Here is a 144,179-nt window from a genome sequence, read left to right on the forward strand (position 1 = left end):
TCCAATGACGGAAGGTAGGTATCCTTCCGCACTGTATTCCTCCGCCACTTAAAAAAAAAAAAAGTCCCTAGTCTCACTTTATGCCATTGCTGTGTGGGAAATTCCCACGCAGCAATGGCATAAAGTGGGACTAGGGACTTTTTTTTTTTTAAGTGGCGGAGGAATACAGTGCGGAAGGATACCTACCTTCCGTCATTGGATTCCTGCAGCCCGTAGAGAACGGCAGCATCATCTGATGCTGCAGTTCTCTACCCAAGATCGTCGTGGGACACACTCGTGGACTGCTTCGGATCGTGGGTGAGTATTTTTGTGGTTTGTTATGTTAATATTTATTCCGGAAAAGACAATGGCTTCGGGGAACAATGTGACAAGTATTGGTAAGTATGTTACTCTATGTTATATGTACTGTATGTCTATGTATGTATTGTATGAATGTATTGTATGTATGTAGTATATATGTGGTATGTATGTAGCATGTAGTATGTATGTAGTATGTATGTAGCATGCATGTAGCATGTAGTATGTATGTAGCATGCATGTAGTATATATGTAGTATGTATGTAGCATGCATGTAGTATATATGTAGCATGTATGTAGTATGTATGTGGTATGTATGTAGCATGTAGTATGTATGTAGCATGTATGTAGTATATATGTAGTATGTATGTAGCATGTAGTATGTATGTAGTATGTATGTAGTATGTATGTGGTATGTATGTAGCATGTAGTATGTATGTAGCATGCATGTAGTATATATGTAGTATGTATGTAGCATGTAGTATGTATGTAGCATGTATGTAGTATGTATGTGGTATGTATGTAGCATGTAGTATGTATGTAGCATGCATGTAGTATATATGTAGTATGTAGTATGTATGTAGTATGTATGTGGTATGTATGTAGCATGTAGTATGTATGTAGCATGCATGTAGCATGCATGTAGTATGTATGTAGCATGCATGTAGTATGTATGTAGCATGCATGTAGTATGTATGTAGTATGTATGTAGTATGTATGTAGCATGCAGTATGTATGTAGCATGTATGTAGTATGTATGTAGTATATATGTAGTATGTATGTAGCATGTAGTATGTATGTAGCATGCATGTAGTATATATGTAGTATGTATGTAGCATGCATGTAGTATGTATGTAGTATGTATGTAGTATGTATGTAGCATGCAGTATGTATGTAGCATGTATGTAGTATATATGTAGTATGTATGTAGCATGCATGTAGTATGTATGTAGCATGTAGTATGTATGTAGCATGCATGTAGTATGTATGTAGCATGTATGTAGTATGTATGTAGTATATATGTAGTATGTATGTAGCATGTAGTATGTATGTAGCATGCATGTAGTATGTATGTAGTATTTTTTTTTTTTTTTTTTTAACATTTAACACATTAGCCGGATGATGGGACTACTACTGTCCCATCATTGGCTAATGTGTCAATCACTGTCATGGTAGCAGGCATCGCCCGATGGGACTTGTAGTCCCATCGGACGATGCTTGCACAGACCCCCGGACATCAGCACAGCCCCCCGGCAGGCCGGCACAGCCCCCCGGCAGGCCGGTACAGACCCCCACAGGGTGCACAGACCACCGGCAGGCCGGCACAGCCCCCCGGCAGGCCGGTACAGACCCCGGGCAGTCCACACAGCCCCCCGGCAGGCCGGCACAGCCCCCCGGCAGGCCGGCAGAGACCCCCGGCAGGCCCGAAATGACGGCGCATCATGATGCGCACACACCGCGCATCATGATGACGTCAGGCCGTCAATCAACTGAACTTCCGATTCCGATGCCGAATTCCGATATTGAAAAAATATCGGAAGTCGGTATCGGAATTCCGATACAGCAAGTATCGGCCGATACCCGATACTTGCGGTATCGGAATGCTCAACACTAGTTATTAGTATAAGTGTGAGAGATGAGAGACCGACGACCGCAGTTTTACCGTGTGTGTCCGGTGTCAATTCTACAGTGTGAGAGATGCGGGGTCTGTGACCGAAGCTGGGGGTATACGGGTGTATACAGCATACGCAGAGGGGTCTGTGACCGAAGCTGGGGGTATACGGGTGTATACAGCATACACAGGGATCTGCGACCAAAGCTGGGAGTATACGAGTGTATACAGCATACATAGGGGTCTGCGACCAAAGCTGGGGGTATACAGGTGTATACAGAGTACACAGGGATCTGCGACCGAAGCTGGGGGTATACGGGTGTATACAGCATACACAGAGAGGTCTGTGACCGAAGCTGGGGGTATACGGGTGTATACAGCATACATAGGGGTCTGCGACCAATGCTGGGGGTATACGGGTGTATACAGAGTACACAGGGGACTGCGACCAAACCTGGGGGTATACGGGTGTATACAGTGTACTGGCCTACTACCGCTTCATTGATGATATTTTAATCATCTGGACGGAGTCTGAGCAACAGCTAAAGACGTTCCACGAACAGTTTCCATCCAAAACACATAAAGAACTCTATTATCTATAGCCAAGCCATCAGATACAATCGTATATGTTCCAACCCCATGGATAGAGACAAACACCTTGGTCGCCTCAAAAAGACCTTTTTGAGTCAGGGTTACCATCCAAGAACAATTGAAAACCAAATTACAAGAGCCACCAGAATGTCAAGGAATCACCTGCCACATTACAAAGCTAAAGAAGAGAATAACCGAGTGCCTCTAGTAGTCACCTACAACCCAAATCTGGAGGTGCTAAGGGGAGCGGCACGGAAATTGCAACCTTTACTACAAAAAGATGCCCGATTAAAATCCATTGTTCCAGACCCCCCACTGCTGTGTTTTAGGCAGCCCCCAAATTTAAGAAGCATCATTGTCAGAAGCTCCCTGTCCTCTCCAACAGCTGCAGGAACCTTTCCTTGCAACCAGAAAAAATGTAAAACCTGTCCATTTATAATGACCACGGACAAGATAAAGATCCCCAACTCACATCAGGACTACAAGATCCCAGGTACTCTCAACTGCATTACATCTAATGTGGTGTACTTAATTATTTGTCCTAAATGTCCAACTGGGGGTCTGTATGTGGGGAAGACAGAGCAAAAGCTTAGAACAAGGATGAATGCTCATCGTCACACAATAAGAGAAAAAAGAATGGATCTACCTGTGGCAAAACATTTCTGTATCCCTGATCACAGCAGCGTGGATATGAAATTACTGGTATTGAGAGGTAACTTCAATTCTCAGAGAGAGAGACGAGTTTGGGAGTACAAATTTATGACGACCTTTGACACTCTCAGTGCTGGAATGAATGTGTCGCATGGATTTATGTCTTTTTACATCAATTAAGGAATTTCCTTTTAAAACCTTGTGGGGGCATCACAACACAGAACTAGACCCCAATCAGAGGACCATAAAACATCCGGACTCCTTATCTATGAACTGGTCCAATGTTTATATTTATGTTTCTCCCTCTCCCATATTGATAGTTCTGCTTCACGTCACTTGTCTTATCTATTGCATTTTTTCTAGGCCGTACTGTGCATAAATATGTGACTTCAGATTTTGTATTAGTCTAGCCTGATGAAGAGACCTGAGTAGTCTCGAAAGCTTGCAATGTATTACCATCTTTTCAGTTAGCCATTAAAAGGTATCAACCACTGAGGACTCTCAATCCTGAATATTTTTCTACAATGTACACAGGGATCTGTTACCAAAGCTGGGGATATACGGGTGTATACAGCATACACAGGGGGGTCTGTGACCAAAGCTGGGGGTATACAGGTGTATACAGTGTACACAGGGGTCTGCGACCAAACCTGGGGGTATACGGGTGTATACAGCATACACAGGGGTCTGCGACCAAAGCTGGGGATATACGGGTGTATACAGTGAACACGGGGCTGTGACCAAATCTAGGGGTATACGGTGTATACAGCGTACACAGAGGGGTCTGTGACCGAAGCTGGTGGTATATGGGTGTGTACAGCGTACACAGAGTGGTCTGCGACCGAAGCTGGGGGTATACGGGTGTATACAGCATACACACAGGTTCTGAGACTGAAGCTGGTGGTATACAGGTGTATACAGTGTGAGAGACGCGGGGTCTGTGACTGAAGCTGGGGGTATACAGGTGAATACAGTATACACAGGGGTCTGCGACTGAAGCTGGGGGTATATGGGTGTATACAGTGTACACAGGGGTCTGCGACCAAAACTGGGGATAAACAGGTGTATACAGTGAACACGGGTCTGTGACCGAAGCTGGGGGTATACGGGTGTACACAGCATACACGGAGGGGTCTGTGACCGAAGCTGGGGGTATACGGGTGTACACAGTGTACACAGAATGGTCTGCGACCGAAGCTGGGGGTATACGGGTGTATACAGCATACACAGGGGTCTGCGACCAAAGCTGGGGGTATACGGGTGTATACAGAGCACACAGGGATCTGAGATTGAAGCTGGGGTATACAGGTGTATATAGTGTGAGAGACGCGGGGTCTGTGACTGAAGCTAGGTGTATACAGTATACACAGGGGTCTGCGACTGAAGCTGGGGGTATATGGGTGTATACAGTGTGCACAGGGGTCTGCGACCGAAGCTGGGGGTATACGGGTGTATAAAGAGCACACTGAGGGGTCTGCGACTGAAGCTGGGGGTATACGGGTGTATACCGCGTACACAGGGGTCTGCGCCCGAAGATGGGGGTAAACGGGTATATACAGCGTACACTGTGGGGTCTGAGACCGAAGCTGGGGGTATACAGCGTACACAGAGGGGTCTGTGACTGAAGATGGGGGTATACAGAGTACACAGAGGGGTCCACACAAACACAGCTTCGCTCCGTACACCTCATACACACACAGCTCCACTCCCTACACCTCGTACACACATGGCTCCGCTCCGTACACCTCGTACACACACGGCTCCACTCTGTACAGCTCGTACACACACGGCTCCGCTCCGTACACCTCGTACACACACGGCTCCGCTCCGTACACCTCGTACACACGGCTCCACTCCGTACACCTCGTACACACACGGCTCCGCTCCGTACACCTCGTACACACACGGCTCCGCTCCGTACACCTCGTACACACAGGGCTCCCCTCCGTACACCTCGTACACACACGGCTCCGCTCCGTACACCTCGTACACACACGGCTCCGCTCCGTACGCCTCGTACACACACGGCTCCGCTCCGTACACCTCGTACACACACGGCTCCGGTCCGTACACCTCGTACACACGGCTCCGCTCCGTACACCTCGTACACACACGGCTCCTCTCCGTACACCTCGTACACACACGGCTCCACTCCGTACACCTCATACACACACGGCTCCACTCCGTACACCTCATACACACACGGCTCCACTCCGTACACCTCATACACACACGGCTCCACTCCGTACACCTCATACACACGGCTCCGCTCCGTACACCTCGTACACACACGGCTCCGCTCCGTACACCTCGTACACACACAACCCTGCTCCGTACACATCGTACATGGGTCGCCCTCCAAGGGCTGTGGGGTTACTCGGTACCGGGCCGGTGTCAAGGCGGGAATGTGTCACAGCAGCGGTGACCCGGTCCGTGGCCCTGGGCGCCCAATGTCAATGGCGGTGGTGTAGTTAATGGGAGAATAGTTTGTGACGCCGCCCATGGTGTTTGGCAAGTATGGTGTTAGGCCAACGCTGCATACAGATCCGCTGGGACTGATGGTGTGGTGCAACAGAGATGGTATAGCTCCCACAGGTGGAGCTGTAGTCCCAGGGCAGTGTAGGTGCAATGGATGAGGAGAGGCGCAGGATGGGGTAGATGTTGTTACCCAGGTGTAGCGGTGCTGGAATAACTGGAGGACACAGGGTGTGCGGTTCCAAGGCTTTACTCACTGTTTGCAGTTCACACACACGCCTGCCTCTGTACTGTGTTCTCCGGGTCAGGGCTCCAGCCAACCTCCAGGCCAGATAGGATTCTCCCTTCCACACTCCACCAATATGTACCTTCACTGAACGACTCCTCCAATGCGCCTTTAGGTGCGAAGCACTTCAGTACCTAGTTATCCTGGAATGCCTCTCACTAGGTGTTCCTAGTCTTTACTTGTATGACAGACAGCTGTAGCCTGCTTTGGGGACTCCTCACTGCGTCCCGGCTCTCTATTCAGTTGCTGTTGTGTCCCAAGTCTATGAGGGGAGCAAGGCGTTAGCGGCTCACTACTCCTCCGGTGTCTGTTGCCAGACATAAAGATCCAATCAACCTCGAGGACCGGGCCCCGGCCTTTACGCTCTTTGGACTGGAAGGGTTCTCTCTCTTTCTCAACCTGCTTCCCACCGTCCTTCTATTCTCCTTTGTTCCGATCTGTTCTATCTCTCTTATGGAAGGTTAGGTTATCAAACCCTGTCTTATGAGGAAAGGTTGCAGGATTTGGGAATGTTTAGTTTGCAAAAGAGAAGACTGAGAGGAGACTTAATAGCTGTCTACAAATATCTAAAGGGCTGTCACATTGTAGAAGGATCAACTTTATTCTCATTTGCACAAGGAAAGACTAGAAGCAATGGGATGAAACTGAATGGGAGGAGACACAGATTAGATATTAGAAAAAACTTTTTGACAGTTAGAGTGATCAATGAGTGGAACAGGCTGCCACGAGAAGTGGTGAGTTCTCCTTCAATGGAAGTCTTCAAACAGAGGCTGGACAGACATCTGACTGGGATGATTTAGCGAATCCTGCTTTGAGCAGGGGGTTGGACCAGATGGCCCAGGAGGTCCCTTCCAACTCTACGATTCTATGATTCTATGATCAATCTTATCAGTCTCTTTCTCTGGTCTTTCTCATGCCAGCAGCCCAGATCACTGGGACCTGCTGCAGCACGTCCCTCAGACACCCATCTTCTCTCTCCGCTAACCAACTAACTGTCTCTCTGTCTGTTAACTTTCACTCTTCCCCTTCTTTTATAGCTAACTCCACCCGCCTCCCCAGCACCTCTCGTGTTACGAAGCCAGGGACCACAAAAGGCAACCTATGAACTTTCCAGCATAAAGCATGGATGGGTCCCTGCTGAACTATCCTGTGTGTGGGGTGCAGGTGTGGAGTGTGGTCAGGAGTTCCCACCATACGTGGATGGTGGGGCACTACACCTTAGGAGGTGCAGTACCTCTGTGGCGACTGAAGCCTCAGGGGCGCCACATACACACACGGCTCCACGCCGTACACCTCGTACACACGGCTCCGCTCCGTACACCTCGTACACACAGGGCTCCGCTCCGTACACCTCGTACACACAGGGCTCCGCTCCGTACACCTTGTACACACATGGCTCCGCTCCGTACACCTCGTACACACACGGCTCCGCTCCGTACACCTCGTACACACGGCTCCGCTCCGTACACCTCGTACACACAGGGCTCCGCTCCGTACACCTTGTACACACATGGCTCCGCTCCGTACACCTCGTACACACACGGCTCCGCTCCGTACACCTCGTACACACGGCTCCGCTCCGTACACCTCGTACACACACGGCTCCGCTCCGTACACCTCGTACACACGGCTCCACTCCGTACACCTCGTACACACATGGCTCCGCTCCGTACACCTCGTACACACGAGGCTCCACTCCGTACACCTCGTACACACACGGCTCCGCTCCGTACACCTCGTACACACACGGCTCCGCTCCGTACACCTCGTACACACACGGCTCCGCTCCGTACACCTCGTACACACACGGCTCCGCTCCGTACACCTCGTACACACGGCTCCGCTCCGTACACCTCGTACACACACGGCTCCGCTCCGTACACCTCGTACACACACGGCTCCGCTCCGTACACCTCGTACACACACATCTCCGCTTCGTACACCTTGTACACACACAGCTCCGCTACATCCACCCTGTAAACCCCTCCTGACCCCACACAGAAACTTCCCCTCATCCAGCACCATGACAACCAGCACAGCGGAGTCCTGCCCACACTGAGGCCCCTGATCATGTGACCCCTGACTCCTCCCCTCCTGTGACCTCATCACAGGTCCTGTGCTCACAGAGCAGCTGTAGAAATCTCCGGCCTCGGGGGTCTCACCAGACTTCCCTCTTTTCTTGCAGGGGCCGCAGTGGATTTCATCCTGGATCCATAGAGCTGAATAGAGGAGCGATGTTCCTTCACTCTGATGGGAATTGATGGTGACGTTGATGAGTCTATGAGGAACGTGTTCAGCTGCCGACTCCGAGGAGGAAACTGCTTGTTGTCTGTGGCCTAAATATATAGGTTTTATTAGTAGATGTCAGGGGAGAAAACTAAACCCTGTAAGATAATAAATCTCCTCCTATGTTTCCCTTATTATCTCCAGTAAGTGTATTATTACACAGGATTCTTATGATGTTACATCGGATCATCTTCTTCTCATTCAGGTCTCTACAATATCGGATCCTCTCAGTGAAGATCTTCTATAGAAGAGAATTTTCCTGATTTACCCATCAAGGACGGATATGGACAGAGACAAGATGGCGGAGAGGATATTACACCTCACCCTAGAGATCCTCTTCCGTCTCACTGGAGAGGTGAGAGATTCTGATGACGTCACATTACATCATTCTTATCTATGGGAATAACAGATGGACAGAACTGGAGAGGTGAGGACTCTGGAAATGTCTGTAGTGAGATTTATTAATGTGTCTCTCCATTACCAGGATTACACAGTGGTGAAGAAGACCTCTAGTGATCGCTGTCAGGACCCTGTGTCTGAGGGATGGGGAAGACCCCTGAGCCCAATCACGGGGCCTCCACCTCACCCCCTGATCCATGAGGACATCAATCACCAGAAGATCCTAGAACTCATCTACAAGATGATTGAGCTGCTGACTGGAGAGGTGACACTGCTGGGAATGCTGGGACATTATACAGTAACGCTATGAAGGGATCGGGGGATGACGGTATCATTGTATGTGTCAGGTTCCTATAAGGTGTCAGGATGTCGCTGTCTATTTCTCCATGGAGGAGTGGGAGTATTTAGAAGGACACAGAGATCTGTACAAGAACGTCATAATGGAGGTTCCCCTGCCCCTCACATCACCAGGTAATAGACAGGACTAAATACACACGGCTTATAATTATCTGTATGTAAAGAATGAATTCAGTCCCTGTATGTGTTTCCTCCAGATCTATCCAGTAAGAGGACAACACCAGAGAGATGTCCCCGTCCTCTTCTTCCACAGGACTGTAACCAAGAAGATCCCAGTGCTCCTCAGGGTCATCAGGTAGATGGAGAGAAGGTGTCAGGAGATCTCCTCTATGATGTGTAGACGGCTGTGAAGGTCTTGTGCTCAGTCTTGTTTTATCCACCAGTATTATATGTTTTATACTTGTGTAATGAGAACGGTGGAGATGGCAGGATTAGAGCTGATCATAGATGGGACTTCTCCATCTGTCGGTGACTTTTACAATATTTGTTTCAGGGTGAAGATCTGACCCATATTAATACTACAGAGACATATGTGAGGGGTGATGAGTGTTGTAAAGAGGAGATTCCCACATATGACTACCCGGGTGAGTAGTAACCACTGAATGCAGAGAAGTCACAGATTCCTCTCAGTCACCGGCTGTGGCTGCTTTATCGGTGGTGTAGTCCGGCCGTATTACCATGATCACCATTTTGCCTCTAGACCACAACATTCTCCTCCACCCAAAACTGTTCAAATGACTTTGGGCATTGAAAGCCCTTTTCTATAGAACTTCCCACCTGGAGGATCCACCTACCCCCTGGGATTTGGAGACGTTGACCGTTACCTGCCCAGACCTGTAACTATAAAGCCAAATGACAGCGTACGTAGAATGTGCTGACAAGATAGAAAATCACTTGAAGAAAAATCTTATGCTGGGCCTGTAAGAGAAAGCGGAGGCAGTGGCGTAGCAACTGTTTGTGGCGCCCGGGGCGGTCGAAAAATTTGCCGCCCCTTTGGTCGTTGATAATCCGGAAGCATCCGAAGAGCCCACACTACACTCAGAGATCTAATTTTTAGTCTGCTACTAACTCTGCTGTTATTATTTCTAAATTTCAAGACTTTCATCTTCTTGCAGTTCTCTCTCTCTCTCTCTCTCTCTATATATATATATATATATATATATATATATATATATATATATATATATATACTGTATATATATATATATATATGTATTAGCTTGATGATGCTGGATGAAGACCTAGTGGCTTTTTTAATAATAATTTTTAATAATGTGACAGAAAAAAAACAGAAAGTACAAATTATTTTCGAAACTTGGGTAAAGTTGTTTTATTATCTTAGCTCAACCCAGGTCGATTACTGGTGTCCGCCAGAGCGGTGCTGCGCACACTTGCACGCTATATCTGTAGTGCATCTACTGCTGGCCTTGCAGTTGAGGCGCCGCTCGCTTTGCAGGTCTAGAGGGACTCTAAGCCCATGTCCTTGGGGCTGAGTTCTGTGACCATTTGCAGAGCGCTCCTCATTGCCGAGCTCTGTGAGCTTGAACAGGCTTCAGCATTTATGTTTACCGGTAGTGTGGCTCTGTGAGGTAACAGAGCCCACTTTTGTACACACTGGGTCAGCGGTTAACCCGCCGGTGTCTAGTTAGTACAACACCATATAGTTTCCGCCATTACTGAGCAGCATTACTCTGCACGGTGGAACCCGGGCTGCGAACGCACCTTATACCATCTTTATTATTTGGTGTGTTCCGCCAGCCCCTAACACCATCAGCTGCTACCTGATCTCACTGTTATTAGCGGTAGATGTAGACTTATGGGAGGAGTAGTCCCGTCAGTCACCCCTGCTCTCGCTATTATCAGTTCAAAGCAACTATCAGCATTCTCCCTTGCTAGTGCTGATCGGCAGCAGAGCAGGGGAGACTGATGAGAGCGGTCGTCAGCACCTGGCACCAGGGAACAGCGAAAACAGTACTGCTGCTTCCCAGGCACTGGTACGTGTAACACTGATGTAGCACACGGGTGGTGCATGTATTACACACACACACATACACTGATATCTCTGGTACTGTTATTTCTGGTACCTGAACTGTGAGGATGTGTGGAAGATCCCTTAGACTGGTTCTGCAGCATTTCGATAAAGACTTGAGAGAATCAGAGTATCAAACGTCCTTTTATTGTCACCAGAAGCACTGAAATATTCTGTCTTATCCATGTGATGTACTTGTTGTACTTAAAAATATTCTTCATGACTGAATGAATTCAGAAATTTATAGTGAAGTTTGAACCATCACAAGTCAACAATGACACCTTATTTGCCTCAATATGCGGACACTAGCAGGTGCATGAAGGAAACACATTTTTCCCTAAAGCGTTTTCCAATACACATTTATGACCTTCCTACAGGATAAATTATAATATGATTGCGGGGGGGGTCCAACTTTAAGGATCCCCACTAATCTCAAGAATAAGAGTCCCCAAATCACCAGTGTGAATGTCAGGGCAGCTGAGACATAGATTTCTTTGATAATGATGCTGCAGTTAACCTTGAAGTGAAGAAAAAAAAATATTTCGGCATCGATTGACGACTGCCAGTGGATGTGAGATGTTCAGAGAAAGGATTAAAAGTTTTATTGAAGCAATGCCTTTTGGAGCTGATCCAACTCCTTCATCATGTACATTTAAACAGGATGACACCTCTGCCCTTTATCAATACATGTTATATAAATACTTATTTCTAAATCAGAGCTGACATTCTGTTTAATGTAACCTGATAAAGGAGTTTGATCAACTCCAAAACGTGTCGTTTCAATAAAATTAATTTTTTAACGAGTCTCTGGACACATTACACCCACTGACAGTGCAAGTCTATGCAGCAAGGCTGTCTTCTTCACTTAGCAGTATACCTTCAGCTCCAACACTTACGAGCCTTGGAACTAGTGGTCGTAGTGGTTGGAGCTGCATTGTGGATCCAGTGTTGTGCCTGTACCACACAGACAAATTAGGTGAGCGGTGCACAATGATTCACCCCACGTGCACATTCATGGGCAACGCCGAGCCACGCACGGAGCACTTACCATTTATTTTCATTAGATGACGCTGCAGTGGCACAAGCGGGAAAATGTACATTTGCAGAATGATGGAATCACACAACATGAATATATACAGGGAATGGTGTGAACATCATATCTACTAAGGTCCAAAGGAAAAGGCAGAGTAAGCCCCACTGGGTGAAACCCTTACATTATGCCACTCGCCCCCAGACTGAAGACCACTCAGCCAGCACACCAGCCCCCCTAATACCACACACACTGCTGCCCAGAATGCACATCTGCCAGTGCAATGTAAGTACATGGCAAAACTGCTAGCAAGACAGGGCACAAGCCTGGGGCATACGGGCACCCTGACTCTAAGTACCGGGCACAGGCCCAGCTACTACAACAAGAGCCCAAACTGCATCTTCAGCTTCCCACTGACGGCTGCAAACCTCCCTAATACATCACTTGCTGGGAATATACCCTAAACCAGGGAGCCCCGGACCCACTTACCGGAAAAAGCAGCTATCGGTGCTCTTGATATTCCCTGTCCCACGCTGTACACAGATCCAGACGTGAGCAATCGAGCTGAATCAAGCAGGCGCATGTAAACGAAGGCAGAGCAATCGATAAAGCAGCTCTCGCATTGTGATGAAGAGACAGGACGCTTAGTAGATCACAGCAGCTCTGTGCTGGAGCAACGTTACCGGCTGCTGGGGGTCAGTGTTATACATATTATACATGTGCTCCTGCCGCCCCCACACACGTGCCGCCTGGGGCGGACCGCCCCCCCGCCCCCCCCACGCTACGCCACTGAGCGGAGGGTAATGATGCTGGTGGCTTCCTAGATCCCTGAGATCTTATCGGATGAATCTTCTCTCCCTTCTGTGCTGCTGAATGTCTCATGGTCCCTACAAGACCAGGTCCAGTCTTTCTGGCCAAACTTCCCTTTTATGAGCGACAGCAGTAAATGTGCAGTGAGGCCAAGTGTGAATTTCTGTCCAATAACAGCAGAGTTTCCCTTTATCCTGACTTTTCCATTTGTATTAAAACCAACTAACTTCAGGAGGATTGTGATAATCTCCAGGACAAACATTCCACCTGTGCCATGATAGATCTCTAAGCTGTGCGTGGCTGAGGGCTGTAATATACATTTATTCCCGCCTGCAGGAGATGTGTTGGCTCCAGCCCTGGTGTCATGGATTCACTCCACGTCATACATTACATTGTTATTGATCCTAAGGAATTCAGATTACTGCACGGTCTCTCCTGAAATGGGGGCGCTAATACTTTCTCTACTTTTCTAGTCAGGACTCACAGTGACTCCAATGATCCACCATAAATCTTTATTTTTTTTTTATTTTTTTTTTTTTATATAGCGCTAACATATTCCGCAGCGCTTTACAGTTTGCACACATTATCATCACTGTCCCCAATGGGGCTCACAATCTAAATTCCCTATTAGTATGTCTTTAGAATGTGGGAGGAAACCGGAGTACCCGGAGGAAACCCACGCAAACACGGGGAAGAACATACAAACTCCTTGCAGATGTTGGGCCCTGGGATTTGAACCCAGGGCCCCAGCGCTGCAAGGCTGCAGCGCTAACCACTGAGCCACCGTGCCGCCACAATGAGGGCAACCCTGTTTTAGTGATGGAGTTCTCCCTTCATATTTACGTTGTTGTTGGGGATGTTACATAGAGTAATAAATTATGTCTTTTTTACCTGTTCATTCTGTATGATGATAGAGGTATAGTATTGAGGCGCACACAGTCTAATAGGGGAGGTGCTGGTGTAAGGACTGAGAAGTCCCAAATAAAAGAGAGTCAAGGGTTCACCGCTCATATAATTTATAATGCAGAATTTCATTTATTACTGTCCAAAAAAAGCTGCTCTTACAAATGAGCGGGTCTTACCTTTTATGTTACTTATTCTTTTGTACGTACTTACAGTTTTGTCTGTTTCGTTGTATTTACATTTCATTCTTTTCTTTTAGTGATTCAGTGAGTAAGACCCGGGAGGGGCAAAATGTCTGATGTAGCTGTTGTCCCTTTTTACAACCTTGGTTACTATGTATATGACTACCGCTCATTTGTAAGACCAGTTTTTTGGACTGTAATAAATGAAGTTCTGCCTTATACATCTTATGAGTGTGCACTGAACCCTTGACTCTCTATTCTGTATGATATTTTGATTGTGGTGGGATCGGCCGGCCTCACTTATGTGAGTCTGTAACTCCCTGATAGTCTTGAAAAAAATCTCTCCATTGCCGCTTCCAAATGTCTGAGATCTAAATTTAAGGTGAACCTGTCAGCAGGATTGTGCTCAGTAACCTCCAGACACTGTCAGGTCAGTGCCGTTATACTGATTACAGTGATACCTGGTGATGAAATCTGTCTTGTGGTTGTTGTTTAATCTTTATTTGTAATTAGCTGAAGACCCCGGTGCTGCCCGGGCATAGTAACTAACTGTGGTTAGTTATAGCAAATTATAATTATCCTCCATCCCATAGTCGAGTGCCCATATACCCATCACACATCTTCCATCCCATAGTCCCATTCCCATATAACCATCATACATATTCTTCATCCCATAGTCCCATGCCCATATACCCATCATACATAATCGCCATCCCATAGTCCCATGCCCATATACTCATCACACATCCTCCATCGCATAGTCCCGTGCCCATATACCCATCATACACATCCTTCATCCCATAGTCGAGTGCCCATATACCCATCACATCCTCCATCCCATAGTCCCATGCCAATATACCCATCATACATATTCGCCATCCCATAGTCGAGTGCCCATATACCCATCATACATATCCACCATCCCATAGTCCCATGCCCATATACCCATCACACATCCTCCATCCCATAGTTCCATGCCCATATACCCATCATACATATCCTCCATCCCATAGTCGAGTGCCCATATACCCATCACACATCCTCCATCCCATAGTCCCATGCCCGTATACGCATCATACATATCCTCCATCCCATAGTCGAATGCCCATATACCCATCACACATCCTCCATCCCATAGTCCCATGCCCATATACCCATCATACATATTCGCCATCCCATAGTCGAGTGCCCATATACCCATCATACATATCTGCCATCCCATAGGCCCGTGCCCATATACACATCATACATATCCTCCATCCCATAGTCGAGTGCCCATATACCCATCACACATCCTCCATCCCATAGTCCCATGCCCATATACCCATCATACATATCCTCCATCCCATAGTCCCATGCCCATATACCCATCATACATATCCTCCATCCCATAGTCCCGTGCCCATATACCCATCATACATATTCGCCATGCCCTAGTCGAGTGCCCATATACCCATCACACATCCTTCATCTCATAGTCCCATGCCCATATACCCATCATACATATCCTCCATCCCATGCCCGTGCCCATATACCTGTCATACATATCCGCCATCTCATAGTCCCGTGCCATATATCCGTCATACATATCCTCCATCCCATAGTCCCGTGCCCATATACCCATCATACATATCCGCCATCTCAGTCCCGTGCCCATATACCCATCATACATATCTGCCATCCCATAGTCCAGTGCCCATATACCCATATTCCCAATCATACATATCCGCCATCCCATAGTCCCGCGCCCATATACCCATCACACATCCTCCATCCCATAGTCCCGTGCCCATATATCCGTCATACATATCCTCCATCCCATAGTCCAGTGCCCATATACCCATCACACATCCTCCATCCCATAGTCCCATGCCCATATACCCATCACACATCCTTCATCTCATAGTCCCATGCCCATATACCCATCATACATATCCTCCATCCCATAGTCCCTTGCCCATATACCCGTCATACATATCCTCCATCCCATAGTTCAGTGCCCATATACCCATCACACATCCTCCATCCCATAGTCCCGTGCCCATATATCCGTCATACATATCCTCCATCCCATAGTCCAGTGCCCATATACCCATCACACATCCTCCATCCCATAGTCCCATGCCCATATACCCATCACACATCCTTCATCTCATAGTCCCATGCCCATATACCCATCATACATATCCTCCATCCCATAGTCCCTTGCCCATATACCCGTCATACATATCCTCCATCCCATAGTCCAGTGCCCATATACCCATCACACATCCTCCATCCCATAGTCAACTATTATGACATCATAATGAGTGGCGGCGGGGCTTGCAACCTATGATGACATCAGCGTTGCCATGGCAACCATTGTGACATCATAATGAGGGGCGGGGCTTGATACGCACACACTGCTTCCCCAGTATGCAAATAGGGGCATTATGACATCATAATGAGGGGCGGGGCTTGACGCGCACACACTTTTTCCCCCAGTATGTAGATAGGGGCAAAATTGTTTGGTGAACTGGAACGCGCGGGATTAAAATTTCACCTCACAACATAGCCTAGGACGCTCTCGGGGTCCAGACGTGTGACTGTGCCAAATTTTGTGGCTGTAGCTGCGACGGTGCGGATGCCTATCCCGGACATACACACATACATACACACACATACACACACTTTGAGCTTTATATATTTGATTAACAGTGAACGAGATTCTCATGCTCTGGCGAGGGGCTGTGGGTGGGGCTGTGGGCGGGGCTTTATGTGATGCTCTGATTACATATTCCTCTGTATTGGCTTATGACAGGTCGCTGACCCCTCACTGATCTGCCCCCATTATTACATAATGCATATAATAGCATTGATATTATTGGTGATAATGTCTATAATATTGTGGCTATTGTGAGGCTTAGAAAAAAAATTACATCCAGCAAAATGTCACCAGTGGCCCCTGTCCAGTAGCATCTATCTTTTACTTATTATACAGTGGGGAAAAAAAGTATTTAGTCAGTCAGCAATAGTGCAAGTTCCACCACTTAAAAAGATGAGAGGCGTCTGTAATTTACATCATAGGTAGACCTCAACTATGGGAGACAAACTGAGAAAAAAAAATCCAGAAAATCACATTGTTTTTTTTTTTTTTCATTTTATTTGCATATTATTGTGGAAAATAAGTATTTGGTCAGAAACAAAATTTCATCTCAATACTTTGTGATATATCCTTTGTTGGCAATGACAGAGGTCAAACGTTTTCTGTAAGTCTTCACAAGGTTGCCACACACTGTTGTTGGTATGTTGGCCCATTCCTCCATGCAGATCTCCTCTAGAGCAGTGATGTTTTTGGCTTTTCGCTTGGCAACACGGACTTTCAACTCCCTCCAAAGGTTTTCTATAGGGTTGAGATCTGGAGACTGGCTAGGCCACTCCAGGACCTTGAAATGCTTCTTACGAAGCCACTCCTTCGTTGCCCTGGCGGTGTGCTTTGGATCATTGTCATGTTGAAAGACCCAGCCACGTTTCATCTTCAATGCCCTTGCTGATGGAAGGAGGTTTGCACTCAAAATCTCACGATACATGGCCCCATTCATTCTTTCATGTACCCGGATCAGTCGTCCTGGCCCCTTTGCAGAGAAACAGCCCCAAAGCATGATGTTTCCACCACCATGCTTTACAGTAGGTATGGTGTTTGATGGATGCAACTCAGTATTCTTTTTCCTCCAAACACGACAAGTTGTGTTTCTACCAAACAGTTCCAGTTTGGTTTCATCAGACCATAGGACATTCTCCCAAAACTCCTCTGGATCATCCAAATGCTCTCTAGCAAACTTCAGACGGGCCCGGACATGTACAGGCTTAAGCAGTGGGACACGTCTGGCACTGCAGGATCTGAGTCCATGGTGGCGTAGTGTGTTACTTATGGTAGGCCTTGTTACATTGGTCCCAGCTCTCTGCAGTTCATTCACTAGGTCCCCCCGCGTGGTTCTGGGATTTTTGCTCACCGTTCTTGTGATCATTCTGACCCCACGGGGTGGGATTTTGCGTGGAGCACCAGATCGAGGGAGATTATCAGTGGTCTTGTATGTCTTTCATTTTCTAATTATTGCTCCCACAGTTGATTTCTTCACTCCAAGCTGGTTGGCTATTGCAGATTCAGTCTTCCCAGCCTGGTGCAGGGCTACAATTTTGTTTCTGGTGTCCTTTGACAGCTCTTTGGTCTTCACCATAGTGGAGTTTGGAGTCAGACTGTTTGAGGGTGTGCACAGGTGTCTTTTTATACTGATAACAAGTTTAAACAGGTGCCATTACTACAGGTAATGAGTGGAGGAAAGAGGAGACTCTTAAAGAAGAAGTTACAGGTCTGTGAGAGCCAGAAATCTTGATTGCTTGTTTCTGACCAAATACTTATTTTCCACCATAATATGCAAATAAAATGAAAAAAAAACAGACAATGTGATTTTCTGGATTTTTTTTTCTCAGTTTGTCTCCCATAGTTGAGGTCTAACTATGATGTAAATTACAGATGCCTCTCATCTTTTTAAGTGGTGGAACTTGCACTATTGCTGACTGACTAAATACTTTTTTTCCCCACTGTAGGTGCTACTGCGCAGGCACCGCCACCACTGGTGACGTTTTGCTGGCTGTAATCTTTTTCTAACCCTCACAATAGTCATCTATAGATTATCAAAAATAAGGAAGCGAGAGCGAAACGTGCGTCGGGGCCTTGGCGTGGCGCACAGGCATCTTTGAACATGGGTAAGAGGGTTTGGTTCAATCTCATGTGAGCATTGGCTTTCATATTTTGTTACTTTTTTTCTCTCCACAATACATGTGTCTATGGTAATATAATACGGAACGATACTCTGTCACTTTGGCAATATGTGGTGTGCATACGTATTCCTATATTTGCCAGTGTTTATCTGCTGAATGTACATTTGCGGTTTGATTGTCTTTCTAAATGCCTCTTTTCATGTTCATGTGTGATTAAGGGAGCTTCGCACATGTAATACTCCTCTTAGGTTACTATCACATCGTGTTGCTCTCTGTCTTAATTACCTCATGCCTGTGTGGCCGCACCATGGTTGTGTTGCTGTCCGCCTGATTTTATTAGTTTTTGTACATAAGGTGTGGAGCATTTTATATGTATATTTATATGCCCTGTTTTGGTGGATTTAAATAAAGGCTTTGTCATACTTTTTTTGATAAGCAGGGATAAGATGGAATTTATGACTTTACTTATACACACACCTTCTTTTGACTCTATTCTAGCGATCTAAGCTCCCAAAGGTTCATTATTGCTTTTCATGATTAATGGAGAGTATCTCTAATCAAGAAATATGATTGTTATATCTACCTTTGATTCTAGCTATGTTTTCATCACTATTATAATGGGGGGCAGGTCAGTGAGGGGTCAGCGACCTGTCATAAGCCAATACAGATGAATATGTAATCAGAGCACCACATAAAGCCCCGCCCACAGCCCCACCCCAGCCCCGCCCCAGAGCACGAGAATCTCATTAACTGAAAACTACAAATACAGATTATACAACAACCACAAGACGGATTTCATCACCAGGTATCATTGTAATCAGTATAACGGCGCTGACCTGACAGTGTCTGTAGGTTACTGAGCACAATCCTGCCGACAGGTTCCCTTTAAGACATCTCAGCTCTGCACTATTATACACAGTTCTCTATAAATGTGTAATATTTCTTCATGAAACTCATCTGATAGAAAATATTGGACCTTACGATAGTTTAGATTGTGAGGTCACCGAGCCCCATACTCTAATTACCCAGAGAGGTTTCACCACTAGCTGCTCATTTATTACTGATGGAGACTGTGGAGTTTGATCATTTCAGTAGATGTTATTGTCTATAGTCACAGTGTTTGATTACAGTAGTGTCCAAAATCCTCTGATTTAACCTCTTCCTGCAGCCAGTTTTGTGGTCCTAATCAGACCCCATTATTAATATCTGACGTGTGTCACTTTATGTGGTGGTAAATTATTCACAGAGGATAATAGGAAACAAATGGATCTTACAAATTATTTTCCAGCTTCGCACTATACCCTACATACGATTGTACACTACTGTCTGGGCACATGGCAGTGTTCAGAAGGGAAGGAGCGCCATTTAGCTATTTGAATGCAGATCTAGCTGGAATAGTTTGCAGACACAATGTATTGGGAGCACTGTTCGTGGTCACCTGGCAGCTCAAAAGATGTCCACCATGAACATGCTTGGCTCTATCTTCTCTGCTTTCCATATCCCAAGGATTGCCTTGCTCATCGCCCTATAACACCATTACATGGATCTGGACTTACACTGGGACCTCTAGGCTTGGACCATGGTGTTACCTGCTATTCTGTGGTGTTAGATGGCGAGAAGAATAGTCAGGTAGCTGGGTCAGAACCAGAAGGACAGAATACAGAATCAGGAGACACAAGAGTAGTCAGTAAACGGGCCACGGTCACAGCAGGAAACAAATACACAAGCCGCAAGCTGAGCACAGAGGACTGAACCAGAGGAGACAGCGCTGTATCTGGCAGATTCCGGCCATGTGCTTTGCGCTTTAGTAGGGTGTGGTACTTTCCAATTGGCTGAAGTAGGGAGCAGATTACTCCAGCTGGACAGCAGGAACAGATCCCAGATGAGATTGGACACATCATATGCAGAAGCCCTAATATAACTAAATGACAGAAAACCAGAATAGTCGAAATCCCCATAAAGTGATTCCATTTTATAAATTAATTCACTGAGGGTTATAATCCTTAGGAGGAGTGAATATTTTGACTCCACCACCACTTTCAGGAAATTAACACGCAGTGGATGTTGGAGAGTGAAAATTACACATTTGCCATTTTATTACCCAGCACATAGTGCCCAGATTGTGCTCCAGGAGACACACACCAAAAATTAAGTGGATTCTTCTCACTATAATATTGCTAAATACAGGGATCCTAAATGTTGTTTGCGCACACTGCAAGACTCCGAAGTGAGAGCGGATTTTGCTGGATTGGTTTATAGAAACCTTGTTGCTTTTCAACAGCCTTTGAGCCACTAATAGTGCGGGAACCTCTGTTTTTCCTTTGACAGATGATGGCCCTGAGTGGGGACTTGTTTTTTGTGAGATAAGAATTGGTATTATTTTCGCCTACATAACATTGATTGGTTTCTTTTTATTCAATATTTGGGAGGCAGAATGAACAGACAGTTGAACACCACACACTACTGGTTCATCCAACAAGGTTTTCTTTTAGACTGTGAACTGTCATTGTCTTGGTAAATAAAGATTTTTACATAGCTTGCCATTTTTATCTACAGTTTAAGTAGAAACATTCAAAAATATAAAACTCAAGGATATTTTATTAAAATAATTGTTTTTTATCTTAGCAGAGGACTGTATCAGGAGATCAGAGGGACAGATGACATCTTTAACTTTTAAATCTGATGATCTTGAGATCCTACAAGATACAACTGAAGTGAATGCCATTACTCCAGATATATCATCATCCATTCACAGCCAAGATCTGTCATCTGATCCTATGAAACAGGTCCCATCTTCTGATTCATTACCGACTACTAAGGAAAATCAAAGTCACAAAAGAGGCAATAAAAAACAAAATGCTCCTAAAGCAAAGAAGTCATTTTCAAGTTCAGAATGTGGGAAATATTTTACACGGAAATCATATTTTGTTAACCACCAGAGAATTCACACAGGGGAGAAGCGTTTTTCATGTTCAGAATGTGGGAAATGTTTTAATCTTAACTCAAAATTGGTTAGGCACCAGAGGAGTCACACTGGGGAGAAGCCTTTTTCCTGTTCAGAATGTGAGAAATGTTTTAATCAGAAATCAGACCTTGTTATACACCAGAGAATTCACACAGGGGAGAAGCCTTTTTCTTGTTCAGAATGTGGGAAATGTTTTAATATTAACAAACATTTGATAAGGCACCGGAGAATTCACACAGGGGAGAAGCCTTTTTCCTGTTCAGAATGTGGGAAATGTTTTAAACAAAAATCATATTTTGTTACTCACCAGAGAACTCACACCGGGGAGAAGCCTTTTTCCTGTTCAGAATGTGGGAAATATTTTAAACAAAAATCCTGTTTTGTTACTCACCAGAGAATTCACACAGGGGAGAAGCCTTTTTCCTGTTCAGAATGTGGGAAATGTTTTAAACAAAAATCACATTTTGTTACTCACCAGAGAACTCACACAGGGGAGAAGCCTTTTTCCTGTTCAGAATGTGGGAAATGTTTCAGCAAAAAATCAAATTGTGTTATGCACCAGAGAACTCACACAGGGGAGAAACCTTTTTCTTGTTCAGAATGTGGGAAATGTTTTAATCTTAACTCAAATTTGGTTAGGCACGAGAGAACTCACACAGGGGAGAAGCCTTTTTCCTGTTCAGAATGTGGGAAATGTTTTAATCTTAACTCAAGTTTGGTTAGGCACCAGAGAACTCACACAGGGAAGAAACCTTTTTCCTGTTCTGAATGTGGGAAATGTTTTAACCTTAACTCAAATTTGGTTAGGCACCAGAGAACCCACACAGAGAAGAAGCCTTTTTCCTGTTCAGAATGTGGGAAATAGGGAAAGAGCATCTTGTTAGACATCAGAGCAGTCACACAGAGGAGAAGCCTTTTTCATTTTCTTAATGTGGGAAATATTTTACTTGGAAATCATCTGTTAATAAACATTAGAGACTTCACATAGGGGAGAAGCCTTTTTTTGCTCAGAATGTTGGAATCATTTTAACCAAAATTGGATCTTCTTAAAGGGGTTGTCTCTTGTCATTCCTCATGTTTGCTGACAAAAGGATAAAGCTGAAGTTTATTACTTCCAAATGTAAATCTATACCCATAATTCACCCTCTGAAGGTTAGTCAGAAGGTGACTAATAGAAAAAACATATACCCCACAGTTCAGTATATAGGGTGAGGTGACGTATACACACTCACTCTCCAAGCCTCTAATTTCTACGGGTTTCATCATCCTCACCAATGATGGCTCATCAGGAGACCATTTAATATTGACTTATATTCAAGCGAGACTAGACAAAAAGCTAAAATCATGTATCATGTTATCCGAAACAGTCAGAAAACTAGCCACATATTGGCAGATCCCAGACCTCAGACTATATACTGTGTAAGTTTATAAGCCCCTCCAGTGTCAGGAATAGATAGTATGTGAAAATACAGTTTTATTCTTGTGATTTTTCTCCTATAGGGACCGACCTAGTTTGGTATTGTAACAGCTGTTAATTAGTAATGCAGACAAATTGGAAATTATCTCTGAAGGTTAAGTGTTCCCTGAGCAGTATATACTGTATTTTCACATACTATCTATGTGATAGATACCTGGCCGACCTCTTCGTGAGGTCTAAGGTCCATTACCATTCTATAGGCCTGCTCAAATTTTACCAAAAAAGAGAATGGATCATCGGAAATATTTGTTTGTAAATTCCCTAAAATATCAACTGTAGGCATGTCTTTGGGTCGCCCTCGCACACCCAGGGCAGCGGGGTACTCGGTACCGGGCCGGTGTCAGGTGGGAATGTGTCACAGCAGCGGTGACCCGGTCCGTGGCCCTGGGCGCCCAATATCAATGGCGGTGATGTAGTTAATGGTAGAATAGTTCGTGACGCCACCCGTGGTGTTTGGCAAGTAAGGTGTTGAGCCAACGCTGCATACAGATCCGCTGGGACTGATGGTGTGGTGCAGCAGAGATGGTATAGCTCCCCACAGGTGGAGCTGTAGTCCCAGGGCAGTGTAGGTGCAATGGATGAGGAGAGGCACAGAATGGTATAGATGTTGTTACTCAGGTGTAGCGGTGCTGGAATAACTGGAGGACACCAGAGTATGCGGTTCCAAAGCTTTACTCACTGTTTGTAGTTCACACAACTGCCTGCCTCCGTACTGTGTTCTCCAGGTCAGGGCTCCAGCCAACCTCCAGGCAGGATAGGATTCTCCCTTCCACACTCCGCCAATATGTACCTTCACTGAACGACTCCTCCAATGCGCTTTTAGGTGCGAAGCACTTCAGTACTTAGTTACCCTGGAATACCTCTCTCTAGGTGTTCCTAGTCTTTACTTGTATGACATACAGCTGTAGCCTGCTTCGGGGACTCCTCACTGCGGCCCGGCTCTCTGTTGTGTCCCAAGTCTATGATGTGAGCAAGGCGTTAGCGGCTCACTACTCCTCCGGTGTCTGTTGCCGGACATAAAGTTCCAATCCACCTCGGGGACCGGGCCCCGGCCTTTGCGCTCTCTGGACTGGAAGGGTTCTCTGTCTTTCTTCAACCAGCTTCCCACCGTCCTTCTATTCTCCTTCGTTCCGATCTGTTCTATCTCTCTTATGGAAGGTTAGGTTATCAATCTTATCAGTCTCTTTCTCTGGTCTTTCTCGTGCCAGCAGCCCAGATCACTGGGACCTGCTGCAGCACGTCCCTCAGACACCCATCTTCTCTCTTCTCCTCTAACCAACTGCTCACTAACCCTCACTCTTCCCACTCTTTTGTATCATCTCACTCCACCCGCCTCCCAGCACATCTTGTGTTACGAAGCAGGGTTCCACGAGGGGTGCTCTGCTAACCCCCAGCCTGAAGCTGTTAGGTGGCCCCACTGAACTATCCTGTGTGTGGAATGCAGGTGTGGAGTGTGGTCTGGAGCTCCCACATTACCTGGATGGTGGGGCACTACACCTTAGGAGAAGGTGCAGTACCTCTGTGGCGACTGAAGCCTCAGGGGAGCCACATACCCCCCCCCCCCAGGTAAGCACAGCATGTCCGCGGGCTGCAAGACAACAAAAGGTACAATACAGGAACACACAAAAATTTTTAAATGCTGTTTAACAATACTTATCTAATCTTCCTAATGTAGGAGGCACATTTCTTAAACGTTACAAACAGGCTAACTTCCTATCTTAGTATCAAAAATTTACTTAAGTGCAATTCTTAATTCAAAGTGCTATACTCAACACATTTTCTTTATTACATTTGCTATCAATTATTCTCTTTTTCTCTTTCTCTACTGGACGCAAGACACTGACCATCTACGCTTGGCCTGTCACCTGTCACTTTCAATTCTTCAGTCTTTATTCAATTCTCACAGTCTATCTCAAAACCTTTCTAACTCTATAAAAGACATTTACTTTTCATAAGACACAACATTATCAAATACGTTATCATAAAACATTCAAAATTCTTGCAAAGTGCTGAACACTGCTCCCAGCCGGGATTTCTTGCAGTGTCCCTTGACGTAGACATCGTTTTTCGAAAAGTGTCCATTCAAAAACATCATCTTCGCAAAGAGTCTTTATATGTAAAACCAAGAGAGAGCACCCAAAGGGGTGCAAACTACAAGAAAGTTTTGGATCACACAGTGTTCATGATCTCCACAGTTCCATTTGTAGAAAAACACTGCCAATCAAAAGCAGGCAACAAAAGTGCTGCCGTAAAAACATGATAGCAAACAAGGCACAACTGGTGCAAAGAAAACCCTCCTGGGTAAAGAGATTTGGTAAATTATTTTAACGGCTACCAGATACCAAGTAGTCATTAGCAATCCGCAGGTACTCCTCTTCCCACGGTGTCAAGCCAGAGATCTTTGGTTTGGGCCGCCGAACTGGAGGTGATGCAATAGAAACCTTGTTCTTGGAAACAGGTACCTGAGCAGTCTGTGGGGTACCGGTGGATGGAGCATTGATTGGTCTTGATGGCAGGTACCTCTCAATGAACTCTGCAGGGATACATTGTACATTCAGGGCGTACCATCCCCTGAATCCCTCATGCAGGGTAAAGGTCACATATTCCCCAGGCTGCAGGTCTCCATCTGGATGCCCTCTCCTCAGATGAGGCTCCACATCCCGCCGGTTAAAGAACAGATCACCAATGCGCTTGGGGTCCGCGATGAATCCAAAACCCCTCAACTTATTCACATTCAGCACCTGCCCCCAAGCACCTGCCCCTAACCAGCTGCATCCTGGGAACCGTAATGCCCAGCACGGGTCCTCTCTTTTCTCTTCAGATCCGGGCCCATTACAGCCAATCTCCTCTGCTCCCTCTCCCGGTACTCATCTGCCAGCTTTTTAATGGTGGCTCGACCATAGGCCTCATTCTGCTCCGCCCGGGACCTGCTTTGGCCTACTGGGGCCTGCGGTGCCACTGTTGGGGGTTCCGGTATCTCCTCCCGGGGACTGGCTTCCCGGTCCCAGACCAGGTCTAACACAACCTGGCCGGCCGTTGCAACGGTGGGGCAACCCCGGGTCTTCTCAGGGGAAGGGACATCGGACATACCTGAGGTCTCCCGGCGGTGCGGCCTCGGCTCCGGTGCAGTTGATGAAGGAGCAGTTGTGGGTTCTGGATCCGCAGGGGTCTCTGGGGACCGGTGCAGCCGCGCCAGGTCCAGGCGGGAGCTCTGCTTCCACTCCCGGCTCCTCCGGTAACTTCTCCGGGCCGGTGGTGCTCAACTGCACGGTCAAAGTAGATGTGTAGGTCAGCGCCGCCCGGGGACAGTCCAGTGCGGTAGCCACGGGTACCGATGGAGAGGGTGGTACCGCTGGTGTAGGCCCCACCGGGGCGCGCTCTCAGCTTCTCCAGCGCTTCTCTTCGTAGCTGCAGACGGGTAGTCATTTCAGCGATTTCATCTTCTAATTGCTGGCGGTTCATTCAGGAGTTCGGGTTGGAGCCGTCAGCCATGGCACCAGGGGTTTGCACTTGCCCGCGCTCCACAGGCCTCCTTCCCTCGCTCTCCAAAATGGCATTCTGGTGTTCTTCTCCTTGCTCCGCCCTTCTGCTCGCCACTGGCTTCCTCTGCCCCTAATTCCGGGGGCGGCGTCTTCTTCCAGCGCCTCCATACCAAGCCAGTATACGAACCCCTTGAGGGTGGGCCATGCATCTGTCACATAGTAATTCAGGCAGGGACGGCCCAATACTCTTCGCGGTCTTTTCTTAGGACCTCCCATCTCTTCACGCCCTTCTTCTCCGCGCCAGCGGCCATTTCTAATGTCCATTTTACAGTCTATTAAATTTGGTCTTCTGCACATTTTCAAAAGTTGTAAATCCAAGGCACACAGAACCCGATGGCATCGGGTCTCGTCATCCTGTTCGTGACACCAAAATTGGGTCGCCCTCGCACACCCAGGGCAGCGGGGTACTCGGTACCGGGTCAGTGTCAGGCGGGAATGTGTCACAGCAGCGGTGACCCGGTCCGTGGCCCTGGGCGCCCAATATCAATGGCGGTGATGTAGTTAATGGTAGAATAGTTCGTGACGCCACCCGTGGTGTTTGGCAAGTAAGGTGTTGAGCCAACGCTGCATGCAGATCCGCTGGGACTGATGGTGTGGTGCAGCAGAGATGGTATAGCTCTCCACAGGTGGAGCTGTAGTCCCAGGGCAGTGTAGGTGCAATGGATGAGGAGAGGCGCAGAATGGTATAGATGTTGTTACTCAGGTGTAGCGGTGCTGGAATAACTGGAGGACACCAGAGTATGCGGTTCCAAAGCTTTACTCACTGTTTGTAGTTCACACAACTGCCTGCCTCCATACTGTGTTCTCCAGGTCAGGGCTCCAGCCAACCTCCAGGCAGGATAGGATTCTCCCTTCCACACTCCGCCAATATGTACCTTCACTGAACGACTCCTCCAATGCGCCTTTAGGTGCGAAGCACTCCAGTACTTAGTTACCCTGGAATGCCTCTCTCTAGGTGTTCCTAGTCTTTACTTGTATGACAGACAGCTGTAGCCTGCTTCGGGGACTCCTCACTGCATCCCAGCTCTCTATTCAGTTGCTGTTGTGTCCCAAGTCTATGATGGGAGCAAGGCGTTAGCGGCTCACTACTCCTCCGGTGTCTGTTGCCGGACATAAAGATCCAATCAACCTCGGGGACCGGGCCCCGGCCTTTGCGCTCTCTGGACTGGAAGGGTTCTCTGTCTTTCTTCAACCAGCTTCCCACTGTCCTTCTATTCTCCTTCGTTCCGATCTGTTCTATCTCTCTTATGGAAGGTTAGGTTATCAATCTTATCAGTCTCTTTCTCTGGTCTTTCTCGTGCCAGCAGCACAGATCACTGGGACCTGCTGCAGCACGTCCCTCAGATACCCATCTTCTCTCCTCTAACCAACTGTTCACTAACTCATTCCTCCCACTCTTTTGTATCATCTCACTCCACCCGCCTCCCAGTACATCTCGTGTTACGAAGCAGGGTTCCACAAGGGGTGCTCTGCTAACCCCCAGCCTGAAGCTGTTAGGTGGCCCCACTGAACTATCCTGTGTGTGGAATGCAGGTGTGGAGTGTGGTTGTGGAATGCAGGTGTGGAGTGTGGTCAGGAGCTCCCACCTTACCTGGATGATGGGGCACTACACCTTAGGAGAAGGTGCAGTACCTCTGTGGCGACTGAAGCCTCACGGGCGCCACATCTCCGGTTGTAAACAATACCAATTGTCTAAGTCTGTCTTCTTTTGTACTATGTGTCATTTCATGATCATCATTTAATCTGGGTGCAGTCGGTAATCTTTTTCCCATATGTGAAGGTAGCCATACTTTGAATATCTTATTTTTTTGTTCATCATTAAGATTGATTTTTTCTGTGTTTGATTCAAAAATGTCCGCATTATAAAAGGCATCCATCTTATCGTTGTAATTTGGAATGTCTTTTACAATTTTCATTAATTGATCATGTATTTTCAGATTAATGCGTGCTGCACTGTCATGTAATTTTTTCCGTTGTATGTCATCTGCCTGTAAATCCTCTACTGTGACATCTGGATCTTGTGTGTTTGGTACAAATGATGAGGCAGCAGCACTGTCCTCCTGTTTACCTGTTGATCTTGTGTTAGCAGAAACCTTTTTTATATCTTGTCGCAATTTGGACAATAACTCTGTCCGAGTATCAATCTGATCTTCCAATTGTTCAATATGTTCTGACAATATCAAACAATTTGAACAATCGAAGTAATCTCCGCCAGACTCCTGTGTGTCACCTGGTGTGTCAGTGTGATTAATTTCCTGTGTGACAGTATAAGTTTTATGTTTCAGTTTTCTTAAAGACTAAATTATTGTACACTCGGACCATGTGCATGACATTTTGAAGCTTTCTTTGTAACTTTTTACTGAGAAAAACCTCTTATCAATTTTAACATTTTCTGCTTCACATTGACTATACAAACTAGACCATAATTGTGCATCTGTATGGCTATGAACATACTTAAACTCTGTTACTTTTCTTAGAATAATCATGTATAAAATCCATTTTCTCACCTATGGAGCGTCTTTTCCTCTCCTGGGTTGATCCTTTGTCTCCTGGGTTGATCCTGGATGGTCCTTTGTCTTTACTGAAATCCTTAGACCTCCATCTGGATGGGACGCATGCAGCTCTTTATGGTTGGAGATCCTTACACGTAGTCTGTAGATTCAGTCTGATCTTTGTGACGTGAAATGGTGGAATTCCTGAGGAGGCTTTGTACAACAGGTGTGTTTTCGTGTACAAACAATGATGGAATGCCAGCCTAAATTAGCACAAAAGGTCAACCTGGCCTGAGCTCGCCAAAATGAAAATATCTCTTTCTTACTTTTCAAGTAAGAGCACGGTGAGGATAAAAAGGAAAAGCGATGTTGAATTGTGGATAAAATAAATCTTGTTTAATTGTTCATTCAACAAGTGATTACAAAAATGAGGAAAAGTGAGTACATGACGTAATAAATATTGAAGGAAAAAACAAGCATTCATAGTTCTTACATATGGCCTTGAGTTGAGCAGCTGTGGTCCGTGTGTTCGAGAGTCTCCAGCTTATGGGAGATCTCCTGAACAAGAGTAAGGTTGGCTTTTATACTATTTTGACCCATAGACTTGCATTAGTGTCTGTCCTATAACCACATATGGTGATTTGCCGCTATATTCGTAGCCTTTTCCATATTAGAAGAACTTTAGTTATTTTAACACTTTGCATATAGTTATTACCTTAGCCTAAGAAACTTAAACCTATGGAGAACCATTCATTATAAATAGTCACATATTGACAGTTCTGACAAGTGACCTATAGGTTTGACAAGCAGGGAACAGATGTATCAGCCAAAATCCTCAGAATAGCTCTCTCATCCACTGACCAGAGTTTCTGCTAGCTAGTTAGACTCTGCATATGTGAATTAATCTGTATTTTTTATTATAGAAATACTGATATGTTACAACATAGCATTGATTGGTTTCTTTTTATTTGATATTTGGGAGGCAGAATGAACAAACAGTTGAACACCGCACACTACTGGTTCATCCAACAAGGTTTTCTATTAGACTGTGAACTGTCATTGTCTTGGTAAATAATTAGTTTTTTACATAGCTTGCCATTTTTATGGACAGTTTAAGTAGAAATGTTCAAAAATATAAAACTCAAAGATATTTTATTAAAAAATAATTGTTTTTATTATCTTAGCAGATGACTGTAACAGGAGATCACAGGGACAGCTGATATCTTCAATTTTTAAATCTGATGATCTTGAGATCCTACAAGATACAACTGAAGTGATTGCCATTACTCCAGATATATCATCCATTCACAGCAAAGATCTGTCATCTAATCCTATGAATCAGGTCCCATCTTCTGATTCATTACCGACTACTAAGTAAAATCAAAGTCACAAAAGAGGCATTAAAAAACAAACTGCTCCTAAAGCAAAGAAGTCATTCTCATGTTCAGAATGTGGCAAGTATTTTACATGGAAATCACATTTTGTTTATCACCAAAGAACTCTCACAGGGGAGAAGCCTTTTTCATGTTCAGAATGTGGGAAATGCTTTTAAAAAAAATCAGATAGTGTTAGGCACCATAGAACTCACACAGGAGAGAAGCCTTTTTCATGTTTAGAATGTGGGAAATGTTTTACACAGAAATCAAATTTTGTTACCCACCAGAGAATTCACACAGGGGACAAGCCTTTTTCATGTTCAGAATGTGGGAAATATTTTAACAATAAATCAGTTTGTGTTAAGCACCAGAGAACTCACACATGGGAGAAACCTTTTTCCTGTTCAGAATGTGGGAAATGTTTTATCAATAAATCAGAATGTGTTAGTCACCAGAGAATCCACACAGGGGAGAAGCCTTTTTCCTGTTCAGAATGTGGAAAATGTTTTGCACATATGGGTCGCCCTCCCAGGGCTGTGGGGTACTCGGTACCGGGCCGGTATCAGGGGGACGTGTCACAGCAGCGGTGACCCAGACCGTGGACCTGGGCGCCCAAGCAATGGCGGAAGATGTTGTGAATGGTGGAATGTAGTTAGATGAATAGTTCGTGACGCCACCTGTGGTGTTCGGCAAGGGAGGTGTTAAGCCGATGCTGCAGACAGATCCTCTGAGACAGATGGTGTGGTGCAGCAGTGATGGTATAGTCCTCCACAGGCAGGGCTGTTGTCCCAGGGCAGTGTAGATGTGGAGACACTTAGATGGTGTAGTGTTTGGCGCAGGGGATGTAGCAGTGCCAGGCGGACGGACGCAGGAAGGAATGGAGGACACCAGGGCATGTAGTTCCAAAGCTTTACTCACAGTCTGTAGTGCCCGCTTCTGTGCTGTGTCCTCCGGGTCAGGGACTCAGTCAACCTCCAGGCAAGATGGAAAGCTCCCTTCCACACTCTGCCAACTTATGTGCCTTTTCTGAACGTCTCCTCTATAGCGCCTTTAAGTGTGAAGATCTCCTTGTACTGAGTTACACTGGAGTTCCTCCTGACAGATGTTCCCAAGAACTCTACTTGTACGGCAGACAGCTGTAGCCTGCTTTGGGGACTCTCTACTCCTGAGTCCCGGCTCTCTATCCGTGTTGCTGTTGTGCCCCCAAGTCTTAGATGGGAGTGCATTTACAGCCCACTACTCCACCGGTGTCTGCTGCAGAACCATTAGCATTCATACAACCTCGGGGACCGGGCCCCGGCCTTGCGCTTAGAACGTCTAGGCAGGGTCCTTCCTCTAACCCACGTCTTCTGTGTTCCCTTTTACTCCTACGTTCCGTACTTGTCTTTCCCTTCTATGGAAGCTCAGGCTTCGGTTCAATGTCCGGTTCAATGTCCTTCTTCTTTCCTTTCCCGTGCCAGCTGGCTCAGGTCACTGAGGCAGCTGCAGCACTCCTTCCTCCATCCCTTCTTCCAGGGATCCCCACTCCTCTACGAGTGGCCTCTCAACCTCCTGTCAGACTGAACCCCGACTGAACCTCAATCCTGGAACTGTTCCGTTCTTTTATATCTAGTCTAAATTCCACCCACCTCCCAGCACATCTAGTGTTCCAAGCAGGGAACCACCAAAGGTGCTCTGCTACTCTCTAAGCAAAGAGCCGCAATGTGGTTATGCTGAACTACTCTATTGTGTGGGATGTGAGTGTTGGAGCGTGGTCAGGAGCTCCCAACTTACCAGGATGGTGGGGCACCACAGCTTAGGAGAACGTGCAGTACCTCTGTGGCGACTGAGCCTCAGGGGCACCACACATAAATCACAGTTTGTTATCCACCAAAGAACCCACACAGGAGAGAAGCCTTTTTCATGTTCAGAATGTGGGAAATGTTTTAACAATAAATCAGTTTGTGTTAAGCACCAGAGAATCCACACAGGGGAGAAATCTTTTTCCTGCTCATAATGTGGGAAATGTTTTAACAATAAATCAGATTGTGTTAAGCACCAGAGAATCCACACAGGGGAGAAACCTTTTTCCTGTTCAGAATGTGGGAAATGTTTTAACAATAAATCAGATTGTGTTAAGCACCAGAGAATCCACACAGGAGAGAAGCCTTTTTCATGTTTAGAATGTGGGAAATGTTTTAGAAGGAAATCAAATTGTGTTCAACACCAGAGAACTCACACAGGGGAGAAGCCTTTTTCCTGTTAATGTGGGAAATATTTTAACCAGAAAGCGCTTCTTGATCTCCATCACAGCTGTCACACACTTTTTCATTTTCTTAAAGTGGGACATTTTTTACTTGGAAATCAACTGTTAATAAACATCAGAGATGTCACATAGGGGAGAAGCCTTTTATATGTTCATAATGTTGGAATAGTTTTAACCAAAATTGAACCTTCTTAAATGGGTTGTCTCTTGTCATTCCTCATGTTTGCTGACGAAAGGATAAAACTAAACCTTATTAATTGCAAATGTAAATCTATACCCATAATTCACCCCCTGAAGGTTAGTCAACAAGTGACTAATAGAAAAAAACATATACCCCACGTCTCAGTATATAGGGTGAGGTGACGTATACACATTCACTCTCCAAGCCTCTCATTTCTACGGGTTTCATCGTTCTCACCAAAGACGACTCATCAAGAGACTATTTAATATTGGCATATACTCAAGTGACACTAAACAAAAAAAAACTAAAATCATGTATTGTTATCAGAAACAGTCAGAAAACTAGCCACATATTGGCAGATCCCAGACCTCAAACTATATGCTTCTGAAGTTTATAAGCCACTCCAGTGTCAGGAATAGATAGTATGAATTTGAATTTACCAAATGGCTGCAATGAAACAATTTAAAAATTTTAAAGGGGTCTGAATACTTTCCATACCCGCTGTATCAGTAAAAATAACTCATCCTTATAAGGTAAAGTATAAAAGAATTGCGCCATTTTCCGATACCCGTCGCGTCTCCATTTTTCAGGATCTTGGGTTGGGTGAAGGCTTATTTTTGTGTGCCGAGCTGACGTTTTTAATGGAGACCATTTTGGTACAGATACGATCTTTTGGCCATCCGTTATTGTATTTTAATGCAATGTTGCGGCGACCAAAAAAAGTAAATTCTGGTGTTTTGACATTTTTTCTCGTTACGCCATTTAGCGATCGGGTTAATTATTTTTTATATTGATTGGGCATTTCTGAATGCGTCTATAACAAATATGTGTATGTTTGTTTTTTTATTGTTTTATTGTGAAAGGGGGGTGATTAGAACTTTTATTTTTTTTTAATATTTTTAAAAACTTTTTTTTTTTTTACTTTTGGCTTTGTGAAAACATACAGCATTGTATCTTAATTAACCAGATGACTATTTTTTAGAAAATGAAGAATAATAGAATGTTATCTGTATGTTGGCTTTAAATTTAAGTCTTGATTTCTAGTTGGTCAATAACACAGACTTTTGTTTGTGTAAGCCGGTAATAGTGACTTTTATTGCGTGCTTATCCTTGATCACTGGTGATGTTTGCTGATATGCTAATTATGCCTTGTGTTACTGAGCCAGTTTGTTGAATTCTAAAGCCCCTGTCACACTTAGTGACGCACCAGCAATCCCGACAATGATATGACCTTGTCTGGATCGCTGTTGTGTCGCTACATGATCGCTGGTGAACTGCCAAACACCAAACAGGCAGATCTCACCAGCGATCAGGACCAGTGACGATGCGGGTAACAAGCGCGCGCGTCACTTAGTTACCCGCTGTCTACCTTGGATACCAGCTCCAGCTCACTGATCGATGGTCTCCCGCTGCCACACACAGCGATGCATGCTGGCCAGCCGGAGACCAACGATCAAAAAAAGTCCAGGGCATTCAAGCATGATCAGCGATACCCGGCGGGGGGGGGCGGTCGCTGATACATGTCACACACAGCGAGATCGCTGATGAGATTGTTGTTGCGTCACAAAACTTGTGACTCAACAGCGATCTCACTAGCGATCTCACTGTGTGTGACGGGGGCTTACAGCAGAAAGGGATAAACTATGCAAATAGTTTAAATAATCAATAATGCTATAATAATCTCATCTCCATTCTTACCATTTATGTAAATACTGAATGAGAGACACTTGTTAAGTCTAAAAATAGGTTAAATGCCTCTGTATAAAGAGACTGTGTGACGGACTCAGCTCCTTCTGAGCCCATTTTTTGAGTGGACCCTCTGGGTCATGGCACCCACCCACCAAGGACGAGCTTACCTTGTGAGAATCCACCCCCTATACAGGGAGTGTCAGGGGCAAGACCAAGGGGGTGAGCCACCACGACTGCTGGAACCAGACGGCCGGCTCAGGGGACACTAAGTGCAAGTGTCTGACTACAAAGACGAGCAGGAAGCAAGACAAGACAAGATGTAGGTGCAAGGTATCTTCATTAGGATAACTCAGGATCACATACAGTGCAAAAACGTGAGAAAGCAAACACGGAAAGGTGCGTGCGTGGGCACGCCAAGGTCCATAGCATGGTACGTGCCAGGTGGCATGCCTAGGCATAGGTAACGGCACGATGGCATCGGACTCCGGACTGCTGGCAACGATCGACATCATCAAGGCATCAGGCTGCGGACATCAGCTCCGGACGTCAGGCCGCAGTCATCCAGCTCATGATCTCTGGCAGCGATCGGCAGGTTCCCGGCATCTGGCAGGCAAACCAGGTTTCAGGCAAGGAGGCACGACAGATATCCAGGCATGATGCGTGTTAGGGAACACGCCGAGGTCTGAGGCTAGATGCGTGTGTAGGGGACACGCCAGGGTTCAAGGCTAGGTGCGTGTGTAGGGGACACGCCAGGGTTCAAGACTAGGTGCGTGTGTAGGGGACACGCCAGGGTTCACAAAACCAGACAGGGTGCGTGTGTGGAGACACGCCAAGGCACGAGACAGAGTGCGTGTGTAGAGACACGCCAAGGCACAAGGTACGAGACACGCCAAGGCACGAGGTACAAGACAGAGTCCTGAGCATGCAAAGGGGCACGCCAGGGTCCAGGCTAGGCAGAGGCCTGCGCGTGCAGAGAGGCACGCCAGGGACAGGGTTCAAGGACCAGGTTAGGACCTGTGCGTGCAAGAGGGCACGACAGGGTACATGGCCAAACCTGTGCGTACTATTATAGAAGCACGGGGAGGTATGCCATGGGCAGGCGAGAGCCTGCGCGTGCTTTAGAGAGCACGCAGAGCACAGTGCGGAAACAGCGTGAAGTGCAAGGGAGCACAGAGGGCACGGCTGGGGCACTGGCTAGCTGATCGGGCTGCGGCACTGACAGACGGGCAAGACTCCAGCGAACCCGGCTGAGGCATGGCAGGTGACACAGCTGTCACTGACCGACAAGCACGGCTGAGGCACAAGCAGGCGGGCACGGCTAGGGCGGGCACGGCTGAGGCACAAACAGGAGGCTAGGAAGGCCAGGTGCATGCAAAGAGCATACGAAGAAAAAGAGCAAGGGAAGACAAGACGAGAAACAAGGCAGGGCTTAGGCAGAGTACAGAACCAGGAATGGAAGCAGATCAGAGCAAGAACAGAGCTAGCAGCAGAGCGTAAGCCGAAGCCCAGAGCCGGGCCAAGGGAGAACCTTGGGACTAGCCTACAAATGTGCAAGAGAGCATAATAGGAAAGAGTCTAGCAGCGGAGTGTAGGCGAAGCCCAGAGCCGGGCCAAGGGAGAACCTTGGGACTAGACATGGAAAAGAGAGGAGGAAGGGTGCGTGTGCCAGGGAGCACAACAGAGCACCATAGGAGAGAGCGAGGCAGAGCAAGCAAAGACCATAGGGAGGAACAAGGCAGAGCAAGGCAAGGTACAAAAGAAGGCATAGCGAAAACAAGCAAGGCAGAGAAACAGAAGGACTACAAGTCCAAGCAGGACAAAGATGAACATGGCACAACAGACAAACATAAGACAAGGCACGGGACAAGAGATGGAGTACGAGCACAGAGCGTGTGCAGAGACGCAAGACAGGGCAGAGTGCAAGGGCACAGAATAGAGGGAGCGCCCCACAGACCAAGCAGCCATGCAGGGACACCACACAATACTCAGGCCCTGAGCATAGGAAGGGGCGGCCTGATATAGGGCATAGCACCTCCTCTTCCAGGTCAGGACCAGGGGAGCACTTCCGGGTTCAGATCCACGGATAACAGAGCACAGTCACATGATCAGAGTTCCAGACATGACAAGACGACTGCAGATCCAGTGCTGAAACCTAGACAGGTCACATGATCAGAGTTCCAGACATGACGAGATGATTGCCGAACCAGACAGTGCAGGATCCAGGCAGGAACACATGATCAGGAATCCTAGACAAGACGAGAAGATCACAGAAGGCAGAGCAGAAACGCAGGCATCCTGCAGCTCAGACATGAGGTGAGTGTGCACACTGCTCTAGTGAACATGCAGGACAGCAGACAAGATATGCACATGCACATCGCTCCAGGAGTTCTTAAGACAAAACAGACATGGCAGACATGACAAACATGGCGGACATGACAGACTGAGAGAGAGATACAACCAGAGAGATTCTGCCAAGACATCTATACATCCAAAGTAAAAGAGACAGGACAGCAGCCACAACATCATCACAAGGGACACGGATCTATCATTCTATAGGAAACAACCTAGGGGTTTTCAGCCTTGGTTGGAAGAATACAGATATGCTCCATTGACCATCGCTGAGCCATGGACATGTTTGGAGAAGTCAGGTTGGGATTACCTCCTCTCTGTGTGTGTGCCACAGGTGGAGTAGTCGACCCTGGAAGATGAAGCCAGGTTGTGATCCTCAGATCAACTGACCTTGTATGGACTGTCATCTTCCAACACTTGTCATTACCTCCTCTCTGTATGTGTTCCACAGCTGGGGTAGTGACCCTGGAAGGTCTGATGTCACAGCAGCTATTATCCCGGCGGGTCAGTAGAAGCGTGAGAGTTTGTATTGTGCCCCATCTTGTGTACTGTGCTGGGACTGTTCTATGTGTTATCTGCCTGGTTTGTAGTTCAATAAAGCATTGACCACACTGTTTAACCCTCACCCTGTGTTGTCTGAGTAGTGTTTTGAACATGTTAAAAGGAGAGGGGCAGTTTGGCTGGACGATCCCTGGTCCATGTGGTTTTGTCTAGCGGGTGGTGCTTATAGCATTCCGGCAGTGACAAACATAGAGGTCTGCTAGAGACCTCTGGTTGTCATGCCAACCCATCGGTGACCCATGATCATGTGATGGAGTCACCGATGGGCGGGATTTCCGGCAATCTTGCTGGAAGTGTGCATTAACTGCCGCTGTCAGAGGCTGTTAGGGGCAAATGGCAGCTGTTCAAAACAGCTGACGTGCTGGAAAATATGTGGGCTTACCGCCGTAGCCCACATCAAAGGGAGGAAGTACATTTACGCCCGATGTCGGAAAGGGGATTGTTTTTACAGAGACAGAATTAGTAATCAATCATGTATATGTACAAATAATTACAAAAATACAGCTTCTGATGTTAAATAGTATAGAGTTAAGACAAGTCCTGCGATAGCACTGCTCCTACTCCAACCTCAGAGGCATCAATCTCTACAACAAAGGGGCAGTCTAGATCAGGCTGAATCAATAGCGGGTTAGAAGCAAAACATTCTTTTAAAACAGAAAATGCCTGAAGTGCCTCAGGCTTCCAATTAACCACATCCGCCCCTTTCCGGGTCAAATCCGTGAGTTGTTTAGTGATCTCCGAAAAACCTTTAATAAATTTGTGATAATAGTTGGTGAACCCTAAGAATCGCTGCAGCACTTTAAGAGATGTGGGTTGTACCCATTCCTTAATGAGTTGGATCTTGGCAGGATCCATGCGAACCCTTTAGCTGAGACAATATACCCCAGAAACTGTACCTCCTCAGCCATAAAAACGCATTTCTCTAGTTTGGCGAATAGAGAATGTTCTCTAAGTCTCTGGAGAACAGAACAAACATGTTGGACGTGCATTATAAGGTCAGCAGAGTAGATCAGGATGTCATCCAAACAAATGACTACATATACTCCACAGATGTCTCTGAAGATATCGTTCACAAAATTCTGAAACACAGCAGGTGCGTTACTGAGCCCGAACGGCATTTTGTGGTACTCAAAGTGGCCAAGGGGTGTGTTAAATGCGGTCTTCCACTCATCTCCCTTTCTTATACGGACAAGATTATATGCTCCACGGAGGTCAAGCTTAGTAAACCAATGGGCTCCCAACAGCTGATTAAAAAGATCAGGGATGAGTGGAAGCGGATACTGTTTTTTTACAGTGATTGCGTTTAACTCACGGTAATCAATGCAAGGTCTGAGGCCACCATCTTTCTTTTCCACAAAAAAGAACCCAGCTCCAACAGGTGAGGTGGACGGTCTAATAAACCCCTTATGTAAACTGTCTGCTATGTAGTCTTTCATGGCCTAATGCTCTGGACCAGAGAGATTAAATATTCTCCCCTTGGGAGACGAGAATCTGGTATCAAGTCTATGGGGCAATCATACTCTCTGTGAGGGGGTAATTTCTCTGATTCCACTATGGAAAAAACATCCCCATAATCTCTAAATGCATACGGTACAAAGAGAGGTTTGATTTCAACTTGGTTCACCGATAGCGATATACAGTTGTCCTGACACTGTGGGCTCCAGCGCACAATATCACCCAGGTGCCAGTCTATGACCGGATTATGTGTACGCAACCATGGCATACCCAAAATAACTGCGGTGATAAATTATCAATCACAAAAAATGACACATGTTCAGTATGTAGTGTCTCCACTGACATTGCAATTTCTGCAGCAACAAACTATACTCCACCCTGGACAATAGATGTGCCATTAATCGCAGTGGTTTTAATAGGGGCATTAAGCCTTAGCAGTGGTACACCAAGCTTCTTTGCCACCAAGAAATCCATGAAGTTTCCCTCAGAACCACTATCCACATAAGCCTCCAAACACAGAGACTTTTTAAGGTATGACAGAGAGATGGGTAAAAAAAACTTTAGCAGCATCTGCCAGCAGTACTTGGGCCCCTGGGCAGGCATGACCAGAGCTGCCCAGGGGCTGACGTCCCGGGAGTGAAGACTTCTGACATCAAGCGTTTTCCCTGAAGTCTCCAGACTGCAGCATGCTTGTGTAGGAGAATGGGAGTGTTCCTCCAGGCTGTGGAAAGAAGCAGGTAACAGGTGCTTTTACCCAAAAAATCAGCTCAGCCAGCGAGGCAGGAGAGGGAAAAAAAAAGTTCAGAGATAATGCTTTTATATATACGCTGGATATATAAAAACGATTTTGGGCCAGATATAATGTGACGACCGTCTGGTGCGAGTCTGGACTGCAATTGAGACAGCACCCCGAGCAACCCAGAGACCCTTTACCCCTATACAGGGATCTGGAATTACAGCAGAGTCCAGGAGGTAGCTGTCTGTATAAGAGCAGTGGACCAGAGCAGGACGGTCACCAGAAAGGGATAAATTAATGGAACCGAAGTAGTAGTCAGGAGTCCAGGTCTAAACCAGGCGGGCGGCAGAGGTACAAAATCAGCAGGCAGTATCAGAGTCAAAATCCAGGCTAAGGTCAGAGTCAGCAATAGCAAATAACACACTAGTACACTGGGGAAACCAAGACTATATCTGGTGGTCTGCAAGACAGGCCCCAAGGTATTTGAAGGATCAGGCTATCCCTCACAGGCTCACAGTCTCATGACGTCACTTGGACCGCCCCCAGGACCAGGCCAGATGGTGATGCACAAACCCCTTCATGACTGACAGGAGCGGAGCCTGTGCCCACCAGATGCCTGCGCAGGAGCCCCTTCTCTGTCACCACCACCCACGGGCGAACCACGGCGCCTCCTAGTGGTCGAGGCAGGAACAGCCATCCCCGAGTCTGACGGCGACATGACAGTCCGGCGCCTCCCTGTGGCCGAGACCGGAACAGCAGTCCTCGAGTTTGACGGCGACGTGACAGTCCGGTGCCACCCAGTGGCCGAAGCAGGAACAGCAGTCCCTGTGTCTGATGCCGACGTGACAGTCCGGCGCCTCCCAGTGGCCGAGGCAGGAACAGCAGTCCCTGTGTCTGACGGCGATGTGACACAGCCATTGGATTCCTCCAATTCTCTTTCGGAATCCCTTAAAATCTGCCTTTCTGAAATCTAACCTTGACATCTGAGACTTCACAGGTCTTCCTCCTCTAGTTATCCAAAATTCTAATATAGCGTGGTCGCTACCTCCTAGGGTCCCAGCCACTTTTACCTCCTCAACCATTTCCTCCCTGTTTATGAGGATTAGATCCAAGGTAGCAGTTCCCCTTGTTTTCTCCCCTACCTTTTGGAAGATAAAGTTGTCATCAAGAGAGGATAAGAATTTCCTTGACCTGTTAGTTTTGCCTGAGAGAGATTCCCAACAAATGTCTGGATAGTTGAAATCTCCCATGACAACTATGTCATATTTTTTGGAGAACTTGACCATTTGATGCATAAAGAGTTCATCCATATCTTCAGCTTGCACAGGTGGCCTGTAGCAAATGCCTACAATGGTGTCCTTTCCATTGTTCTGTCCTTGTATTCTTACCCAAACAATTTCCACAGAACTCCCAGTCTCTGAAGCTTGGATCTCTGTGCAGATATACGCGTTTCTAACATACAATGCGACACCTCCTCCTCAAGTGTGTTTCTAACAAATAAGTTATATCCTTCTAGCCATGTATTCCTTTCCATATGTCTTGGAGATCGCAGTCATACAGCTGAAGAGTTGTGGACAGTTCTCCAGGCTCAGTTTGATCAATGGCTGTCTCCGCTGAACCTGCATGCAGGGAAGGCCAAGTCCGATAACAGTGCAAACCTGGTGGCGGCCCTACGGCAAGGCAAGCTCACACACGTGCCTTTCATGGCTCATGTCCTCATCCGGGTGGTACAGTGTTTTCTCAGCCACTATTTTGTCCTGGGTGAGCTGCTCCAGAAAGCACGTAAGCTGTGTGCTCATTTCTGCCATTCGCATCCCTCTCCTCATCGACTTGCATTGATACACGGTGGAATTCCACTCTGCACATGTTGCAGTGACTGTGGCAGCAGCAACAAGCCCTGACGCAGTATGTCATGTCGTATAGCCTGGGCCAACGCAGTACGCATGTCACATTTACAGGGTGCACACAGATTAAGGACCTCTGCACCCTTCTGCACTGTTTTGAAATATCTACTGAGATGGTTATCACTGATGGTGCCATCATCAGCATCACTTTTCCGGTCATCTATATGCTGGAGAAGACTTTGAATAGCCTGCGGGAAGAGATGGTGGTCCTAGAAGAAGAGGAGGAAAGGAGGAAGCAGAGGATGTAGAAGGGATGTAGAAGGGATAATATTGTCTCTAAGTTCAAGACTGTCGCCACACAGGTGGGTGTCAAGGGAGGGTGGATTACTGTGATCGAGGGGGGGTGGTGATAGACAAGCTGCTATCTAAAGTACAAGATCTGAGGAACAAATGGAAGAGAAAGAGGTGATGGGCGAGCAACTGTCAGATGAAGAGGATAATACTCCCCTCTCTGTTATTTGTGGTTGGCGGGATGGGATGGAGGAAACGAGCCTCATTGTTACCCAGCCACCAACACAGCATGGGCTTGGACCTCATGGTAGAGCCCGACATATGAGCGCCTTCTTGCTGCACTATCTGCAACATGATCCCCGTATAGTCATGATTAGGAATAACGCTGACTACTGGGTTGCCACTTTATTAGATCCACGTTATAAAACCAAATTTTGCCAGATGATTCCCGCCCTAGAAAGGGAACTGTGAATGCTGGAGTATTGAAACACGCTTTTATACAACCTTACGAGAGCTTTTCCCCAAGACATCACTGAAGCACATCGTTCGCATCGCAGCTGTAGACTTCCAACCTCCGGACCATCAATTCTTCAACGCCAAAACATTAGCAGCAGCAGCAGTGGTGGAAGTAGAAGAAGCAATTTCTCTGAGTCCTTAGACACTTTTTTAGGCCAACGCATGACGTGAGTTACTTGCATACGTATTTTGGCCAAAATATTTACTAAGACCTCTCATATTTTTATATGTGTTTTTTGCATTTTATTTTTCAGGGTGCAGTTGGGCCCATTCGGTCTTGTAAACTGTGGTGTCTGTTCACATGGGATGCATTTGGATAGCACTGGGCAGCCTGCCTGATCTAATAGTATGGGTGTAACTAATAGGCTGTTGGCCTGGATGCTGTGCATTCCCATTGTGTGAACAGCGGAGCATACAAGTCTTCATTGTGCATTAATATACCAAGCAACCGCCCCTCCATACACTGGTAGGTTGTGAGCGGTTGTCTCATCTGTATTCTTGCACCTGTGTTGCCGCCATCCTAACTATATGGGCCCACTCACCCTGATAGTGCGTTTGTTTGGAGGTCTGGGCAGGTAAGCATCTCTGCCTTTTTGCTGTGTTTTTGAACATTTGACATTTGCCTGAATGTTTACATCTACACTTGATTTACGCAAATTATATTTTCTTGTCTTAACTCTATACTATTTAACATTAGAATCTGTGTATTTTTGTAATTATTTGTATGTACACATGATTGATTACCACTTCTGTCTCTGTAAAAACAATCCCCTTTAACCCCTTTCTGACATTGGGTGTAACTGTATGAGGATGTCGGACTCCCTCCTTTTGATGTGGGCCCCGGCGCTGAGCCTACATCTTTTCTGGCACATGATGGGCCAGAAATCCCGCACATCAGTGACCCTGTCACGTGATCGCGGGTCACCGATGGGCTTGCATGACAACCAGAGGTCTCCAGAAGACCTCTATGGTTGTCACTGCTGGATCCTATAAGCGCTGTCCAGTGGTCAGCGCTCATAGCAAGTGAGCAACTCTGCTACACGCAGGTGATCTGATCATTGCCTGTATGTAGCAGAGCCGATCGGATTATAGCAGCTTCTAGCCTCCCATTGAGACTATTGAAGCATGCCTGTGAATACATGGGGTGGTCAGCCGGCACCCCGATCCGCTGGCCGAAACCACATGGATGAGGGATCATCCCACTGAATGCTCGCTCTCCCTTTAACATGGGCATAACACTACTCAGACAACACACAGTGAGGGTAAAACAGTGTGGGCAATGCTTTATTGAACCACAAAATAGGCAGATAACACATAGAACAGTCCCGGCAAAACACCCAACAGAGTGCACATTACAGAGTCTCACCCTTCCGCTGATTCGCTCACAGGATCGCTAACCCACCTGTGGCACGCACAGAGAGGAGGTAACGACAAGTGTAGGAAGATGACAATCCATTCAGTCCATACAAGGTAAAAGGCCAGTTGATTCGAGGATCACAACCTGGCTTCTCCAAACGTATCCATGGTTCAGTGATGGTCAATGGAGCAGATCTGTATTCCTCCAACTGAGGCTGAAAACCCCTAGGTTGTTTCCTATAGAATAATAGATCCATGTCCCTCGTGATGTAAAAACTATATGAAGTATATAGTTTGAAGTCTGGGATCTGCCAATATGTGACTAGTTTTCTGTTTCGGATAACATGATACATGATTTTAGTTTGTTTTTTGTCTAGTCTCGCTTGAATATACACTCACTGGCCACTTTATTAGGTACACCATGCTAGTAAGGGGTTGGACCCCCTTTTGCCTTCAGAACTGCCTCAATTCTTCGTGGCAGAGATTCAACAAGGTGCTGGAAGCATTCCTCAGAGATTTTGGACCATATTGACATGATGGCATCACACAGTTGGCGCAGATTTGTCGGCTGCACATCCCTGATGCGAATCTCCCGTTCCACCACATCCCAAAGATGCTCTATTGGATTGAGATCTGGTGACTGAGGAGGCCATTTGAGTACAGTAAACTCATTGTCATGTTCAAGAAACCAATCTGAGATGATTCGAGCTTTATGACATGGCGCATTATCCTGCTGAAAGTAGCCATCAGATGTTGGGTACATTGTGGTCATAAAGGGATGGACATGGTCAGCAACAATACTCAGGTAGGCTGTGGCGTTGCAACGATGCTCAATTGGTACCAAGGGGCCCAAAGAGTGCCCAGAAAAAATTCCCCACACCATGACACCACCACCACCAGCCTGAACCGTTGATACAAGGCAGGATGGATCCATGCTTTCATGTTGTTTACGCCAAATTCTGACCCTACCATCCGAATGTCGCAGCAGAAATCGAGACTCATCAGACCAGGCAACGTTTTTCCAATCTTCTACTGTCCAATTTCGATGAGCTTGTGCAAATTGTAGCCTCAGTTTCCTGTTCTTAGCTGAGAGGAGTGGTACCCAGTGTGGTCTTCTGCTGCTGTAGCCCATCTGCCTCAAAGTTTGACGCACTGTGCGTTCAGAGATGCTCTTCTGCCTACCTTGGTTGTAACGGGTGGCAATTTGAGTCACTGTTGCCTTTCTATCAGCTTGAACCAGTCTGCCCATTCTCCTCTGACCTCTGGCATCAACATGGCATTTCCGGCCACAGAACTGCCGCTCACTGGATTTTTTTTCTTTTTCGGACCATTCTCTGTAAACACTAGAGATGGTTGTGCGTGAAAATCCCAGTAGATCAGCAGTTTCTGAAATTCTCAGACCAGCCCTTCTGGCACCAACAATCATGCCACGTTCAAAGGCACTCAAATCACCTTTCTTCCCCATACTGATGCTCGGTTTGAACTGCAGGAGATTGTCTTGACCATGTCTACATGCCTAAATGCACTGAGTTGCCGCCATGTGATTGGCTGATTAGAAATTAAGTCTTAACACACAGTTGGACAGGTGTACCTAATAAAGTGGCCAGTGAGTGTAGATCAATATTAAATAGTCTCCTGATGAGTCGCCTTTGGTGAGGACGATGAAACCCTTAGAAATGAGAGGCTTGGAGAGTGTGCATACATCATCTCACCCTATATACTGAGATGTGCGGTATATGTTTTTTCTATTAGTCACCTACTGACTAACCTTCAGGGGGTGAATTATGGGTATAGTTTTATATTTGGAATTAATAAAGTTTAGTTTTATCCTTTTGTCAGCAAACATGAGGAATGAAAAGAGACAACCCATTTAAGAAGATTTAATTTTGGTTAAAACTATTCCAACATTATGAACATAAAAAAGGCTTCTCCCCTATGTGATGTCTATGATGTTTATTAACAGCTGATTTCCAAGTAAAATATTTCCCACATTAAGAAAATGAAAAAGACTTCTCCCCTGTGTAACTGCTCTGATGTCTAACAAGAAGCGCTTTCCGGTTAAAATATTTCCCACATTCTGAACAGGAAAAAGGCTTCTCCCCTGTGTGAGTTCCCTGGTGAGGTGGCTCAGTGGATAGCACTGCAGCCTTGCAGTGCTGTAGTCCTGGGTTCAACTCCCACCAAGGACAACATCTGCAAGGAGTTTGTATGTTCTCCCCGTGTTTGCGTGGGTTTCCTCATACATTCCAAAGACATACTGATAGGGAATTTACATTGTTATCCCCATTGGGGACAGCGATGATAATGTGTGCAAACTGTAAAGTGCTGCGGAATATGTTAGAGCTATATAAAAAGAAAGATTAGTAGTAGTAAGATTCCATTTCTAGTTAAAACATTTCCCATATTATGTACAGGAAAAAGGCTTCCCCCCTGTGTGGGATCTCAGATGGTGATCAAGATTTATTTTCCATTTAACATGAAAGAGGCTTCTCCCCGTGTGAGTTATTTGGTGTGGAACAAGACTCCCTTTCTGGTTAAAACATTTCCCACATTCTGAACATGAAAAAGGCTTCTCCCCTGGTGAATTCTCTGGTGCTTAACACAATTTGATTTGTTGTTAAAACATTTCCCACATTCTGAACAGGAAAAAGGCTTCTGCCCTGTGTGAGTTATTTGGTGGATAACACAATCTGATTTCAGTGCAAAACATTTCCCACATTCTGAACATGAAAAAGGCTTCTCCCCTGTGTGAGTTCTCTGGTGAGTAACACAATGTGATTTCTGTGTAAAACATTTCCCACATTCTGAACAGGAAAAAGGCTTCTCCCCTGTGTGAGTTCTATGGTGATTAACCAAATCTGATTTCTGTTTAAAACATTTCCCACATTCTGAACAGGAAAAAGGCTTCTCCCCTGTGTGAGTTCTCTGGTGAGTAACAAAATGTGATTTCTCGTTAAAACATTTCCCACATTCTGAACATGAAAAACGCTTCTCCCCTGTGTGAGTTCTCTGGTGCCTAACAAGAAACGATTTCCGTTTAAAACATTTCCCACATTCTGAACAGGAAAAAGGCTTCTCCCCTGTGTGAGTTCTCTGGTGAGTAACACAATGTGATTTCTGTGTAAAACATTTCCCACATTCTGAACAGGAAAAAGGCTTCTCCCCTGTGTGAGTTCTATGGTGATTAACCAAATCTGATTTCTGTTTAAAACAATTCCCACATTCTGAACAGGAAAAAGGCTTCTCCCCTGTGTGAGTTCTCTGGTGCCTAACAAGAAACGATTTCCGTTTAAAACATTTCCCACATTCTGAACAGGAAAAAGGCTTCTCCCCTGTGTGAGTTCTCTGGTGAGTAACACAATGTGATTTCTGTGTAAAACATTTCCCACATTCTGAACAGGAAAAAGGCTTCTCCCCTGTGTGAGTTCTATGGTGATTAACCAAATCTGATTTCTGTTTAAAACAATTCCCACATTCTGAACAGGAAAAAGGCTTCCCCCCTGTGTGGGATCTCAGATGGTGATCAAGATTTATTTTCCATTTAACATGAAAGAGGCTTCTCCCCGTGTGAGTTATTTGGTGTGGAACAAGACTCCCTTTCTGGTTAAAACATTTCCCACATTCTGAACATGAAAAAGGCTTCTCCCCTGGTGAATTCTCTGGTGCTTAACACAGTTTGATTTGTTGTTAAAACATTTCCCACATTCTGAACAGGAAAAAGGCTTCTGCCCTGTGTGAGTTATTTGGTGGATAACACAATCTGATTTCAGTGCAAAACATTTCCCACATTCTGAACATGAAAAAGGCTTCTCCCCTGTGTGAGTTCTCTGGTGAGTAACACAATGTGATTTCTGTGTAAAACATTTCCCACATTCTGAACAGGAAAAAGGCTTCTCCCCTGTGTGAGTTCTATGATGATTAACCAAATCTGATTTCTGTTTAAAACATTTCCCACATTCTGAACAGGAAAAAGGCTTCTCCCCTGTGTGAGTTCTCTGGTGAGTAACAAAATGTGATTTCTCATTAAAACATTTCCCACATTCTGAACATGAAAAACGCTTCTCCCCTGTGTGAGTTCTCTGGTGCCTAACAAGAAACGATTTCCGTTTAAAACATTTCCCACATTCTGAACAGGAAAAAGGCTTCTCCCCTGTGTGAGTTCTCTGGTGAGTAACACAATGTGATTTCTGTGTAAAACATTTCCCACATTCTGAACAGGAAAAAGGCTTCTCCCCTGTGTGAGTTCTATGGTGATTAACCAAATCTGATTTCTGTTTAAAACAATTCCCACATTCTGAACAGGAAAAAGGCTTCTCCCCTGTGTGCGTTCTCTGGTGTGTAACAAAATGAGATTTCTTGTTAAAACATTTCCTACATTCTGAACATGAGAATGACTTCTTTGCTTTAGGAGCAGTTTGTTTTTTATTGCCTCTTTTGTGACTTTGATTTCCCTTAGTAGTCAGTAATGAATCAGAAGATGGGACCTGTTTCATAGGATCAGATGACAGATCTTTGCTGTGAATGGATGATGATATATCTGGAGTAACAGCAATCACTTCAGTTGTATCTTGTAGGATCTCAAGATCATCAGATTTAAAAATTGAAGATGTCAGCTGTCCCTCTGATCTCCTGGTACGGTCATCTGCTAAGATAAAAAAAATTATTATTTATTAATAAAATATCCTTGAGTTTTAAAACTAATTTTAATTAGTGGCGCGTTTTTACCTTACTGAAAACCGCAGCAAAAATTAGGGTCTATACCAACAAGACCAAAATTGGAATAATGGGAAATAATTATAATTTTGCGCTGGTTCCAGATATGCTCTAAGCGACTTGTCTCTATAATATGTTCAAATATTATTAAAACAATGTAAGCAAGAGGGGTTAAATTACCTTATTTCCACAGTATAGGGTGTCGATCGTATAGAGCTTACCCCAGCTTACCCCAGTGTTATTTATGACCTTGTTTACTCTGGCTTGATCATATACATCTGGTCCACTCTTAATTGTCTGGCCAAGATGAGCAGAGACCACTCCTCTCTGCTTCACACCTGACTGCACTTAGTTGTACATATATTGCAGAGTACAAGTCTGCATAGACTTCAGTCTGCATTGTGATTGCTATAAGTGTGTGCTAGAAGTGTGAAGATTAATTTAAGAATTAAAACCAGAATTGAACCAGAAGGGAACTGAAGGTAACTGGACACAGTCACTGTAAACAATGTTTCTGTTTGTTTTCACTTTCACCCCAATAATCCTTCACTTTCTGCTAATTCCCCTAATCCCTACTCCTAGTAAGGAACTGTTCATCTCTTCTTCAATCCTCCCCATCCACCTCACCTCCGCCTCAAAACTGTTCCTTAACATACAATCCTCTGTCTCCAAACACAGACAGCCCCCTCATGCCCTCTCCTGCTCCCACCTGGTAACACTTTCTCTGCTCCTTCTCACTGCTGGTGATATCTCTCCAAATCCTGGTCCTCCTCACCACATTCCCACAATCATTTCTACCTCCCATCCACGCTCTATCACAACCTTCCGTAACCTCTCCAACCTTATACCCATTCACCCAGCCCCCGCTTCCCCAGTCCCACTAACAGGAGCTCTGTGGAACGCTCGCTCTGTCTGCAACAAGCTTTCCTACATCCATGATCTTTTTGTTACTACCAAACTCTCCTTCCTCGCCATCACCGAAACCTGGCTCACCCCTTCTGACACAGCCTCTCCTGCTGCACTTTCGTATGGCGGCTTCCACCTTTCTCACACCCCCCGCCCCAGCAGCAAACATGGTGGAGGAGTTGGTTTTCTCCTGTCAGATACCTGCTCCTTCACCCCAATCCCACTGCCACCCTCTGTTACCCTCCCTTCCTTTGAGGTGCACTCTGTGCGCATCTACTCCCCCTCCAACCTCCAACTGGCTGTCATCTACCGCCCCCCAGGGCCAGCCACCACCTTCTTTGACCACTTCACCACCTGGTTACTTCATTTCCTTTCCGCGGACATCCCTACTATCATCATGGGCGACTTCAACATCCCCATTGACACTTCCCTCTCAGCTGCCACTAAACTTCTATCTCTCACTTCCTCCTTCGGCCTCACTCAATGGTCTTCTACAGCCACCCACAAAGATGGCCACACACTGGACCTCATCTTCACCCGCCTCTGCTCCCTATCTAACCTCTCTAACTCACCTCTTCCTCTCTCTGACCACAACCTGCTCACATTCTCCTCCCTCTTCACTCCATGTCTACAATCCCCACCCCACAAACTTTCACACCCTCGCAGGAATCTTAAACACCTTGACCTACACTCATTCTCCGAATCCCTCCTCCCTCTTACAGATATAAGTTCCTTACACAATGCGGATGACGCTGCCGCTCTATATAACACCACAATAGCTGTAGCTTTGGAATCCGCTGCCACACTTACACATACCAAAACTCGCAAAATCAACAGACAGCCCTGGCACACCAGCCTGACCAAAGAGCTGAGGCGAGCTTCCAGGGCTGCTGAGCGCAGATGGAAAAGATCCCACTCCAACGAGCATTTCATCGCATTCAAACAGTCCCTCACTACTTTCAAGACCACACTCGCCACAGCTAAACAAACCTACTTCTCATCTCTCATATCCTCCCTGTCTCACAACCCTAAACAGTTATTCAACACCTTCAATTCTCTCCTCCGCCCCCCAGCACCTCCTCCCTCCCCACTCATCTCAGCTGAAGACTTTGCCTCATTTTTCAAGCAGAAAATTGATAACATCAGGGACAGTTTTGGTCAACAACCCCCAGAGCCCTTCCTCCCGACTTCCCAGCCCTCCACCTTCAAAACCAACTTCTCCACCATTACAGAAGATCGACTCTCCACTCTACTCTCAAGATCACATCTCACCACCTGTGCACTCGACCCGATCCCATCCCACTTCATCCCAAACCTCACCACAGTCTTCATCCCAACCCTAACCCATCTCTTCAACCTATCACTAACAACTGGTGTTTTCCCCTCAAGCTTTAAACATGCCTCCATCACACCTATCCTCAAAAAGCCCTCTCTTGACCCATCCTCTGTATCTAGCTATCGCCCTATATCACTTCTCCCATACGCCTCCAAGCTACTGGAACAACACGTCTACCTTGAACTGTCCTCCCATCTCTCTTCTTGCTCCCTCTTCGACCGCTTACAATCTGGCTTCCGGTCACACCACTCCACTGAAACTGCCCTTACTAAGGTCACCAATGACCTCTTAACTGCCAAGAGCAAGCGACACTACTCTGTCCTCCTCCTCCTGGACCTGTCGGCTGCCTTTGACACAGTGGACCATTCCCTATTATTACAGACCCTCTCATCCCTCGGCATCACAGACTTGGCCCTCTCCTGGATCTCATCATACCTAACAGACCGGACATTCAGCGTCTCCCACTCACACACCACCTCCTCACCTCGCCCCCTATCTGTCGGAGTCCCACAAGGTTCAGTCCTAGGGCCCCTGCTGTTCTCTATTTACACCTTTGGCCTGGGACAGCTCATAGAATCTCATGGCTTTCAGTATCATCTTTATGCTGATGACACACAGATCTACATCTCTGGACCAGATATCACCTCCCTACTAACCAGAATCCCTCAATGTCTGTCCACTATTTCATCCTTCTTCTCCACTAGATATCTGAAACTCAACATGGACAAAACAGAATTCATCATCTTTCCCCCATCTCACGTGACCCCCCCTACGAACCTATCAATTACAGTAAATGACTGCCCACTCTCCCCAGTCCCACAAGCTCGCTGCCTCGGAGTAATCCTTGATGCTGATCTCTCCTTCAAACCACATATTCAAACCCTTTCCACTTCCTGCCGACTTCAACTCAAAAATATTTCACGCATCCGTTCATTCCTCACCCAAGAATCTGCAAAAACCCTAGTCCATGCCCTCATCATCTCTCGCCTTGACTACTGCAACCTCATGCTCTGCGGCCTCCCCTCAAACACTCTCGCACCCCTCCAATCTATTCTAAACTCTGCTGCCCGACTAATCCACCTGTCCCCCCGCTATTCCCCAGCTTCTCCCCTCTGTCAATACCTTCACTGGCTCCCAATTGCCCAGAGACTACATTACAAAACACTAACCATGACATACAAAGCCATCCACAACTTGTCTCCTCCATACATCTGTGACCTCGTCTCCCGGTACTTTCCTGCACGCAACCTCCGATCCTCACAAGATCTCCTTCTCTACTCCCCTCTTATCTCCTCTTCCCACAATCGCATACAAGATTTCTCTCGCGCATCACCCCTACTCTGGAACTCTCTACCACAACATATCAGACTCTCACCTACCATCGAAACCTTCAAAAAGAGCCTGAAGACCCACCTCTTCCGACAAGCCTATAACCTGCAGTAACCACCGATCGACCAAACCGCTGCACGACCAGCTCTACCCTCGCCTACTGTATTATCACCCATCCCTTGAAGATTGTGAGCCCTCGCGGGCAGGGTCCTCTCTCCTCCTGTACCAGTTATGACTTGTATTGTTTAAGATTATTGTACTTGTTTTTATGTATACCCCCCTCACATGTAAAGCGCCATGGAATAAATGGCGCTATAACAATAAATAATAATAATAATAATAATAATAATAGAGGCGCTGCAATACTCAAATTTTTGAGTGGAAAATATCCATAAACGAGATATGGCACACGATCTAGAAAAGCGGTGCCTTGAAAAATGTATATATGATTGAGTATGATTGCAGCACTATCCTAGCAATATATCGTAGCAATATAAGCAGGGACTGATTTAGGTCATTAGGAGCAGTAGAGGTAAATTACCTTGTTTCCACAATGTGGATCACTAATCATATGAAGATGCTGCAGTGCTCATGTCCTTAAATAGAAATATAAAATATATCACAGGATAAAGGAGGGAACTACTATCATAAAAGCATATAATTAGGCACAATTGCAGCACTGTTCCGATGAAATATCTAAAGACTGAGTGGTATATTCCATTGCAACCTGTGAGCGTTGAGGATGGAATTACCTTAATGCCACAGTTTAGATGCTGTCCATATACCGATGCTGCAGCGCTCGAGTCCTTAAATCATGAATATCCTAGATAAACTGATGCACAGGCTAAAGGGAAAAAAAAGCCGGTGCTGTGAGCCAAATGTCAGTATAGTTGCAGCGCTGTCCCGGCCGGTGACAGACGCTGGGGATTGGCGTCCTGTGGTGCTGTAGAAGGCGCGTATGCACGCGTGTGTTCAGCCACAGGACCTGCAGGACCTGCGTGACGTCTTCAGTCACGTGACTCTTTTGCAATCATGTGATGCACACTCTTCCACAACGATGTGCGTTTAGGATCATTTCCTACGCGTTTGGTAAACATTACCGCTTTCCTTCATCAGGGGTGGTCCTAATATCATGGAGGAGTGTTTATATAGCAGTGATGATTTATTCAAATGCAAATAACTCAATTTAATTATTTAATCCCCTGGGTTTTAATGTATCTAACTCGAAGATCCACCTACTCTCTGCTTGTGACATTTTTTTAATAAAATCTCCATTTCACCAGTGTTGTTTAATTACTTGGATCCCTATTACATCTATTCCACTTTTGGAGCCTTCATGTACTTTAGCAAAATGTTTTCAGAGAGGGTGATCATCATATTTTTTCTTGATGTAAAGAAATCTTTAATTTGGTAACATTTATCCCCTTTCTTTATCTCCGTCGGTAAAACTTTAGAATTGAAGAAAAAAACGGAGATAAAGAAAGGGGATGAATGTTACCAAATTAAAGATTTCATTACATGCTCATCAAAGGGGGCCTGTATTCTATTAGATGTCCTTGAAACAAATTTTATGTGGGCAGAAGAAAGAGACCCATGAACGTGAGAATTAATGAGCACCTGCGTAACATCAAGAAATATGATGATCCACAAACGGAATATTGGTTCTATTGCTACGATATATTGCTAGGATAGTGCTGCAGTCATACTCATACATACAGTTATGGCCAAAAGTATTGACACCCCTGCAATTCTGTCAGATAATACTCAGTTTCTTCCTGAAAATTATTGCAAACACAAATTCTTTGGTATTATTATCTTCATTTAATTTGTCTTAAATGAAAAAAACACAAAAGAGAATGAAGCAAAAAGCAAAAGATTGATCATTTCACACAAAACTCCAAAAATGGGCCAGACAAAAGTATTGGCACCCTCAGCCTAATACTTGGTTGCACAACCTGCAGCCAAATTTCTGCGACCAACCGCTTCCGGTAACCATCAATGAGTTTCTTACAATGCTCTGCTGGAATTTTAGACCATTCTTCTTTAGCAAACTGCTCCAGGTCCCTGATATTTGAAGGGTGCCTTCTCCAAACTGCCATTTTGAGATCTCTCCACAGGTGTTCTATGGGATTCAGGTCTGGACTCATTGCTGGCCACCTTAGAAGTCTCCAGTGCTTTTTCTCAAACCATTTTCTAGTGCTTTTTGAAGTGTGTTTTGCGTCATTGTCCTGCTGGAAGACCGATGACCTCTGAGTGAGACCCAGCTTTCTCACACTGGGCCCTACATTATGCTGCAAAATTTGTTGGTAGTCTTCAGACTTCATATGCCATGTACACGGTCAAGCAGTCCAGTGCCAGAGGCAGCATAGCAACCCCAAAACATCAGGGAACCTTCGCCATGTTTGACTGTAGGGACCGTGTTCTTTTCTTTGAATGCCTCTTTTTTTCTCCTGTAAACTCTATGTTGATGCCTTTGCCCAAAAAGCTCTACTTTTGTCTCATCTGACCAAAGAACATTATTCCAAAACGTTTTAGGCTTTTTCAGGTAAGTTTTGGCAAACTCCAGCCTGGCTTTTTTATGTCTCGGGGTAAGAAGTGGGGTCTTCCTGGGTCTCCTACCATACAGTCCCTTTTCATTCAGACGCCAACGGATAGTACAGGTTGACACTGTTGTACCCTCGGACTGCAGGGCAGCTTGAACTTGTTTGGATGTTAGTCGAGGCTCTTTATCCAACATCCGCACAATCTTGTGATGAAATCTCTTGTCAATTTTTCTTTTCCGTCCACATCTAGGGAGGTTAGCCACAGTGCCATGGGCTTTAAACTTCTTGATGACACTGCTCATGGTAGACACAGGAACATTCAGGTCTTTGGAGATGGACTTGTAGCTTTGAGATTGCTCATGCTTCCTCACAATTTGGTTTCTCAAGTCCTCAGACAGTTCTTTGGTCTTCTTTCTTTTCTCCATGCTCAATGTGGTACACACAAGGACACAGGACAGAGGTTGAGTCAACTTTAATCCATGTCAACTGGCTGCAAGTGTGATTTAGTTATTGCCAACACCTGTTAGGTGCCACAGGTAAGTTACAGGTGCTGTTAATTACACAAATTAGAGAAGCATCACATGATTTTTCGAACAGTGCCAATACTTTTGTCCACCCTCTTTTTTATGCTTGGTGTGGAATTATATCCAATTTGGCTTTAGGACAATTCTTTTTGTGTTTTTTCATTTAAGACAAATTAAATGAAGATAATAATACCAAAGAATTTGCATTTGCAATCATTTTCAGGAAGAAACTGAGTATTATCTGACAGAATTGCAGGGGTGTCAATACTTTTGGCCATAACTGTATAGACATTTTTCAAGGCACAGCTTTTCTAGATCGTGTGCCATATCTCGTCTATGGATATTTTCCACTCAAGAATTTGAGTATTGCAGCACCTCTATACGATCGACACCCTACAATGTGGGAAGAAGGTAATTTAACCCCTCTTGCTTATATTGTTAATATTACTTGATCATATTATAGAGACAAGACGCTTAGAGCATATCTGCAACCAGCGCAAAATTATAATTATTTCCCAGCCTTGAGTTTTATATTTTTGAACATTTCTACTTAAACTGTCCATAAAAATGGCAAGCTATGTAAAAATCTTTAATTATTTACCAAGACAATGACAGTTCACAGTCTAATAGAAAACCTTGTTGGATGAACCAGTAGTGTGCGGTGTTCAACTGTTTGTTCATTCTGCCTCCCAAATATCAAATATAAAGAAACCAATCAATGTTATGTAGGCGAAAATAATACCAATTCTCATCTCACAAAAAACATGTCCCCACTCAGGTCCATCATCTGTCAATGGAGAAACAGAGGGAGAAGAAGATTCATCCGATAAGATCTCAGGATTCTAGGAAGCCAACAGCATCATTACCCTCTGCTTTCTCTTACAGGCCCAGCATAATACCTTTCTTCAAGTGATTTTCTATATTCTCAGCACATTCCACGTACGCTGTCATTTGGCTTTATAGTTACAGATCTGGGCAGGTAACGGTCAGCATCTTCTAATACCAAGTGGAACCTCCACGTTGTAAGTTCAATAGAAAAGGGCTTTCAATGCCCAAAGTAAGCTAGTAACATAGTTTTGAAGGCTGAAGGAAGACCTTATGTCCATCTAGTTCAGCCTATTTTTAGTGCAGCTGTTCTGCATTGTTGATCCTGGGGAAGGCAAAAACCCCACAGAGTAGAAGCCAATTTTCTCCATAGGGAAAAAAATTCCTTCCCCTAAGCTGGGTCAACCATCTACCTATAATATTCTGTTATTCGTAACCTTCTATACTGTTACTCACAAGAAAAGCATCCATTCCTTACATTCATTCAGTGAGTTGGCCATCACCACTTCCTCAGGAAGAGAATTCCAGAGCCTCACTGCTCTTACCGTGAAGAACCCTCTTCTGTGCTGGTGCAGAAATTGTCTTTCCTCCAAACGAACAGAATGCCCCCTTGCTCTTGTCACAGTCCTTGGTACAAACAGTTCATTGGAGAGATCTCTGTATTGCCCTCTGATATACTTGTACATATGTATTAGGTCTCGCCTAAGTCTTCTCTTTTCTAGAGTAAATATGTGGCGCCCCTGAGGGTTCAGTCGCCACAGAGGTACTGCACCTCCTCCTGAGGTGTGGTACCCCACCATCCAGGTAAGGTGGAGACACCTGACCACACTCCAACACCTGCATCCCACACAACATAGTAGTGTAGCAAAGCACCTTTGGTGGCTCCCTGCTTGGAACACGAAGAGTGCTGGGAGGTGGGTGGAGTTTAGTCTGCACCAAAGAGCGGGGAAGATAGGATTCAGGAGCAGTTGGTGAGAGGAGATCCCCTGAGTGGCATGGATTGAAGGAAGTGCTGCAGCAGACCTCAGTGACCTGGGTCTGCTGGCACAGGAAAGAGATATTCAGAAAGCCTAATTCTCCATAAGAAAGATTGTTTTGTATGGAGCGTAAGGAGAAGAGAACTAAGGACTAGGGTTAGAGCAGAGCCCTTCCTCAAGTTCTAAGCGCAAGGCCGGGGTAAGGTCCCCGAGGTTGTATGAATACTAATGGTCCTGCAGCAGACACCGGAGGAATAGAAGTTGTCACCACTTTATTCCCACACAAGACTTGGGGGCACAACAGCAACTTGAGTGAGCTGGGACTTAGTAGCAAGGAGTCCCCGAAGCAGGCTACAGCTGTCTGCCGTACAAGTTGAGTTCAAAGAACATCTAAAAGGAGGAACTCCAGTGTAACTCAGTACTGTGAGTACTTCAAATAGGTGCTAGAAGGGAGACGTTCAGGAGAAGGCATATGTTGGCGGAGTGTTGGAACGGAGTGCTTCATCTTGCCTGGAAGTTGGCTGAGCTCCTGACCTGGAGGAAACGGCACGGATGCGGGCACCTGTACGCACAACAGACTGTGAGTAAAGCTTTGGAACTACATGCCCTGGTGTCCTCCGCTTATTCCTGCGCCAACACACTCAGCACTGCTACATCTCTGTGCTTAACACTGCACCATCTACGTCTCTTCCCTATCTCTTCATCTACTGTGCCCTGGGACTACAGCCCTACCTGTGGAGGGCCACAACATCATTGCTGCACCACACCATCTGTCCCAGAGGATCTGTCTGCAGCGTCGGCTTAACATCTCCATTGCTGAGCTCCACAGGTGGCGTCACGAATCATCCACTCATAAACTTTAAACATTATCCGAACGCACTTGCAATCTTCCTTTTACAATGGACGCCCAGGGCCATGGACCGGGTCACAGCTGCCGTGACAACTCCCATTGAGATCAACGGGCCCGGTACCGAGTACCCTACGGCCCTGCCCTGCCAACAACAGGGGGCGATCCAAACAGACCTAATTTTGATAACCTTTCTGGGTATTGTAATGAACCAACTCCATTTATCATTTTAGTAGCCCGCCTTTGAACCCTTTCAAGTTCAGTAATGTCTTTCTTGAGCACCGGCATCCAAAATTGCACACAATACTCCAAGTGTGGTCTGACGAGTGATTTGTACAGAGGGAGAATTACGTTTTCATCTCGTGTCCCCAGACCTCTTCTTTTTTTTTTTTAATCAGATAGTTTTTATTAAAAGTTTTAGAAATGACAGGCATGTACAACTTACAACATGTTGTCAAACATTCCCTTCCCCCATAACACCCCCCTCCCTTTGTCCGATGGCATATATACTGGTGCATAGCGAATAAACCCAATTCCATCATACAACAATATCATAGGAGAGATGACGATTAGCAACCGACAGGAGACCACCTCCAGGGCCCACCCATTAATCTAGGAGATTTGAGGCAGCCAGGCCGGGAACCTTCAACCATCCCTCTCAAATTTTCCCAAAAATATGCGGCACACCCCTCCTGAGGTACACAAATTTTTCCCTATATAATATTTGGTTCAACCTATTAATGTATTCTTTTCTTGAGGGGATTTTGGCAGAAATCCAGTGATAAGCTATCAGCTTTCGGGCCACAAATAGCATTCTGGCCACAGCAATTTTAAGCTATTGATCCCCTCCCACCTCATCAACATAGCCCAAAACACAAACCGTGGGGTCCCTGGGAATATCCTGTCCCGTGACCAAGTGTATAAGGCTAAGGACCACGATCCAGAATATTTGCAGGCAAGAGCATGTCCACATCGTATGTAAAATGTCCGCATTATCCATCGTGCACCTGGGGCACCTCGAATCCAACCATAACCCTCTACTGAACAACCATTCGGGAGACCTGTATGTCCTATAGAGGATATATAGCTGAGACAGGCGGCCAGGCTCATTAAGAGATAATCTGGGAATCATCTGTAGAATCGAGTCCCACTGTTCCGCTGATATCGTACCCAGCTGTTGTTCCCACTTTGTCAGTGCACCAATAGGATGCCTTGACAGGACCTGTCCAAGTAAGCCACCATACACCATCGAAATCAGTCCCCTGGTGGACCCCTGCATACCAAGCCTATGGACAATGACGTCACGGTGTACGGTTAGGTCAACTTTTTTGCTCTGCACCATATACGCGTGACGCAGCTGCAAATATTGATAAAACATAGAGCGTTGGAGGGGAAATTCCCGTCCCAATTGCTCAAAAGTTTTAAAGACCCCTCCCTCCACCAGCTGCGACACCCACCATATGCCAATCCGCCTCCAGTGAGCAAAGCCTCTGAGCGTTTTCATGCATGGCAAATGCTGATTGTCCCATATGGGGGAGTACTTTGTAAGACCGCGTATTCCTCTCAGCTGCCTCAGCTTATCCCATACCCTAACCATTAGAAGCACCGTAGGGAACCTGAGTGCAAGGGATCGAAATCTACCCGACTCCAGACTCGACACCAGTGATCCCCGCCCCACTAGAAATTGAAGGATCTTCTGACCTCCCACCAGATCCACCAACTCGCCCTCCATTCCTCCCGCTACATGCTGGCATTGGGAAGACAGAAAATAAAGCCATGGGTTGGGCAACGCAAGTCCCCCTCTTCTTTAGGTTTTTGCAAGTGTTCAAGTTTAATTCTCGCGCCTTGTTTCAGCCAGATGAGCTCTCTAAAAATCATATTAATTTTATGAAACCTGTTCTGGGGAAGCCAGACAGGGGAGTTATGAAGGACATATAATAGTTGCGGCATAACTACCATCTTCAACAGATTCACTCTTCCCACAACAGAGAGGTGTAACTTTGCCCAGGCCTTAACCTTCTGTTTGATCCTGTCCAACAGCGGAACAAGATTTAGGCTCTCATAGTCTGTCAGCTTATTGGATATTCTTATGCCCAAATATTGGAGGGACGTTGCAACCGGCACACCTACCACACTGCAGGAGCATGAGTCCAGTGGGAGGAGCGCAGACTTCTCCCAGTTAATAACCAGACCCGAGACCTCCCCAAACGCCCCAAGAAGTGTCATCGTGTTTTGTAATGATCTGTCCGCGTCCGCTAAAAATAACAACAGGTCATCCGCATATAATGCTACCTTCTCCTCATGCTCCCCATACCGGAATCCCTCTATGCCAGCATCCGATCTTATCCTCGAGGCCAATGGCTCCACCGCGAGAGCAAACAGCAGCGGGGATAAAGGGCATCCCTGCCTTGTTCCTCTATGAAGTGAAAAAGGGTCAGACAACTGACCATTAGCCCTCAGCCGTGCACTCGGCTCCGAGTACAAGAGCTTGACCCAGCCAATAAAGCCCGGGCCAAAGCCCATACAGTGAAGCGTCGCCCATAAATAGTCCCACTCCACACTATCAAATGCCTTAGCGGCGTCTAGGGACAGAACCACCCTCTTCCCGGCATTATCAGCCCTCACCTGCATATTCAGGTATAATCTCCTAATATTCATAGCCGTCGATTTGTTGGGCATAAACCCCGTCTGATCGGGGTGTATCAACACAGCTACTACTTTTGAGAGTCGAATGGCCAGGACCTTCGCTAAAAGTTTAATGTCTAGCGTCAAGAGGGAGATGGGCCTATACGACGCGGGCAGAGTTGGATCCTTATCCTTCTTCAACAGCACGGCAATGACAGCTTCTCGCATAGACGGTGGGAGAACACCCCGTTCCAAACTATCATTAAACACTGTCAATAGAGCAGGGAGCAACACCGTTCTATACCGTTTGTACACCTCAGCTGGCAACCCATCTACCCCAGGTGCCTTACCATTGGACATGGTTCCCAGAGCCTCCTCCAACTCGTCCAGACTTAGAGGTCTATCTAGAAAGTGTCTGTCCTCAGGAGTCAGCCTTGGGAGATTGGCAGCCTCCAAAAAGGCAACAACATCCTCTGTCGGGGCTCTAGCATGTGAGGAATATAAGTCAGCATAAAAAGTCTCCAGAATTTTTAAAATCCCCGGTGCGTCAGTGAGTAGTCGCCCATTCACATCCTGAAGACCCGCTATAGTCGCAGACCCTCTCTGTGCCGATGTCACGACAGAAAGCAAATGCCCCACACTTTCCCCACTCTCAAAATATTGAGTAGACTGAAACAGCCGTTTTTGCGCCGCCGCCTCTAATGTCTGTTTGGTCACCTTTGACTGCGCCTCCCCCAACCGCTTCTGAGTGGCAGGTGTGCTCTGTGTTGCAAGGGCCCTTTCCGCATCTTCCAGTTCCTTGAATACAAGTTGTGATTTTGCCCTGGAGGCGGTCTTTATTTTAGAAATCTCTCGTATGTACATTCCCCTTAAGTACGCCTTCAAGGCCTCCCAGACGATCCCACTAGAAGTCGAGCCTCTATTAAAACTAAGATATTCCTGCAACTCAGGGATAAAGCCGTTATTCTTATCGATTAGCTGCAGCCAAAACGGGTTGAGGCGCCAGAGAGGTCTATCACTCCTCCTGTTCCCGCCCCCCCAAGCATGACTGAAACAGGCGAATGATCAGATACCGTTCGCGCCAGATATTTAACCTCTAAAGTTTTTCCCAGCATAAGATCATCACCCAGGGCCAGATCGATGCGAGACAGGGAGGAGTGAGTAGAGGAGAAGCACGAGAATTGACGGACACCAGGGTTACGGCATCTCCACAAGTCGGTCAAAGCTATCTCCCGCACGAGCACCCCAAATGGTGTAAGATTACCTCCCAGCCTCAAAGGTTCATGGCTACCCCTGTCCCAGTGTGAATCCAGAATATTATTAAAATCTCCCACCACCATATGCGGAACCCCCGGAAAATCTCTCAGAATGGCAAGAACTTCATAGATAACTCTACTGCTATATGGCGGAGGTATATATATATAGATATCAACACCAGTGAGGTAGAAAAGATTGTACAAGATAGAAGAACAAATTGCCCCTCTGTGTCCACCACCACCCGGTGACACTTAAATTGAGTCCTGGAGTGAATCAATATACTAACCCCCCTAGAGTATTGGGAATGAGTAGAGTGAAAGCCCGCCTGTACCCATCTCTTATCCAGGATTCCCAGCGTCTCCTGTGTGAGATGCGTCTCCTGCAAACAAACAACCACCGGCTTCTGGTCCGTTATGAAGGAGAATATGGCCTGTCGTTTTACCGGCGACTTTAACCCCCTGATATTCCAACTAAGTATCTTAAAGTCAGCCATTATCGTACCATAGCATATTGCCTACCATCTCCCCCCCGGCCGTACCATAGCCAATATTGAAATGTACAAGTATGCCAAAGGACATTTTGAACCTAATCCCTCCCCCCTCCCCCCAAAGAACACCCTCCAACAATTCCTTGGGCTGAACCAAGGGTGCAACAAGTAAGGGTGCTGTCGAACCCTTCCACCCCATTCAGCAGGCGCTTCAGTTCCTTTTCACTACCCGCATTTGACAGGATATAACCCCACAGCACTTTGCATTTTTCCTTATCCGTATTCAGACCAAGGCCCCATAAGGACCACAAATTCTTAAAAAACAGCATATAACAGAGTAATATAAGAATAAACAAAAATATAACTTCTTAGGCAGTCCATTGCCTCAGGACCGCAGACTTCAACCGCAAGGCTCCATAATAACTGAGCGAGCCAAGATACCATCAGCCACATTCCTGCTCCTTCCCCTCCTTCCTCAACTGTCACTCGTTAAGGTCCAACCAGTCCACGGCTTCCCTGGGGTCCAGAAAAAAGTGGGTTTTATTCCAGGCCTCAACACGCAGTTTAGCCGGGAAAAACATGGAGTACTTGACGCCACAGGCTCTCAGACGCTTCTTGATGTCTGTGAACTTCGCTCTCATCTTCTGAACTTCCGGCGAAAAGTCCGGGTAAAAGGAGACTCTGGATCCTTCTATTGTAAGGTCAGGGTGTTCTCTTGAGTATCTAAGGATAACGTCTCTATCTCTATAATGGAGGATTTTAGCCAGCACAGGTCTTGGTGGATGACCGGGGGGGGCCCGAGTCGGGACTCTGTGTGCTCTTTCCACTGCATATAGGTGTGTTAGATTGTCCTCACCTACTTTTTCCTTAAGCCATGTTTCAATGAAGGCAGTAGGATTCTTTCCCTCACAGCGCTCTGGCATGCCCACAATACGAACATTATTCCTTCTGGATCTATTTTCAAGGTTGTCAGTTTTAGCCCAGACAGCTGCCATGTCCTTCTTGAGCTCTGTACAATGCTGTCCTGAGTCAGAGGCCGAATTCTCCACAGCACCCATACGTTTTTCCAGCTGGCTTGTTCTGTCTCTAACACTGTGCAGTTCATGTCGCACAGTCTGCATGGACTCCTGCAGAAAGCCCAGTTGTGTCAGGACATGTGAGATCACAGTCCCACAGTGCACCACTGCCAGAATTACATCTTTGTTGGTGGGCTCGTCTGGAACTTGTAGTTGCAAGGCTGTGAGGTGCTGTTTATTTCTTTCCACCAGATCACTCCAGCTAGGCTCAGCTCCCTTCCCCCCCTGCACTCTGGCATGGGTAGCCTCCTCCTCCTCCCCCATTCCCGGGCTCATGTCCTCTGCCACAGTCTCCTGGTCCATATCAGAATCCTGGAGAGACTCCTGCTCTGCCTCGGCCGTGCGGGCAAAGCGCTGCAGCCTGGCCGCCACTGCCCTGTTCCTAGCTGCGCTGTCTTCTGCGGCCTCCTCTAAGGCACGCGCTGCGGCAGCGGCGCCATCTTGGCTCCCCGCTCCGGCCTCTCCTGCCACCCTTCTCTGACCTCTTTTCCCCATATCCTGGGGTGAAGCAGCGATCTCCGGTGCCCCGCGGTGTCTACCGTCTCCGGTGCAGCCTCCAGGGGTTATACTAGCCGTGCTGTGGGGACAGAACGGCTGAATTAAGCAGGTATATGCGGGAGCTCAGCGGGCACACGTCTTCCTCACATGCCGCTCAGGCCACGCCCCCCCCCAGACCTCTTCTAATGCATCCCATGACCCTATTTTTTCCATGTCTGATTTCCCCAGCAGTTTCCCATTTAGTAAGTAATTGTAGCATCTGTTTCTCCTTCCCATGTGCATAACCTTACACTTATCTGTGTTAAACCTCATTTGCCATTTTTCAGCCCGATTCTCCAATTTACTCAAATCTGTCTGTAGTTGCAAACTGTCCTCCTTTGTGTTAACTACCTTACATAGTTTTGCATCATCTGCAAATACTGATATTTTACTGTGTAAGCCATCCACTAGATCATTAATAAATATATTAAATAGTAGGGGGCCCAATACAGACCCCTGTGGTACCCCACTAGTGACCCTGGCCCAATCTGAGTGTGCCCCATTAATAACCACTCTTTGTTTTCTATCACTAAGCCAGCAACCTACCCATCTACACACATTTTCCCCTAGCCCAAGATTTCTCATCTTACTTACCAATCTTTTATGTGGGACAGTGTCAAATGCTTTAGAGAAGTCAAGATAAATGACATCCAATGATTCTGCTTGGTCCATTTGAGAGCTTACATCCTCATAGAAGCTGATCAGGTTAGTCTGACAGGAGCGATGCTTCATAAATCCATGTTGATATGGAGTTAAACATTTATTAACATTGAGATATTCCATAATGGTATCCCTTAGAAACCCTTCAAAAATTTTACCCACAACAGATGTTAAGCTTACCGGCCTATAGTTTTCAGGTTCCCTTTTACACCCCTTTTTGAATATTGGTACCACATTTGCTTGCCGCCAATCAAAAGGAACAGACCCTGTTTCTATAGAGTCTTTAAATATAAGGAATAGAGGCCTGTCTATCACATTACTTAGCTCCCTTAATCCCCGAGGGTGAATGCCATCAGGGCCTGGTGATTTGACAATTTTAATCTTACTAAGGCGGTTCTGCACTTCTTCCTGGGTTAGGCAGGTAATACTTAATGGGGAGTTTACATTATCACTCTGCATTTCCTCTGGCAAATCCTTTTCCTGTGTGAACACTGTTGAGAAAAAAGTATTTAAAACATTTGCTTTTCCCATACCGCTCTCTATGATTTCACCCTCATTGTTCTTTAAAGGGCCGACACCATCAATTTTAATCATTTTACTGTCTATATAATTAAAGAATAGTTTGGGGTTTGTTTTACTTTCCTTAGCAATGAGTCTCTCAGTTTCCACTTTTGCTAAATGTATTTGTTTTTTACACATTTTATTTTTTTCTCTATAACTTTTTAATGCTTCTTCATGGCCTTCTTGTTTTAGCTTCCTAAATGCCTTGTTCTTGTTATTTATTGCCCTTTTTACATCCTTATTTAGCCACATTGGTGTTCTCCTGTTCCTAGCCCTTTTATTTCTGTACGGTATGGCTAGCTCGCAGTGGGTGTGTAAAACTGATTTAAATATTTCCCATTTATTTTCTGTGCTCCTATTTTTGAGGACATTGTCCCAATCAATTTGGCGAAGGTCCTATCTAAGCTCATCAAACTTTGCTTTCCTGAAATCCAGCGTTTTTGTAACCCCCTTCCAGGGCACCTTACTGAAGGACAAGTGGAATTGTATTAATTTGTGCTCACTGTTCCCTAGGTGCCCATTGTGATGTACAATGTCTACAAGATATGATGTTTTCGGTTGGAACTTTCCAGAAAAATCCGGCATTCTATGACATTGAAAACTGCCAGCCTGGCAGTGGGGCTGCAGCCCCCTCTCTTCCCCTTCTGAGTTACATGGTACACTGTAGTAGTTTCCCTTCCCCCCAAGTGCTATAAACCAGGACACTTCCTGTCACACCATTTGGCTTCTCTCAGCCTCAACTGAAAGAAAAAAAAAAAGTTCGGGAAAAGGGTCTTTGTCTGAAATCAAGGTTAGAAGTAAACCTTTAAGAGCCTGCCCTGCGAAAACCGTACAAAGTAGAGATATGAAAATCATCTTTTGGTAATCTGAGCGGTCCCAGCTCCGCTACAGTGTCACTTCCGCAGTTCTAACATGTCCAGACCCTGAGATATGATTTGCTCCCAAATGGACGGTCATATCGCATAGATGTTTGATGTTTTCTTGATGGGCTCATTATGCTGGGAAACATGATACCACTGATGAGTCCATACCAGCTTCTCCCATAAAGTTATAGCTAATCTAAGTTTTGTAGCCAAATTATAACTTGGATGAGAGAGGTGGGATTAACCCAGAATGCACCTCTCCGTGATGTCACATCGCAGAGTCTATAAGGCATTCCCTTGGCAAAACCAGCAGAGGAGGGCTCCAATCCTCGTGCTGACAAGAACTCCAGATGAGTGGAGATGTGTGGGTCCGCCTTCTTTCTCCTCCGCATGGTTTTGCCTAAAGAGCCATGAACAACCGTGAGTGTACTTTCTATGTTCATCCATCTTTTATTTTATATTTGTAACTGTACATAATTAATGTCTCAACTTTATAGCAACTTATCTGTAATCACTGTCCTCTTTCGGAAAATAAATGATTTGATATTTAGTCTGCCTCCATGCTCTAAGAATCGAACTATACGCCTTTGATAGATAATCGCTACTAATTCAAGGGGTTTGCCACGGACCCTCTTAATTTAACACTGTGAATTAAGTAACTGTGTCTGGTGGCAGCACGTTGTGTATGGCTATTGCGGCTTGCTGGCAGTACAGAAGGGTCTTATATTGCTGAATGAGGGGCTGCTGCCACAGCATTGATAATTCCCTTACTGCAGAAGCCTAATTGCCGGTTCACAACAGGCAGCCCGTCCGGCAACCAATTATCCTAGGTGCAGTTCCCTGACTGACCTGAGGGTAAGGGGGGCGCCGGAGAGCTGCGAGTTCCGAAGTGGAACTGAGGAAGTGGGATGTACACCCAAAATACTCCCCTGCGGCAAATTGTAGAGAGAGATTAGCTTGCTGGATATTTTTGGTCACATGGTGCCAGTGGTGGGATAACTAAGATAAGCCCCCACTGTGCCTGTGATAGCCGTGTGCCGGCAGTGTGTCTCGTCCCTCCGTCCGCTGATACACCCGTGTCAGTGGTGGGACTGTGACATAGTGGTGACACAGGGTCCGCTGTCCGTCGCGTTTTGGTGGCAGCGGGACCCCCGTCAGTCGCCGTATCGGACGAGCAGCGGTGGGCTGTTTGTCACATATTGGTGGCAGCGGTGGGATAACTACCGCTGTTCATCACATATTGGTGGCAGAGCGGTGGGATAATCCTAGAGCATTAGTGATTTGGTTTGAGCAATCATTCCTCTCACTAAAAACCTACACGGTTCCTGCGGGAATCCTGCATCATAGGTTTTGGAGAACAGACTCAGTGGTTACTAGTCCTGAGACATTAGTGTGTACTTGCAAGTATCCCCTCCCGTTTCTTTGTTTTTCTTTTCTATCTTTTATTTGGCAACCATGGCGCAGATGAGAGTGGAGTGGTATCAGCAGCAGAAAAAGGACACCCTTACTGGGTTATGCACGTACTGAGGCATAGACGCCGCAGGCGGAACCAAAGATCAAATGATTGCGGGTCTAGTGCAGCTGGACAACGACCAGAATCCAGCGGGCGCAGACGTTGGCCCAAGTGGCAATGGGGCTGCAGCAGAGGCTCCACTCATGAGCGCTGGCCCCACATTCAATCAGAGCACGCTGGACCCCTACCTGCAAGAGGCCTTGGACGCGCTCCCTGCCGAAGACAGTGAGGCACGGGGGAGGCTGATCCAGCAATATCGGCAGGAGGCCCAAGCCGAGCGCCAGGCCCAGGCTGAGAGAGCCGAGCGAGAGGCGGAGAGAGCTGAGCGCCAAGCTGAGGCTCAGAGAGCCCATGAGCTGGAGATGCTCCGACAAGGGGGGCATACCCCCACAGCCCGAAGCGGTGAGCCCAGCAGCGTCCAGACTCCTAAACCCCAGCCAGAGCATTTTCCCGTGATGGAAAAGGACGGGGACTTGGACACGTTTCTGCGAGCCTTTGAGAAAGCCTGCAGACAGTACCGACTGCCCGAAGACCAATGGGCCAGGTACTTGACCCCAGGGCTAAAAGGCAAAGCTCTGGAGGCGTTTGCTTCTCTTCCGCAAGCGCATGATGATGACTATCGCGCCATAAAGGAGGCGCTGATCGCCAAATATCGGCTGACACCTGAGGTATACCGAAAGAAGTTCCGACACCTCCAATGTGGCCCACATGATAGCTACAGTGATGTAGTGCAAGGACTCAGGACCCACTTTGACCAGTGGATCCACGGATTGTCGGTTTGAATCCTTTGAGCAGCTACGGGACCTGATGATCAAAGACCAGTTCCTGCATCTCTGCCCAACGGTGGGCTGTTCGTCACATATTGGTGGCAGCGGTGGGATAACTACCGCTGTTCATCACATCCATCGACTCGTACTTCTGTTATTCTATCTGGCCTGTTGCTTAAAATTAAGTCCAGAAGGGCCGTCCCTCTAGTTGGGCCCTGCACAAGTGGTGACAGATAATTATCCTTGGACACTGACAGAAATTGGTTTCCTTTCTGAGATACGCAGGTTTCAGTTTCCCAGTTTATTTCATTTGAACAGTTTTGGATGGCGGAGAATTTTGTGGTCTAGAGGCAAAATGGTGATCATGGTAATACGGCCGGACTACACCACCGATAAAGCAGCCACAGCCGGTGACTGAGAGGAATCTGTGACTTCTCTGCATTCAGTGGTTACTACTCACCTGGGTAGTCATATGTGGGAATTTCCTCTTTACACCACTCATCATCTCTCACATAGGTCTCTGTAGTATTAATATGGGTCAGATCTTCACCCTGAAACAAATATTGTAAAAGTCACCAACAGATGGAGAAGTCCCATCTATGATCAGCTCTAATCCTGCCATCTCCACCGTTCTCATTACACAAGTATAAAACATATAATACTGGTGGATAAAACAAGACTGAGCACAAGACCTTCACAGCCGTCTACACATCATAGGGGAGATCTCCTGACACCTTCTCTCCATCTACCTGATGTTCCTGAGGAGCACTGGGATCTTCTTGCTTACAGTCCTGTGGAAAAAGAGGACGGGGACATCTCTCTGGTGTTGTCCTCTTACTGGATAGATCTGGAGGAAACACATACAGGGACTGAATTCATTCTCTACATACAGATAATTATAGGCCGTGTGTATTTAGTCCAGTCTATTACCTGGAGATGTGAGGGGCTGGCGAACCTCCATTATGACATTCTTGTACAGATCTCTGTGTCCTTCTAAATACTCCCACTCCTCCAAGGAGAAATAGACAGCGACATCCTGACACCTTATAGGAACCTGACACATACAATGATACCGTCATCCCCCCGATCCCTTCATAGTGTTACTGTGTAATGTCCCAGCATTCCCAGCAGTGTCACCTCTCCAGTCAGCAGCTCAATCATCTTGTAGAGGAGTTCTAGGATCTTCTGGTCATTGATGTCCTCATGGGTCAGGGGGTGAGATGGAGGCCCCGTGATTGGGCTCAGTGGTCGTCCCCATCCCTCAGACACAGGGTCCTGACAGCGATCACTAGAGGTCTTCCTCACCACTGTGTAATCCTGGTTATGGAGAGACACATTAATAAATCTCACTCCAGACATTTCCAGAGTCCTCACCTCTCCAGTTCTGTCCATCTGTTATTCCCATAGATAAGAATGATGTAATGTGACGTCATCAGAATCTCTCACCTCTCCAGTGAGACGGAAGAGGATCTCTAGGGTGAGGTGTAACATCCTCTCCGCCATCTTGTCTCTGTCCATATCCATCCTTTATGGGTAAATCAGGAAAACTCTCTTTTGTAGAAGATCTTCACTGAGAGGATCCAATATTGTAGAGACCTGAATGAGAAGATGATCCAATGTAACATCATAAGAATCCTGTGTAATAATACAATTACTGGAGATAATAAGGGAAACATATGAGGAGATTTATTATTTTACAGGGTTTAGTTTTCTTCCCTGACATCTACTAATAAAACCTATATATTTAGGCCACAGACAACAAGCAGTTTCCTCCTCGGAGTCGGCAGCTGAACACGTTCCTCATAGACTCATCTTCCATAACGCTAATTCTCGTCTCATTACCGACACTGGAATCGGCATCAGCAATACTGCAGGAGATATTCATTACACACGACATGAGAAATAACTCCTTCATGATGAGGACGACATCTTCATCTTCTACTGCGGCTCTAGAAATAGATTTGGCCAGAGTCGGTCACTGCCTCCATCCCCGCCGGCCGTCTATATGAAGGTTTCCCGTCTTCCCCGCACTGGAATCTTCTATCACGTTAGATCTTAGCTCTGAGTCACACACAGAAGTTTGAGGCTTTTAGAGAAGATTTTTAGTTTCCACAATCAGCGCGGACAGAAATGATCTGATCCCAAAGTCTCCATGTACAGTGATTTATGGGGTTTATTTCTGGCCTTAGGCTTTCCCATATTACAGGAAAAACTCCAGAAAAAGCCGATATTAACACCTTTCCTACATTAGACGTACTATTCCGTCCATGTGACCTGGGACCTAAGTCCCAAGGACGGAATAGTACGTCTAGCACGATCAGCTGCGCTCACGGGGGGAATGCAGCTGATCGTGGCCGGGTGTCAGCTGATTATCACAGCTGACACCCGACACTATGTGTCAGGGGCGGTCACGGACCGCCCCCGACACGTTAACTCCTGGCACACTGCGATCAAACACGATCGCAGTGTACCGGGGGTTTAGGGAAGCATCGGCAAGGAGGCTCCCTCCGTGCTTCCCTGAGACCCCCACAGCAGCGCGATGTGCAGCACTGCTGCGGGGGTCTCCTTCCCTGCAGGTCCCCGAATCCAAATTGGTGGCGGGGACCTTCGGGGGCCTGCAGGGAGGCGGCTTCCTCATGGCTGCAAAGCGCCAGCATGAGGAAGCCTGCAGCACTGCCTGTGACAGATCGCTGATCTTTCACAGCGATCTGTGATGTGATAGATCTGCGATCTGTCACATGACAGTTATGTCCTCCCTGGGACAATGTAATAAAGTTTAAAAAAAAAGTGTAAAAATAATTTATAAAAAAAAAAAAAAAAAAAAAAATCGCTAAATAAATTTAAAAAATATATATATATATTCCCTAATAAATTCATTTTTTTAAAAAAATAAATAAATAAAAGTACACATATTTGGTATCGCTGCATCCGTAACGATCCGCCCTATAAAACTGTCCCACTAATTAACCCCTTTATTGAACCTCTTAAAAAATAAAAAACGAAGCAAAAAATAATGCTTTATCATCATACTGCCGAACAAAAAGTGAAATAACGCGCAATCAAAAAGACGGATATAAATAACCATGGTACCGCTGAAAACGTCATCTTGTCCCGCAAAAAACGAGCCACCATACAGCATCATCAGCGAAAAAATAAAAAAGTTATAGCTCACAGAATAATTATTTTTTATATAAAATTGTTTTCAGTGCATAAAAGCGCCAAAACATAAAAAAAGACAAAAATGAGGTATCACTGTAACCGTACTGACACGAAGAATAAAACTGCTTTATCAATTTTACCGCACGCAGAACAGTGTAAACGCACCCCCCAAAAGAAATTCATGAAACGCTGGTTTTTGTTCATTCTGCGTCCCACAAATCGGAATAAAAAGCGATCAAAAAATGTCACAAGCCCGAAAATGGTACCAATAAAAACGTCAACTCGTCTCGCAAAAAATAAGATCTCACATGACTCTGTGGGTCAAAATATGGAAAAATTATAGCTCTCAATATGTGGTGATGCAAAAACTATTTTTACAATAAAAAGCATCTTTTAGCATGCGACAGTCGCCAAACATAAAAACCTGCCATAAATAGTAAATCAAACCCCCCGTTATCACCCCCTTAGTTAGGGAAAAATAATAAAATAAAAAATAAAAATATTTCCATTTTCCCATTAGGGCTAGGGTTAGAGTTAGAAATGGGGGGTTTCCACTGTTTTGGCACATCAGGGGCTTTCCAAACGCGACATGGCGTCCGATCTCAATTCCAGCCAAAAAGGTCAAATGGCGCTGCTTCCCTTCCGAGCTCTGCCATGCGCCCAAATAGTGGTTTACCCCCACGTATTGTACTCAAGACGAATTGCACAATAACTATTGGGGTCCTGTTGCTCTTGGGAAAATAACAATTGGGGGTAAAAAGATCATTTTTGTCGAAAAAAAACAGGATTTTTGGGTTGCTTACCGTAAAATCTGTTTCTTGGAGCCTTCATTGGGGGACACAGAGACCATGGGTGTATGCTGCTGCCACTAGGAGGCTGACACTATGCAAAAAAAGGTTAGCTCCTCCTCCGCAGTGTACACCCCACCGACCGGCAGGGAATTTCCTCAGTTAGTGAGAAAGCAGTAGGAGAAGTAACAGAACAGATTGAGAACAGAACAAACAACTCAACTGTAACCAATCAACCAAAGTAAGAACAGGAGTTGTAGAACATGGGAGGGTGCTGTGTCCCCCAATAAAGGCTCCGAGAAACAGATTTTACGGTAAGCAACCCAAAAATCCTGTTTTCTCGTTCGCCTTATTGGGGGACACAGAGACCATGGGACGTCCCAAAGCAGTCCCTGGGGTGGGAAACAAACTTCCATCAGGCCAGTGGACTCACCACCGCTGCCTGCAGAATCCTCCTACCTAGGCTGGCATCCACCGAAGCGTAGGTGTGGACCTTGTAGAATTTCACAAACGTGTGAACCGATGACCAGGTTGCAGCTTTGCAAAGCTGCAGCGTGGAGGCTCTGTGTCGTACCGCCCAGGAAGCACCAACTGCCCGGGTAGAGTGCGCTCTGATCCCCGGAGGGGCCACTCGATGCTTAACCCGGTAGGCCTCCAAAATTGCCGATCTGATCCAGCGAGCAATAGTAGCCTTGGAGGCCGGGTGACCTTTCTGCGCCCCATCTGGAATGATGAAAAGAGAGTCTGTCTTCCGCAAGGAAGTCGTCCTAGACAGATAGATTCTCATCGCCCTGACCAGATCCAGCTTGTTCAGGGACCGCTCCCGAGGGTGAGTAGGACTTGGACAGAAGGACGGCAGAACAATATCCTCATTGAGGTGAAAGGAGGACACCACCTTCGGAAGAAAAGAGGGCGGAGGCCGTAGAACTACCTTGTCCTGGTGAAGTACCAAGAAAGGAGAGCGGCAAGAAAGAGCCGCTAATTCCGACACGCGCCGGATGGAAGTGATGGCCACCCGGAAAGCTACCTTCCAAGAAAAGAGAGAAAGGGAAACATCCCTGAGAGGTTCAAAAGGAGAACCTTGCAGAACCTCAAGAACCAAATTAAGATCCCATGGATCCACGGGCGCTTGGTACGGAGGAGCCGTGTGAGCCACGCCCTGAAGAAAGGTTTTGACCTGAGGGCGGGAGGCCAACATCTTCTGAAATAAAATGGACAGCGCCGAAACTTGACCCTTCAAGGAACTGAGAGCAAGCCCCGCATCCAGCCCTGCCTGAAGAAACGCCAGAACGGAAGGGAGCGAAAAGCACATGGGCGCGATGTTATTGGCCTCACACCAAGTGAAATAGGCCTCCCAAGTACGGTAGTAAATCTTGGAAGACGATGGCTTCCTGGCTCGGATCATGGTATGAATTACTCGACCGGAGAATCCTGCTCGTTTCAAAACCTCGGTCTCAACAGCCACGCCGTTAAATTGAGCGGCCGAGAATTGGGGTGGCAAAACGGGCCTTGAGACAGCAGATCTGCCCTGTCTGGAAGCTTCCAGGGGGCGTCCGCGAGAAGGTTGACAATGTCCGCGAACCAAGACCTTCTGGGCCAATTCGGGGCGATGAGAATGACTGGAATTCCTTCTGCTTTGATCTTCTTCAACAGCTTGGGAAATAGGGGCAGGGGAGGGAACAGGTAGGGGAGCTCGAACTGCAACCAAGGAATGGCCAGAGCGTCGGCGCCCACTGCGAGAGGATCTCGAGCCCTGGATACAAACTGTGGGACTTTCCTGTTGAGGTGAGAGGCTAGCAGATCTACATCCGGGGTCCCCCAACGACGGCAAAGCTGAAGAAACACCTCCGGATGTAGGGACCACTCTCCTGCCGCGAGACCCTCGCGGCTGAGAAAATCGGCGGCCCAGTTGTCCACGCCGGGAATGTGTACCGCGGAGATTGTCGGTACCGAAATCTCTGCCCACTGAAGGATCTTGGACACTTCTGCCAGGGCTGAGGCACTCCGTGTTCCTCCTTGGCGGTTGACATATGCCACCGCTGTGGCATTGTCTGTCTGAATGCGGATAGGCAGGCCCCTGAGGAGCCTCTCCCAGTGGACGAGAGCCAGATAAATTGCTTGTATCTCTGGGACGTTGATCGGCAGGGCTGATTCCTGAGTCGACCAACGACCCTGAACAGTGTGATTGCGGAACACTGCCCCCCATCTGAGGAGGCTGGCATCCGTTGTTACAATCTGCCAGTGAATGGGAAGAAAAGACCGCCCCAAGAGGATGAGAGATGACGTCAACCACCAGTTGAGAGACCGCTTGATCCGGCATGAAAGACGAACAGGGTGATCCAGGGACAGAGCAGACCTGTTCCTCCTTGACAGAATGGCGTGTTGGAGAGGTCTGGCATGAAATTGGGCAAAGGGAACTGCCTCTATCGCCGCCACCATCTTTCCCAGGACCCTCATGGTTGTTCGGAGGGACGGATATCGTGTGGTCTGCAGCGATCGTACATCCTGCTGCAGGGAGAGAATCTTCTCTCGTGGGAGAAAGACCCTTGACCGACGAGTGTCGAACAGTAGGCCCAGAAACACAAGGCGTTGAGAAGGAACCAGACAGGACTTTTTCCTGTTGACGATCCACCCGAAATTGGAAAGAGTGTCTTGGACGATCTTCAAACTTAGGCGCGCCTGGTGAAAAGAGGGAGCTTTGATCAGAATATCGTCGAGGTACGGAAAAAGAACGAGACCTCTGATCCTCAACAAGGCCATCAATGCAGCCATGATCTTCGTGAAGACTCTGGGAGCGGTGGCGAGACCGAAGGGCAGCGCAACGAACTGGTAATGTTCCTGGCGAACCGCAAAACGCAGGAACTTCTGATGTCCGGAGAATATGGAAACATGTAGATAGGCATCTTGGATGTCTATTGAACACATGAATTCCTGCTCCTCCATGGAAGCGATTACCGAACGAACCGACTCCATCCAGAAGCGGCGAAGACGGACTCTCTTGTTGAGCCGCTTGAGATCCAAGATGGGTCGAACCGTCCCGTCTTTTTTCGGCACCACGAATAGGTTTGAATAAAACCCTGTGAACCGCTCCGATTCGGGAACGGGCACAATCACCCCGGAACTGAGGAGAGAGGCGATGGCCGTAAAGAACCCCGGGATCAAGGCTGGATCTTTTGGAGGACGGGATTTGAAAACACGATCCCGTGGAAGAGAGACGAACTCTATCTTGTATCCTGACGATACGACCTCCCTGACCGAGGTGTCCTCTACTGAGGCCAGCCAGACGTCCTTGAACAACAAGAGTCGACCTCCCAATTGGAAGGGACCCTTGGGAGTCAGAGGATAGTCATGCTGAAGTGGACCGTCCAGATCTGGATCTGGATGGTCTGCCCTGTGAAGAGTGGGATCGCCAGGAGGGAGTGGGTCTGAATGAAACTTTCTTCCTATCTTGGCGTGCCTGCGGCCTTTGTTGGTTGGAGGATGTCTCCGCCGTATTGAAACGGCGGAAAGCTCGAAAGGGTCGAAACTGACGCCTTAGTGGAGGTCTGCGAGGCTTGGAATGAGGGAGGAGGGAACTCGTGCCTCCGGTGGCGTCCTTAATAATCTGGTCCAATTGGGATCCAAAGAGGCGTACTCCCTGAAAAGGCAGATTAGTAAGAGACTTTTTAGATGACAAGTCCGCCTGCCAAGCTTTGAGCCAAATTGTACGTCGGATTGCCACGACGTTGCTTGACGCCTGAACTGTGCAGGATGCGGCATCCAAAGAAGCAGAAAGCAGATAATCCCCCGCATGGGAAATCTGATTGGCGGGATCGGCCAATCGATCTGGTTGTGCTTTCTCTAGGATGCCCTGACGAAGATCCTCTGCCCAAGTAGCTATGGCCTTTGCTGCCCAAGATGAAGCAAAGATTGGGCATACCGCCGTCGAAGCCGCTTCGAAGGCAGACTTCGCCAGGGATTCTATAATTCTATCATTAGAATCCTTTAAAGACGCCACACCTGAAAGCGGGAGAACCGTGCTATTAGACAGTCTGGACACGGGCGGGTCCACCGAGGGAGAGGCAGACCAGTTATCCATGAGCTCTTTAGCAAACGGGTACAGTACGCCGAGACGCTTTCCTCTTTGAAAGCGTCTGGTCGGATCTTCCCTTTCTCTTGTAAAAATCTTTCCAAACTCGGAATGAAAAGGAAATACCCTGGAGGGTGTTTCCTCCCGTCTGAACGAAACCTCCTGATCTGAAGATTTCGCAGGGGAGTCAGAGATTTTGAAGGTGTGGTTAATTGCCGCGATGAGGTTCTGTACTGTAACTTTCATGTCCGCGTCCTAGCCAGATTCCAGCTCTACAATCCCTTCAGAAGACATATCCGAGAACGCTTCACCTGACTCGGGTGAGGAGGCACGGGAGGGCGACTGCTGTGAAGGACTAGGTGCAGATGATGGGCCAGGAGAGGATTCCGGCCGGAGATCCTGCCTGGGCCTTTTGCGGCTTCTGCTAGCTGGCTCAGATGAAGCGTCTTGTGACCTGCTGGACCCTGCAAAAGTGTCCAGGGGCAACTTGTCAAGAACGGCCACTAGGGACTGAGACCCTGGTGAGGTCGGCCACAGATTGTGAAAGAGATGAGGCCCAGCCAGGAATGGGTGGTTCGCTTTCCCGTGGCGCAATAGGTGGTTCCTGGACGGGGTCATGCTGAACGGGATTGCTGCAGTCCAGGCAGATGGGAGTAGGCTGACCTGAGGGAAGTTTGCGATTGCAAGAGGAGCATGCGAAGAACTGGACTAGGGTGCCCGTGGGGACTGGCGGACGGCCACGATCAGGCTTAGAAGTAGACATGGTGAAGGAAGAGAAGATGAAAACCTGCGGAACTGCCAGAAGGTTGGGGGACAGAAAGGCAGAGTAGGGTGTCAGTCTGCAGATGCAGAAGTACTCACGGTCTGGTGACCCCGAAAGAGATGAATTAGGCTTCTGCAACTGGCCAGGGACCGACAGGAAGCGCTGGTCTCTGCTTTGGTCTCCGGCTGTCAGGCTGCAAAGATGGCGACAGCCCGACATGAGGAAGTAAAAGCGCTTTTTCTGTGCAAGAAGAAGGGCGGAGCTAGTCGCCTCCACCAGAGGGAAAACCCGCCCCCCCTTCCCAGGCACAAGCCTGAAGAGGTGGTGGGAGGGCTTAGGAAGGCAACGGCCTAGGAGAGCGGATGGGGGCGTGGCAGCGACGGGAGCGAAGGCCCAAATTGAAGCCGGAGGCTAAATTAGAGACGGCGGCCGCCTGTCAGCACGGGGCGGCGCGGAAGAACTGCGGCGCAGCCGCGCCCGCCCCTAAGAAGAATACCGCCCTAGCCCTGCTCCCAGACGCCACCCTACGCAAAAATACCGGCGGTGGGGTGAAGAAAGCCGGCACCGCAGCTGGGGCCAAAAGGGATGCGGCGACTGGGAAGCGCCGGCCGCTGATAACCTGCGGCGCTACTTTGGCGTCCTTGTGGAGACTCTGGGAGTGGTGGTGTCTTCTTCCGGTCCAATAAAGGTACCTTCCATATCCCACGCTGTCTGTCCATTCCGTCTTTGCGCCTTGTCCAACCGACAGGCTCTGGTGGGCGAGTGGGTGGGAGGCAGGGGGCAAGGACCATCCGTCTTCGCTGGCACGTCCTGTGCTGAGCCCGTGGTCCGCCCGGAGAACTATGAGGATACGGGGTGACAGTACACGCCGTACTCATAGTCTCTTGTGGGAGTACAGTTGTGACCGTTTACACTGTATTCCACCTAAGACCTGAAACAACGCACATCGAGGTAGATATGGGTCCAATGAAGGACCCGTGTCCACCTCCTACTGACACTAAGCTAAACTGAGGAAATTCCTGCCGGTCGGTGGGGTGTACACTGCGGAGGAGGAGCTAACCTTTTTTTGCATAGTGTCAGCCTCCTAGTGGCAGCAGCATACACCCATGGTCTCTGTGTCCCCCAATAAGGCGAACGAGAAAAATGATTTTTTAATTGTACGGCTGTACTTTATAAACATCTGTGAAGCCCTTGGGGGTTCAAAGTGCTCACCACATATCTAGATAAGTTCCTTGGGGGGTCTAGTTTCCAAAATGGGGTCACTTGTGGGAGGTTTCCACTGTTTAGGTACATCAGGGGCTCTCCAAACGTGACATGGCGTCCGATCTGAATTCCAGCCAATTTTGCATTGAAAAAGTCAAACGGCGGTCCTTCCTTTCTGAGGTCTGCCATGCGCCGAAACAGTGGTTCCTCCCCACATATCAGGTATCAGTGTGCTCAGGACAAATTGCACAATAACTTTTGCAGTCCAATTTCTCCTGTTACCATTGGTAAAATAAAAAAATTGGACCTGAAGTAGTTTTTTTGTGAAAAAAAGTTAAATGTTCATTTTTTTTAAATATTCAATAAATTCCTGTGAAGCATCTGAAGGGTTAATAAACATCTTGAATGTGGTTTTGAGCACCTTGAGGGGTGCAGTTTTTAGAATGGTGTCACTTTTGGGTATTTTCTATCATATAGACCCATCAAAGTGACTTCAAATGTGATGTGGCCCGTAAAAATAAAATGGTGTTGTAAAAATGAGAAATGGCTGGTCAGCTTTTAACCCTTATAACTTCCTAACAAAAAAAAATTTTGATTCCCAAATAGTGCTGATGTAAAGTAAACATGTGGGAAATGTTACTCATTAAGTATTTTGTGTGCCGTATTTCTGTGATTTAAGGGCATAAAAATTCAAAGTTGGAAAATTGCGAAATTTTCAAAATTTTCGCCAAATTTCCATTTTTTTCACAAATAAACACAAGTTATATGAATGAAATTTTACCACAAACATGAAGTACAATATGTCACGAGAAAACAGTGTCAGAATCACCGGGATCCATGGAAGCGTTCCAGAGTTATTACCTCATAAAGGGACAGTGGTCAAAATTGTAAAAATTAGCCCGGTCATGAATGTGCAAACCACCCTTGGGGGTTAAGGGGTTAAAAAGTTTCTAAAGAAAAATTGTCTCCAACAATTCTTGTAAGAAGAAAAAAATAAGCAAAAAGCAGAAGACACATTTTATAATTGTTAACATGTTAAACATTTATTAAAAAGAAATGAATCTTTTTGGGCCCCAGAACATAGATGTACACCGCAGGGACGGCACAGATGAGGCTTCAACAAAAACCCTGAAAAGCAAACATGGCATCTAAGAAGGTGTGACTGAGTTTGGCTGAATGACCCCCGCCTCCAAGTACTCGATAGTATGGGGCGGCCTAGTTACTCCGATACTTACATGCCTAATAATGGGGTCTGGGCTGCAATGTATGAAGGTCTATTAGGCCGGGCCAGAGGCAGCGTCCAATAAGTTACCTTATAACGCCCCCATACACATTAGGCTAAAGTTCCATGAAAGCACTGATTTCGGGGGGTTTGGCCGACCATATAATGTATTTGGGGGCCTCCCGACAGATGATGTCAGGGCAGAGAAGGATCTGACATCCTGAATTTCAGAGGATAATCCGTTTGTTCTTCCTGTAGATAATCCTCCTCTAGAGGAGTCTGGAGGCGACTCTCTCATACAGACCACAGGAAAGCTGGAATATTTGTGTGTATGGGGGAGTCGGGAGAGATCGCCGTCTGCCAAATGACCGTTCAGCCAACTCTGATCTCATGTGTATGGGGCCGTTAGTATTACACTGACAGGCAGTGATGATACACGGCACTACAGTAGTACAGGGCATCACCGGAGCCATCAGAGGCTTGTATGTTGTATGATCGCACTGATCAGAGGGGTTTAAAAAAGGTTTAAAGTGGAAAAAAATCACAGTTTCAGCAACAAGAAATATCCATCACTATATGGAAAGCAGAGTCACTGCACAATGTTAGTTACGTCACGTCCATAACTACTTTATTATACTCTATTATCCTGTACACAGTGGAGTAGATAGAAATCACAGATCCCACAGCAATAGCTGGAATTGGACCCTCCAACGCAAAGAAAAAAAATCTCTCTATCTACACTCACTGGCCACTTTATTAGGTACACCTGTCCAACTGTGTGTTAAGACTTAATTTCTAATCAGCCAATCACATGGCGGCAACTCAGTGCATTTAGGCATGTAGACATGGTCAAGACAATCTCCTGCAGTTCAAACCGAGCATCAGTATGGGGAAGAAAGGTGATTTGAGTGCCTTTGAACGTGGCATGATTGTTGGTGCCAGAAGGGCTGGTCTGAGAATTTCAGAAACTGCTGATCTACTGGGATTTTCACGCACAACCATCTCTAGGGTTTACAGAGAATGGTCCGAAAAAGAAAAAAAATCCAGTGAGCGGCAGTTCTGTGGCCGGAAATGCCATGTTGATGCCAGAGGTCAGAGGAGAATGGGCAGACTGGTTCGAGCTGATAGAAAGGCAACAGTGACTCAAATTGCCACCCGTTACAACCAAGGTAGGCAGAAGAGCATCTCTGAACGCACAGTGCGTCGAACTTTGAGGCAGATGGGCTACAGCAGCAGAAGACCACACTGGGTACCACTCCTCTCAGCTAAGAACAGGAAACTGAGGCTACAATTTGCACAAGCTCATCGAAATTGGACAGTAGAAGATTGGAAAAACGTTGCCTGGTCTGATGAGTCTCGATTTCTGCTGCGACATTCGGATGGTAGGGTCAGAATTTGGCGTAAACAACATGAAAGCATGGATCCATCCTGCCTTGTATCAACGGTTCAGGCTGGTGGTGGTGGTGTCATGGTGTGGGGAATTTTTTCTGGGCACTCTTTGGGCCCCTTGGTACCAATTGAGCATCGTTGCAACGCCACAGCCTACCTGAGTATTGTTGCTGACCATGTCCATCCCTTTATGACCACAATGTACCCAACATCTGATGGCTACTTTCAGCAGGATAATGCGCCATGTCATAAAGCTCGAATCATCTCAGATTGGTTTCTTGAACATGACAATGAGTTTACTGTACTCAAATGGCCTCCTCAGTCACCAGATCTCAATCCAATAGAGCATCTTTGGGATGTGGTGGAACGGGAGATTCGCATCAGGGATGTGCAGCCGACAAATCTGCGCCAACTGTGTGATGCCATCATGTCAATATGGTCCAAAATCTCTGAGGAATGCTTCCAGCACCTTGTTGAATCTCTGCCACGAAGAATTGAGGCAGTTCTGAAGGCAAAAGGGGGTCCAACCCCTTACTAGCATGGTGTACCTAATAAAGTGGCCAGTGAGTGTATATACACTGCTCAAAAAAATAAAGGGAACACTTAAACAACAGAATATAACTCCAAGTAAATCAAACTTCTGTGAAATCAAACTGTCCACTTAGGAAGCAACACTGATTGACAATCAATTTCACATGCTGTTGTGGAAATGGAATAGACAACAGATGGAAATTATTGGCAATTATCAAGACACCCTCAATAAAGGAGTGGTTCAGCAGGTGGGGACCACAGACCACATCTCAGTACCAATGCTTCTGGCTGATGTTTTGGTCACTTTTGAATGTTGGTTGTGCTTTCACAGTTGTGGTAGCATGAGACGGACTCTACAACCCACACAAGTGGCTCAGGTAGTGCAGCTCATCCAGGATGGCACATCAATGTGAGCTGTGGCAAGAAGGTTTACTGTGTCTGTCAGCGTAGTGTCCAGAGGCTGGAGGTGCTACCAGGATACAGGCCAGTACACCAGGAGATGTGGAGGGGGCCGTATGAGGGCAACAACCCAGCAGCAGGACCGCTACCTCCACCTTTGTTCAAGGAGGAACAGGAGGAGCACTGCCAGAGCCCTGCAAAATGATCTTCAGCAGGCCACAAATGTGCATGTCTGCACAAACGGTTAGAAACTGACTCCATGAGGATGGTCTGAGGGCCCGACGTTCACAGATGGGGGTTGTGCTCACAGCCCAACACCGTACAGGACACTTGGCATTTGCCACAGAACACCAGGATTGGCAAATTCATCACTGGCGCCCTGTGGTCTTCACAGATGGAAGCAGGTTCACACTGAGCACATGTGACAGCCGTGACAGAGTCTGGAGACGCCGTGGAGAGCGATCTGCTGCCTGCAACATCCTTCAGCATGACCGGTTTGGCAGTGGTCAGTAATGGTGTGGGGTGGCATTTCTTTGGAGGCCACACGATGTTGGGCTGTGAGCACAACCCCCATGGAGACACAATTGTGCCTTTACCTGGAGATAAATTCCCAGTGGGGGGCAATTTCCAAAATGCAATAACTTAAGTGGGGAATTCAGCTCTTTTCACACTTAAGGGATCTGTATATGGAGTCTACAGACTACAGTGGGGAAATAAGGATTTGTTACGCAGACAATTTTGGGGCAAAAGTCACATTTTCATGAGGAAAAAAGTAAAATTGTCATTTTTTCCTTCCACATTGCTGAAATTCCTGTCACACTATCCGAATTCAGATATTATCCTGTCAGAAAGGAGAATACAGGGAGCGAAAGGGTTAATAGGACTCACAGGAGGAAGCGGCTGAGAAAGCAGAAGATCCAGGAGTGTCTGCCACATATATGGCTGCTCTGTGCACAGGACCTGTGATGAGGTCACAGGAGGGGAGGAGTCAGGGGTCACATGATCAGGGTCCTCAGTGTGTCCAGGACTCAGTGTGCTGGAGCGCTCCCGATAATCAGCTGCATGTGTCGCGCTGTGTGATAGTCACAGCACCTGCATGGAGGGCGACACATGCAGCTGATTATCGGGAGCGCTCCAGGGATCCGGGGTCCCGATGCAGCTATTCGGTAAGTGATATTAGCCAATAACAACTTCTCCGACGATATTCGCTCATCTCTAGTAATAACAGCTCAAAGAAATTCACCAAACTTTTCATTAAGTTTAATAGTAAGACCCTATTAAATATTGAGCACCAGCGGGACGAAGCATTGACAGCGGCATGTAAAAGTGTGGGCGCCCCGGGTCAAAATGACCGTTATTGTGAGCAGCAGTAAGACGAAGATGAAATGATCTCTAAAAGGCCGAACCTCTAAGATGACACATGGCCTTTGTATTTTAGGCAAAAATAATAATAAAAAAAAATATATATATATATATATATATATGGACTTTTTAAAATTTCATAATTGCAAAAAGGAAAAAGGGGCGAAGCAAAACTTTGGGCACCCTTGGAGATTTGTGTACTGAGATAATTTTGATCAAAGTTTCACACCTTAATTAGCTTGTTAGGGTTATGGTGAGATCACATGGTGACCAGGAGCTACAGTCTGAGGAAAGGGCTAAAAAGCCTTCACTAGACCCCTGTACAGCTGTATAATGAGGCCCAGGCTTTATAGTGAAGGGACAGGAGTGAGGGCCTGTTCCCAGGAGCTACAGTCTGAGGAAAGGGCTAAAAAGCCTTCACTACACCCCTGTACAGCTGTATAATGAGGCCCAGGCTTTATAGTGAAGGGACAGGAGTGAGGGCCTGTTCCCAGGAGCTACAGTCTGAGGAAAGGACTAAAAAGCCTTCACTAGACCCCTGTACAGCTGTATAATGAGGCCAGGCTTTATAGTGAAGGGACAGGAGTGAGGGCCTGTTCCCAGGAGCTACAGTCTGAAGAAAGGACTAAAAAGCCTTCACTAGACCCCTGTACAGCTGTATAATGAGGCCAGGCTTTATAGTGAAGGGACGGGAGTGAGGGCCTGTTCCCAGGAGCTACAGTCTGAGGAAAGGGCTAAAAAGCCTTCACTAGACCCCTGTACAGCTGTATAATGAGGCCCAGGCTTTATAGTGAAGGGTCAGGAGTGAGGGCCTGTTCCCAGGAGCTACAGTCTGAGGAAAGGGCTAAAAAGCCTTCACTTGACCCCTGTACAGCTGTATAATGAGGCCCAGGCTTTATAGTGAAGGGACAGGAGTGAGGGCCTGATCCCAGGAGCTACAGTCTGAGGAAAGGGCTATAAAGCCCTCACTAGACCCCTGTACAGCTGTATAATGAGGCCCAGGCTTTATAGTGAAGGAACAGGAGTGAGGGCCTGTTCCCAGGAGCTACAGTCTGAGGAAAGGGCTAAAAAGCCTTCACTAGACCCCTGTACAGCTGTATAATGAGGCCCAGGCTTTATAGTGAAGGGACAGGAGTGAGGGCCTGTTCCCAGGAGCTACAGTCTGAGGAAAGGACTAAAAAGCCTTCACTAGACCCTTGTACTTCTGTATAATGAGGCCAGGCTTTATAGTGAAGGGACAGGAGTGAGGGCCTGTTCCCAGGAGCTACAGTCTGAGGAAAGGACTAAAAAGCCTTCACTAGAGCCCTGTACAGCTGTATAATGAGGCTCGGGCTTTATAGTGAAGGGACAGGAGTGAGGGCCTGATCCCAGGAGCTTCAGTCTGAGGAAAGGGCTAAAAAGCCCTCACTAGACCCCTGTACAGCTGTATAATGAGGCCCAGGCTTTTTAGTGAAGGGACAGGAGTGAGGGCCTGATCCCAGGAGCTACAGTCTGAGGAAAGGAGTAAAGAGCCTTCACTAGACCCCTGTACAGCTGTATAATGAGGCCCAGGCTTTATAGTGAAGGGACAGGAGTGAGGGCCTGTTCCCAGGAGCTACAATCTGAGGAAAGGGCTAAAAAGCCTTCACTAGTCCCCTGTACAGCTGAATAATGAGGCTCAGGCTTTATAGTGAAGGGACAGGAGTGAGGGCCTGATCCCAGGAGCTTCAGTCTGAGGAAAGGGCTAAAAAGCCTTCACTAGACCCCTGTACAGCTGTATAATGAGGCCCAGGCTTTATAGTGAAGGGACATGAGTGAGGGCCTGTTCCCAGGAGCTACAGTCTGAGGAAAGGGCTAAAAAGCCTTCACTAGACCCCTGTACAGCTGTATAATGAGGCCCAGGCTTTATAGTGAAGGGACAGGAGTGAGGGACTGATCCCAGGAGCTACAGTCTGAGGAAAGGAGTAAAGAGCCTTCACTAGACCCCTGTACAGCTGTATAATGAGGCCCAGGCTTTATAGTGAAGGGTCAGGAGTGAGGGCCTGATCCCAGGAGCTTCAGTCTGAGGAAAGGGCTAAAAAGCCTTCACTAGACCCCTGTACAGCTGTATAATGAGGCCCAGGCTTTATAGTGAAGGGACAGGAGTGAGGGCCTGTTCCCAGGAGCTACAGTCTGAGGAAAGTGCTAAAAAGCCTTCACTAGACCACTGTACAGCTGTATAATGAGGCACATTCTTTAAAGTGAAGTGACAGGAGTGAGGGCCTGTTCCCAGAAGTTACAGACTGAGGAAAGGGCTAAAAAGCCTTCACTAGACCCCTGTACAGCTGTGTAATGAGGCCCAGGCTTTATAGTGAAGGGACAGGAGTGAGGGCCTGTGCCCAGGAGCTACAGTCTGAGGGAAGGGCTAAAAAGCCTTCACTAGACCCCTGTACAGCTGTATAACGAGGCCAAGGCTTTATAGTGAAGAGACAGGAGTGAGGGCCTGTTCCCCGGAACTACAGTCTGAGGAAAGTACTAAAAAGCCTTCACTAGACCCCTGTACAGCTGTATAATGAGGCCAGGCTTTATAGTGAAGGGACAGGAGTGAGGGCCTGTTCCCAGGAGCTACAGTCTGAGGAAAGGGCTAAAAAGCCTTCATTAGACCCCTGTACAGCTGTATAATGAGGCCCAGGCTTTATAGTGAAGGGTCAGGAGTGAGAGCCTGTTCCCAGGAGCTACAGTCTGAGGAAAGGGCTAAAAAGCCTTCACTAGACCCCTGTACAGCTGTATAATGAGGCCCAGGCTTTATAGTGAAGGGACAGGAGTGAGGACCTGTGCCCAGGAGCTACAGTCTGAGGAAAGGGCTAAAAAGCCTTCACTAGACCCCTGTACAGCTGTATAATGAGGCCCAGGCTTTATAGTGAAGGGACAGGAGTGAGGGCCTGTGCCCAGGAGCTACAGTCTGAGGAAAGGGCTAAAAAGCCTTCACTAGTCCCCTGTACAGCTGTATAATTAGACTCAGGCTTTATAGTGAAGGGACAGGAGTGAGGGCCTGTTCCCAGGAGCTACAGTCTGAGGAAAGGGCTAAAAAGCCTTCACTAGACCCCTGTACAGCTGTATAATGAGGCCCAGGCTTTATAGAGAAGGGACAGGAGTGAGGGCCTGTGCCCAGGAGCTACAGTCTGAGGAAAGGGCTAAAAAGCCTTCACTAGACCCCTGTACAGCTGTATAATGAGGCCCAGGCTTTATAGTGAAGGGTCAGGAGTGAGGGCCTGTGCCCAGGAGCTACAGTCTGAGGAAAGGGCTAAAAAGCCTTCACTAGACCCCTGTACAGCTGTATAATGAGGCCCAGGCTTTATAGTGAAGGGACAGGAGTGAGGGCCTGATCCCAGGAGCTACAGTCTGAGGAAAGGGCTAAAAAGCCTTCACTAGAGCCCTGTACAGCTGTATAATGAGGCCCAGGCTTTATAGTGAAGGGACAGGAGTGAGGGCCTGATCCCAGGAGCTTCAGTCTGAGGAAAGGGCTAAAAAGCCCTCACTAGACCCCTGTACAGCTGTATAATGAGGCCCAGGCTTTTTAGTGAAGGGACAGGAGTGAGGGCCTGATCCCAGGAGCTACAGTCTGAGGAAAGGAGTAAAGAGCCTTCACTAGACCCCTGTACAGCTGTATAATGAGGCCCAGGCTTTATAGTGAAGGGACAGGAGTGAGGGCCTGTTCCCAGGAGCTACAATCTGAGGAAAGGGCTAAAATGCCTTCACTAGTCCCCTGTACAGCTGTATAATGAGGCTCAGGCTTTATAGTGAAGGGACAGGAGTGAGGGCCTGATCCCAGGAGCTTCAGTCTGAGGAAAGGGCTAAAAAGCCTTCACTAGACCCCTGTACAGCTGTATAAAGAGGCCCAGGCTTTATAGTGAAGGGACAGGAGTGAGGGCCTGTTCCCAGGAGCTACAGTCTGAGGAAAGGAGTAAAGAGCCTTCACTAGACCCCTGTACAGCTGTATAATGAGGCCCAGGCTTTATAGTGAAGGGTCAGGAGTGAGGGCCTGATCCCAGGAGCTTCAGTCCGAGGAAAGGGCTAAAAAGCCTTCACTAGACCCCTGTACAGCTGTATAATGAGGCCCAGGCTTTATAGTGAAGGGACAGGAGTGAGGGCCTGTTCCCAGGAGCTACAGTCTGAGGAAAGTGCTAAAAAGCCTTCACTAGACCACTGTACAGCTGTATAATGAGGCACAGGCTTTAAAGTGAAGTGACAGGAGTGAGGGCCTGTTCCCAGGAGCTACAGACTGAGGAAAGGGATAAAAAGCCTTCACTAGACCCCTGTACAGCTGTGTAATGAGGCCCAGGCTTTATAGTGAAGGGACAGGAGTGAGGGCCTGTTCCCAGGAGCTACAGTCTGAGGGAAGGGCTAAAAAGCCTTCACTAGACCCCTGTACAGCTGTATAACGAGGCCAAGGCTTTATAGTGAAGAGACAGGAGTGAGGGCCTGTTCCCCGGAACTACAGTCTGAGGAAAGTACTAAAAAGCCTTTACTAGACCCCTGTACAGCTGTATAATGAGGCCAGGCTTTATAGTGAAGGGACAGGAGTGAGGGCCTGTTCCCAGGAGCTACAGTCTGAGGAAAGGGCTAAAAAGCCTTCATTAGACCCCTGTACAGCTGTATAATGAGGCCCAGGCTTTATAGTGAAGGGTCAGGTGTGAGAGCCTGTTCCCAGGAGCTACAGTCTGAGGAAAGGGCTAAAAAGCCTTCACTAGACCCCTGTACAGCTGTATAATGAGGCCCAGGCTTTATAGTGAAGGGACAGGAGTGAGGACCTGTGCCCAGGAGCTACAGTCTGAGGAAAGGGCTAAAAAGCCTTCACTAGACCCCTGTACAGCTGTATAATGAGGCCCAGGCTTTATAGTGAAGGGACAGGAGAGAGGGCCTGTGCCCAGGAGCTACAGTCTGAGGAAAGGGCTAAAAAGCCTTCACTAGTCCCCTGTACAGCTGTATAATTAGACTCAGGCTTTTGGTGAAGGGACAGGAGTGAGGGCCTGTTCCCAGGAGCTACAGTCTGAGGAAAGGGCTAAAAAGCCTTCACTAGACCCCTGTACAGCTGTATAATGAGGCCCAGGCTTTATAGTGAAGGGACAGGAGTGAGGGCCTGATCCCAGGAGCTACAGTCTGAGGAAAGGGATAAAAAGCCTTCACTAGACCCCTGTACAGCTGTATAATGAGGCCCAGGCTTTGTAGTGAAGGGACAGGAGGGCCTGTTCCCAGGAGCTACAGTCTGAGGAAAGGGCTAAAAAGCCTTCACTAGTCCCCTGTACAGCTGTATAATGAGGCTCAGGCTTTATAGTGAAGGGACAGGAGTGAGGGCCTGATCCCAGGAGCTTCAGTCTGAGGAAAGGGCTAAAAAGCCTTCACTAGACCCCTGTACAGCTGTATAATGAGGCCCAGGCTTTATAGTGAAGGGACAGGAGTGAGGGCCTGTTCCCAGGAGCGACAGTCTGAGGAAAGGGCTAAAAAGCCTTCACTAGACCCCTGTACAGCTGTATAACGAGGCCAAGGCTTTATAGTGAAGAGACAGGAGTGAGGGCCTGTTCCCCGGAACTACAGTCTGAGGAAAGGACTAAAAAGCCTTCACTAGACCCCTGTACAGCTGTATAATGAGGCCAGGCTTTATCGTGAAGGGACAGGAGTGAGGGCCTGTTCCCAGGAGATACAGTCTGAGGAAAGGGCTAAAAAGCCTTCACTACACCCCTGTACAGCTGTATAATGAGGCCCAGGCTTTATAATGAAGGGACAGGAGTGAGGACATGTGCCCAGGAGCTACAGTCTGAGGAAAGGGCTAAAAAGCCTTCACTTGATCCCTGTACAGCTGTATAATGAGGCCCAGGCTTTATAGTGAAGGGACAGGAGTGAGGACCTGTGCCCAGGAGCTACAGTCTGAGGAAAGGGCTAAAAAGCCTTCACTAGTCCCCTGTACAGCTGTATAATGAGACTCAGGCTTTATAGTGAAGGGACAGGAGTGAGGGCCTGTTCCCAGGAGATACAGTCTGAGGAAAGGGCTAAAAAGCCTTCACTAGACCCCTGTACAGCTGTATAATGAGGCCCAGGCTTTATAGTGAAGGGACAGGAGTGAGGGCCTGTTCCCAGGAGCTACAGTCTGAGGAAAGGGCTAAAAAGCCTTCACTAGTCCCCTGTACAGCTGTATAATGAGACTCAGGCTTTATAGTGAAGGGACAGGAGTGAGGGCCTGTTCCCAGGAGATACAGTCTGAGGAAAGGGCTAAAAAGCCTTCACTAGACCCCTGTACAGCTGTATAATGAGACTCAGGCTTTATAGTGAAGGGACAGGAGTGAGGACCTGTGCCCAGGAGCTACAGTCTGAGGAAAGGGCTAAAAAGCCTTCACTAGTCCCCTGTACAGCTGTATAATGAGACTCAGGCTTTATAGTGAAGGGACAGGAGTGAGGGTCTGTTCCCAGGAGCTACAGTCTGAGGAAAGGGCTAAAAAGCCTTCACTAGACCCCTGTACAGCTGTATAATGAGGCCCAGGCTTTATAGTGAAGGGACAGGAGTGAGGGCCTGATCCCAGGAGCTACAGTCTGAGGAAAGGGCTAAAAAGCCTTCACTAGACCCCTGTACAGCTGTATAATGAGGCTCAGGCTTTATAGTGAAGGGACAGGAGTGAGGACCTGTGCCCAGGAGCTACAGTCTGATGAAAGGGCTAAAAAGCCTTCACTAGATCCCTGTACAGCTGTATAATGAGGCCCAGGCTTTATAGTGAAGGGACAGGAGTGAGGACCTGTGCCCAGGAGCTACAGTCTGAGGAAAGGGCTAAAAAGCCTTCACTAGACCCCTGTACAGCTGTATAATGAGGCCCAGGCTTTATAGTGAAGGGACAGGAGTGAGGACCTGTGCCCAGGAGCTACAGTCTGAGGAAAGGGCTAAAAAGCCTTCACTAGACCCCTGTACAGCTGTATAATGAGGCCCAGGCTTTATAGTGAAGGGACAGGAGTGATGACCTGTGCCCAGGAGCTACAGTCTGAGGAAAGGGCTAAAAAGCCTTCACTAGTCCCCTGTACAGCTGTATAATGAGACTCAGGCTTTATAGTGAAGGGACAGGAGTGAGGGCCTGTTCCCAGGAGCTACAGTCTGAGGAAAGGGCTAAAAAGCCTTCACTAGACCCCTGTACAGCTGTATAATGAGGCCCAGGCTTTATAGTGAAGGGACAGGAGTGAGGACCTGTGCCCAGGAGCTACAGTCTGAGGAAAGGGCTAAAAAGCCTTCACTAGTCCCCTGTACAGCTGTATAATGAGACTCAGGCTTTATAGTGAAGGGACAGGAGTGAGGGCCTGTTCCCTGGAGCTACAGTCTGAGGAAAGGGCTAAAAAGTCTTCACTAGACTCCTGTACAGCTGTATAATGAGGCCCAGGCTTTATAGTAAAGGGACAGGAGTGAGGGCCTGTGCCCAGGAGCTACAGTCTGAGGAAAGGGCTAAAAAGCCTTCACTAGACCCCTGTACAGCTGTATAATGAGGCCCAGGCTTTATAGTAAAGGGACAGGAGTGAGGGTCTGTTCCCAGGAGCTACAGTCTGAGGAAAGGGCTAAAAAGCCTTCACTAGACCCCTGTACAGCTGTATAATGAGGCCCAGGCTTTATAGTAAAGGGACAGGAGTGAGGGCCTGTGCCCAGGAGCTACAGTCTGAGGAAAGGGCTAAAAAGCCTTCACTAGACCCCTGTACAGCTGTATAATGAGGCCCAGGCTTTATAGTGAAGGGTCAGGAGTGAGGGCCTGTGCCCAGGAGCTACAGTCTGAGGAAAGGGCTAAAAAGCCTTCACTAGACCCCTGTACAGCTGTATAATGAGGCCCAGGCTTTATAGTGAAGGGACAGGAGTGAGGGCCTGATCCCAGGAGCTACAGTCTGAGGAAAGGGCTAAAAAGCCTTCACTAGAGCCCTGTACAGCTGTATAATGAGGCCCAGGCTTTATAGTGAAGGGACAGGAGTGAGGGCCTGATCCCAGGAGCTTCAGTCTGAGGAAAGGGCTAAAAAGCCCTCACTAGACCCCTGTACAGCTGTATAATGAGACTCAGGCTTTATAGTGAAGGGACAGGAGTGAGGGTCTGTTCCCAGGAGCTACAGTCTGAGGAAAGGGCTAAAAAGCCTTCACTAGACCCCTGTACAGCTGTATAATGAGGCCCAGGCTTTATAGTGAAGGGACAGGAGTGAGGGCCTGATCCCAGGAGCTACAGTCTGAGGAAAGGGCTAAAAAGCCTTCACTAGACCCCTGTACAGCTGTATAATGAGGCTCAGGCTTTATAGTGAAGGGACAGGAGTGAGGACCTGTGCCCAGGAGCTACAGTCTGATGAAAGGGCTAAAAAGCCTTCACTAGATCCCTGTACAGCTGTATAATGAGGCCCAGGCTTTATAGTGAAGGGACAGGAGTGAGGACCTGTGCCCAGGAGCTACAGTCTGAGGAAAGGGCTAAAAAGCCTTCACTAGACCCCTGTACAGCTGTATAATGAGGCCCAGGCTTTATAGTGAAGGGACAGGAGTGAGGACCTGTGCCCAGGAGCTACAGTCTGAGGAAAGGGCTAAAAAGCCTTCACTAGACCCCTGTACAGCTGTATAATGAGGCCCAGGCTTTATAGTGAAGGGACAGGAGTGATGACCTGTGCCCAGGAGCTACAGTCTGAGGAAAGGGCTAAAAAGCCTTCACTAGTCCCCTGTACAGCTGTATAATGAGACTCAGGCTTTATAGTGAAGGGACAGGAGTGAGGGCCTGTTCCCAGGAGCTACAGTCTGAGGAAAGGGCTAAAAAGCCTTCACTAGACCCCTGTACAGCTGTATAATGAGGCCCAGGCTTTATAGTGAAGGGACAGGAGTGAGGACCTGTGCCCAGGAGCTACAGTCTGAGGAAAGGGCTAAAAAGCCTTCACTAGTCCCCTGTACAGCTGTATAATGAGACTCAGGCTTTATAGTGAAGGGACAGGAGTGAGGGCCTGTTCCCTGGAGCTACAGTCTGAGGAAAGGGCTAAAAAGTCTTCACTAGACTCCTGTACAGCTGTATAATGAGGCCCAGGCTTTATAGTAAAGGGACAGGAGTGAGGGCCTGTGCCCAGGAGCTACAGTCTGAGGAAAGGGCTAAAAAGCCTTCACTAGACCCCTGTACAGCTGTATAATGAGGCCCAGGCTTTATAGTAAAGGGACAGGAGTGAGGGTCTGTTCCCAGGAGCTACAGTCTGAGGAAAGGGCTAAAAAGCCTTCACTAGACCCCTGTACAGCTGTATAATGAGGCCCAGGCTTTATAGTAAAGGGACAGGAGTGAGGGCCTGTGCCCAGGAGCTACAGTCTGAGGAAAGGGCTAAAAAGCCTTCACTAGACCCCTGTACAGCTGTATAATGAGGCCCAGGCTTTATAGTGAAGGGACAGGAGGGAGAAAAGTGGGGAAAGGAGCCAGAAGAGCCGGACTGCCCATCACTAACCTGCAGAGCTGCACTCCACATATATGGCTGCTCTGTGCACAGGACCTGTGATGAGGTCACAGGAGGGGAGGAGTCAGGGGTCACATGATCTCCAGAATGATGACGCTCCATGGAGCCTTCTCCTCAGTCAGTGACATTCCCGCCATTATTCGCCCCTCACTACTGGCACAATTACCCCGCGCCGCCTTCTCTACACAGTGTTATGTGTGGAATGTAACGTGTGATTTCTCTGGAGGGAAATAGACCCCACACAGGAGGGAATTCTCACCAGTTACCGGCCGTCTACTATATGGCGGCATATGATTGTGCTATCGACTCCACACCAGGAGCTAAAATGCCCAAATCTCTAATGTAACCGCTATAAGAGAAGATATAACAAATTTCCCCTAAACTCACACAGCGGAGGAGGCCTCACTTGGAGCAATGTGACTCGCGCACAGAAAATCTATTCCCGGTTCTGTGATTAAGTTATCGGCCGACAGGAAGAAGAAAGGTCTGAATTACAGCCCAGACTGGAGGAGAAACTGCAGGAGTGAGAATTGGCCAATCAGCGCTCTTCACCCCTATACTTATCTACACAAATACAAGATATGAAATGACAATTAGACGCCATTCTCACCACCAGAACGGAGAGGCGCTAACTTGGAGTAAAGCCGCGTTTTATCACCATGCCAATAAGCCTAATAAGATGCCGCTCGTAAGCTCAGAATGAGAGAGTCACTGCATATAATCTCCTCTATAAAAGACCCTAAGGGTCAGATCTCAGCCCACCCCGATGTCATGTGTAGCACTTATAATGAATACTCCCAGAGTTTGTATTCCCCCCACAATCACCCCCCCCTCACTACTGGAGTCATTCCTTCACACACTACATCTACCTAACCTGACTGAGTCCGCGGCACAACAACTCCATTTACACATCTCTGAGGAGGAAATAGTTTCAACAATCAAAAAACTAAAAAGAGGAAAGGCCCCGGGGCCGGATGGTCTTACAGCAATATATTATAAAAAATGTAGCGATGTGCTGACACCACATATAAAAGCCTCTGTAATTCACTACTAAATGGCTCACAGCTGCCCCCTGAGTTCTACGTGGCGCATGTAACCGTAATCCCTAATCCTAAGAAAGATCATCTCACAACAAATTATAGACCTATATCCCTCTTATACATTGACTTCAAAATCTTTACATCCATTGTGACTAACAGGATCAATAAAATCCTCCCTCACCTCATCCATCGGGGTCAGGTTGGTTTTATACCAGCGCGACAGGCCCCAGATAATATTAGGAGAGCGTTAAATATTATTCATACAACCTACAGTGAAAGCGACTTCTCCTGCTTGCATTAGATATTGAGACGGCTTTCGATTCGGCGCCCTGGACATATCTCTTTACGGTTCTATCGGAAGTCGGATTCTCCCCTAAACTTATAAAGTGCCTCCAATTGTTATATGATAGCCCTATCGCTTATGTAAAACTCCCGTCACCACACCCCCCTCCAATTAATATTCAGAGGGTACCAGGCAGGGCTGTCCTCTATCTCCGGATCTTTCTGCACTTACAATGGAACCCATTGCGGAAGCAATAAGGAGAGATCAGAATATCCTGGGCCCTGAGAATATGGGAGACCAATATAAAGTCAGCCTCTTTGCGGATGATCTCCTGCTAACATTAATAAGTCCCCACACTACACTCCCTCACTTGCTTCCCTCCTTCACGAAATTGAGAAGATCTCAGGGTTAAAGATTAACATTGATAAACCCGAAGCATTATTTGTAAATTTTCCTAAGACAGAGCAAACTAATATAGCCTCCCATTTTGGGTTTATACACAAAGAACATTATCTAACATATCTGGGTATCAACGTAACAGCCAACAGGTCACCTCTGTTTAGGTGGAATTACACTCCACTGATCCATAACTTCCAGAGGGACCTGGATAGATGGGCTTCCTCAAAGTTATCCTGGCCCGGCAGAACACAGGCATTAAAAATGGTGTCACTGCCTCGCTTCTTACATCTATTTAGGTCCCTCCCAATTATGGTACCAGCCAGAACGTTCACTCATTCACACTCTATGATGTCTAAGTTTCTTTGGCTTGGAAAACAACTCAGAATTGTGCAAAAACTTATGTTCCGTCATAGAAAAGAAGGGGGTTTATCCCTCCCTAATTTTACACTTTATTACAAGTCGGCACAGATTGCTCCATTAATAAGTGCGTGTTCATATCCCAATAGTCTGAGATGGGTTATTCTGGAATCATTTCTCTCCAGACCATTCTCTTTATCAGGCCTAATGTGGACCACAGACCAACTTCCACGGGGGGTTAATGAATGTGGCTCCTTTTACAGTCCACTCGTTTCTTCTTTGGAGGAAAGTCCAGTTTAAATATAACTTACAATCAAGCCCTTCTCCCCTGTCAGCTATATTACAAAACCCCATGTTCCCGCCAGGCCTTGAGCCACAAATTTTTTCTTGGTGGAAGCTGAAAGGTATGCATATACTTAAACATTTGTGTTCCCCATTTAATATCTTACTTGATAGACAGGAATTTGTTCAAAAATTTGACCCTCCAGTTAGGGAGGTAATGCGACTGAACCAGATCTTTCTACTTTGCAAAGCAGATCCTCCCGAGCGGTACTACTCTCAGGGCAACGAGTTTTGAAAATAAATGTCTAAATGACCCTTTGGGCAGGGGAACGATCTCATTGATCTACTATGCTATAAATTCTCCACAAGATGATAAAAAATTGAAGTATATGTTACAGTGGGAGGAGGATCTGGGGTTTGAACAGTCAATTGATGAATGGTATCGTAGCTGTGACACCCTATCAAGAGGTAATCACCAGACTTCCCTTGTGGAGACCTCCTTAAAACTATTGCACAGAGTCTATTATGTACTGGAAAAAACTCACAGCATTTTTCCTAAAATCTCGGGAGACTGTTTTAGGGGCTGTGGAATATCTGGTGACATGAGACATATTTGGTGGTCTTGTATTGTGGTTTCTGGGCTTTGGGAGAAGGTGAAGCATCTGATAGCACAGATGTATGGTGGACCGGTTGTTCTGGAACCTTCTACCCTTTTACTGGGAACCAGGCCTTCCCGGCTTCCAGAAAGCTTTCAGAAGCTACTAAACTACTTATGTATGGCCACTAAATCCACATTACGGCAAAGTGGAAGTCGCCCTCACTGCCAATATCTATGGTGAAAGAGAAGATGAACAACATTATGTTACTCTCATTTGTGGCCCCAGCGTTTCTTGTAGAATAAATCCCTTTCTCACACAGTCCTGTAGTAATGACTTTGTTCTCACGTTTTGTAGGAGGGTTCGTCTGACTCCATCTTATGTTATCAGTATAAGTGCGAGAGATGAGAGACCGACGACCGCAGTTTTACCGTGTGTGTCCTGCGTCAGTTCTACAGTGTGAGAGATGCGGGGTCTGTGACCGAAGCTGGGGGTATACGGGTGTATACAGCATACACAGAGGGGTCTGTGACCGAAGCTGGGGGTATACGGGTGTATACAGCATACACAGAGGGGTCTGTGACCAAAGCTGGGGTTATACGGGTGTATACAGCATACACAGGGGTTTGCGACTGAAGCTGGGGGTATACGGGTGTATACAGAGTACACAGGGATCTGCGACCAAAGCTGGGGGTATACGGATGTATACAGCATACACAGGGGACTGCGACCGAAGCTGGGGGTATACGGGTGTATACAGAGTACACAGGGGTCTGCGACCGAAGCTGGGGGTATACGAGTGTATACAGCGTACACAGGGGTCTGCGACCGAAGTTGGGGGTATACGGGTGTATACAGCGTACACAGGGGGTCTGTGACCAAAGCTGGGGGTATACAGGTGTATACAGCGTACACAGGGGTCTGTGACCGAGTCTGCAACCGAGGCTAGGAGTATACAGGTACATACAGCGTACACAGAGGTGTCTGCGACCGAAGCTGGGGATATACGGGTGTATACAGCATACACGGAGGGGTCTATGACCGAAGCTGGGGGTATACGGGTGCATACAGCGTACACAGAGGGGTCTGCGACTGAAGCTGGGGGTATACGGGTGTATACAGCGTACACAGAGGGGTCTGCGACTGAAGCTGGGGGTATACGGGTGTATACAGCACACACAGGGGGGTATGCGATCGAACCTGGGGGTATACGGGTGTATACAGTGTACACAGGAGTCTGCGACCCAAGCTGGGGATTTACAGGTGTATACAGTGAACACGGGTCTGTGACCGAAGCTGGGGGTATACAGGTGTATACAGCGTATACAGGGGTATGCGACCGAACCTGGGGGTATACGGGTGTATACAGTGTATACAGGAGTCTGCGACCCAAGCTGGGGATTTACAGGTGTATACAGTGAACACAGGGGTCTGTGACCGAAGCTGGGGGTATACAGGTGTATACAGCGTACAGAGTGGTCTGCGACCGAAGTTGGTGGTATACGGGTGTATACAGAGTTCGCAGAGGGGTCTGTGACAGAAGCTGGGGGTATACAGTTGTATACAGCATACACACAGGGGTCTGAGACTGAAGCTGGGGGTATACGGGTGTACACAGTGTGAGAGACGCGGGGTCTGTGACGGAAGCTGGGGGTATACGGGTGTATACAGTGTACACAGAGGCGTCTGCGACCGAAGCTGGGGGTATACGGGTGTATAAAGAGCACACTGAGGGGTCTGCGACCGAAGCTGGGTGAATACAGGTGTATACAGCATACAGAGGGGTCTGCAACTGAAGCTGGGGGTATACAGGTGTATACAGCGTACACTGAGAGGTCTGAGACTGAAGCTGGGGGTATATGGGTGTATAAAGCGTACACTGAGACATCTGCGACTGAAGCTGGGGGTATACAGCGTACACAGAGGGGTCTGTGACCGAAGCTGGGGGTATACGGGTGTATACAGCATACAAATAGGGGTCTGAGACTGAAGCTGTGGGTATACAGCATACACAGAGTGGTCTGCGACCGAAGCTGGGGTTATACGGGTGTATACAGCATACACAGAGGGGTCTGTGACCGAAGCTGGGGGTATATGGGTGTATACAGTGTACACACGGGTCTGAGACCGAAGCTGGGGTATACGGGTGTATACAGCATACACAGAGGCGTCTCCGACTGGAGCTGGGGGTATATGGGTTAATACAGTGTACACAAGGGTCTGAGACCGAAGCTGGGGTATACGGGTGTATACAGCATACACAGAGACGTCTGCGACCGAAGCTGGGAGTACACCTCGTACACACACAGCTCTGCTCTGTACATCTCGTACACACACGGCTCCACTCCGTACACCTCGTACTTATACGGCTCCGCTCCGTACACCTCATACAGACGCGGCTCCACTCCGTACACCTTGTACACACGCAGCTCCACTCCGTACACCTTGTGCACACGCAGCTCCGCTCCGTACACCTTGTGCACACGCGGCTTCGCTCCGTACACCTCGTACATACACGGCTCCGCTCCGTACACCTCGTACACACTCGGCTCCGCTCCGTACACCTCGTACACACGCGGCTCCGCTCCGTACACCGCGTACACACACGGCTCCGCTCCGTACACCTCGTACACACACGGCTCCGCTCCGTACACCTCGTACACACGCGGCTCCGCTCCGTACACCTCGTACACACGCGGCTCCGCTCCGTACACCTCGTACACACGCGGCTCCGCTCCGTACACACACAGCTCTGCTCGGTACATCTCGTACACACACGGCTCCCCTCCGTACACCTCGTACACACACGGCTCCGCTCCGTACACCTCATACAGACGCGGCTCCACTCCGTACACCTTGTACACACGGAGCTCCACTCCGTACACCTTGTGCACACGCGGCTTCGCTCCGTACACCTCGTACACACACGGCTCCGCTCCGTACACCTCATACAGACGCGGCTCCACTCCGTACACCTTGTACACACGCAGCTCCACTCCGTACACCTTGTGCACACGCAGCTCCACTCCGTACACCTTGTGCACACGCGGCTTCGCTCCGTACACCTCGTACACACATGGCTCCGCTCCGTACACCTCGTACACACTCGGCTCCGCTCCGTACACCTCGTACACACGCGGCTCCGCTCCGTACACCGCGTACACACACGGCTCCGCTCCGTACACCTCGTACACACGGCTCCGCTCCGTACACCTCGTACACACACGGCTCTGCTACATCCACCCTGTAAACCCCTCCTGACTCCACACAGAATCTTCCCCTCATCCAGCACCATGACAACCAGCACAGCAGAGTCCTGCACACACTGAGGCCCCTGATCATGTGACCCCTGACTCCTCCCCTCCTGTGACCTCATCACAGGTCCTGTGTGCACAGAGCTGCCATATATGTGGCAGACGCTCCTGGACCTTCTGCTTTCTGGGCCGGTTCCTCCTGTGAGTCGTATTAACCCTTTCGGTCCCTGTGTTATTCTTTCCTTAGTTTCCCTGTCTCTGTGTTTCGGGTCGTTGTTCTGTTCGAAGACCCAGCCTCCACCCATCTTCAATGCTGTTACTGAGAGAAGGAGGTTGTTGGCCAAAATCTCCCGATACATGACCCCATCCATCCTTCCTTCAATACGTTGCAGTTGTCCTGTCCCCTTTACAGAAAAGCACCCCCAAAGTATGATGTTTCCCCCACTAGGCTTCACGGTTGGGACTGTGTTCTTGGGGTTGTAAAAAGAAAAGGGGGAGACAGGGCGCTTCCAATGCGTAGGTCTGTATGGAAAGTAGTACCCATATATTACATACAGATAGAAGATTCCAGTGCGGGGAAGACGGGAAACCTTCATATAGACGGCCGGTGGGGATGGAGGCAGTGACCGACTCTGGCCACATCTGTCTCTAGAGCCGCAGTAGAAGATGAAGATGTCGTCCTCATCATGAAGGAGTTATTTCTCATGTCGCGTGTAATGAATCTCTCCTGCAGTATTGCTAATGCCGATTCCAGTGTCGGTAATGAGACGAGAATTAGCGTTATGGAAGATGAGTCTATGAGGAACGTGTTCAGCTGCCGACTCCGAGGAGGAAACTGCTTGTTGTCTGTGGCCTAAATATATAGGTTTTATTAGTAGATGTCAGGGGAGAAAACTAAACCCTGTAAGATAATAAATCTCCTCATATGTTTCCCTTATTATCTCCAGTAATTGTATTATTACACAGGATTCTTATGATGTTACATCAGATCATCTTCTTCTCATTCAGGTCTCTACAATATCGGATCCTCTCAGTGAAGATCTTCTACAGAAGAGAATTTTCCTGATTTACCCATCAAGGATGGATATGGACAGAGACAAGATGGCGGAGAGGATGTTACACCTCACCCTAGAGATCCTCTTCCGTCTCACTGGAGAGGTGAGAGATTCTGATGACATCACATTACATCATTCTTATCTATGGGAATAACAGATGGACAGAACTGGAGAGGTGAGGACTCTGGAAATGTCTGTAGTGAGATTTATTAATGTGTCTCTCCATAACCAGGATTACACAGTGGTGAAGAAGACCTCTAGTGATCGCTGTCAGGACCCTGTGTCTGAGGGATGGGGAAGACCCCTGAGCCCAATCACGGGGCCTCCACCTCACCCCCTGATCCATGAGGACATCAATGACCAGAAGATTCTAGAACTCATCTACAAGATGATTGAGCTGCTGACTGGAGAGGTGACACTGCTGGGAATGCTGGGACATTATACAGTAACACTATGAAGGGATCGGGGGGATGACGGTATCATTGTATGTGTCAGGTTCCTATAAGGTGTCAGGATGTCGCTGTCTATTTCTCCATGGAGGAGTGGGAGTATTTAGAAGGACACAGAGACCTCTACAAGAACGTCATAATGGAGGTTCCCCAGCCCCTCACATCTCCAGGTAATAGACAGGACTAAATACACACGGCCTATAATTATCTGTATGTAGAGAATGAATTCAGTCCCTGTATGTGTTTCCTCCAGATCTATCCAGTAAGAGGACAACACCAGAGAGATGTCCCCGTCCTCTTCTTCCACAGGACTGTAACCAAGAAGATCCCAATGTTCCTCAGGATCATCAGGTAGATGGAGAGAAGGTGTCAGGAGATCTCCCCTATGATGTGTAGACGGCTGTGAAGGTCTTGTGCTCAGTCTTGTTTTATCCACCAGTATTATATGTTTTATACTTGTGTAATGAGAACGGTGGAGATGGCAGGATTAGAGCTGATCATAGATGGGACTTCTCCATCTGTCGGTGACTTTTACAATATTTGTTTCAGGGTGAAGATCTGACCCATATTAATACTACAGAGACATATGTGAGAGATGATGAGCGGTGTAAAGAGGACATTCCCACATATGACTACCCAGGTGAGTAGTAACCACTGAATGCAGAGAAGTCACAGATTCCTCTCAGTCACCGGCTGTGGCTGCTTTATCGGTGGTGTAGTCCGGCCGTATTACCATGATCACCATTTTGCCTCTAGACCACAACATTCTCCTCCACCCAAAACTGTTCAAATGACTTTGGGCATTGAAAGCCCTTTTCTATAGAACTTACAACCTGGAGGATCAACCTACCTGTAATATACATTTATTCCCGCCTGCAGGAGATGTGTTGGCTCCAGCCCTGGTGTCATGGATTCAATCCTCGTCATACATTACATTGTTTTTGAATTCAGATTCCTGCACAATCTCTCCTGAAATGGGGAGCAATATTATTTCCTCTAATCTTCTGCTCAGGATTCATAGTAGCTCCAATGGTCCACCATAAATGAGGGCAACTCTGGTTTACTGTTGTGTAATCTGTATTTGTAGTTTTCAGTTAATGAGATTCTCGTGCTCTGGGGCGGGGCTGTGGGTGGGGCTTTATGTGGTGCTCTGATTCCATATTCATCTATATTGGCTTATGACAGGTCGCTGACCCCTCACTGACCTGCCCCCATTATTACATAATGCATATAATAGCATTGATATTATTGGTGATAATGCCTATAATATTGTGGCTATTGTGAGGCTTAGAAAGAAATTACATCCAGCACAATGTCACCGGTGATGGCGGCGCCTGCGCAGTAACATCTATATCAACTATATCAAATTTTTTTGTTAGGAAGTTATAAGAGTTAAAAGTTAAACAGCGATTTATCATTTTTACAACAAAATTTACAAAACCATTTTTTTAGGGACCACCTCACATTTGAAGTGAGTTTGGGGGGTCAATATGACAGAAAATACCCCTAAGTGACACCATTCTGAAAACTGCACCCCTCAAGGTGCTCAAAACTACATTCAAGAAGTTACTTAACCCTTCCGGTGCTTCACTGGAATGAATGGAATGTGGAAGGAAAAAATAAACATTTACTTTAATTTTCTTTCACAAAAATTTTCCTTTAGCCCTATTTTTTTTTTTACTTTCGCCAGGGTAACAGGTCAAAATGGGCTATACGTTTTGTTGTGCAATTTCTCCTGAGCATGCCGATACCCCATATGTGGGGGAAATCTACTGTTTGGGCGCACGGCAGGGCTCGGAAGGGAAGGAGCGCCATTTCATTTTTTTAATGTAAAATATGCTGGAATAATTAGTGGTTGCCATGTCGCGTTTCGAGAGCCCCTGATGTGCCTAAACAGTGGAAACCCCCAACAAGTGACACCATTTTGGAAACTAGACCCCTTAGGGAACTTATCCAGATGTGTATTGAGCACCTTGAACCCACAGGTGCTTCACAGAAGTTTATAACATGGCGCCATGCAAATAAAAAAAAATACGATTTTTCACAAATAAATCTTTTTAGCTCCATATTTTGCATTTTCATAAGGGTAACAGGAGAAATTGCTCCATAAAATTTGTTGAGCAATTTCTCCTGAGCACGCCGATACCCCATATGTGGGAAAATACTACTGTTTGGGCGCATGGCAGAGCTTGGAAGGGAAGGAGCGCCGTATTGGAGAGCAGATTTTGCTGGAAGTGTTTGTGGGTGATATGTCACATTGTCAGAGCCCCTGAGGTGCCAAAATAGCATAAGCCCCCAAAAGTGACCGCATTTTACCAAATACCTCCCTGAATGAATTCTTCTCGTGGTGCAGTGAGTATACTGACACCACTGCTGTTCCATAGAAAATTATACCATTGGGCAGTGAAGAAAAAATAATTGCTGTATTTTTCGGACTATAAGACGCACCCCAAATTTTCAAAGGAAAATAGGGGAGAAAAATGTGCAAAATGGGGGTCCATCTTACATCCGAATTCAGCTTACCGGGGGGGGGTGGAATCAGCACAGGTGCAAGAGTGGTCACAGACGTTGTTCGGTGGTCCAGGCTGGTGCGGTGGCCTCCGGAAACTCCCATTCCAGGCTGGTGTGGCAGCGGTGCTCTGTGCTGGGGCAGTGGCAGTGGCAGCGTTCTGTGCTTGGGTGGAAGTGCTCTGCGCTGGGTCGGCAGCGCTCCACCTGTGGCGGCGGCAGCACTCTGTGCTGGGGCAGCGGCACTCTGTGCTGCGTGGGGGGCTTTGCCGCCATTTTGTCAAAGCCTTAGGCCCCTGCAGCTCCATTGCTGTGATGGCCTCCGGGAGAATGGCAGCTGGGGGCGGTGCATGCTCAGATTTAGATCTCGGCAACGAGATCTCGGGGCGAGATCTGAATCTGAGCATGCGCCGTTCACAGCGGCCATTTTTCTGGAGACCACCGCATCGTAGCAATGAAACTGCAGGGGTCTCTGGACTTTGACAAAATTCCAGTGGAGCCCGACACGCAGCACAGAGCGCAGCCGCCACAGCATTTGTAAGTAAATTCCTACTATAAGACACATCCCCATTTCCCCACTAAATTTTTTGGCAAAAAGTGCGTCTTATAGTCCTAAAAATATGGTACATTTTTATCCCTAAATGTTGTTTTAACCCCAGATTTTACATTGGAAATTAGGTAGATAGGTAAATGGTCACTACACCCATAGATGAATTCTCAGAGGGGTGTCATTTCTAATTCCCAGAGGGGTGTCATTTCTAAAATGGGGTCACTTCGGGGGGATTCTGCTTTTATGGCACTTTGGAGAGCCGCTAAGTGCCAGAACAACAGAATCCCCCCTGAAGTGACCCCATTTTGGAAATGACACCCCTCTGGGAATTCATCTATGGATATAGTGACCATTTTCACTACATGGATGATTTCCAGAAACTCGTAGTGGAAGTTTTAGAGCAAAAATTGCAAAAATGTCATTGTAGTGCCCAATATATTGTGCCCAGCTTGTGTCTCTGGAGACCTCCCCCCACCTACCCCCGGAAATTGTTAAGTCAGCTCTACTCAAATGTGTCTGTCACTAAATAATCCAAATGCTTGAATGTCAAAACAGTTCAAAAACGTGGTTCTGTGTGGAAGATTGTAAAGCCGTCATGGAGGCATAAGGCTGGCAGTGATGGGCATTGTGGGTAATAATAGCGGGGATCATGCCTCATTCCTCTCTAGGAGCATACACGACATCTTCTCTGGGGTTCTTTCTTGTTTCAGTTACTGGAATGAGTGCAATAAAATGTCGCTCAGTGAGTCTTCTCACCTCTTCACATTCTAAAGGATTGGCGGGGACAACATTTTCAAAAACAAGATTTTCAGTGACCTCTTCCTGATAATCAAGGAAAGTATCTGCATTTCCGGCTTTTTTGTATAACACAAAAGAATTATATGTGGCCACCTGAAACAAATACATGACTAACTTTTTATACCAGATATATGATTTTCTTGATACCTGGTATGGCTGTAGAACCTGATCTGCAAGGTCCACACCCCCATATATTTGTTGTAGTCAATGACAGACACAGGTTTTGGAGTAGTGGATCCCTGTTGGTCTGCAGTGGCCCTTGTGGCATCTGTGTGGATCGAGCTCAGGATAAAAATATCTTTTTTATCCTTATACTTAAGGGCAAGCAGCTCTCCATTGTGTAAAGCCCCTGACTGCCCCTTTCGGAAATTTTCTTTGACCAATGATTGTGGAAACCCCTGATGGTTTTTGCGAATAGTCCCACAAGCCCCTATGTTATGTTCAACCAGACTTTTAAATAGAGGTATGCTGGTGTAGTTGTTGTCAACATACAGATTGTAGCCTTTTTGTAAAAAAAAGGCTCAAAACCATTTTTCCAGGTGTCCCCAGATAAGTAGGGCCTCCTGGTGGGTTTAGTTCGCTGTCTTTCCCCTCATAAATGTGAAAAGCCGATGTGTATCCGGTTTATCTCTCGCACATTTTATAGAGCTTTATTCCGAACCTTGCCCTCTTAGAAGGAATAAATTGCTTGAGGTGCAGTCTTCCTTAGAATTTTACAAGGGACTCATCAATGGAAATGTTTTCTGTTGGGGTGTAGAGCTTTCAGAACTTTTCTGTCAAGTCTTTGATGATGTGTCTGATTTTGAATAGTCTGTCATGTTCTGGGGCATTTCTGGGCAGGCATTGACTATTGTCATTAAAATGCCAAAATCTCATGAGCCTTTCATAACGGGTCCTAGGAAGAACGGCAGAAAACATAGGGGTGGCTTGATCAGGGCAGTTGGACCAATAGGACAGAATGGTCATTTTTTTTTAACAAGTTCCATATTGAATGTAAGTCCTAAAATTTTTTTCATTTTTAGGACATTAGTTGGTGTCCATAAATTTGACCTAGCATAATAGGATCGTGGATTCTGGCTGATGAATTGGGACGCATATAAATTTGTAGGACAATATGCTCTAGAAAGCTATCTGTCAGAAACAAATTAAAAAAATTAATTGGTCCAAATTTTTCCACCTCCACGTTTATACCAGGAATGGCATTAAAATTATGGATGAATGGAGTAGCCGAATCCGAAGCCTCCCATCTGGGAAATGCTACAGCAAGAGGCAAAGCCCCTTGGACACTGGTGTGCGCCAATTCACAAGCACTAGGGACAGCACTAGTACTGGGCATTGTTCCCTGAGTTGGAGACATTTCTCCAGAAGCGCTATTTGTCCTTCTTGTTGTACTGGTCCTTGTGTGTGAGGATGGACCAGAATCACTGCTCATTTCTGAGCTATCACTGTCGCTGCTACTAAAGCCCTCGAAATCCACATCATCTGACACTGCACTTTCTTCACTGTCAGACCATAAAAGTGCATAAGCCTCCTCTGCACCATAATACTGACCGGCCATTTTATTCGTTTTTATTTTTTTTCCCTGGAAATAGAAAACTCTGATGTGACCAAATTATTGGGGAGACAATTGAGAAAAGCCTAATTCTTCCCTAACTTTAGAATAAACCCTAACTATAGCATTAACTCTAACCTGACTTATCTGTTTTTCCATTGACAGATGATGGACCTGAGTGGGGACTTGTCTTTTGTGAGATGAGAATTGGTATTATTTTCGACTACATAACATTGATTGGTTTCTTTATATTCAATATTTGGGAGGCAGAATGAACCAACAGTTGAACACCACACACTACTGGTTCATCCAACAAGGTTTTTTATTAGACTGTGAACTGTCATTGTCTTGGGAAATAATTAAAGTTTTTTACATAGCTTTCCATTTTTATGGACAGTTTAAGTAGAAGTGTTCAAAAATATAAAACTCAAGGATATTTTATTAATAAAAATTATTTTTATCTTAGCAGATGACTGTACCAGGAGATCAGAGGGACAGCTGACATCTTCAACTTTTAAATCTGATGATCTTGAGGTCCTACAAGATACAACTGAAGTGATTGCTGTTACTCCTGATATATCATCATCCATTCACAGCAAAAATCTGTCATCTGATCCTATGAAACAGGTCCCATCTTCTGATTCATCACAGACTACTAAGGAAAATCAAAGTCACAAAAGAGGCATTAACAAACAAACTGCTCATTTAGCAAAGAAGCCATTTTCATGTTCAGAATGTGGGAAATGTTTTGCACATACATCACTGCTTGTTACTCACCATAGAACTCACACAGGGGAGAAGCCTTTTTCATGTTCAAAATGTGGGAATTGTTTTAACCAGAAAGTGAGTCTTGATGAACACCATAGAGTTCACACAGGAGAGAAGCCTTTTTCCTGTTCCAAATGTGGGAAATGTTTTGCACGTAAAACACAGCTTGTTACTCACCATAGAACTCACAAAGGGGAGAAGCCTTTTTCATGTTCAGAATGTGGGAAATGTTTTAGCCAAAAATCAGATTTGGTTAAGCACCAGAGAACTCACACAGGGGAGAAGCCTTTTTACTGTTCAGAATGTGGGAAATGTTTTAACAATAAATCAGATTGTGTTAAGCACCAGAGAATCCACACAGGGGAGAAGCCTTTTTCATGTTTAGAATGTGGGAAATGTTTTACACAGAAATCAAATTTTGTTACCCATCAGAGAACTCACACAGGGGAGAAGCCTTTTTCATGTTCAGAATGTGGGAATTGTTTTAGGCATAAATCAGATTGTGTTAAGCACCAGAGAACTCACACAGGGGAGAAGCCTTTTTCATGTTCAAAATGTGGGAAATGTTTTAACCAGAAAGTGAGTCTTGATGAACACCATAGAGTTCACACAGGGGAGAAACCTTTTTCATGTTCAGAATGTGGGAAATGTTTTGTACGTAAATCAAATTTTGTTACTCACCATAGAACGCACACAGGGGAAAAGCCTTTTTCATGTTCAGAATGTGGGAAATGTTTTAGCCAAAAATCAGATTTGGTTAAGCACCAGAGAACTCACACAGGGGAGAAGCCTTTTTACTGTTCAGAATGTGGGAAATGTTTTAACAATAAATCAGATTGTGTTAAGCACCAGAGAATCCACACAGGAGAGAAGCCTTTTTCATGTTTAGAATGTGGGAAATGTTTTATGCAGAAATCAAATTTTGTTACCCATCAGAGAACTCACACAGGGGAGAAGCCTTTTTCATGTTCAGAATGTGGGAAATGTTTTAGGCATAAATCAGATTGTGTTAAGCACCAGAGAACTCACACAGGGGAGAAGCCTTTTTTATGTTCAGAATGTGGGAAATATTTTAACCAGAAAGTGCTTCTTGATCGCCATCAGAGCAGTCACACAGAGGAGAAGCCATTTTCATTTTCTTAATGTGGGACAAATTTTACTTGGAAATCAACTGTTAATAAACATCAGAGATGTCACATAGGTGAGAAGCCTTTTTTATGTTCATAATGTTGGAATAGTTTTAACCAAAATTAAATCTTTTTAAATGGTTTGTCTCTTGTCATTCCTCATGTTTGCTGACAGAAGGATAAAACTAAACCTTATTACTTCCAAATGTAAATCTATACCCATAATTCACCCCCTGAAGGTTAGTCGGAAAGTGACTAATAGAAAAAACATATACCCCACAGTTCAGTATATAGGGTGAGGTGACGTATACACACTCACTCTCCAAGCCTCTTATTACTATGAGTTTCATCGTCCTCACCAAAGACGACTCATTAAGAGACTATTTAATATTGGCATATACTCAAGCGAGACTAAACGATAAAAAAAAACTAAAATCATGAATCATGTTATTCTAAACAGTCAGAAATCTAGCCACATATTAGCAGATCCCAAACTTAAAAAATATACTTCGGAAGTTTATAAGCCACTCCAGTGTCAGGAATATATAGTATGAATTTAAATTTACCAAATGGCTGCAATAAAACAATTTAAACATTTAAAGGGGTCTGAATACTTTCCATACCCACTGTATCAGTAAAAATAACTCCTCTTTATTAGGTAAAGTATAAAAGAATTGCGCCATTTTTCGATACCCGTCGCGTCTCCATTTTTCATGATCTCGGGTTGGGTGAGGGCTTATTTTTTGTGTGCCGAGATGACGTTATTAATGGAGATCATTTTGGTGCAGATACGATCTTTTGATCTTTCCTTTTTTGCATTTTAATACAACGCTGCGGCGACCAAAAAAAAAGTAATTCTGGCGTTTTGACATTTTCCTCATTACGCCATTTACCGATCGGGTTAATTCTTTTTTATAGTGATAGATCGGGCGATTCTGAATGCGGCTACAACAAATATGTGTATGTTTGATTTTTTATTGTTTTATTTTGAAAGGGATGAAAGGGGGGTGATTTGAACTTTTATATTTTTTAAAATATTTTTAAAAACTTTTTTTTTTTACTTTTGGCATTGTGAAGACATACAGCATTGTATCTTAATTAACAAGACAACTATTTTTTAGACGAAGAATAATAGAATGTTATCTGCAGGGCTGTGGAGTCGGTAAGCCAAACCTGCGACTCCGACTCCGACTCCTCAATTTCCCTTACACTGACTCCGACCCCACGACTCCGACTCCGACTCCCACACATATTGCTTATATTTAAGTGAAAAATTTATTGTAGTACAATGTGAACCTCAGACATTTAATCATTTTTATGATCCAATAATCAAGATATTTATATAGAACAGAATATATATTGGTGTACTACCCGGTTTTCATTCTTTTTGGTACAGATACGATATGGATAGACAGATATGGATAAATGGATATATAGATAGAGCAGATTTCTAATCTGCTTTTGCTATTGAAAACATCTATGAGCTCAAAAACCTTTCAGGTGATGCAGTTTTTTAAAAAGATGATCAGCTTTTGCAGCTGAAAAACGTATCCTCAAAAAACAGGAAAAACGCTGTGTGTGAATGTAGCCTTAGATCAGGAATATAACAGCCATTTATAGGACATTTCATAACTTTCCCAAACTCCTATGAAAAAATATTCAGCACATCCTGCATTGAACTACTGTACCCAATTTATTATATATTTTAGGAGTCGGAGTCGCTCCATTTTATACCGACTCCAACTCCGACTCCACCAAAATGAGCTCCGACTCCGACTCCACAACTCCGACTCCACAGCCCTGGTTATCTGTATGTTGGCTTTAAATTTAAGTGTTGATTTCTAGTTGGTCAGGAAAACAGACTTTTGTTTGTGTAAGCCGGTAATATTGACTTTATTGTGCGCTTATCCTTGATCACTAGTGATGATTGCTGATATGCTAATTATATATTGTATTATGGAGCCAGTTTGTTGACTTCTAAAGCAGAGAGGGAAAAACTATGCAAATAGTTTAAATAATCAAGTAATGCTATAATAATCTCATCTCCATTCTTACCCTTTATGTAAATACTCAGTGAGGGACACTTGTTAAGTCTAAAAATAGGTTACATGCCTCTGTATAAAGAGACTGAGAGAGAAACAGCCAGAGAGATTCTGCCAAGACATCCATACATCCCAAAAGGACCAGAGACAGGACAGAAGACACAACATCATCACAAGGGACACGGATCTATCATTCTATAGGAAACAACCTAGGGGTTTTCAGCCTTGGTTGGAAGAATACAGATCTGCTCCATTGACCATCACTGAAACATGGATACATTCGGAGGAGCCAGATTGTGATCTTTGGACCAACTGGCCTTGTACCTTGTACGGACTCCATGAACTGTCATCTTCCTACACTTGTTACCTCCTCTCTGTGTGCGTGCCACAGGTGGAGTAGCGAACCTGAAAGATCTGAAGTCACAGCAGCTATTATCCCGGTGGATCAATTCCGGCAGTGACAAGCATAGAGGTCTGCTGGAGACCTCTGGTTGTCATGTCAACCCATCGGTCACCCATGATCACATGATGAGGTCACCAATGGGTGGGATTTCCAGTGCTTGCTGGAAGTGCGCATTAAATGCCACTGTCAGAGGCTGTTAGGGGCCAATGGCAGCTGTTCAAAACAGCTGACATGTGCTGGAAAAGATGTGGGCTCACCGCCGGAGCCCACATCAAAGAGAGGAAGTACATTTACACCCAATGTCAGAAAGGGGTTAAAGGAGATTGTTTTTACAGAGACAGAAGTGGTAATCAATCATGTATACATACAGATAATTACAAAAATACACAGCTTCTAATGGTAAATAGTATAGAGTTACCACAAGAAAATATAATTTGTGTAAACCATGTGTAGATATAAAAATTCAGGCAAATGTCAAATGTAGCGCCATCTAGTGGCCATGTGCAAAAGTGCCATCATAGAGTAACATGTATCCTAAGAGAGCGTCACTATCAAGGTGGAGATGAGATAAGTGCTCCGTATTTACTGAGTGTAAGATAAATCCATACATAGATATCTGTAACCGGATTGTAGATCTATCACTGGATATCGGTGTATAAGGGGAATAGATCCTGTGCACTTATAGATGAATAGCTTATATAAAGAGAGGACACGGGGGGCATGTCTGGATGAGGAGCTGAGCGGGCGCAGGGAACGCTAGCTCCGGGCCCCAGCAGCAACTAACGGTGGGGGAAACCCGCAATTCCACTCACCACGACCTCAGACGGGGTCCGGGCACTGATGGGGCGCGTCACGAGGAGCATTGGAGCAGCGCTGGGCAGGATACCGGTCATTTTGCCGGAGCCTGGGAAAATCCAAGATGGCCGCCGCAGCACTCACCATGCGGCCAGCAGCGGTGTGTAGCGCTCTGGGGGGGTCTGATCTCCTGACACCGGGTCAGACCTCACAGGAGAGGGGCATGAGTGCAGCGGAGCAGGCACAGGAGAGATCGGGCAGATCTTCACCCAGGAGCCGGAGAAGCACAAAACACAAGCATATGCACCTGACACAGGGCACCCCTCCACCCCGTCACTGAGGCCACACTGAAGTCCCTGCTGGGAGATCTAAAGCAGGCTGTACATAGTGACATTACCTCAGCCTTCACTGCACTACAGAAAGACATTGGGCACATAGGGGACAGAACAGCCTGAGGAGAAGCTGGAGGAGTCACCACAGCCCACAACCACTTATTGGACTCTCATTATGAGGCAGATGAGATCACCGCCCTAAAACTAAAGCTGGCGGATTTGGAGGACCGCTCCATGCGCAACAATCTGCGCTTCAGGTGGATACCAGAAAGCGTTACTGCAGACGCGTTGAAGAAGTTCCTAATATTTCTTTACCGCACTAGTCTCCGAGGCGGAAGAGCGAGACCTCATAATAGACAGAGCGTACAGGTTCCCCAAACCCAAAAATGCCCCCGCTCTGTGCTCAGGGATGTAATTGCCAGGCTTCATTTTTATCATTTTAAAGAAACCATTATAAAAGCTGCAGCGGGCGGACCGGAGCTCCCAGAGGTTCAAGAGCATCATGGTGTTCACCGACCTATCCGCCGTCATCCTGAACAGAAGGCGGGTGTTCTCCACAGCCACCAAGATCCTACGGGACAACAGGATCACGTACAAGTGGGGCTACCCGGTGATCGTCACCAAGAATGGGGTCACACAGGTCCTGACTTCCCCCTGAGAGGCCATGTCTCTGCTGCAGAAGTGGTCGCTGGCGACAGTGGACGAGGATACCAGCTCCCCGCTGAAGAAGATGCCGCCCACCCTGATGAAGGAGTGGACATGAACAAGAGAAGAGAATACAAGACTATTTTTCACCATGGTCTGTGGAGGCACGAGAGGAGAGGTTTTTTTGTTTCTCTTCACCCCCCCCACTATATACTGGACAGAGGAGCATATCAGCCCCCAATGCCCCCACTATATACTGGATAGAGGAGCATATCAGCCCCCAATACCCCCACTATATACTGGACAGAGGAGCATATCAGCCCCCAATGCCCCCACTATATACTAGATAGAGGAGCATATCAGCCCCAATACCCCCCACTATATACTGGATAGAGGAGAATATCAGCCCCCAATACCCCCCACTATATACTGGATAGCAGAGCATATCAGCCCCCAATACCCCCTCTATATACTGGATAGAGGAGAATATCAGCCCCAATACCCCCCACTATATACTGGATAGCGGAGCATATCAGCCCCCAATACCCCCACTATATACTGGATAGAGGAGTATATCAGCCCCCAATGCCCCCTCTATATACTGGATAGAGGAGAATATCAGCCCCAACACCCCCCACTATATACTGGATAGCGGAGCATATCAGCCCCCAATACCCCCCACTATATACTGGATAGAGGAGCATATCAGCCCCAATACCCCCCACTATATACTGGATAGAGGAGAATATCAGCCCCCAATACCCCCCACTATATACTGGATAGCGGAGCATATCAGCCCCCAATACCCCCACTATATACTGGATAGCGGAGTATATCAGCCCCCAATGCCCCCACTATATACTGGATAGAGGAGCATATCAGCCCCCAATACCCCCCACTATATACTGGATAGAGGAGTATATCAGCCCCCAATACCCCCACTATATACTGGATAGAGGAGCATATCAGCCCCCAATGCCCCCACTATATACTGGATAGCGGAGCATATCAGCCCCCAATACCCCCCACTATATACTGGATAGAGGAGCATATCAGCCCCAATACCCCCCACTATATACTGGATAGAGGAGAATATCAGCCCCCAATACCCCCCACTATATACTGGATAGCGGAGCATATCATCCCCCAATACCCCCACTATATACTGGATAGCGGAGTATATCAGCCCCCAATGCCCCCACTATATACTGGATAGAGGAGCATATCAGCCCCCAATACCCCCCACTATATACTGGATAGAGGAGTATATCAGCCCCCAATACCCCCACTATATACTGGATAGAGGAGCATATCAGCCCCCAATGCCCCCACTATATACTGGATAGCGGAGCATATCAGCCCCCAATACCCCCCTCTATATACTGGATAGAGGAGCATATCAGCCCCCAATGCCCCCACTATATACTGGATAGAGGAGAATATCAGCCCCAATACCCCCCACTATATACTGGATAGCGGAGCATATCAGCCCCCAATACCCCCCACTATATACTGGATAGAGGAGAATATCAGCCCCCAATACCCCCACTATATACTGGATAGAGGAGCATATCAGCCCCAATACCCCCCACTATATACTGGATAGAGGAGCATATCAGCCCCAATACCCCCCACTATATACTGGATAGAGGAGAATATCAGCCCCCAATACCCCCCACTATATACTGGATAGCGGAGCATATCAGCCCCCAATACCCCCACTATATACTGGATAGAGGAGTATATCAGCCCCCAATGCCCCCTCTATATACTGGACAGAGGAGCATATCAGCCCCCAATGCCCCCATTATATACTGGATAGAGGAGCATATCAGCCCCCAATGCCCCCACTATATACTGGATAGAGGAGCATATCAGCCCCCAATACCCCCCACTATATACTGGATAGAGGAGCATATCAGCCCCCAATACCTCCACTATATACTGGATAGAGGAGCATATCAGCCCCCAATACCTCCACTATATACTGGATAGAGGAGCACATCAGCCCTCAATACCCCCCACTATATACTGGATAGCGGAGCATATCAGCCCCCAATGCCCCCACTATATACTGGATAGCGGAGCATATCAGCCCCCAATGCCCCCACTATATACTGGATAGTGGAGCATATCAGCCCCCAATACCCCCTCTATATACTGGATAGAGGAGCATATCAGCCCCCAATGCCCCCACTATATACTGGATAGAGGAGCATATCAGCCCCCAATACCCCCCACTATATACCGGATAGAGGAACATGTCAGCCCCCAATGCCCCCACTATATACTGGATAGAGGAGCATATCAGTCCCCAATGCCCCCCACTATATACTGGATAGAGGAGAATATCAGCCCCCAATACCCCCCACTATATACTGGATAGAGGAGCATATCAGCCCCCAATACCTCCACTATATACTGGATAGCGGAGCATATCAGCCCCCAATGCCCCCCACTAAATACTGGATAGCGGAGCATATCAGCCCCCAATACCCCCCACTATATACTGGATAGAGGAGAATATCAGCCCCCAATACCCCCCACTATATACTGGATAGCGGAGCATATCAGCCCCCAATACCTCCACTATATACTGGATAGAGGAGTATATCAGCCCCCAATGCCCCCTCTATATACTGGATAGAGGAGAATATCAGCCCCAATACCCCCCACTATATACTGGATAGCGGAGCATATCAGCCCCCAATACCCCCCACTATATACTGGATAGAGGAGAATATCAGCCCCCAATACCCCCACTATATACTGGATAGAGGAGCATATCAGCCCCCAATGCCCCCACTATATACTGGATAGAGGAGCATATCAGCCCCCAATACCCCCTCTATATACTGGACAGAGGAGCATATCAGCCCCCAATGCCCCCACTATATACTGGATAGAGGAGCATATCAGCCCCCAATGCCCCCACTATATACTGGATAGAGGAGCATATCAGCCCCCAATACCCCCCACTATATACTGGATAGAGGAGCATATCAGCCCCCAATACCTCCACTATATACTGGATAGAGGAGCATATCAGCCCCCAATACCTCCACTATATACTGGATAGCGGAGCATATCAGCCCCCAATGCCCCCCACTATATACTGGATAGCGGAGCATATCAGCCCCCAATGCCCCCACTATATACTGGATAGCGGAGCATATCAGCCCCCAATACCCCCTCTATATACTGGATAGAGGAGCATATCAGCCCCCAATGCCCCCACTATATACTGGATAGCGGAGCATATCAGCCCCCAATACCCCCTCTATATACTGGATAGAGGAGCATATCAGCCCCCAATGCCCCCACTATATACTGGATAGAGGAGCATATCAGCCCCAATACCCCCCACTATATACTGGATAGAGGAGCATATCAGCCCCCAATACCCCCCACTATATACTGGATAGAGGAGCATATCAGCCCCCAATACCCCCCACTATATACTGGATAGAGGAGCATATCAGCCCCCAATACCCCCCACTATATACTGGATAGAGGAGCATATCAGCCCCCAATGCCCCCACTATATACTGGATAGAGGAGCATATCAGCCCCCAATACCCCCCACTATATACCGGATAGAGGAACATATCAGCCCCCAATGCCCCCACTATATACTGGATAGAGGAGCATATCAGTCCCCAATGCCCCCCACTATATACTGGATAGAGGAGCATATCAGCCCCCAATACCTCCACTATATACTGGATAGAGGAGCATATCAGCCCCCAATACCCCCTCTATATACTGGATAGAGGAGCATATCAGCCCCCAATGCCCCCACTATATACTGGATAGAGGAGCATATCAGCCCCCAATACCCCCCACTATATACCGGATAGAGGAACATATCAGCCCCCAATACCCCCCCACTATATACTGGATAGAGGAGCATATCAGCCCCCAATACCCCCCACTATATACCGGATAGAGGAACATATCAGCCCCCAATGCCCCCACTATATACTGGATAGAGGAGCATATCAGCCCCCAATACCCCCCACTATATACTGGATAGAGGAGCATATCAGCCCCCAATGCCCCCACTATATACTGGATAGAGGAGCATATCAGCCCCCAATACCCCCCACTATATACCGGATAGAGGAACATATCAGCCCCCAATGCCCCCACTATATACTGGATAGAGGAGCATATCAGTCCCCAATGCCCCCCACTATATACTGGATAGAGGAGCATATCAGCCCCCAATACCCCCACTATATACTGGATAGCGGAGCACATCAGCCCCCAATACCCCCCACTATATACTGGATAGAGGAGCATATCAGCCCCCAATACCTCCACTATATACTGGATAGAGGAGCATATCAGCCCCCAATACCCCCTCTATATACTGGATAGAGGAGCATATCAGCCCCCAATGCCCCCACTATATACTGGATAGAGGAGCATATCAGCCCCCAATACCCCCCACTATATACCGGATAGAGGAACATATCAGCCCCCAATACCCCCCCACTATATACTGGATAGAGGAGCATATCAGCCCCCAATACCCCCCACTATATACCGGATAGAGGAACATATCAGCCCCCAATGCCCCCACTATATACTGGATAGAGGAGCATATCAGCCCCCAATACCCCCACTATATACTGGATAGAGGAGCATATCAGCCCCCAATGCCCCCACTATATACTGGATAGAGGAGCATATCAGCCCCCAATACCCCCACTATATACTGGATAGAGGAGCATATCAGCCCCCAATACCCCCACTATATACTGGATAGAGGAGCATATCAGCCCCCAATGCCCCCACTATATACTGGATAGAGGAGCATATCCAGGAGATTCACTTAGAACCAAACTCTATTTTTGAAACTGTTACAGTTTTTTCACAAAATTAAAAAAATATGTTTGTTATTCCCCCATTTTTTCCTAATTGTCTAGTGGTGACACACATATTTTATCTGTAATCTGTACATGGTTCTTCACATTTCTAGCATTAATGTAGAGGGACTGAATAGTCCATTGAGAAGATCCCTTCTATGGAAAGAGGCCAAATCCCTAAAAGCAGATGTATTGTGCGTTCAGGAAACCCACCTATATAGCACTGACGCCCCAAGACTGCAGAATAGAAATTTTCCAAATGTCTTTCATTCCCATGCAATTGACTAAAAAGAGGAGTAGTAATCGCGATAAAGAACACCGTCACCTTCCTGCTAATCACCAGCGTAGTGGGCGACGAGGGCAGATACGTCATCTTAGTCTGCACCATAAATAACAAGACCTACACAATTGTCTCTATTTACGCCCCTAACGCCAAGCAGATTTCATTTCTTAAAGACACCCTGGCGGTAGTAGCAAAGGTTAAAAAAGGCGCCCTGTTAGTCTGCGGGGACTTTACCATCACCCGATGTCCTAACATTGATAAATCGCTACCCCCTCAAAAGAAAGAAAATACCCAATCACTCTCTCAGACCTTCCTAGTGGAAGAACGCTATGATGTCTGGTGGGTTCTACACGCCTCCGAGCAGGATTACACCATCTACTCACACTCCCATAGAGGCGACTCCAGAATTGACCTAATGGTGACAGATAAATGGTTATTACAGGACATCCAAAAGGCCACGATAGGGAACATAACCTGGTCGGACCACGCCCCGGTCAAATTACAGAGGGACACAACTATCCGACATATTCCCCATGGAGAGTAAATAACTACCTAATCACATCCCATAAAATTAGGCCCCAATTTCAGGAAGCATTATCAGAATATTTCACAATTAATAACACACCTGATGTGTCCGTATCTACAGTATGGTGCGCCCACAAGGCCGACATCCGGGGTAAAATAGCATCCCAGAATAAAAAAGCAACACTACGCCAAATAGAGGAAATTAATCAAAACATAGCCGCACTAGAAGAGGCACACAAACGTAGCCCCACAAACACAATCCTCCAAACATTACAGAAACTAAGGTATGAACTATACCAACTGCTCCAACCCAAATACGAGCACAATCTACGGAAAAGTAAAGCCAAATATTACTGGCAGGGAAACAAACGGGCAAAATTTTAGCCAACAAAATCACAGCCAAAATGACCAAAGATTGTCCCACGTACAGGGCGACCAAAAAAATATATATAACCCTAAGTTGCTAAAATCTTCTCAGAATACTATTCCTCCCTCTGTAATCTGCAGGAAAATACCGCAATACCACAACCCACCCCCCAACTAATAAATGAGTTCTTAAAGAGCGTAAAACTTACTAAAATACCGGAAGACTTATTACACATGTTGAATCAACCAATATCCCAAACAGAAATGCAGCAAACAATTAGAGGAATGAAAAATAATAAGTCCCCCGGCCCGACGATCTAACGAGCGAATACTTCAAAATATTCCAAGATATGACATCAATTTTCCAAAATTTTATCCTTATTTAACTCCCCAAAAAAGATCAATTGATGGCGCATCGTATCCATTGACTGACACCTGAGTATAAGGTTTGCATGGAGGTAGTGAACATATTGTGGCATAGGGCAGCACGGTGGCTCAGTGGTTAGCTGGGGTCCTGGGTTCGAATCCCACCAAGGACAACATCTGCAAGGAGTTTGTATGTTCTCCCCGTGTTTGCGTGGGTTTTCTCCGGGTACTCCGGTTTCCTCCCACACTCTAAAGACATACTGATAGGGAATTTAGATTGTGAGCCTCATCGGGGACAGTGATGAAAATGTGTGCATACTGTAAAGTGCTGCGGAATATGTTAGCGCTATATAAAAATAAAGATTATTTATTAAAGATTATATTGTAAGAACATCGGGCTGAGATTTTCCCTATCCAGGACTCTGTATAGAAGAGGCCATGACACTTTGTCAAAGGCCTTTTTGGCATCGAGACTCATCAGCATTGCAGGTGGCCACAATGCATCTTGAGCCAGGACCGTGGCTGCGACCGCCATGCGAATATTTGCCACACTGCTCTGTCCCTGGCTAAATCCTGTTTGAGCCTCACATAGGAGGCCAGGTAGCAGCATCTGCAGTCATTTCACCAGGATCCTCACCAAGAGTTTATAGTCGTGGTTGAGGAGTGAGAGTTGGCGATAAGATTGTGGCAATAGTGCGTCTCCTGAAGAAAAATCACATCTGGTCGGAATCATTTTATATGTATTAGAACTGCATTTAAGGGTGGTGTTAAGGCCCGCAACGTTCCACGGCAAGAATCATAAGTGTGGTGAGGTGTAAATGGTGTCAGAATCTGATGTGTGGGGTATACTTATCCTGGGTCCTAGGGTGAGGTCAGCACGGTGTGTAGTAGTACGGTGTGTCCATCCCTTTCGGTCCCAAGAAGCCGCAGGCATGAACAGGTATTAAAGGAGGTAACAGAGAACAATAAAAAAATAAACATAGTTAACTTTACAAATCGGTGGTGGGAGCTCGCCGGGAATATACCAGGAGAGCCGTGCCACCACCAAAGAGAACACTCTACAACAGAAACAACAGTCCTCCTAGAGTGAGAAATAACATATAGAGCAGGTTTCATACATCATCCCACTGTGACGTCTCCATGGTGTTGTAATCTTCTGTATGCCATTGTAGGGAGATGGGCCGGGTCAGTAACATTCCTAATAATACATCCGGTACTACCCCCCCATGGCCAGCTAGGGTTGGTAAATGTTACAATGACATTTCCCAGTGAATGCATTTGTATTGGTTGAAAGCAATGTTAAAGTTGAAAAACGCATCAAAAATGCTGCGTCTGAACATAGCCCAAGTGGCGGAGGAAGATTTTGGTCTGGGGTTAATTATTTTGCCTTATATAAAAGTCATTAACCTGGAAAGGATGTACCTTAACATATTTCCCAGCAAAATCCACTTTGAATTCGTTTTTGTATGTTTTTTGTTGCACCGGTAAAAATGGCAAGAAACTCTGACAACATTGTTTACAACTGTGACCTAGGAGTGACAAATGCTTCCAGGGGTCTTCCCCATGATGTTCCCGTGTCATTTGAGCAGTGTTTCTATCATTTTCAGATGTTTTTAGACCTTAAAAAGACCCCCGGGGGGATCGTGGTAAAAATGCTCGGGTCTCCCATAGACTTACATTGGGCTCGTTGTTCTGTCCGAGTACCCTGGTATTCCAATTTGCTCGACCTGAGCAACGAGCTCCCGAGCATTTTAGTGCTCGCACATCACTAGCCATAACCAATGTGGACATGTCCAGTTCAATAATGTTGCAATGCTTACCCAAAGTAAGGGAGGATAGGATGAACCTACCACGCTCCCCCGACGCACGTTTAGTGTATCAGCTTTCTCAAGAGGAATTGCCATTGGAGTCCTGTCCCATTAGCTATTTATATGATAATCTCCTCTGCCAATTACAGTGGAGCATGGTTACTGTTTCCCGCGTCATTATGATTTGCTTCTACCCACCAACATCATAGCAGCGTGCGTGTCGGGTAAATCAAACCCAGTGACACCATAGACACGCATGAGTCACATAACAGATGACCTGACAGTGCAGAAAGACACAGGAGCGCAGCACGCATGCACACATTTCGGTCATTTTTAAGAATTCAGCTGGAAACAGCCATGTATAAGGACATTGTTCTGGCATAAAAGGCATGGAGTCGCATCGTGAGGAAAACCAGACTTGAAGGAATGGGGAGGGAACAGAACGAAAGCTGCTATCAGGCGCCAATCAATAGGATTATATGTAAATAAAATTGTATAAAGTGCTGAGTGCCAGAGTCGGTGAATAAAAGTTATTAATGTGCACATACATTATGGTAAGGACTTGTGGAAATATTAGAGATAATATGTAAATGAACAAATACTGACACTGTGTGAAAGGGTGTCAGGACAAAGGGAGAAATAATGAGCAGAAAAAAATAAAATATGTGAAAAAACGAAAATGAATGAAAAATAAGAATAAAATAAAAAGTGAAAATACAAGTACAAGTGAGTGTAAGAAGATGAGATACAGTAGGTCTGTCAGTTACTGAGCTCAATTCCCTCGATATCCATGGGTGAATGCCATCTGGGCCGGGGGATTTGCCACTGTTCAGTTTGCTCAGACGCTGGCGACCTTCTCTTGTGTTACACTAGCTACAGTAGTGTCCAATATAACAGCAGTCCAGTATGACTAACCCGATTAATCCCTGGTTTTTGGCATAAACTATATTATCACATGTCACACAATTTACCAGTTGTTGCAGTAGATTCTAAGAAAACCACCAGACTCCGCATTCATCATCTGCGGGTTTTTGAGTCTGTGTATTAGAATGATTGAAAGGCGGTGATCACAATAATAGCGGTGTGGAGATCAATCAGTGAGGGCAATCATTCTGTGAAGAGACAGGTGGGAATCCGGTGGCCCTTATCTAAGGGTGAGGCCAGGACATGTTGTACATGCATTTCTCCTTGAAAGCCTGAGAAATATGGGTCGTTCGAGACATTGTTCAGAAGAACAGAGTACTTTGATTAAAAAGTTGATTGGAGATGGTAAAACTTATAAAGAAGAGCCAGGCAATGATTGGCTGTTCAGCTAAAATGATCTCCAATGCTTTACCATGGAAAGCCAAACCAGAGAGACATGGAAGAAAACAGAAGATGACCATTCAAGTGGAATGATCAGCTCCAGTGTAAGAAGACTGCAGATACTTGAGGATGTCGCTACAGATCAGAGACAGACCAAGAGTTACAGCGTTTATTTACAGGCAACCGAATCTCCACTCAGGGAGAAACAGTGGGGGTTAAAAGTAACAGAGTAAATGATGAAATGGTAATTAGGATAGGGGAGACAATAAAACAGTAAAGCAGGGCTGTAATGGTTAAACCGGGGATTCTTGTAACTTATCAGTCCGGGGAAAATCTTGATTGAAGGGTCTTTTTCTCCCACATTGGCACCATCAGCAGCGGCGCTTGAAGTCTCTGTAGTCCTTCCTCTGGGAAAAAACTGGGTCCTCAGGGGTTAAAGTAGGAAGCAGGGAGACGATGAGAATCTGAGTCTCCCCTGCTTTAAGTCTCTATATGTTATGCCAGCAGTCTCTCCGCAGGAACGATGCTGCGCACACTGTTAAGTCTCTCTGCCACACTCAGGGGCTCTGGCCTGTCACCGCGGGCACCAGGGCTGCGCACTCGGGTAACTGTCTGCACTGTCAGGGGAAAGCCTTTTCTGGTCTCGGAGGCTAACGAGGCCACATACTCAGAAGCAGCGCATTCTATATCTCGCCCCTCAGTCCCAGTCCTCTGAAGGGGAGTCCTCTCTCTCCTGGTGCACGGTGCTGCAGCCTGCTCTCTATGTGACGCTCGCTGCTCTGCTCTGGCACGCTGCTCTGACACTGGTGCACTCTGCTTTCGTGCCCTCAGCCTGCTTAGTTTCCGGTCCACCGCTCCTTCTCTTCCTCCACTGCCCCTTACGGTCACATGGTGCAGTCGGTCCATGTCAGCAAGTCTTCCCCCTTGCAACCCTGCTGCCCGGCTATGTGGTTCCGGACATGGAGCAGGAGAGATAACCTCCTTCTGGCTCTTCTTCACCCCCTTACACCAGGATGATCACAGACAGTCTCACATTACCTGTGAGGACTGTGACACAAGACGCCTGTGTGAAGCTAATCTCTTAGGCCAGGGTCATACTGCGTTTATGCAGTCCATTAGTATAACGCGGTGTAACGCAGTCCGTTAACATTGCCATTCAGCCCCATTGTCGGGCGCATCGTGACACATGCCGTAAAGAAGAGGAGGTTAGGTTGCGCTGTACGTCACAGACACGTAGTGAGGCAGCCACGATGAGCGATGCATCCTCAGCCACAACTGTGCCTCTGACCAGCAGCGTTCGTGGGTCTGCAGTTCACAGAGGTGACAAGGGCTACCTAGCCTGGATTACGGCGTTTAGCTCTTTGCAGAGGTGGTGCAGAGTTTAAAATCTAATGTTTTGTTGCTAATATTGTGCTCCTACACTATCTGAGCAACATGACTGTGAAAAAGCAAAACCTTGGTGGAAGGGGAATTAGACTTGGTGTTCACGGTGTACGTGGGGTAGGTGGTAATGTTTGTGAAAGCACAAGTGAAGCAACGTTACATCCTATGCAAAGACAACTGACAACTTATGTTACTGGACAGGCTACACCACTACCTTTCCTTGGCAGATGCCCCGCAGTATGCCTTATCAATGATACCCAGAAAGAGCATGTACTCGAGTGGACAGCAAGTGTAGATTCAAGTGGCCTCTCCTCCTCTTCCTCCCCCTGCTAAATCACACCCAGTACAGTGCACACATGTGGCACCAAAATTCCCCTTGCTTCCCCCCGCATCCCAACTATCCAACTGATCAACTGACTGTACGGAACCACAGATGGGTGAGTCTGAAGAGCTGTTCACACATTCTATGCCATTTTCATCATAAGTGTACTCAAAAGCTTCGCAGAGTCAAGAGGAGGAAATCTGCACCGATGCCCAAAATTTTTTTAGCTAGATCCGGGGCAGGACAAAGTAGGGTCCGAACCGCATCCTGACCCTCATCAGCAGACGCTAACCCCGGGGGGGATGGTCATGATGAGAGTCAGATATCTGAGGCTCATGTGGACTGTACTGTGCTGTCAGGGCAGGAAGAGGAGGAGAGTGACTCCAATGGCGAGGAATGTGACAACACAGAGGATGATGATGATGAGGTGTTAGATCCCAGTTGGCGTGAACATAGAGACACACAGGTGAGTAGGTCATCTGAGGTGGAAGAAGAGGAGGTTAGTTTGCGCTGTATGTCGCAGACACATAGTGAGGCAGCCACGACGAGCGATGCATCCTCAGCCACAACTGTGCCTCTGACCTGTAGTGTCCGCGGGTCTGCAGTTCACAGAGGTGGCAAGGGCTACCTAGCCTGGGCCTTTTTTGACACTGCAAATTATGAGCCAACTCACGTAATCAGCCAACTTTGCAAAAAAAAATTGAGCCGAAATAAAAAGTGCAATTATTTGTCTACTAAATGTATGAACTTTCACATGAACAATCAACACAAGGGCTCTCAAAGTGAACCTGGAAATTATAGGCCAGTAAGTCAAACCTCTATTGTTGGTAAAATATTTGAAGGGTTTCTGAGGGATGTTATTCTGGATTATCTCAATGAGAATAACTGTTTAACTCCATATCAGCATGGGTTTATGAGGAATCGCTCCTGTCAAACCAATCTAATCAGTTTTTATGAAGAGGTAAGCTATAGGCTGGACGTGGTATATCTTGATTTTCCAAAGCGTTTGGTACCGTGCCACACAAGAGGTTGGTACACAAAATGAGAATGCTGGGTCTGGGGGAAAATGTGTGTAAATGGGTAAGTAACTGGCTTAGTGATAGAAAGCAGAGGGTGGTTATAAATGGTATATTCTCTAACTGGGTCGCTGTGACCAGTGCGGTACCGCAGGGGTCGGTGTGGGACCTATTCTCTTCAACATATTTATTAACGATCTGGCAGGTTTACATAGTAAAATATCGATATTTGCAGATGATGCACAACTATGTAAAGCAGTCAATACAAGAGAAGATAGTATTCTGCTACAGATAATAATAATAAATAAATTTTATTTCTATAGCGCCGACATATTCCGCAGCACTACATTTCAGAGGGGATTTGTACAGACAATAGACATTACAGCATAACAATAATCACATAGATCATAACAGATACCAAGAGGAAAGAGGGCCCTGCTCGCAAGCTTACAGTCTATGAGGAAAGAGGTAGACACGAAAGGTGGATAGGTTGGAAATCTGGGCTGAAAGGTGGCAGATGCGGTTTAACAATGATAAATGTAAGGATATACACATGGGAAGGAGCCGTTTCACAATTACACACTAAACGGGAAAACACTGGGTAAATCTGACATGGAGAAGGACTTGGGGATCCTAGTTAATGATATACTTACCTGGAGCAGCCAGTGCCAAGCAGCAGCTTCTAAGGCAAACAGGATTATGGGGTGCATTAAAAGAGGTCTGAATACACATGATGAGAGCATTATACTGCCTCTGTACAAATCTCTGGTTACACCGCACATGGAGTACTGTGTACAGTTTTTGGCACCGGTGCACAGGAAGGATATAATGGAACTAAAAAAAGGAGGACAAAAAAATTAGTAAAGGGGATAGGGGAACTACAATACCCAGATAGATTAGCAAAATTAGGATTATTTAGTCTAGAAAAAAAACAACTGAGGGGCGATCTAATAACCATGTATAAGTGTATAAGGGGACAATACAATCACTCTGAGGATCTGTTTATTCCAAGGAAGGTGACAGTCACATGGGGGCATTCTCTGCATCTGGAGGACAGAAGGTTTTTCCACCAACATAGAAAATGATTCTTTACTGTTAGGGCAGTGAGAATCTGGAATTCCTTGCATGAGGAGGTGATGATGGCGAACTCAGTCGAGGGGTTCAAGAGAGGCCTGGATGTCTTCCTGGAGCACAACAATATTGTATCTTACAGTTATTAAGTTCTTTAGAAGGACGTAGATCTGGGGATTTATTCTGTTGGAATATAGACTGAACTGGATGGACACATGGCTTTTTTTTTAACTATGTTAACATGCTTTACTGTGGGAATTGCACTGCGCAAACATGCGGACCAGCGGACATTAACAACCATCAGCCGCCCCATTAATCACATCTGCGGCTTCCTCCTCCTCTGTTACCGTGACAACTAGAGAGACGCAGGTCTTAAACCACAAAACCTCAGATTCGTTACCTGCTCCAGTCACGCTGACTGAGATGCCGCCTTCAGCTGTAACCGGACAAGCCTGCTTTTTTTTGACTGATCTCAGAGAAAGATCACACCACAAGTTTCTCAATCCACAGTAACATCTCCGCCTGCAACTCTGTTACGGTCCAGCAGTTTGTCCGGTTCACCGTACTCCACCCTTTCTCAGCACTGCAGCCAGCCCATGGTTCCGGTGATGTAAAAGATAGCTTTGTGATGTGTAGGAGGAAACAAAGAAGTTGAACTCCACCATCTCCAATTTGTTGGCCACGGAAATCCTGCCTTTCTGCCTAATAGATACAGACAGTTTCCGAAAGCTGAGAGCCGTTGCAGTCCCCCAGTACCAATTACCCAGTTGCCATTACTTTTCTAAGAAAGCTGTGCCTGTGCTACATCAGCACGTCGCAGACATCACCCGTTCCTTGACAAAATTGCTGTCTGCCAGAATGCATTTCACCACAGACACTTGGACGAGTAAGTATGGCCAAGGGGGTTACATCTCGCTGACTGGGCACTGGGTGACTGGTGGCTGTGGGGACAGGTGCTGCTCCACAAGTCTTGGAATTCCCAAGGCTTGCAGGACAAACCTCTATATTTAACACTTCCTCCACTGCTTCTGCCTCCTCTATCGCCTCTAGGGCCTCCACCTGTGCCCTCAACCTCTGCCTTAACAAGACACGCGTTCCAAGTGTGTAGCAGACCCCAACCACCTCCGTACTGCACAACCAGGGCTCTCTGCAATCAGGTAGTCTTAAAATTGATGTCTTGGAGATCGCGGTCATACAGCTGAAGAGTTGCGGACAGTTCTCCAGGCTCAATTTGATCAATGGCTGTCTCCGCTGAACCTGCATGCAGGGAAGGTGATAACGGTGCAAACCTGGTGGCGGCCCTACGGCAAGTCCACACATGTGCCTTGCATGGCTCATGTCCTCAACCTGGTGGTACAGTGTTTTCTCAGCCACTATCTTGGCCTGGGTGAGCTTCTCCAGAAAGCACGCAAGTTGTGTGCTCATTTCCACCGTTCGCACCCCTCTCCTCATCGACTTGCATTGATTAACAGTGGAATTCCACTCTGCACATGTTGCAGCGACTGTGGCAGCAGCAACAAGCTCTGACACATGATATCATGTCATATAGCCTGGGCCAATGCAATATAGACATGGCGCATGTCACATTTACAGAGTGCGCACAGATTAAGGACCTCTGCACCCTTCTGCACAGTTTCAAAATGGCTACTGAGATGGTTACCACTGATGCCGCCATCATCAGCATCACTATTCAGGTCATATATATGCTGAAGCAGACTTTGAATAGCCTGCGGGAAGAGATGGTGATCCCAGAAGAATAGGAGGAAGCAGAGGAGGATGCAGAAGGGATAATATTGTCTCTAAGTTCAAGACTGTCGCCACACAGGTGGGTGCCAAGGGAAGGTGGATTACTGTGATTGAGGGGGGCTGGTGATAACATACAAACTGTTATTGAAGGTGCAAGATCCAAGGAACAAATGGAGGAGAAAGAGGTGATGGGCGAGTAACTGTCAGATGAAGAGGATAATCCTCCCCTCTCTGTTATTCGTGGTTGGTGGGATGGGATGGAAGAAACGAGCCTCATTGTTACCCAGCCACCAACACAGCATGGGCTTGGACCTCATGGTAGAGCCCGACATATGAGTGCCTTCTTGCTGCACTATCTGCAACATAATTCCCGTATAGTTATGATTAGGAATAATGCTGACTACTGGGTTGCCACTTTATTAGACGTTATAAAAGCAAATTTTGCCAGATGATTCCCACCCTAGAAAGGGAACAGCGAATGCTGGAGTATTGAAACACGCTTTTACACAACCTTAAGAGAGCTTTTCCCCAAGACAGCAGTGAATCACACCATTCACATCGCAGCTGTAGACTTCCAACCTCCGGACCGTCAATTCTTCAACGCCAAAACATTAGCAGCAGCAGCAGTGAAAGTAGAAGAAGCAATTTCTGTGAGTCCTTTGACACTTCTTTAGGCCAACGCATGACGTGAGTTACTTGCATACGTATTTTGGCCAAAATATTAACTAATACCTCTCATATTTTTTATGTGTTTTTTTGCACTTTATTTTTCAGGGTGCAGTTGGGTCCATTCAGTCTTGTAAACTGTGGTGTCTGTTCACATTGGATGCATTTGGATGGCGCTAGGCAGCCCGCCTGATCTAATAGTATGGGTGTAACTAATAGGCTGTTAGCCTGGATGCTGTGCATTACCATTGTGTGAACAGCGCCGCATACAAGTCTTCATTGTGCATTAATATACCAAGCAACCGCCCCTCTATACATTGGTAGGTTGTGAGCGGTTGTCTCATCGGTATTCTTGCACCTGTGTTGCCGCCATCTTAACTATATGGGCGCACTCACCCTGACAGTGCATTTGTTTGGAGGTCTGGGCAGGTCGGCATCTCTGCTTTTTGCTGTTTTTGAACATTTGACATTTACCTGAATTTTTATATCTACACATGATTTACACAAATTATATTTTCTAGTCTTAACTCTATACTATTTAACATTAGAAGCTGTGTATTTTTGTAATTATTTGTATGTATACATGATTGATTACCACTTCCGTCTCTGTAAAAACAATCCCCTTTAACCCCTTTCTGACATCGGGTGTAAATGTACACTGATGTCGGACTCCCTCCTTTTGATGTGGGCTCTGGCACTGAGCCTACATCTTTTCTCGCACATGATGGGCCAGAAATCCCGCACATTGGTGACCCTATCACGTGATCGCGGGTCACTGATAGGTTGACATGACAACCAGAGGTCTCCAGCAGACCTCTATGGTTGTCACTGCCGTATCCTATGAGTGCTGCCCAGTGGTTGGCGCTCATAGCAAGTGAGCAACTCTGCTACATGCAGGTGATCTGATCATTGCTTGTATGTGGCAGAGCCTATCGGGTTATAGCAGCTTCTAGCCTCCCATTGAGACTATTGAACCATGCCTGTGGAAACATGGGGTGGTCAGCGGGCGCCCCAGTCAGCTGGCTGAAACGACATGGATCAGGGATCGTCCCACCGAACGCAGGCTCTCCCTTTAACATGGGCATAACGCTGCTCAGACAACACACAGTGAGAGTAAAACAGTGTGGCAATGCTTTATTGTACCACAAAACAGGCAGATAACACATAGAACAGTCCCAGCAAAATACCCAACAGAGTGCACATTACAGAGTCTCACCCTTCCGCTGATTCGCTCCCAGGATCGCTACCCCACCTGTGGCACGCACAGAGAGGAGGTAACGACAAGCGTAGGAAGATGACAATCCATTCAGTCCATACAAGGTAAAAGGCCAGTTGATCCGAGGATCACAACCTGGCTTCTCCAAATGTATCCATGGTTCAGCGATGGTCAGTGGAAGAGATCTGTGTTCTTCCAACCGAGGCTGAAAACCCCTAGGTTGTTTCCTGTAGAATGATAGATCCGTGTCCCTCGTGATGTAAAAACTATATGAAGTATATAGTTTGAAGTTTGGGATCTGCCAATATGTGGCTAGCTTTCTGACGGTTTCGGATAATATGATAAATGATTTTAGTTTTATTTTGTCTAGTCTCGCTTGAATATAGATCACTATTAAATAGTCTCCTGATGAGTCGCCTTTGATGAGGACAATGAAACCCGTAGAAATAAGAGGCTTGGAGAGTGAGTGAGTATACGTCACCTCACCCTATATACTGAAATGTGGGCTTTATGTTTTTTCTATTAGTCACCTTCTGACTAACCTTCAGGCAGTGAATTATGGGTATAGTTTTACATTTGGAATTAATAAAGATTAGTTCTATCCTTTTGTCAGCAAACATGAGGAATGACAAGAGACAACCCATTTAAAAAGATTCAATTTTGGTTAAAACTTTTCCAACATTAAGAAAATTAAAAGGCTTCTCCCCTGTGTGTCTGCTCTGATGTCTAACAAGAAGCGCTTTCTGGTTAAAATATTTCCCACATTCTAAACAGGAAAAAGACTTCTCCCCGTGTGAGTTCTCTGGTGAGGTGGCTCAGTAGTTAGCACTGCAGCCTTGAAGCACTGTAGTCCAGGGTTCAACTCTCACGAAGGACAACATCTGCAAGGAGTTTGTATGTTCTCCCCGTGTTTGTGTGGGTTTCCTCCAATATTCCTAAGACATACTGATAGGGAATTTACATTGTGAGACCAATTGGGGACAGCTATGATACTGTGTGCAAACTGTAAAGGGCTGCGGAATATGTTAGCGCTATATAAAAGAAAGGTTATTATTATTAGTAAGATTCCATTTCTGGTTAAAACATTTCACACATTATGAACAGGAGAAAGGCTTCTCCCCTGTGTGAGATCTCTGATGGTGATCAAGATTTATTTTCCATTTAACATGAAAGCGGTTTCTCCCCTGTGTAAGTTATTTGGTGTGGAACAAGACTCCCTTTCTGTTTAAAACATTTTCCACATTCTGAACATGAAAAAGGTTTCTCCCCTGTGTGAGTTCTCTGATGAGTAACAAAATGGGATTTACTTGCAAAATGTTTCCCACATTCTGAACAGGAAAAAAGCTTCTCCCCTGTGTGAGTTCTCTGGTGCTTAACACAATCTGATTTATTGCAAAAACATTTCCCACATTCTGAACAGGAAAAAGGCTTCTCCCCTGTGTGAGTTCTCTGATGAGTAACAAAATGTAATTTCTGATTAAAACATTTCCCACATTCTGAACAGGAAAAAGGCTTCTCCCCTGTGTGAGTTCTCTGGTGAGTAACAAAATGTGATTTATGTGCAAAACATTTCCCACATTCTGAACAGGAAAAAGGCTTCTCCCCTGTGTGAGTTCTTTGGTGTCTAACAAAATGTGATTTCTCGTTAAAACATTTCCCACATTCTGAACAGGAAAAAGGCTTCTCTCCTGTGTGAGTTCTTTGGTGAGTAACAAAACGTGATTTCCATGTAAAACATTTCCCACATTCTGAACATGAAAATGGCTTCTTTGCTTTAGGAGCAGTTTGTTTTTTATTGCCTCTTTTGTGATTTTGATTTTCCTTAGTAGTTGGTAATGAATCAGAAGATGGGACCTGTTTCATAGGATCAAATGACAGATCTTTGCTGTGAATGGATGATGGTATATCTGGAGTAATGGCATTCACTTCAGTTGTATCTTGTAGGATCTCAAGATCATCAGATTGAAAAATTGAAGATGTCAGCTGTCCCTCTGATCTCCTGGTATAGTCATCTGCTAAGATAAAAAACAATTATTATTTATTAATAAAATATCTTTTAGTTTTGGATTTTTGAACACTTCTAATTAAACTGTCCATAAAAATGGCAAGCTATGTAAAAAAATCTTTAATTTTTGAGAGAAAAAACAGCAGATAAGAACATGCAGCTGAAAGACAAACTAATCAAGGATACTAGATGTGGTACAGAGGACCCAAGACAGGGTACTCAGAAGGAAGCTAAGAAAAAGGAAGCAAAACTTCTTTCCTGCATGCTGACCAACGCAAGAAGCCTGACCAATAAGATTGAAGATCTGGAGTTGGTAATTTATGAGGAAAATACGACATAGTAGGAATAACTGAGACATGGTTAGACGACAGCTATGACTGGGCGGCTAACTTGCAAGGATATGATTTGTTTAGGAGGGATCGTAAAAAAAGGAAAGGGGGTGGAGTCTGTCTATATATATATATATATAAAGCCCACACTGAGAGAAGATATACAAGAGGGAAATGAAGAGGTGGAGTCTCTATGGGTGGAGATACAAGGAGGGAAAAGTAATAAAATCCTCATAGGGGTTTGTTATAAGCCACCAAATATAACAGAAACCACTGAAAATGTATTATTGAAACAGATAGACAAAGCAGCAAATCCCAAGGAGGTGATTATTATGGGGGACTTCATCTACCCCGACATAGACCGAGAAACTGAAACCTGCGTATCTCAGAAAGGAAAGCAATGTCTGTCAGTGACCAAGGATAATTATCTGTCACCACTTGTGCAGGGCCCAACTAGAGGGACAGCCCTTCTGGACTTAATGTTAAGCAACAGGCCAGATAGAATAACAGAAGTCCGAGTCGATGGGCACCTAGGGAACAGTGACCACAATACAACACAATTCCACTTGTCCTTCAGTAAGGTGCCCTGGAAGGGGGTTACGAAAACGCTGAATTTCAGGAAAGCAAAGTTTGATCAGCTTAGAGAGGACCTTCCCCGAACTGATTGGGACAATGTCCTCAAAAATAGGAGCACAGAAAATAAATGGGAAATATTTATATCAGTTTTACACCCCCACTGCGAGCTAGCCATACCGTACAGAAATAAAAGGGCTAGGAACAGGAGAACACCAATGTGGCTAAATAAGGATGTAAAAAGGGCAATAAAGAACAAGAACAAGGCATTTAGGAAGCTAAAACAAGAAGGCAATGAAGAAGCATTAAAAAGTTATAGAGAGAAAAATAAAATGTGTAAAAAACAAATACATTTAGCAAAAGTGGAAACTGAGAGACTCATTGCTAAGGAAAGTAAAACAAACCCCAAACTATTCTTTAATTATATAAACAGTAAAATGATTAAAATTGATGGTGTCGGCCCTTTAAAGAACAATGAGGGTGAAATCATAGAGAGCGATGTGGGAAAAGCAAATGTTTTAAATACATTTTTCTCCACAGTGTTCACACAGGAAAAGGATTTGCCAGGGGAAATGCAGAGTGATAATGTAAACTCCCCATTAAGTATTACCTGCCTAACCCAGGAAGAAGTGCAGAACCGCCTTAGTAAGATTAAAATGGACAAATCACCAGGCCCTGATGGCATTCACCCTCGGGGATTAAGGGAGTTAAGTAATGTGATAGACAGACCTCTATTCCTTATATTTAAAGACTCTATAGAAACAGGGTCTGTTCCTTTTGATTGGCGGCAAGCAAATGTGGTACCAATATTCAAAAAGGGGTGTAAAAGGGAACCTGGAAACTATAGGCCGGTAAGCTTAACATCTGTTGTGGGTAAAATTTTTGAAGGGTTTCTAAGGGATACCATTATGGAATATCTCAATGTTAATAAATGTTTAACTCCATATCAACATGGATTTATGAAGGATCGCTCCTGTCAGACTAACCTGATCAGCTTCTATGAGGATGTAAGCTCTCAAATGGACCCAGGAGAATCATCGGATGTCATTTATCTCGACTTCTCTAAAGCATGTGACACTGTCCCACATAAAAGATTGGTAAGTAAGATGAGAAAGCTTGGGCTAGGGGAAAATGTGTGTAGATGGGTAGGTAGCTGGCTTAGTGATAGAAAACAAAGAGTGGTTATTAATGGGGCATCCTCAGATTGGGCCAGGGTTACTAGTGGGGGACCACAGGGGTCTGTATTGGGCCCCCTACTATTTAATATATTTATTAATGATCTAGTGGATGGCTTACACAGTAAAATATCAGTATTTGCATATGATACAAAACTATGTAAGGTAGTTAACACAAAGGAGGACAGTTTGCAACTACAGACAGATTTGAGTAAATTGGAGAATTGGGCTGAAAAATGGCAAATGAGGTTTAACCCAGATAAGTGTAAGGTTATGCACATGGGAAGGAGAAACAGATGCTACAATTACTTACTAAATGGGAAACTGCTGGGGAAATCAGACATGGAAAAAGACTTAGGCATCTTAGTCAATAAGAAGCTAAATTGGAGTGCCCAGTGTCAGGCAGCTGCCACCAAAGCAAATAGGGTCATGGGATGCATTAGAAGAGGTCTGGGGACACGAGATGAAAACATAATTCTCCCTCTGTACAAATCACTCGTCAGACCACACTTGGAGTATTGTGTGCAATTTTGGATGCCGGTGCTCAAGAAAGACATTACTGAACTTGAAAGGGTTCAAAGGCGGCTACTAAAATGATAAATGGAGTTGGTTCACTACAATATCCAGAAAGGTTATCAAAATTAGGTCTATTTACTCTAGAAAAGAGAAGACTTAGGGGAGACCTAATATATATGTACAAGTATATCAGAGGGCAATACAGAGATCTCTCCAATGAACTGTTTGTACCAAGGACTGTGACAAGAACAAGGGGGCATTCTCTTAGTTTGGAGGAAAGACAATTTCTGCACCAGCATAGAAGAGGGTTCTTCACGGTAAGAGCAGTGAGGCTCTGGAATTCTCTTCCTGAGGAAGTGGTGATGGCCAACTCACTGAATGAATGTAAGAAAGGAATGGATGCTTTTCTTGTGAGTATCAGTATAGAAGGTTACGAATAATAGAATATTATAGGTAGATGGTTGACCCAGCTTAGGGGAAGGAATTTTTTTCCCTATGGAGAAAATTGGCTTCTACTCTGTGGGTTTTTTGCCTTCCCCAGGATCAACAATGCAGAACAGCTGCACTAAAAATAGGCTGAACTAGATGGACATAAGGTCTTCCTTCAGCCTTCAAAACTATCTTACTATGTTACTCATCCATTGGTCACACTTGGCTGGAGAGGCATGCTCAAAAATTGCTTGTTTTAGAAAATGTTTCAGTGTAGGACATGCTTGAATTTTCCAAAGTATAATCAGTCTGTATGGCAATACTAACATATTTAGTAACCCTAGCTTCAGATGATGCAGAATGTTCACACATGCTCCCAGGATCTGCTGCAAGGGATTCTGGATTGTATAGAGTATCTGTATAAACAGATTCTGGACCGGATAAAGGATCATGTGTAACGGATTCTGTAGATTCAGGCTGCTGACGCGGCCTTTTCCTTGGCCCACACTTTCTCCTTGCTAAACGTTCATTACTTAAAGTTTGTCCCTCTTGTACAGGAGGGAATATGGAAGGTATTGCGCCTGTTCTCAATGTTCTTCCTCGATTATCCACCATATAGCAATCGGAATCAAAGTGACATGAACACAAGCAATATTTTTTGTTTTTGTTTTCATCGAAAATTCTTGGAGCGAATGAATCAACATTTTGAAATTGTTGACCTGTTGCGATAAGCCATTGCTTAATTTTGGCAACATCTTTTGGAAAAGTGTAAAAAGGCCCGACTGCCCTGAGCAGGCCTGCCAGTCGTGCTAACACCGCCATTTACTAGGCAATTTGGCATTCTCTAGGTTTCGGCCTGTAATATAAAGAAAAAAGGTACACGTTCTAAATATGTCCCTCTCTATATATAACAATTTCATAAGAAAAGGAAAAACCTTTTTAGGACAAGATATTTCATCCCTATTTTTTGGGGGGGACGCCACATTACTTTCCCATTAGATCCGGGAGGCTGCTCTGCCATTTTGGTGTCTAATGTACTTGCCTCGCCAGGGGCAGGAAAGCACGGCTGTCACTTTTAAAAATCCCGCACCTCCGGTGGCATACTCATTGTCTGACAGGCACACTTGCGCCTGTGCAGTGGAGCGGGTCAACGTGCTCCTCGATAGAAGTGCCAAAGTCTTTGGAGACTTCACATGTTTTGTGAGACATTGGCACTATCTTCAATGGAGCACCGTGACACACTCCACTGCGCAGGCGCAAGTGCAGGCTTGGCAGCCAAGTGGTCGTCAAGGACCTTATCCACATGGGGCTCCGAGCATCCCACCGAACCGAAGAGGATTCATTGCAAGAGAGAATAAAAGTTCTTTTATCAGGTATGAGGGTCAGGTGTAGGCACATATAGGTGTGAAAACAACCACACTTACATTCTGTTTGGATGGATAGATAGATAAATAGATAGATAGATAGATAGATAGATAGATAGATGATAGATAGATAGATAAATAGATAGATAGATAGATTATAGATATATGGATGGATAAATGCATAGATAGATGATAGATGGATGTATAGCTGGATGGATAGATAGATAAATGGATAGATAGATGATAGATAAATAGATAGACCGATAGATGATTGATAGATAGATAGATAGCAAGATAGATAGATAGATAGATAGATAGATAAATAGATGGATAGATAGATGATAGATAAATAGATGGATGGATGATGGATTGATAAATAGATGGATAGATAAATAGATAGATGATAGATAGAAGGATGGATAAATAAATAGAGAGATGGATGGATAAATGGATGGATAGATAGATAAATGGATAGAAAGATGATAGATAAATAGATGGATGGATAAATAGATAGATAGATGCTAGATAAATAGATAGATGGATAAATAGATTGATAGATGATAGATAAATAAATGGATAGATAGATAGATAGATAGATGATAGATAGCTGGATAGATTGATAGATAAATAGATAAATGGATAGATAGATAAATAGATAGACCGATACATGACAGATAGATAGATAGATAGATGAATAGATAGATGGATAAATAGATGGATAGATAAATAGATGGATGGATGGTTGGTAGATAAACAGAGAGATGGATAGATAGATGAATTGATAAATAGATAGATGAATGGATACATAGAATCATAGAATCGTAGAGTTGGAAGGGACCTCCTGGGCCATCTGGTCCAACCCCCTGCTCAAAGCAGGATTCGCTAAATCATCCCAGTCAGATGTCTGTCCAGCCTCTGTTTGAAGACTTCCATTGAAGGAGAACTCACCACTTCTCGTGGCAGCCTGTTCCACTCATTGATCACTCTAACTGTCAAAAAGTTTTTTCTAATATCTAATCTGTGTCTCCTCCCATTCAGTTTCATCCCATTGCTTCTAGTATTTCCTTGTGCAAATGAGAATAAAGTTGATCCTTCTACAATGTGACAGTCCTTTAGATATTTGTAGACAGCTATTAAGTCTCCTCTCAGTCTTCTCTTTTGCAAACTAAACATTCCCAAATCCTGCAACCTTTCCTCATAAGACAGGGTTTGCAGACCGGTCACCATTCTGGTCGCTCTTTTCTGAACTTGCTCCAGTTTGTTGATGTCTTTTTTAAAATGTGGTGCCCAAAACTGGACACAATATTCCAGATGAGGTCTGACCAAAGAGGAGTAGAGGGAAATAATGACTTCACGTGATCTAGACTGTATGCTTCTGTTAATACATCCTAGAATTGCATTTGCCTTTTTTGCTGCTGCATCACACTGTTGACTCATATTCAGTCTGTGATCTATTAGTATACCCAAGTCTTTTTCACATGTGCTGTCACTTAGCCCTATTCCTCCCATTCTATATATGCTTTTTCCATTTTTATTGCCCAGATGTAGTACTTTGCATTTCTCCCTGTTAAAAACCATTCTGTTATTTGCTGCCCACTTCTCCAGTTTATTTAAATCTTTTTGAATCCTCTCTCTCTCTTCTCTAGTATTAGCTATCCCTCCTAGCTTTGTGTCATCAGCAAATTTAATCAGTTTACCCTCAATTCCTTCATCTAAATCGTTGATAAAGATGTTGAACAATACAGGGCCCAGGACAGAGCCCTGTGGTACCCCACTTGAGACATTCTTCCAACTGGATGTGCAGCCATTTACGACCACTCTTTGGGTCCGATCACTAAGCCAGTTATGAATCCACCTAACAGTTGCCTTGTCCATTCCATACTTAATCATTTTTTCAATAAGGATTGTATGAGAGACTTTGTCAAATGCTTTGCTGAAGTCAAGATATACTATATCTACAGCATTTCCTTGATCCACCCAATCAGTGATACCGTCATAGAAGGAAATTAAGTTAGTCTGACATGACTTATTAGTTACAAACCCATGCTGACTCTGTTTAATCACTTCATTCTTATCCAGGTACTGACATACATGTTGTTTAATAATTTGTTCAAAGATCTTTCCTGGTATAGAAGTCATACTCACCGGCCTATAGTTACCTGGGTCCACCTTCTTCCCCTTTTTGAAGATAGGAACAACATTTGCTCTTCTCCAGTCTTCTGGCACTTCTCCTGTTCTCCAAGAATTTTCAAAGATTATAGAGAGGGGTTCAAAAATTTCTTCTGCTATCTCCTTCAGTACTCTGGGGTGTAATTCATCTGGACCTGGAGACTTGAATTCATTTAGGCTAGCTAAGTGTTTCCTCACTATCTTTCTGTTTATAGATATCCTGGATTCTTCTATTCCCTTAATAGGACAGTGAATAACAGTTGATGTTACATTTCCTTTCTGAGAGAAAACAGATGCAAAATAGGAATTTAAAAGTTCAGCCTTCTCAACATCCTGTCTTACCATTTCATCATTTTCATCCTGTAAAAATCCTATAGCATCTTTGACTTTTCTTTTACTTTTGACATATCCCCAAAATCCTTTATTATTGCTTTTGACATCTCTTGCAAGCCTCAATTCATTTTCAGCTTTAGCTAATCTGATTTGTGTCCTGCAGGTTCTGCAGACAGCATTATATTCTTCTTTAGATATGCCTCCCTCTTTCCTTTTTCTAAACATTTTTTTCTTCCTTTTTAGCATGTGCTTAAGTTCTGTGTTCATCCATCCTGGTTTCCTTAACTGCTTCCTATTCTTCCCTCTTTTCGGAATTGTTAACAACTGTGCTTTGAGAATTTCATTTTTCAAGATTTCCCATCCTTCCTGGACATTTTTGTCTTTAAGGATATCCAGCCATTGGATCCCTCCAATTCTCTTTCTGAATCCCTTAAAATCTGCCTTTCTGAAATCTAACCTTGACGTCTGAGTCTTCACAGGTCTTCCGCCTCTAGTTATCCAAAATTCTAAAATAGCATGGTCGCTACCTCCTAGGGTCCCAGCCACTTTTACCTCCTCAACCATTTCCTCCCTGTTTATAAGGATTAGATCCAAGGTAGCAGTTCCCCTTGTTTTCTCCCTTACCTTTTGGAAGATAAAGTTGTCAGCAAGAGAGGATAAGAATTTCCTTGACCTGTTAGTTTTGCCTGAGAGAGATTCCCAACAAATGTCTGGATAGTTGAAATCTCCCATGACAACTATGTCATATTTTTTGGAGAACTTGGCCATTTGATGCATAAAGAGTTCATCCATATCTTCAGCTTGCACAGGCGGCCTGTAGTAAATGCCTACAATGGTGTCCTTTCCATTGTTCTGTCCTTGTATTCTTACCCAAACAGTTTCCACAGAACTCCCAGTCTCTGAAGCTTCAATCTCTGTGCAGATATACGCGTTTCTAACATACAATGTGACACCCCCTCCTCGTTTATCAAGTCTGTTTCTTGCAAATAAGTTGTATCCTTCTAGTCTTGTATTCCAATCATGTGTATTGTCCCACCAAGTTTCAGTGATTCCAATGACATCATATTTCTTTTCCTGTGTTAGTAGTTCCAATTCTCCTTGTTTGTTGCCCATGCTTTGTGCATTAGTATAGAAACATTTTAGTTTGTGATTGGTTTCTCTTTCTCCAATATTTTTATTAATTAGATTCTTTCGTCTTTGTTCTTCCTTTCCACTTCTAATAGCAGAGTTCTCAATAGCATTTGTCAGGTGTATGGCTTTTTCTGGTCTTTTGCTTCCCTTCCCATGTTGTTCTAGTTTAAAGCTCTCCTTACAAGTGTAGCAAGGCGACTTCCAAATACATGCTTACTAGTCTTCGTAAGGTGCACCCCATCTCTAGCAAGTAGTCCATCGTATAAGTAGTTCACTCCGTGATCCAGAAATCCAAATCGTTGCTGACGGCACCATCGACGTAGCCAGTTGTTCACCTGCAGAATCTTATTCCACCTCCTTGTTCCATGGCCATACATAAATGATAAATAGATGGATGATAGATAAATAGATGGATGGATAGATTTATGGATAGATACATAGATGATAGATAGATAGATAAATAAATAAATGGATATATGGATAAACAGATAGATGATAGATAGATAGATGGATAAATAGATAGATGATAGATAAATAGAAAGATTGTCATGCCCGCCATGTCTGCTATGCTGCAAGATCCCTGGAGCAGTGTGCCTGCGCACCTCATGACTGCTGTGCTGCGTGACTCCTGGAGCAGTGTGTATGCGCACGCGTACCTCATGGCTGCATGCCATTGCTGTGTGCACGCCCGTCTCTGCTCTGCCTGCTGTGGTTGCCTCTGTGGTCCTGCCCCTGATCATGTGACCTTTCCTATGTTCCAGCACTGTCTGACCCAGCTAACCTCTCAGTGGAGCCCCTGATCATGTGACCTTCTCTATGGTCCAGCCCAGTCTGATCTAGCAATGCTCTCTATGATCCTGGAGGATCTGAATCAGAAGTCCTTCACTCGGAAGTGCAGGTGCTATGGTGCTATATCAGACCGCCCCTTCCTATGGTCGGGGCCGGAGTATCGTGTTGCTTCCCTGCATGGCCGCTTGGTCTGCTCGGTCGCTCCCCGTATTCTGTGCCCCTGCACTTTGCCCTGTCATGCATCTCTGCACACGCTCTGTGCTTGTACTCTGCCTCTTGTCCTGAGCCATGTCTTATGTTGTCCTTTGTGCCATGTTTTGTCTCTGTCTTGCTTGAACTTGTAGTCCTTTTCCTGTGTTCTCTGCCTTTGCCTACTTTGCCATGTTTTGTCTATGCTATGCTTTCCTTGTACTGCTTCCGCTTCCCTGTTTCTGCCTGGTCTTCCTTGTTCTGACCTAGGGTGCTCTGTTGTGCTTCCTAGCACATGCACCATTCCTCCTCTCTGACCTGGGGTGCTCTGTTATGCCTCCTGGCACACGCACCATTCCTCCTCTCTTACCTATGGTGCTCTGTTGTGCCTCCTGGCACACGCAACATTCCTCTGCTCTCTGACCTATGGTGCTTCTCAAGCACATTTCCAGGCTAGTCTCAAGGTTCTTCCTTGACCCAGCTCTGGGCTTCGGCCTACGCTCCGCTGCTAGTCCTGTTCTCTGCCTAGTGCTCTGTTGTGCCTCCTGGCACACGCACCATCTCTGCTCTCTGACCTATGGTGTTCTCTTGCACATTTCTAGGCTAGTCTCAAGGCTCTGCCTTGACCCGGCTCTGGGCTTCGGCCTACGCTCCGCTGTTAGCTCTATGTCTCTTGTACCCGACTCTTTGCTACTGCCTACGTTCCGTTCCTTGCTCTGTACCTTGCCTTGTTTCTTCGCATGCCCTTTGCACGCACCTGGCCTTCCTAGCCTCCTGTCTGTGCCTCAGCCGTGCCGCCCTAGCCGTGCCCGCCTGCTTGTGCCTCAGCCATGCTCGTCGGCCAGTGACAACTGTGTCGCCTGTTATGCCTCAGCCGGGTTCGCCTCAGTCTTGCCCGTCTGTCTGTGCCGCAGCCAGTCCAGCTAGCCAGTGCCCCAGCCGTGCTCTCTGTGCTTCCTTGCACCCATGCTGTCTGTGCACTGTGCTTTGCATGCTCTGTAAAGCACGCGCAGGCCCTAGCCTGCTTCTTGGCATACCTCCCCGTGCTTCTCTAAGGAATGCGCAGGTCTTGCCATATACCCTGTCGTACCCTCTTGCACGTACAGGTCCTAGCCTATTCCCTGTCATGCCCTCTTACACGCACAGGCCTAGCTTGTACCCTGGCATGCCTCCTAGCACGCACCCTGCCTTAAACCCTGGCTTGCCTGTCGGATTCCCGAAACCTGCCGACCGCTGCCAGAGGTCCGGAACCAGATGACTGCGGCCTGATGTCCGGAGCTGATTTCCGCAGCCTGATGCCTGGATCCTGTCGGTCGTTGCCAGTAGTCCGGAGTCCGATGCCATCGCACCCTGCCTTGGACCCTGGCGTGTCTCCTAGCACGCACCCTGTCTAGGACCCTGGCGTGTCTCCTTGCACACACCCTGTCTTGGACCCTGGCGTGTCTCCAAGCACACACCCTGTCTTGGACCCTGGCGTGTCTCCTTGCACGCACCCTGTCTTGGACCCTGGCGTGTCTCCTAGCACACACCCTGTCTTGGACCCTGGCATATCTCCTAGCACGCACCCTGTCTAGGACCCTGGCGTGTCTCCTAGCACACAGCCTGTCTAGGACCCTGGCGTGTCTCCTAGCACACAGCCTGTCTTGGACCCTGGTGTGTCTCCTAGCACACACCCTGTCTTGGACCCTGGCGTGTCTCCTAGCACACTCCCTGTCTTGGACCCTGGCATATCTCCTAGCACGCACCCTGTCTAGGACCCTGTCGTTGTGACGGACTCAGCTCCTGCTGAGCCCATTTTTTGAGTGGACCCTCTGGGTCGTGGCATCCACCCACCGAGGGCGAGCTGACCTTGTGAGAATCCACCCCCTATACAGGGAGTGTCAGGGGCAAGACCAAGGGGGTGAGCCACCACGACTGCTGGGACCAGACGGCCGGCTCAGGGGACACTAGACGAGTGTCTGACGACAAGGACGAGCAGGAAGCAAGACGAGACTAGACGTAGGTGCAAGGTATCTTCATTAGAATAACACAAGATCACATACAGAGAAAACAAGCAAAACGTGCAAGGTGCGCGCGTGGGCACGCCAAGGTCCATAACATGGTACGTGCCAGATGGCACGCCTAGGCACAGGTAATGGCATGATGGCATCGGACTCCGGACTGCTGGCAAACCGACAGGGTCCAGGGATCAGGCTGCGGACGTCAGCTCCGGACATCAGGCCGCAGTCATCTGGTTCCGGACCTCTGGCAACGGTCGGCAGGTTTCGGGCATCCGGCAGGCAAACCAGGGTTCAGGCAAGGAGGCACGACAGATATCCAAGCAGGGTGCGTGTTTAGGGAACACGCCAAGGTCCAAGGCTAGGTGCGTGTGTAGGGGACACGCCAGGGTCCAAGGCTAGGTGCATGTGTAGGGGACACGCCAGGGTCCAAGGCTAGGTGCGTGTGTAGGGGACACGCCAGAGTTCACAAACGAGACAGGGTGCATGTGTAGAGCCACGCCAAAGCATAGGATAAGACAGAGTGCGTGTAGAGACACGCCAAGGTACAAGACAGAGTGCGTGTAGAGACACGCCAAGGTACAAGGTACAAGACAGAGTGCGTGTAGAGACACGCCAAGGTACAAGATACAAGACAGAGTGCGTGTAGAGACACGCCAAGGTACAAGATACAAGACAGAGTGCGTGTAGAGACACGCCAAGGCACAAGATACAAGACAGAGTGCGTGTAGAGACACGCCAGAGTTCAGAGCAGGGCTGTGTGCTAGGAGCTACGCAGGGACGCATACCTCACTGGCCAATGCGCACGGCTGTAACGCCAGCACGAGGCACGACTAAGGCACAGGAGGGGGCAAAGGAACCTTCGTGCTAGGAGCCACGCCAGGTTCAGGGCAGGGTGCGTGCTAGGAGCCACGCCAGGGTTCAAGGCAGGGTGCGTGCTAGGAGCCACGCCAGGGTTCAAGGCAGGGTGCGTGCTAGGAGCCACGCCAGGGTTCAAGGCAGGGTGCGTGCTAGGAGCCACGCCAGGGCACAAGGAAGGGCTGCGTGCTAGGAGCCACGCAGGGGGCACGCCACACTGGCCAGTACACACGGCTGTACACAAACACGTGGCACTTACCACGGCACAGGAGACGGCCAAGGGGAACCCACGTCGGGGTTCAATGCAAGGACAAGGCAGGGAAAAAGGCAAGGAATACAGGCAGAAACAGAGCCAGGTCAGAGAGAGGACAGAGTCTAGCAGCAGAGCCTAGGCAGAAGCCCAGAGCCGGGCCAAGGGAAGACCTTGGGACTAGACAAAGAAATGAGGACTAAGGAGAGGAGGAATGGTGCGTGTGCCAGGGAGCACTACAGAGCACCATAGGAGAGAGAGCGAGGCAGAGCAAGCAAAGACTGAGACCATAGGGAGGAACACAAAGCAAGGAATAGCAAGGCAGAGAACACAGGGAGGACTACAAGTCAAAGCATAGCAAAAGCAAGACATGGCAAAACAGGCGAGGCAGAGAACGCAGGAAGGACTACAAGTCAAAGCATAGCTAAGGCGAGACATAGCAAAACAGACTAAGACAAAGAACAGCAGAAGGACTACAAGGCAAAGCAAGGCAAAGACAAACATGGCACGAGAGACAACACAAGACATGGCACAAGACAAAAGGCGGAATACGAGCACGGAGCGTGTGCAGAGACGCACTACAGAGCAAAGTGCAAGGGCACAGAATAGAGGGAGAAACCCCACAGACCCAGAGCCTTGCAGGGAAGCAACACAATAATCAGGCCCTGAGCATAGGAAGAGGCGGCCTGATATAGGGCATAGCACCTCCTCCTCCAGGTCAGGACCAGGGGAGCACTTCCGGGATTCTAGACATGACGAGATGATAGCAGAACCAGACAGTGCAGGATCTTAGGAAACGTCACATGATCAGGGTTTCAGACATGACGAGATGATCACCGAACCAACCAGTGCAGGATCCTAGGAAGAACACATGATCCGGGATTCTAGACATGACGAGATGATTGCAGAACCAGACAGTGCAGGATCTTAAGAAACATCACATGATCAAGGACTCCAGACATGACGAGAAGATCACAGAAGGCAGAGCAGAAACGCAGGGATCCTGCAGCTCAGACATGAGGTGAGTCTGCACACAGCTCTAGCGAACATGCAGGACAGCAGACAAAACATGCGCATGCACATCGCTCCAGGAGTTCTTGAGACAAACAGACATGGCAGACATGGCGGACGTGACAGTCGTGTCTCCTAGCACACAGCCTGTCTAGGACCCTGGCGCGTCTGCTAGCACGCACCCTGTCTTGGACCCTGGCGTGTCTCCTAGCACACAGCCTGTCTTGGACCCTGGCATGTCTCCTAGCACACACCCTGTCTTGGACCCTGGCGTGTCTCCTAGCACACACCCTGTCTTGGACCCTGGCGTGTCTCCTAGCACGCACCCTGTCTTGGACCCTGGCGTTTCTCCTAGCACGCACCCTGTCTAGGACCCTGGCGTGTCTCCTAGCACGCACCCTGTCTTGGACCCTGGCATGTCTCCTAGCACACACCCTGTCTTGGACCCTGGCATGTCTCCTAGCACGCA

General features: G+C 46.5%; 3 protein-coding genes and 1 pseudogene across 3 annotated transcripts; 2 read left to right on the forward strand and 2 right to left on the reverse strand.

The window, feature by feature from the left end:
* Positions 1 to 4,686: 4,686 nt before the first annotated feature.
* Positions 4,687 to 32,781, forward strand: LOC141063344 (uncharacterized; annotated as a pseudogene).
* Positions 32,782 to 45,610: 12,829 nt separating this feature from the next.
* Positions 45,611 to 76,352, reverse strand: LOC141063346 (uncharacterized). The gene is made up of 7 exons (XM_073557390.1): positions 76,341 to 76,352; positions 69,228 to 69,407; positions 69,021 to 69,144; positions 68,840 to 68,937; positions 68,551 to 68,641; positions 47,502 to 48,386; positions 45,611 to 47,190 (listed from the first exon to the last, which is right to left on the reverse strand). The coding sequence occupies exons 1-7, from the start codon at positions 76,350 to 76,352 to the stop codon at positions 46,247 to 46,249; spliced, it is 2,334 nt and encodes a 777-aa protein (XP_073413491.1). The 3' UTR covers positions 45,611 to 46,246.
* An 879-nt stretch (positions 76,353 to 77,231) lies between these two features.
* LOC141063347 (uncharacterized) lies at positions 77,232 to 107,571 on the forward strand. The gene is made up of 6 exons (XM_073557391.1): positions 77,232 to 77,417; positions 99,909 to 100,088; positions 100,172 to 100,295; positions 100,379 to 100,476; positions 100,675 to 100,765; positions 106,003 to 107,571. The coding sequence occupies exons 1-6, from the start codon at positions 77,232 to 77,234 to the stop codon at positions 107,442 to 107,444; spliced, it is 2,121 nt and encodes a 706-aa protein (XP_073413492.1). The 3' UTR covers positions 107,445 to 107,571.
* Positions 107,572 to 129,485: 21,914 nt separating this feature from the next.
* On the reverse strand, positions 129,486 to 139,695 carry LOC141063348 (uncharacterized). The gene is made up of 2 exons (XM_073557392.1): positions 139,674 to 139,695; positions 129,486 to 130,604 (listed from the first exon to the last, which is right to left on the reverse strand). Exons 1-2 carry the CDS (start codon positions 139,693 to 139,695, stop codon positions 129,754 to 129,756), a joined length of 873 nt encoding a protein of 290 aa, XP_073413493.1. The 3' UTR covers positions 129,486 to 129,753.
* Between the last annotated feature and the right edge of the window lie 4,484 nt (positions 139,696 to 144,179).

The sequence above is a fragment of the Dendrobates tinctorius genome, unplaced genomic scaffold, assembly GCF_039654945.1.
Source record: "Dendrobates tinctorius isolate UK_male_01 unplaced genomic scaffold, ASM3965494v1 ptg000249l, whole genome shotgun sequence".
In the NCBI taxonomy this organism is placed as follows: domain Eukaryota; kingdom Metazoa; phylum Chordata; class Amphibia; order Anura; family Dendrobatidae; genus Dendrobates; species Dendrobates tinctorius.

Excerpts from the sequence above, each read along its gene's own strand:
- LOC141063346 (XM_073557390.1), bottom strand. Across the intron at positions 69,145-69,227 it reads TTGAGCTGCTGACTGGAGAG|GTTCCTATAAGGTGTCAGGA; the intron begins GTGACACTGCTG and ends TGTATGTGTCAG. Across the intron at positions 68,642-68,839 it reads GTGCTCCTCAGGAACATCAG|GGTGAAGATCTGACCCATAT; the intron begins GTAGATGGAGAG and ends TATTTGTTTCAG.
- LOC141063347 (XM_073557391.1), top strand. The coding sequence starts at position 77,232 with ATGGGGGCGTGGCAGCGACGGGAGCGAAGGCCCAAATTGAAGCCGGAG. Across the intron at positions 100,296-100,378 it reads CCAGCCCCTCACATCTCCAG|ATCTATCCAGTAAGAGGACA; the intron begins GTAATAGACAGG and ends TGTTTCCTCCAG. Across the intron at positions 100,477-100,674 it reads ATGTTCCTCAGGATCATCAG|GGTGAAGATCTGACCCATAT; the intron begins GTAGATGGAGAG and ends TATTTGTTTCAG.
- LOC141063348 (XM_073557392.1), bottom strand. The coding sequence starts at position 139,695 with ATGGCTCAGGACAAGAGGCAGA. Across the intron at positions 130,605-139,673 it reads GGCTCAGGACAAGAGGCAGA|ATGACTATACCAGGAGATCA; the intron begins GTACAAGCACAG and ends TTATCTTAGCAG.